The 139,515-nt window shown below is 61.7% G+C and overlaps 2 protein-coding genes across 2 annotated transcripts; both read left to right on the top strand.

The window, feature by feature from the left end:
• The first annotated feature begins 33,794 nt into the window (after positions 1–33,794).
• ZNF469 (zinc finger protein 469) lies at positions 33,795–50,006 on the top strand. The gene is given in 3 exon segments (XM_021932279.2): positions 33,795–33,890; positions 36,526–39,300; positions 39,302–50,006. Coding segments are annotated over 2 exon segments (11,898 nt in total). The 5' UTR covers positions 33,795–33,890; positions 36,526–36,651; the 3' UTR covers positions 48,551–50,006.
• Positions 50,007–62,319: 12,313 nt separating this feature from the next.
• Positions 62,320–136,581, top strand: ZFPM1 (zinc finger protein, FOG family member 1). The gene is given in 13 exon segments (XM_021932280.2): positions 62,320–62,724; positions 94,413–94,517; positions 97,256–97,378; positions 118,171–118,304; positions 128,280–128,382; positions 129,493–129,699; positions 133,451–133,684; positions 134,084–134,179; positions 134,258–134,404; positions 134,595–135,281; positions 135,284–135,664; positions 135,667–135,725; positions 135,727–136,581. Coding segments are annotated over 13 exon segments (2,982 nt in total). The 5' UTR covers positions 62,320–62,684; the 3' UTR covers positions 136,393–136,581.
• The last annotated feature ends 2,934 nt before the right edge of the window (positions 136,582–139,515 follow it).

Raw genomic sequence — 139,515 nt, 5'->3', positions numbered from 1 at the left:
GGGAATGGCAAATTCAGGGCCATCATTTTGGATAGACTGTAAGGGTTCGCTGTCTCTGCCACCCAAGGCAAGGGGCATCCCTCTCTAGCTTTGGGGTCTTCTTCATCACGTGAAGGGCTGAGTGGTCCCCAGCGGCATGGGCCCAATGCCTTGGGATCGGGAGCCTCTGACCTGTGCAGGTGGGAAGGCTCCTGGGACAGGTAGGGTTGGGGGACAGGAGGCAGCAGGGAGCAGTGTGGTCTGTGGCCCATGGCAAGCACCTGACACATCTTCAGAAGATGCGAGGAGACAGGCTCATGGCAGCCACATCTCATCGGCTTTCGAGAGAAGCCTAACTGAACTTTCCTGTAACATCTCTTGGCTGGAAATTTTTACGAGCATTTTGAACCCTGTGCAGGCTGGGTTTGCAGCCTGTGGGTCACAATTCACCAATAGAAATAGCTAGAAAGATATAGTATAATATGATATACAACATAATGTAATAACGTATATATAATATAATCTAAAGATATGATGTATGACAACCTGTCATATAATACAGAACATGATACAGTATCATATTATGATACAGATACATTATATAACATGATACAATATCTTATGCAGGCTACAAACTCCAGCTATACAAGTGATTTTATAGCCACATTAAAAAATACGTAAAGAAACAGGTGAAATTAATTGTACTGTATCTACAACATATCCTCATTCCACCATGTGATTGATACAAAGATCAGTGAGTTCACGTTCTCCTTGCTGCGCTCTCAGAAATCACCTGCGTTCTGCACTTGCATCACGTCTTGATCCTGGCCAGCCATGTGCAAACACTCCGTGGCCACGTGTGCCCACAGCTGCTGCGTGAGCAGCTCAGCCCTGCACCCAGGGTCTCTGAGTGCCCTTGTACCTTGCAATCCTGATGCCAGATGCCTAGAATAGGTGCCTCCTCCCCGGCCCAGCCTTCTCACACCTGACAGCCTTCTCTGTTTTCTCCGGGAAGCCGCACTCGACTTTTGTGTCCATCATGGACCTCTTTCTTCTCAGAGAGTTAGTTTCTTAAAATAGGGTCGGTGGGCCTGGATCAGACCCCCTCGGGGGCTGGTTAAACCACACATTCCCAGCTAAGTTGAAATCACTGGGGCAGGGCCTGGGGTCTGCATCTTAGGCTGCTCTGGTGATTTTTACCTATGTTGAGCTTTGAGATCCTTGTAAAGCCTCATCTCTCTGTCCCTAGATGCTGTTTCAGGCACCTGATGGCAGCTGCTGTCCCCAGACACCCCACTTCCTTGCTCACCACCAGACCATTTTGCTCTTGCTATTCATCCCCACCTGGAATTCTTGGAAGACTCCTATTCATCCTTCAAAATCCACCTCCAACATTGCCCTACCTTTCCTCCCAGAAGGCCTCCCTTCTCCGACAGGTTTCCTCCGCAACCTCCCTTGCTCCTTGTAGATATGTGGTTTGCGTGCTGGTCCTGAGCCCCTTCCCAGGCAGGTTCCCTCCCCAACCTCCCTTGCTCCTTGTAGATCTGCGGTTTGCGTGCTGGTCCTGAGCCCCTTCCCAGGCAGGTTCCCTCCCCAACCTCCCTTGCTCCTTGTAGATGTGTGGTTTGCGTGCTGGTCCTGAGCCCCTTCCCAGGCAGGTTCCCTCCCCAACCTCCCTTGCTCCTTGTAGATCTGCGGTTTGCGTGCTGGTCCTGAGTCCCTTCCCAGGCAGATTCCCTCCCCAACCTCCCTTGCTCCTTATAGATGTGTGGTTTGCGTGCTGGTCCTGGGTCCCAAGTCCCTGAAGCACTGACACCTGCTGAGGGTCATTGACTGTCACCAGCTGAGTCCCGGAGTCCGCCAGGTCCTGGCCCAGACAGGCCTCAGAGTGTGGATGTGGGATAAATCCAGGCGTGTGTGGGTGGGTTGGTCTCTGCAATCTCAGTAAACATCTGGCTGCAGGGCCTGGCAGGAAGCTGACCTCGTGGGTACCACGCGGCTGGCAGCTGTGGTTGGTCTATAAATACATTCTAAACGCGGACCAGCCCGTGTGCATTCCTGCCTCGCCCGCCCTGGAGTGCCCTCCCAGCGGAAGAAAGGCCGCCAGCGGCCCTCCGCGCCCGGCCAAGCGGTCACTCCCGGTGAGTGGGAGCAAGCCCACAGCAGGGTCAGCCCAGGGCCCGCGGCATCCGATTGTTAGCTGAGTGCTCAGGGCCGGCCTAGAGCTGGGAGCTGCATTTAGCTCTGGGAAAGGCTGTCCACACCAGCAGCCTGCTTTGCTTGGATGTCTGGGCTGTGTTTATGCCGCACCGGTGCCTGGGGAATAATTAGAGTCTCCAGAGGGCACCCGCGGGGGCCTCCCATAGTCGGGAGGTGCCTGGGACCCAAAGCCCTGCTGTGCCCTGTGGCCCAGGAGCCCATGGAGGAAAGAGCGGGAGTGGGCTCGCCCCAGTGCTGAGCTGCCTGGGCAGGAGGAGGGGCTCAGGTAGGGGTCAGCCCTGGAGCTGTGGGCTTTGTCAAGGTATTTTACACCCTCAGCCCGTTTCCCCACCTGTTCCCTGGTGTCACAAGTCCTGCCTCCAGGACACAGGTGACAACCAGCGAGGCTGCCAACTGGTCTGAAAGCCAGAGGCCAGGGCCTGTGTGTGGCGGCCGTCGCGGTTCCAACCGCAAGTAGGGTGGACGCTGCCTCACCAGTCTCCGGCCAGCAGCTTCGAGGGCATATGTCCAGGAGAGGTCACTGGGGACCCCCAAAGGGCGAGCCATGCTGGGGCCTCAGGAAGGAGCGACTCATGCTACACCTGCGCTGTCTGAGAGGGGCGGGGTTTGACACGTCTACACCTGCGCGGTCCGAGAGGGGCGGGGTTTGACACGTCTACACCTGCGCTGTCCGAGAGGGGCGGGGTTTAACACGTCTACACCCGCGCAGTCTGAGAGGGGCGGGGTTTGACACGTCTACACCTGCGCAGTCTGAGAGGGGCAGGGTTTGAGCCACACTCAAGTTTCAGGTGCTCAGTGGCTTCAGATGAGAAAAGAGGTGAAATGAACTTTAATGATACATTTCATTTAGCCCAGCATAACCACAATAGTTTCATGTTAACATGTGGTCTAGATTTTTAAAAATTATCCGTGAAGCATTCTGTGTTCTCTTGGACTCAGTCTTTGAAGGTGCCTCCTGGTCGCATCATGAGCACAGGAGGTCACATGGCCAGGCGCCCTGAAGGACAGGCCTGTGGGGTGTGAGGTGCGGCTGACACTACTGGCCCCTCCCCAGGTCAGGCCTGGCATCTCTGCTGCCACCTGGTGAGCTTGTCGAATGCTGGGGGTACCTTGTCATTTTTTTGGCCCTGGAGGCCAGGAGACATCCAGGTGTTCAGAGAGTGAAAGATGCAGCGCCTGAGGGAACAGGGGGCTCAGGGCCTCTCAGAGCGTGACAACAGCATGTGGAGTCCCCTGGACACGTCAGAGCCCTGTCACCATGGCTTTCATGTGGTCCTTCTCTTGTGGTCCCCGCAGATACCTGGGCCCACCACTGGGTGGGCACCCAATCCTCTTTACCAACCTGTACTCACCCCCATCCCTCCCTGCTCTCCGGGACAACTTTGCTGTGCCTTGGCCCTAACAACAGCTTTGCCCGCATCAGCCTCTCCACTCTGGGATCTGGACTTTGCTGTCATGTCTTGGCCCGTACAGCCTTAGGTTGGCTCAGGTGCCCCCCCACCACAAGCAGTGAATCAGCCCCAGGGACCCTTCTACTTTGAGGTGAACTCTGTAGGCAGAACTTCAGAAAGTTGAAGCCAGGAGGAACTTTCTCTTATAGCCATTGACAGCCAGCCAGGGAGCTCTGTAGGTTGGTGGGTATGTGGATGGATAGGTGGATGGGTTGGTGGGTGGGTGGGTGGATGGATGGGTTGGGTGGGTGGGTGGGTGGGATGAATGGAGGGATGGATGGATGGATGGATGGATGGATGGATGGTGATGGATAGGTGGATGGGTGGGTGGGTGGGTGGATGGATGGATGGATGGATGAATGGATGGACGGGCGGGCACGGACGGGATCGGTGACGGGCGGATGACGGACGGACGGTGGACGGACGCGCTGGACGGGCGGATGGACGGACGGATGGATGGATGGATGGATGGACGGATAGGTGGATGGATGGGTGGATGGATGGATGGATGGTGATGGATGGAAGGATGGATGGATGGATGGATGGATGGATGGATGGATGGATGGTGGGTGGATGGATGGTGGATGGTGGATGGATGGATGGATGGATGGATGGATGGATGTGGATGGATGGATGGATAGGTGGATGGATGGGTGGTTGGGTGGATGGATGGATGGAATGGATGGATGGATGGATGGGTGGATGGTGGTGGATGGACTGGATGGAAGGTGGATGGATGGACAGGATGGTGGATGGTGGATGGATGGATGGATGGATGGATGGAAGGGGTGGTGGTGGATGGATGGATGGATGGATGGATGGTGGATGGATGGATGGGTGGATGGATGGACGGATGGAAGGCGGACGCGCACGGACGGACGGACGACGGGACGGACGGACGGACGGACGGACAGGTGGATCAGACGGACGGACGGATTTGCACGGACAGGTGACGGACGAGCGGCGGAATGGACGGACGGACGGGTGACGGATGGATGACGGATAGGTGGATGGATGGATGGTGGTGGATGGATGGATGGATGGATGGATAGTGGATGGATGGATGGGGTGGATGGATGGATGGATGGATGGATGGATGGATGGATGGATAGGTGGATGGATGGGTGGTGGATGGATGGATGGATGGATGGATGGATAAATGGATGGATGGATGGGGTGGATGGTGGTGGATGGATGGATGGGTGGATAGGTGGATGGTGGATGGATGGATAGATGGATAGGGGTGGATGGATGGATGGATGGATGGATGGATGGATGGATGGATGGATGGATAGGTGGTGGTGGTGGATGGATGGATGGATGGACAGGGTGGTGGATGGATGGATGGAGGATGGGTGGATGGATGGACGGATGGGTGGATGGATGCGTTGGATGGTGGATGGATGGATGGATGGATGGATGGATGGATGGATGGATGGATAGGTGGATGGATGGGTGGGTGGATGGATGGATGGATAGGTGGATGGATGGATGGTGGATGGGTGGATGGTGGTGGATGGATGGATGGGTGGATAGGTGGATGGTGGATGGATGGATAGATGGATAGGTGGATGGGTGGATGGATGGATAGATGGATGGATGGATGGATGGATGGATGGATGAATGGATGGATGGATAGGTGGATGAGTGGATGGATGGATGGGTGGTGGATGGATTGGATGGTTGGATGGATGGATGGATAGGTGGATGAGTGGATGGATGGATGGTGGATGGTGGTGGATGGACCGGATGGATGGATAGGTGGATGGTGGATGGTGGATGGATGGATGGTGGATGGATGGATAGGTGGATGGGTGGTGGATGGGTGGATGGGTGGGTGGATGGACTGATGGGTTGGATAGGTGGATGGGTAGATGGGTGGATGGATGGATGGGTGGATGGATGGATCGGTGAATGGGTGGATGGATGGATGGGTGGATGAATGGGTGGATGGATGGATGGGTGGACGGATGGATGGATGGTTGGATGGTTGGGTGGGTGGATGGCTGGATGGCTGGATGGGTAGGTAGGTAGAAAAATACACACATATATACAGATATTATTGTGTGTATACCTAGGTAACATATGTTACATGGATTGTATAAATATATAATTGCATATATGTACAAATGTAAATTATATAAATGATATGTTATTGAGTTTGGGTGTGCCACTCTTGGGTATGACATACCAGGCACCATGCTCTGACCTGCCCAGGTTCGTTGGTGTCGGGGATCCTCATGGAAGCCCTCTGGGTAGGTAACATTATAATGTTAGAATTCCCACCTGAGGCTCACAAGCTAAATGCCTCGCTCAGAGCTGCATGACCAGCAAGGAGAAGGGATCAAAACCTGGAGGCAGAAGCTCTAGAGTCTGATCTTCACTCTATGCTGGGCCATTCCAATGCCAATAAGAGCTGCCACCATGCGGGGTGCACATGGCACAGGATGTTGACATGCATCAGGCAGGCCACACATCTGGCCTGGATGGATCAAAAGCCCATGCTGTGTTCAGACAGGCCCTATGCCCGTCCTCTGCACTTGTCCCAAGGGTCCTGACCCTGGGCCACCCAAGTGAACTCTGGAGTTATCCCCACTGCAGGTGGTGGCCTCCAGCCATGTGCCCACAGGCAGCAGAGTTTAGGTCTGAGGGCAGACCCAGGACCATCTGTCACATATCCACTCCGCGTCCCTTCTCCCCGTTATCCCACCCTCAGTGTGACGGTCAAGCTGTGTTTTTCAGGTGCTTGTACTTTGGGTCTGTCAAGTGTGAGTGACAGAAATACAACTCATAGAACACAATAGAGAATTTCTTGGCTTGTGAGACTGAAAGGTCCATGGAATGATGGACTTCAGGCAAAGCTAAATCCAGGTTCTCAGACAGTGCCGGTGGGTGTCCACCTCTCTTCATCTCCTGGCTCTGCTTTTCTGCACATCAGTTCCAAACTCAAGAGTCCCTCCTGCAGGGAGGGCAGGCAGAGACTCCCCTGAAGGGAGGCCAGGTGGAGACCCTCCTACATGGAGATCAAGTAGAGACCCTCCTGAAGAGAGGCCAAGCAGAGACTCTCCTGAAAGGAGGCCAGGCGGAGACCCTCCTACAGGGAGGCCAAGAAGAGACCCCCCTGCAGAGAAGCCAAGCGGAGACCCTCCTGAAGGGAGGCTAAGTGGCCCCCAGGGCTCAGGCCTCCATCTGACCTGCACAGCAAAAGTACCTCCTCCTATGAGTTCCAGCAAAGGACCCAGGGAAGCCTCTCATTGGCGGACCCGGTGCCCACCCTCAAGCGATCACCATGGCCCTGGGATGAACGTGGTGCCCTGGCTTGTGAGACTGGGCTATGCACCCACCCTGGGACCTGGAACAGGGTCAGCCCCACTCGGGGCTTGTGGCCTGGGAGTGCCTTTCCTTCATCATCTCCCTCCCTCTGCCACGCAGGTCTGCCTGCCCCCGTCCCAGCTAAGAAGACTGCTGGGGAAGGTCGGCTAAAGGAGATCGATGGAGCTGGCAAATTTCAGGATTCTCAGGGGGTTAAAGGACAAGGTCGTGTATCTCAATGTTAGCAGTCTTTGCCCCACCATATAAATCCAAATCTGAATATTTATAGAGGCATATATGTATGTGGTGTGTGTGTATATGTGCAATGGATGGATGGATAGATGGATATAAATAAGAGATTAGATAGATAGATAGATAGATAGATAGATAGATAGATAGAGAATGATAGAGACACATAGATATATACATAGATATATACGCGAGGAGAGAGAGAGAGAGATTCTCCTCTGTAAGATCTCTTCTTCTGGTCATTTGAACGACGGTGTCAGTGTCAAAGAATGTTGGATATCCCCGCCCTGGACAGCCTCTGACTCCCTGCATCCCAGACACTTTGGAGACTGTGCCTGGGAGTGAGAGTCGAGGTCAAGAGAGGAACTCAGCTTTTGCTTCATGGCCTGTCATCAAGCCCCTGGTGTCAGGGGCCTGGCTGTCAGGTCCAGGGTCAGAGGTTCTGCCCTGCCCAGAGCCGGGCACAGGAGATGGTGCAGCTCCTCCTCAGCCTGGCAGGGCCAGGCCTCCATTAACTTCTGGACAGGGCCAGGTCAGAGAAAGCAAAACAAAGCACCAGAAAGTGCTGGAGGAGGTGATCTCTCAACAGCCTCCGATCCCTGCCCCCTGCTGTGGTGTCAGAAGTCCTGGCTGCGATGTGCAGCTCTTTAGAGTGACGGGTGGGGCTGTGCTCCCTCCACCACCCTCCTCACTACTGGTCCTGTGTTCAGGTCACACACGCAAGACACCACGAGCCACAGACTAAGGAAAACACATGAGCCACGGACATAGGGAACACGTGAACCATTTGGATGCAGGAGGGCCACATGAGCTGCAGATGAAGGGACACATGAGACACAGATAGCTGGGACATGTGACATGGATGAAGGGAATAATGGAGAATAACGGATGAAGGACATGTGAGACACAGATGAAGGACATGGAGCCACGGATATGGACATGTGGGAGACATGGATGAAGGGGAACCTATGAGCCAATGGATGAAGGAACATGTGGACATGGATGAAGTTGGGAAACCATGAGCTACAGATGAAGGGACATGTGGAGCATGGATGAAGGAACATGGGAATTAATGGATGAAGTGGATATGTGGAATGGATGAAGGGACATGGGATATGGATGAAGGGGGAATGGAAAGGTGGAGTGGGGGGGGGTGGAAGCAGTGGAAGGACAGTGGAGCAGGACATGGAATGGAAGGAAGGAAGGAGGAATGGATGGAAGCTGCAGATGAAGGGACACATGAGACACAGACGGCGGACATGTGAGACACAGATGAAGGGACATGTGGTATGGATAGTGGAATGTGGAGACACGGATGAAGGGACATGGGAGACAGATGAAGGGATGGAAGCTAATGGATGAAGGAATATGGACATGGATGGAATAGGAATGGATGGATGGATATGGAATGGATGGACATGGAATGGATGGAAGGAATATGGAATTAATGGATGAAGGAGATATGGAATGGAAACACAGATGGTGGTGGACAGAGGGACAGGAAGGGTGGATGGAGGATGGAATGTAGGCACGCCAGCATTGGCGCGTGACGATTATGCATGGAAAGCCGCATGAGCAAAGGCACAAAGAGCCGATGAGAGCATGCAACCACGGCTGAAAAGGGCATGTGAGCCACAGATGAAGGGACACGTGAGCCACGGATGAAGGGACATGTGAGACATGGATGAAGGGGGACCGATGAGCCACAGATGAAGGGGGCATGTGAGCCACGGATGAAGGGACATATGAGCCACAGATGAAGGGGGGGTGTGAGCCACAGATGAGAGGACACGTGAACCACGGCTGAAAAGGGCATGTGAGCCACAGATGAAGGGAACACGTGAGTCCCAGACGAAGGGACCTATGGGCCAGCAGGATGGACTTGGACTTGGATCCTTTGCAGTAGCCGAGGGCGTCTGGGCTGGGATTCGTGACCAAAGGTCAGGGCGGATCTGAGGAAAGTGTCGCTTTCATGGGTCAGGGACAAAGCAAATGATGACAGTCACTTGTCTGCACTCACGGTGACCTGCACCACCTCATTTCATCCCCACAGCAAACCACCACCCTCACACACAGGGGTCTGTTTTTCACGTTGTTTAACAGATAAGAAAACACAGCACAGAGACGTTGACCACTTTCAACTGCTGCGTAACAAGCAGCCCCACCGCTGAGGTTCACACGGCAATGGCTTCCCCTGTTCCAAGAGTCTGAGGTTGACTGTGGCGCCTCTGCAGGTCTTACCTGGCCACCCAGGGGCTGCATGTGGCTGGCAGTTTGGGAAGCAGCCCAATGGCCCAAGAGCCTCTGTGTGTTTACCTGGCAGTCATCTGAGGCTGGGCCTGGGCCCCTCGCTCCCCTCTGCTCCCTCATGTGATGGCAAAGTCTCCAGACTCACATGACATCTGCCGCATCCCAATGATCAAAGCAAGTCTGGGGCCAGCCAAGTTCTGGGGACAAGGATACACTCCATGTCTGGATGGGACACAATGCAGAGACCAGGACCACATTCAATTACTTGCCCAGAGTCACAGGTACAAGATGGCACTGTTGGAATTTAAACTGGGCCTGTGGGCCCACAGGTCACGCAGGCAGATGCCCGTGGGCCAGGCAGGAGGGGGCTGCATGAGAAGCCCAGGTGTGGGTGGCAGGGGCAGACAGAGCCACCCTCATGGGACAGCCAGGCCAGAGCAGGGACAACCTTCTCACAAGAACCAGAAACAGGCCGGGCGCGGTGGCTCAAGCCTGTAATCCCAGCACTTTGGGAGGCCGAGACGGGCGGATCACGAGGTCAGGAGATCGAGACCATCCTGGCTAACACAGTGAAACCCCGTCTCTACTAAAAATACAAAAAACTAGCCGGGCGAGGTGGCAGGCGCCTGTAGTCCCAGCTACTCGGGAGGCTGAGGCAGGAGAATGGCGTGAACCCGGGAGGCGGAGCTTGCAGTGAGCTGAGATCCGGCCACTGCATTCCAGCCTGGGTGACAGAGCGAGACTCCGTCTCAAAAAAAAAAAAAAAAAAAAGAACCAGAAACAAGTGTCTGTGGTGCCTCCCGGCAGCTCAAAATCACCTAAAACCAAACACTTTCGATAGCAGAACACGCTTGCTGGGGACAGGTATGAGCTGAGGCCCCACATATGTGAGCTGCCCCCAGCCTCACTCCTGCAGCCTGAGCCAGCTGTGCGCCCCTCTCTGCTCCGGATGGAGTTCCCAGTCTCCCAGTCTTTCCTTCTCACCCGAGGCCCAATCTCGCAGGAGTGCACAGGAGGCGTGGAACCTGGGACAGCAGCCAGGGTGGCAGGCCCTCTGCCCGCTGCTCCTCCCCAGGGCTCTACCCAGGGCTGGGGCCACCTCAGGAGAAGCAGATCCCTAGAGCGGCAGACTCCAGGAGCTCTGGGATCCCATGCGGGTCACTCCACCTCCCTGGGCCCAGACTCCTCGTTGGGAAAATAGGAGCCACCATCGTGCCTGCCTCACAGGATGAGTGAGGGCCGGCTGAAGCATGGCAGGGACGTGGGGTGAAGGGAGGCAGTGTCCGGGCCAGCCGTTCATCAGCAGCAACTGCCATCGTGCCATCACTGGGGAGACGCAGAGCCGACAGCCCTCATGGCAAGTGAGGACGGGCACCCAGCAAGGAGGCTGGCATCTGGGTCAGCAGGCCGAAGTGCGAGCTCCAGTTCTGCCCTAGCTCACACAGGACCCCTTCTGCCCTCCTTGGAGCCTCAGCGTCCTGTGGCCCCACCCACGAGAGCCCAGCAAAATGTGCCCAGGCCTGGCAGCTTGAAGCCCTGCTGCAAAATTGGCCTGCTGCAAAAACGGCTCCATTTTCCAGATGGGGAGACTGAGGCCCTGCCAGCTCACACCTGTCAGAGCTCCCAATGCTGCTCGCAGGAGCTGGCCAGACCAGGAAGGAGCACAATCCCAGAGCTGCTGTGGGTCTTGGAAGCAGTTTGCTCGTCCCTGCTTTCCGGAACCTCTAAGCCAGGCGAGCCCAAAGGCCTTCCTGGGACCAGGGACCCAACTGCTCCACATCAGTCCCTCCTCTCAGCTGTGAAAACAAAGCAGCAGCAACGGCTGGACCCAGAGCAGCTCTGTCCCCATAGCCATGTGGTCGGCAGTGCAAGGCCCCATTCCAGAGGCTGAGGGCAAGCTGGGATGGCACCCAAGGGCCGCCTGTGGGTCGGCAAACAGTCTGTCTCTGGGCAGGTCACCCCACCTCTGGATAAAATGGGGAGAATCTCTTCAGATCCTGTTCACAGGATTACCTGGGAGCATCTTCGTAACACCAGGACAATGGTTACCACCACTAGTGACCAAGCAGAGGGCCGGGGGGTGGCCAGGGGCAGGAGATGTAGGGGCCCAGAAACAGTCCTGCTGAACAACAGGCCAGGGGTTGTTTCTGTGGACTGGAGGGGGATAGAGGGGTATCCACAGAAGTAAAAAGAAGAGGTCATTGTCCCCCACCAAGCCTGGTCCCTCCACCCCAGCCCCTCCCTGACCCTGGCTGATGAGGCCCTTGGACACTCAGTAGTCTCAAGCAGAAAAGTACGTTCAGACCCCGAAGGCTGGGTACAGTTTCTCTCTCCCATTGGACCCAGAGATGACCAAGGGTAAATGCAAGAGAGGGGCAGCTTATCTCTTCTCCCAGCATTGGGGCATGCAAAGCAGTAGAAGACAGTGCCACGGGAGCCATGCTGTCCAGCCTAACAATGTCAGGGCCTCTCTGGTTGAGGCTGGGCAGTGGGGGACAGTAGGGCAGTGGCTTACTCCAGGATGCCACCGCACCTTCAGCCCTGCAGTAAGCCAAGGGCTAGAATAGAGTACCTGTAGGCCCAAGATCCAGATTCTAGTCCTGATGATGGACAGATGGATAGAGGGATGAATGGATGGATACGTGGGTGGGCAGATGGATGGATGGATGCTGGGGTAGGTGGATGGGTCAGTGGATGAATGGATGGATGAATGCATGGGTGGATGGATGGATGGATGGATGGATGGATGGTGGGTGGATGGATACATGGGTGGATGAATAGGTAGATGGACAGGGTGGATAAGGAAGGATGGATGGAAGGTGGATGGGTGGATGGAATGGATATGGTGGATGGATGGATAGATGGATAGATGGATGGATAGATGGGTGGAATGGATGGATGGATGGATGGATGGATGGATGGATGGATGGATGGATGGATGGATGGATGGATGGAAGATGGATGGATGAAGGTGGATGGTGGATGGATGGATAGATGGGTGAGTGGATGGATAGATGGGTGAGTGGATGGATGGATAGATGGATGGATAGATAGATATGTGGGTGGATGGGTAGATGGATGGGTGAGTGCATGGATGGATGGATGGTAGATGGACAGGTGGGTGGATGGATGGATACGTGAGTGGATGGGTAGGTGGATGGGTGAGTGCATGGATGGATGGAGAGATGGTAGTGGAATGGATGATGGAATGGAGTGGGGTGGATGGAATGGACACAGAAGGAAGAACAGAAATACAGTGGACTTAGAAACCGACACAGCCTGGAGTGCCCTGAAGTGGAGTGGAAGGATTCAACAGGGTGGACGGAAAGAAAGGGTAATGGTGAAGGCACAGGAGTGCAGTGGGAGGGAGGATGGCGAGGAGACAGTCTGGGGGCACCAGCATGGGGAGAGGATGCTACCTGGGCCATGTTGTGTTCGAAGGCCCCTGTGGAGAGGGGCCGTGTGTCCCTGCGGGGCCTTGGTTTCCCTCTGTGAGTAGAGACTTTCCCCGGATGCTGGTTGCAGCCCAGACCCCTTTGCAGTTGACCTGGGTCTGCCCCCATGGTCAGGGCTTCCACCATCACCTGCTTTCTCAGGGCCCTCTCTCATGCCAGGCCAGCCCTGCCAGGATCTGAGGGCACAGAATGGGGCCCGGCCCCCGCCCACCTCTGGACATTATTCCTCCGGCTCCAGGGCCTCTGCTGAGCTGGGCTCATCTCCCACTGAACTCCCTTATGCACTTCATCTTACCAGTGGGGAAAACTGAGGCAGGCCAGGCTGGGGCAGCGGCTGACCCAGGGTCACTCCACCAGTCAGGCTTTCCCTGGGCTCTGCTGATTGTTCCAGCTGAGAACCACCCCCCCCCCCGAAGAGGAACACCCCATCAAAAGGCCGACCCGCCCTGGGAAAATGAAGCAGCAAATGGCAGCACCTGCCCTGCATACCAGATGCCGTGCACCTGCAGAGTGCAGACGCGAGGGAGACACGGTGCATCCAGGCACTTTTAACTTTACAAGGCCCAGACACTTAAGAAGGAGAGGCGTGGGAGGGATCAGGGAGTCCAGGAGAGAACCTTGGGTGGAGGCCGAGTGCGGTTGGGAGCCCGCGGCCAGTGGCCGTGCTGGACGCTCCTGTCCGTCCATTGCCAGGGCTCTGTTCCGCAGGGTGGCCATGCATCCTGGTTGCCCAGAACAGTCCCTGCTGTCTCACACCTGTTCTGGGTGAGCATTTACCCTGGACTTCTCATTTTTTAACACAGTGTTATTAATGGTTATGTTAAAATTCTCTGCGTGGGTTTGGTGGCTCTGGGTTCCGTCTCGCACTTGTTGAATGGGGTGAACACGGGCTCTCATTTGGACAGTGGTGGGATCGGGCAGGTCACTGCTCTCCCAGGCACCACAGAGCTCACACCGCCGTCTCGGGAGCAGCTGCTGAAACACAGGGCAGAGGGCTCCAGGTCTCGGGGTCAGCAGCCGGGCCTGTGAGCTACCATCCAGGCCTCAGTTTCCAGAGGCCAGGGAGGGTGGAACCAGGGGCAGGCGAGGGTGGCAGAGCAGCTGCTGGGACAGGGCGCAGGGCCTCCTGCCCTCGGCCCCCACAGTTTGTACCGTTTGTTTGTCTTGATCGTTGACCCTTTCCATTCTGCAATTGTTACAAACTTATAACTTGAATTGTTTTAGTCTCAGAAGTAGCCTGGTGCAGACAAAGCGTTCTCCAGCCTCCCTAGGGGCCAAGCCCTGGGTCTGTCTAGGCGCCCCCGACCCCCTTTCAGTTCAGGTGCCCCCTCCCCTCAGTACCAGGACACTCCTCAGCCTGGTTCAAAAGCAAATTCAGGGGTTCCTGGTGGGCAAGGAGGGACCGCGCCCTTCCCACCCGCTCAGCTCTGTGGGTTGGGACAGTGCTGCAGAGCACCCCAGAGGCCTCTCCGCCCCCACACTGACAGTGCAGATAGAGCCTATGCACTGCCAGGGGGCCCAAAGCCCCCCGACTTAGCTCCCCTGCCATTCTTAGAAAAGCAGTTGGGATGTTTCTGGTGATTGTTGTGTTACAGGACCTTTGTGTTTACACTTTTATTGTGGACCTTTTTAAACATACACAAAAGCAGCAAGTGACACGTCACAGCCCTACACCCCCAGCACCCGGCTGCAATAGGTGCTGAGCCTTGGGCAGCCTGGCGTCGTCTGTCTCTGCCCCATGCTTATTCTTGCTGTGCTTCTTTAAGCAGATTCTAGATACCAGATCATTTCGTCTGTAGGGACTTCAACAAGAACCGCAGCCAGCCCTTGAGAGGCACCACAGACTGGCCCTGGGCGGCGCTGGTGGTGCATGTGCTGTTTGTGACTCACCAGCACGAGTGAGTTGCTCACCTGTGTGATTTAAACTGGAGCTGGTTCGAGGTCGTCCACCCATATATCCCTTTGGCCGTGTTCCTTAGGCCTCGTGGTGGGGAGAGGAAAGGGCAGCCGTTATGCCTGAGCCACGGTGGGGATGTCATCTGTGCGCAGGTTGCAGGGGAAGAACTGGGAGGCCTTGGAACAGGTGGAAGGCTCTAGTGCAGGGTGGTTGCCCGTGACCTGCTGCTATGCAAATGAGTGCATGTGCTGGCAGGGGCGGGCACAGAGGGACGCTGCAGGAAGGAGGCACAGACCACCCAGAGGGGTGTGTGAGTGGCACTATGAAGAGAAAGGTAGCTAGGGCCACAGGGCTGAGTCAGGCCCTCAGGACAGCCAGTGCAGATGCACAGCAGACCCAGGACAAAATCGGCACCCAACTGGGTCATGTGTGAGTCCCCATGTGGGGTCCTGTTGGTCAGGACACCTTTCAGCTTCAGGAGGATAGAACCCAACTCCAAATAGGCTTAGCAGAAAGAAGACTCTATTGGCTTACATAACCAGGCTGTGCAGGGGGACTTCAGGCATAGCTGGATCCAGGTGTTCAAACATCAGCATGAGGATCCAGTCTAACAGGGCGGGGAGGGGTCAGCCCCCCCGGAACCACAGGAACACGGGGCAGGGGAGGGTCGCTCCACACAGCATGCTTGAGGTGCTGTGGCCAACAATGGGAGATTGGTGGTGGGCACGCAAGGAACAGATGTCCGCACGGAGGGGACATTTGCAGCCACAGGATGGGCCAGGGCTAGAAAGGAGGATGAGGAGAGCAGAGCAAGAGCATCTGAGCCCTGAGCCTTGGGTGTGGCCTCATACAGGACGAGGCTGGCACACGGGTAGCCCCTGGGCTACCGCTGTGGTTTGGCCACTGCTGTTTTTAAAATATTAGAAGTGCACAAGAATATCCAAGCTTCTGTTGGAAACCAGAGAGGAGTGGCCATATGGGCCCGTGGTACCTTCGGCAGCAGTCAGGTGGGGCTGGGTGCTGCCGCCCCTTGGGATGGGCCGTGAGTTTCCGCAGTGTGCCCTGTGGCCCGTCTGCCTCCCTGGCGTCCTCACCCAGCCGCTGGGGCCTTTCCATCTGGGCCTCAGAGGCTGGAGGGGACTCCGGTGGGAAGGGCTGGGGAGAGAGTGGACACAGGTCCCCAGGGAAGTGAACACCAATGAGATTTTACCAAACACTCGTGAGAGCAAAGCAGAGGGTGCAGCTGGGCCCTGTGGACCCCGTGGGTGCTCCGAGTACCCCCAGGAAGTGCATGCGGGTGTGCAGGCTCCCGGCACTCCGAGCCACCTCGGTGGGGCCACAGCGTCCGTCCCGGTCGTAGCCCGCCCTGCCAAGCCCTGCCCAGCCCGCCCCACAGCCCAGGCCAGAAACGCCTCCAGCCCTGCAGCTCTTGGCCTCAGAAGCGGAAAAGCCTCTGCAGTTAGCAACGCAAGATGGTTTCTGCGTCCTCCCGACCCCCGCCCCCAAAACACACACACACGTCGGAGCGTCTTGGCAGCTGGTGAGCGCTAACGTGGCTGAATTGCTTTTGGGGACTTTGAAGGAAACTAATTAAAACCAGCTGAGATGGGAAAGCTGGAAGGTGGCGGGAGCCAGGGACAACTTTCCACAGGGCCCGGGAGGGAGCAGCCCGGAGCCGACCACGCCACCACGAGCCACAGTGTCCAGCCAGGCCCGACGACCTGCCCAGCCTCGCCAAAGGTGGGACTGCCCAGGAAACCGTCCTTCCGTGGGGCCCAGAGCTGAGTACGGGAAATGGGGCGGGAGGGCAGAAACGTGGGTGTGTCTCAGGGTGGCCGTGTATGTGCGCACGTGTGTGTTCATCTGTGTACACATGTGTGTGTTCCAAGGCAGCTTTGTGTGTAGTATGTGTCTCAGGATGGCCCTGTGTATTTGTGCCTCAGTTTACCTGCCTATCCAAGTGCCCTGCAGTGCCCCCTACGCTGGGAAGCCCCCGCTGCCCCCTGTGGCCATCCTGTCTTCCTCCCTGCCTCGGGGGCTGCCCATGGCCAGGGTCCAGGTAGCCTGCGCCAGCCGCCTGCAGCTCAGCAGACGATTTCCAGGTTATCAGAAGGACCCATGCTTTGGTTCTTCTCATTGCAAAAGCTGTCCCTGCCCAGGATGAGGGACTGAGACGCAGAGGGTTCAACAGGGAGAGGAGAGGGGCAGCCGCCCCCACGCGCCTGCAGTCCCTGCCTCCGAGACCCACACAGTCTGCTTCGTGTGTGCGCACCTGGGCATGGAGGTGCCTTTTCTTTGCCTTTTTACAAAGATGGGGTTGTGCCTGGAGTACTGTTAGTGTTTTGCTTTCTTGGTTGGAGATGACACAGGGTTGGTGCCACAGCTGCCCCCGTCGGCCCCCGGGTCTCCCGATTCGCGATAGCGGCTGCTCAGGGCCCCTCAGGTCCCCCAGTGCCTCGTGGGTCCCCCTCAGTGGACATTTTCTCTCATTTCCTACAATCTTTCTGCCTTAAAAATCAGCAAAAACACATGTTTTAAAAGACCAGGAGTCGCACCTGTGATATTAGGGACAGTGCTTATCTGAGAAGCCCGCCCTGACCGCCGTGACCGCCATGCCTGCGCCGTTGCGCTCTCTCTACCCTCTGTGGCCCCAGGACTGAGGCGTGTGCCCGGCGCTCTACGGCTAGCTGTCCCTGAGCGGGCGGCTGCGACTCGGAGCTCCCAAAGGGGTGAGGTTGGGCTGGGCCCCCAGAGTGGGAGCTCCTGAGTCACTGGGAACTGTCTCAGCTGCGTTCACACTTCCAGGGATCCGTCCGGAACCTGTGGCCAGCACCTGCGTGCAGCTCTGAGCTGGGAGCCGGCATCATGGCAGGGCTCATGATCCCCTCTTCCCAATGTTACTCGAAGGAAGGAGCGAGGCTGGACGGGGATGGGGCGGACCCACATCGGCGTTTCTCTCTATCTGTAGCATGGCCGATAACGCACTAATTCAGAATCCTGACTGATCATTTTTAGTGAGGAATCACCAAGTGCCCAACACCGAACAAGGCCCTGTGCATCAGACGTCTGATCTCATCTTCATTTCAACCCTGTGTGGCTGTGTCCTTGTCCCCATTTTTTGCAGGGGAAACTGAGGCCTGGGCAGAGGCGAGTCATTTGCCCAGATGGCTGGCATGTGGCAGAGTCTGGGTTCCAGGCCTGGCATGCATTTCGAGATGGTTTCGAGCCCCCAAGTCCCACCTGTGGGCCCAGGTTTAAATTACTCCCCCCAGGGTGGTCACACCATAGGCCCTGCTGCTACTCAGACATTGCCATCTGTGAATTGAGGGCGTGGGCATCTCCTGCGGAGCCCTGCTGGTGCCCACTCTGTCTCTGAGTACGGGTTTGTGCAAATTAAGACAATATCACAGGTAGGACATAGAAACCACGTGCACACGCCCGGCCGTGCCTGCACGTATGTGCCCGTGGCGTCACACGAGTGCATGCATCTGAGCATCTGACACACGGGCACTCACTCCCCTTGCTCAGGTCATAGAACAGACAAGTTCACTGTGTGTTGTTCCCTTTTTGCCTTGGTGGCCAGGAAGCTCAGAGCTTAGACTTCCTGTAAGCTTTTTGGTTTGTGGTTTGTGTCTCAACCTCTTATGGTGTTGGCCTCATTTTCCCTAAGCACCCTTAGTACTTTCTTTTGTTTTTGTGTGTGTGTTTTTTTGCAAAGGAGTCTCATTCTGTTTCCCAGGCTAGAGTGCAATGGTGCAATCTCAGCTCACTACAATCTCCGCCTCCCAGGTTCGAGCAATTCTACCTCAGCCTCCCAGTAACTGGGACTACAGGCGCACACCACCATGCCCGGCTAATTTTTGTATTTTTAGTAAAGATGGGGTTTCACCATGTTGATCAGGCTGGTCTTGAACTCCTGACCTCAGGTGATCCGCCTGCCTCGTTCTCCCAAAGTGCTGGGATTACAGGCGTGAGTCACCGTGCCCGGCCCCCTTAGTACTATTTGGAACAAAGGGAGTGCAAGTTTTCAAGAAACAAAGTTGGAAGGAGAAAAAGATTGAGGAATGAGAGGGAGGGGCTGTCACTGTGGAACCCTCACCAGAAGCAGGGTCAGCACGAGGCTCAGGAATGCCCGCCCAGACTGCCAACGCCCCGCCGGCACTCACTGCTCAGGACTGAATTGGTGTCTCCCCGCTTTTCTTCCGGAATCGTCTCTCCCTTCCAGGCTTACTGCCGGGGCCACATGGGCTTCCCAGGCCGGCCCTGACCCTCCTGCCTGGCCCCCGTCCCTGCAGACCCCAGCTGGCCCGAGAGAGGGGCCGCCTGTGCCCAGCACCCAATGCACCATTGAAGGAAAACATGGTCCCAGTGCCTTTTCCAGCCGCTGGCAGATATCCCTCTTTCTTCATTTCTTCCCTACTTTTTCTCCAAATGATGAAAGAAAAACACTCCCAGGGAAGCGGGGAGGGAGGGGTTTGCTGCCGTATCCTATCCAGCCTCACTGAAGCCAGCAGCTGGGGCTTGTGTGGGCTGAAGGTCAGCCCAGCAGGGGGCCCTCCCTAGCTGCAGGGGAGACGGGGTTGGGGCTGGGCCTGCAAGGAAGCTTCTCCCTGGCGTCCCCTCTGCTGTGGGGAGGGTCATGGGACCAGAGACCCCGGGAGTGTGGCCTGGAGTTGGGGGCTCTCCCACCTGTGATGTGATGTGTCCAGGCTCAGGTCAGCATTCGGGGAGGGCCAGGTCCTGACCGCATGGTGACTCAGTTTCCCCACCTGCAAAGAGGCGATGATGATGGGGTCTCTTTGAGCCAGCTGTGAAATGGAGGTAGAGGCAGGATGTCCATCCTTCCCTCAGAGACACTCAAGAACTGGAGGATGAACAGAGACCAAGCACAGCTGGACAAACGTGAAAGCAGGAGGGCGGCAGCCGGGACAGAGGCCGGTCACTCGAGTCCTCAGGGCGGCAGCCGGGACAGAGGCTGGTCACTCGAGTCCTCAGGGCAGCAGCCAGGACACAGGCGGGTCACCCACGTGCACAGGGCAGCAGTTGGGAGTGTGGGAGGAAGAGACCCTCACCAGGGGCAGGGGCCAGCCAGGGAGGGGTCCTGGGTGTTCAGAGTGGAGGTCACTCTCCTCATAGGCCATGTGCACCCCGTGCACACATGCTGTATGAATGTGTGCACTCACGCACACCTTTTGAATGGAGATGCAAAATGCATGTGTTCACACATATGCAGCACTGCGTGAGGAAAATGCAAACAAAGCTCAGTAAAGCAGGCCGGGGCCCACATGTGCGGGCAGGGTGTCCAGGCAGCTTGGGCAGGGTGATCAGAGGTCCTCACTCAGTGGCCTGTGAGTGGAGGCCTGAGTGCAACAGGTGCGGTGGCCATCTGGCAGGGGCAGGGCAGGGCAGGGCGTTCGAGGGCTCTGGGGGGTGGGCCCAGCGCAGGTCTTCCAGGCCAGCTCTGGCTGCTGGATGATGGTGAAGCAGGGTGTGCAGCAGAGCCCAGGAAGGGGATGCCAGGTGTCCAGGAAGGAGATGAGAGTCAGGGGGTTCAGAACAGATACTAGAAAAGGCTGGGTTCTAGAAGGCAGAGCTGCTGATGGATTGGATGTGGGGGTGGGGAAAGGAAGGCGACTTAGCAGATCAGGGAAGCCCAACTGTTCACGGTGAAGTTCACGGGGCAGGTCACACAGTTCACGGTGACGTCTATGATGCCGTTGACAGTGCAGGTCACGTGGTCACGGTGAAGTTCACGGTGCAGTTCGTGGTGAAGTTTGCAGTGAAGCGATGACCTGACAGGTGTGGGCAAGGCCACCTCCTGCTCAGGCCCCTGGAGAAGGTCCCTCCCACCTCCTCCTCCTCCAGCCCCTGGAGGTCCCAGGCATACCTGGCTCGTGGCCACCTCACTCCGTCTTCGCGTGGCCTCCTCCTGTGTCTGTCTTCTCTTCACGGGCCTCTCCTAAGGACACGTGTCTTTGGATGTAGAGCCCCCGTAATCCAGTGTGACTCCTCTTAGCTAACCGCATCTGCAAAGACCCTGTTTTTAGGTAAAGTCACATTCACAGGTGCTGGGGTTAGGACTTGCTTTTGGGGGACACACCTCGGCCCACACCTCACTATTCCCCACCCGCCACCCAACCTCGGCAACGACAACTTCAGAGGGTGAAAGTGCCACACAGACAATGACACAGGGACGCAGGTGGGCAGCTCCGTGGGGGTGGCTCAGACCCCAGCGAGCCAGCATCTGGGCCGAGGGCTCCAGAGCCCAACGCAGTCCCGGCGGGTGGTCCAGGGGGAGCGGCAAGCAAGAGTGGTGGGGCAGCAGGGGCAAGGGCAGGAGATGTGTGTGCTTGGCCTCAGGCAGGCAGGTGAGCGGCCAGGGGTGCGAGCGGGCAGGGGTGCGAGCGGGCAGTGGTGCCAGTGGGCAGGGGTGTGAGCAGGCAGGGGTGTGAGTGGGCAGGGGTGTGAGTGGGCAGGGGTGCAAGTAAGCAGGGGTGGGTGTGAGCATGGCACTCGCGCATGGGTGCAGCCTCAGGTGTGTTTGGAAGGACCCCTCGGCCTGCCTCAGGTAAAATGGGGTGTAGGAAGCCCCAGGAAGCTGGAGACAGGTGTCAAAATCTTCTGGGCAGGAGACAGCAGTGGCCTGAGGTGGCGCAGGGTGGATGCCAGCCCAAGTGCTCTGGGGCCTGGGGCCTCTCGCTCTGTGTCCATGGTGAGGGTCTCACCCTCTCTGAGCTTGGTTTCTTTATCTGTAGGGTGTGCATGAGGCCCCCACCTGGTTTCCCTTTCTGTCACAGCTGAACAGGCCCCAGGTGTGGGGTCCCCTTCTTCCCTTCAGCATCCTGGGGGCCTCACAGGGCCCCCACCAGCCTGCCCTGCCTTCTCAGAAGAGACGAAACCCTGGTATTCATGGAGCCCTGGTGCAGTGTGGGACAGCAAGGCCAGGTCCAGCTGCTGGCTGTGGACGGCCAGGGCCCTGGGAGGGGAGGCCAAAGGCTCTGGGAAGGAGCTGGGGGCCACTGCCCCACTGGGCAGACCTGAGGTCCCGAGTCCCTGCTGGTCTCGCCTCGGTCTCCTGACAGAGCCAAGTCAGCCTCAGGCCAGGGAGGTGCGGGGGGCGGTGGGGGAGGCAGGAGACAGCATAGAGCCCCACCCTCCATCAGGAGCCCACCAGGCCCCTGCCCCAGGCCCACCCTGCTCTGCCAGCCCCTCTCCAGTCCCAGGCCCGAGGTAACACACGTCCGCCAGCCCCACTTGGCCATGCAGGCCTCTGCGCAGCCTGGTGCCCACCTTCCCTTCCCAGTGCCCTCTCCACAGCCTGCTGTGTGACTGTAGGCACCTTGCTTAACCTCTCTGAGCTGCTGCATCGGAGCTCATGAGGTCTTTGCCAGTGAAGGCTTTTCCTGCTTCGATGGCAGGTCCAGAAACCCTTGACGTTTCCTGGGCACAGCAGCCCAGACCCAGCCAGAGTCAGGGACCTTTGTTCCGTCCTAGAATTGCCCCAGACTGGGCCCCCGGGATGTCAGCATGCAGCCGGAGTGGGGAGCAGGAAGGGCTGTCTGTCAGTCTGTCTCATCCACAGCAATGTCCCCACGCTCGGTTAATCCACCGGAAAGAGCGAGTGGGTGAATAGGGGACCTCGTCGGGGCGGGGACACTTGGAAAATGTGCAGCCCAGAGAGAACGCTCACATGCCATGAGCCACGCCCACGGCTTTGGCCCACATAGTAGTTCCTTGTTTTACATGAATTCTTGCCAAAGTTTTAAAATGGGGAGATTTCACTTTATAACCTGGATTTCTGGCTTTTCCTGAAAAATCAGAAAGCCTGCCACTGTGCTCTGTGTCCTGGCAGCCACAGCCACAGCCACAGCCGGGGTCCGGGCAGCAGTGGCCGCTTATCCAACTGTGGGCATGGGAGCCCTGTGACCCCCACCTGAGTGGGAGGGTCACCGAGAGACCCAGGGCCCACCACGGTGTCACCAGGCCAGGTGTCAGCGGTGTGGCATCCCCATTGCTCCCTCCTTGAACAAATCTGGGCCATTATCTCTGCCTTATCCAAGGCACGGGGGCCATAGTCGTGCCTAAAGCTAATTAAAATCTGGGTCCCCGCACGCACCTGATAAATGGGACAGCTGCAATCCAGTGTGCATGAGAGGCCGGGACCGAGGAGGCAGAGCAGCTGGAGATTGCTGGGTGCTGAGACTGGCGGCCTGGGCAGTGACACTGCAGGACAGACCTGCTCTGTCTCTCCCCTCAGCCCCTCCCTTCCCTTCACCCCCAAAACACCCGCCTGTGGGCCCTGGAGGTGGTGGAAGGAGCACGGGAGTCAGGAGACAGCAAAGGAGAGGCCAGCGGGCACCCTGGCAGACCGAGGCCCGGGGCACCATGGCTTTCCCGGCACAGATGTGTTTTCTGAGTTTTTCTGAAACTGGGGAGCCCTGGGCTCTGTGGCAGCCCTGCTCAGCCCCACTGGGTCCCGCCATCCTGCCTGCCAGTGAACTCAGGCCTCTGGAGAAGCGATTCTGTCCGGAGCGAGCCTCGGAGGGTGTCCTGCAGAACTGGAGGCAGAGTTATAGACGGGGTTCAGTCAGTCCCACCACTGCCTCTAGCTGGGCATTGAGCTTAGTCTTCTCAGCTCTGAAATGCGGTGATTGTGGCAGTGCTGACGGCAGCTGTGGTCCAGAGGGTGCAGCACCCAGGGAGATCCCAGCTCCTGGGCTCCATACCTCAGCGCCTGGGCAGTGCCACAGAGGCCTCCACAGGCCCTGCAACAGTGGGGAGAGCGACTGGGCCAGCCCCCAGGGCTGTGTGCGTGTGGTGGCAGGTGCGGTAGAGGCAGGTGCCGTGGAAGCAGGCGCCGTGGTGGCACTTAGAGACAGTGACCCTGAGCCTCTACCAAGAGCGGTGAGGAGAAGGGCCCTGCCACCACCTGGCCAGTGACACCCCCAAGACTGTGCAGCGGAGCCGTCTGGGACCCTCAGCATCCAGGCGTTCCCTACACCCTTGGGTCTGGGACTCCCTGAGGATAGCTGGAGGCTGCAGGCGCTCAGGGCTGGCTCCCTGCGGTGGGTCCACACCCTGTCACCCTCAGGGCCTAGATCCTGAGTCCCCGGGAAGACAGAGTGGAGTCCAACCTTGGAAGCCCAAAGCCCCCACCTGGGTTCAGGCTGCTCCACACAGGCCACGGGCCTCCAGGTCGGACATGGCCACGGATCCCATCACGCCCGGGCTTCAGTCCCCAACACAAACGCCTGCTGGGCATCGGGAAACGGGAACAAACGTGGGTGTGGGGTGAAGGCATCTGGCCTCGGGGGCGCCTGGAGGAGGCCACGGTCTCCTTACTTCCACCCTGAAGAGCCCTGGGGACCACAGACTCGAGTCGCTGGAGGCCCAGGGATGCTGCGGAGCCGGGATTTGAAAGGTAGCAGCCTCCCGGGAGAGAGCCGTGAGGGCAGAGGCCCCCAGACCCAGCAGAGCTGCCTTGGATTGGGAGCAAGCTGTGGCCTGGAAGCGGGCCCCAAAGCAGGAGGGTCCGAGGGAAAGGCAGGCCCTGTGGCCTCAGGTTGGCACCATAGAGGCCTCCTCTGTCCTGGCTGTGGCCTCCTGCTCTCGAGAACAGGCCAAACCCAGGAGGATGTCCCAGTTGGGGGATAGCTTCCCCCACCCCAGGGAACAGGGCTTTTCAGTGCCCAGGCGGCACAGGGCCGCCCCTCGCCAGGCCACTGTGGCCAGAGGTCCACGCGCAGGACAGCCCCGTCCAGATGTCCACCACCACCCAGCCTGGCCTTCCCAGAGCCATGGGTCAGCCAGTTAGGGCGGGGCCAAAGGGAGCACGGCCAGGCCTCCGATTTCCAGCTGTCCAGAGACAAGCTGAGGCCACACAGCGAGTGGGGACAGCAGGGTCAGCCACACCAGGACCCAGGTAGCCTCGAGGAGACACTTGCAACAGGGAAGGGCTCTGCCTCGGCCTTGCAGAGACTCCGGTCCCAGGTGCCACTTCCCACTGTGTGGCCTTGGAAAAGTCCCTTCCCCTCTCTGAGCCTCAGTTTCTCATCTGAGCAATGGGGAGGAACAGAGCCACCTCGTGGGGCCTTGAGAGGATTCAGGAGGCAGTGCTGGCCCGGTGACCACTCAGAACATCAGGGGCCCTCCGGGATCTCAGGGTCGGTCAGGCCAGTGCCAGTCACAGCTAAGCAAGGGTCCTGGAGAGGGGCCAGGAGCCCCCACCGCAGCCTGCCACCCAGGGCCTTGAACAGCCCATCGCTCACTGCACTGCCGCAGGACCTCAGGAGCCGAGGCCCTTCCCCCAAGCCCCTCCTCAAACCTCAGCAAGACTCCACCCCTGGCTGGAGGAGGGAGGAAGGCTCTGTGTCCTAGGAACCCAGGGGCCTGTGCAGCGGGGGCAATGCTGTGCCCATTTTACAGCTGAACACACTGAGACTGAGCCCCCAGCGTGGGAATGGCAGGGCAGTGACAATCCCCGTCGCTCAGGCCCCCTTTGCGAAGTGTCTGGAAAATCACAGATGGCACTCCAGGTGGCCACCCAGCAGGATGTCTTCCAGGGGCAGGAGGACACCGACCCAGCTTGTCCAGGAGCAGCAAGAGAGCCCGGAAGTGGCCAGAGTTGGGTGCACGTCCCAGCCCCACGTCTAAGCCATGTGCCCTGGAACCCAGCACTAACACTTGAGCCCCATTTCCTCATCTGCAAACCGGCACCGACAGCTTCTTCCAGGCGTGTAGCTCCCAAGCCCGGCATGATCATTGGACCGATTGCCTGGAAGGCCACGCCCGGCACACAGTCGGTGCTCATGGCGTCCTTCCTCGAGCCGGGGCAGCAGGCACGCAGCCCAGCCCCTCCCAGGATGGCTCACTTGCCAGCGCTGCAGAGCCAGAGTGTGGACACCCCATCCCCACCCAGCTCCCACCCCGGGCACTCCACTAATCCTCTTGTCCTTAGGAGGTAAAATTATAATCACTTTTAATTGAAAAAGGAGGCTGATATGATTCCGAACCCCACAGCGGCAGGAGAGTAATTAACACAGCCACCAGGCCTCGGAGAAGCCCATTAATCATGTCACTCAGGAGACAGCTCATTAAACCTCTGCTGGGGCACTGGGAGGACCAGGTGACCCCCACGTGGGCCTCATCGCTCCCAGTTTCTCATGCGGAAACCTCACTCGAGGCGGGATGGACTCCGTTCCCAAAAACCAGAGGCCGTGACCTTCTCAGGAGGCCACTTGAAGGCAGGGAGGAGTCCAGGCGGCTGCTCGAAGTTCACTTACGCTCTGGCAGCCTGGGCGTCCTCATCTGTGAGATGGGCCTGCTGGGCCTTCCCCACCTGGAAGACAGAAGAGACTCCCAGGCCTCCCGTCCGACCGCCCACAGACCAGCTTCGCAGTGTCACACCGGAACCTCAGCGGTGTGTGACTTCGGCAGGATCTCCAAGGCAAGCTCTGGACCTAGCCCGAAGCTTCTGACCCACAGGGTCTGGGTAGGCCCCAGGAAAGGCCACTGAAAGAAGCCGCTTCAGACGGCACCACCATTACCGAGAGAAACGGCACACAGGGCTTCACCGGGAAAGAGTAGTGGAGAATAACAACGGTTTCTATCTTCAACAAGCAGTCAGGTGGTGATCAGTGGTTTTAGGGGAGGGACGGTGACAACCTTGCCCATAAAATCAAAACCCCGCAGGGCCACACATCCTTCACCCTTCCAGGGCTCCCTCCACAGGGCCCCGCCTGCAGAGGGTCCTGCAGGGAAACGGCGCACTCACTCCCTGGGAGGAGATCCAGGGTTCCTCTTGGGGGACCAGAGCCTGAGCAGGCGCCTGTCCTGGGGTCGGGTGTACCTCAGGGCCTGGGGACTGTCGGGTCAAGGTCAGCCACCCACCCACACAGGGCATCCTCCTGGGGTCCCATGGAGTCTCCCTGGTCCTCGGCTTCCTTCTCTGTGTGACGGGGTGAGGGCTGCAGCTCCTAGAGAAAGGCAGACCTCGGCGCCGTCTGCCCTTTTCCGGAGCTGCTGCTTGGCACCTGGAGGGCTGCTTGTCTTCTCTGCCTTCCCCGGGAGGCCGAGAGCAAGGCCCCCAACCACGCTGCCCTGAGCTTGTCTGAGAGGGAGGCTCACAAGCCAGGGGCGAGAGAACCCAGGCTCCACCGCTGTGTGGCCTGGGGCAGGCCCGCACCCTTTCTGAGCCACTGTTCCCCTCTGTGAAGTGGGCACACCGAGATACCCTCAAAGATCCTCGTTCTAGAAATCCAAGGCTCGAGCGGCCAATGAGAGAAAGGCACCCCCTTCTTTAGTTTTTAAAGTGGGTTCTGGGGCTGTGGGCACCGTCGCCCGTTCTAACCACCTGCCGCCTCCACGCCCTGGACAAGCCGTCTCAGCCTTGGGACACTCGCCTGGCTTTATTCACCTTGGCTCCGCCAGAAGGTTCCTGAGGCCAGTGAATCCCAATCCAGTCCCCACAAGCCAGATGCCTGGCAGGGCGGCCCCCAGACAGTTCTCACTCCCCCCACATGGTCCTTCTTCCTACACCCTTTGGGCAGGGGAGAAGGACCCTCAGACAAATGCGCTGATGGAGGCAGCTGTCATTTGCTGGGCTCTGGTACGGCATTTACATTTAGAGGGTAGGCTGTGTCTCCAAAGTCATTTCTGGACAGACTGCTACAGTTGCACGCCCACCTCTACTGGACAGCGCCTCCACCTCCCGGCGCTGGGGAGCTCTCAGAGTCTCCTGTAGAAATGAGGCCCCAAAGCCCCCCACGGCCCGGCAGGGGAGTGTGTGTGAGCCCACGTGTGCATATGCATGTGCAGCTGTATACATGTATTAGCGTGTGTTCAGGCGTGTGCATGGAAGAGCATGCATAACTGTGCACATACCTGTACATGTGTGCATGAGTGTGTCCACGTGTGTGCTCACAGGGGAGGCCTGTCCCCACCCTGCACCCCACCTGAATTGGTCCCTTGCCCTAACCTAGAGCCCCAGGTTAGAGGAGCAGCTCCCAGAGACCCCAGGAATAACAGCTGCCCCAGCTGGACCCCCCGCCCCCGGGCTCCTGAGCACCAACTCTCTGCCAGGCCCAGGATGGGGGCGAGCAGAAGACCGGCGGCCCTGACCGGTGTGATGCTGATAGTGAGGACAGGGGACAGTACAGCAGCAAATGGACACCATCTACAGAGCCAGGACCAACAGCAACAGCTCTGTGGTCAGGGAGGGCTTCCTGGAGGAGGCGGCATTGGAGCTAGAGCTGAAGGCCCATCTTGATGAGGCTGTGGAGGGTTGTCTAGGAGACTGGGCAGAGCTGGGTTGGGGCCCGGCCACTGGTGAGGTCCTGGTGTCCTTCTGGGTAATGACCCCCTGAATATTGGCCTTTGTGGCACGGAGTGGCAGAGAAGGGGGGATTGCCGTTCTCGCCTGCCTCTTGCCGTGTGCCAGCTCTCAGCAATTTCAGTGGGTGGCAGGGCTCCGTCTTTAAGCACAAATCCCCACCGCCCCCAGCCACCTCCCTGTCATTTTCGAAGACATCATTTTCTTTCCATGTGCCCCCTTATCTCCCTCCTGTTAAAGGATCTCAAATAGGCACCCCGATAAGGTGGGACGAACACCATTCCCCAGCCCCTCCAACACCGGCCTCCACTTTCCCCCAAAGTAATTAAGATAAATGCAGCTGATAATTTGCACCGTATTCTTAAACGTACCCTCCGAGCCATATCTCAGATATAATTTTACCTGCAAAGGTTTATCTGAGCACTCAGGTAACAGATAGTTTTTAAGCAAAGCAGCAGCGTTTGAAGCAAAAGGAAAGGAGAATGTTTGTGAAATAAATGTCAGAAGGCAGCAGCGCTGCGGCCCCGTATGGCGCGGACTGCAGACGGGAGGCCCCCGTGCTTTTCTCCTGGGCTGCTCGGCTCCGCCAGGGTTTGGGGTGATCCTGGCTGCCTGCCCACGCTGTGAATGGGGCCAGATGGGTGTGATGGGCAGACACGATGCTCAGGATGAAGGCCGGGGCACAGAGGCTGTGGACACAGCCGAACTCCTCCCTTTTCCCAGCCTCGCTGTCTCGGGTGACCTGGGACCGGAGGCCCCTGCCCAGCGGCGCTGGCACACATGGCGTCTGACTTTGTGCTCCACACCCATCGGGGTGAGGCCAGCTGGCTGCAGGGGCCGTGCCAGGCCATGGAAGGGGATGCAGACAGCAGGGGATGGTGCCCAGGGTGACACAGCTCGGGCAGGCTCAGCCCTGGTGGGCAGCCAGAGGCCGGAGAGAACCGACAGAGTGGACCGAGCTGGTCCCAGGACGGGCTGGTGCCTCCCAAACAGACGGGGAGAGCTCAGCGCGGGAGGCCAACATCCTGACCCCAGCTCTGCTCTCCAGACTTGCGGTGTGACCTTGGGCAGATTCTGTGAGCCTCAGTTTCCCCCATTTGGCCTGGAAGCCCAGCTGCTCTTCCCAGCCCGGTCCCACCCCATGGCACATATTTCTTGGCCCTTGTTCGTGTCCAGGGTAGGACAGGTGGGGCCCTGGGATTGGGTGTGGACAACCTCCCTAACCCCAGCAGCCTCCCACTCCCTGCCCCCGAAGCCCATGCTGGCCCCACCCCTTGAAGCCATGTGCCCCCTCAATAGCACTCCGCCCCTCCTCAACGTTCCTCCAACAGCCAGGAATGCCCCCAACGCCATGCCTGAGAGACCCTCACCCAAGGCCAGGCCTCAGCTGAGGGTCATGTCATCAGAGCAGCCGCTCAGGTCACCCAGAAGACCCTAAGTGCCCACCCTTCTCTCTCAGGCCAGGGCCTTGGAGCTGGGATTGAGCCAGGCAGGACTCGGGGGCCTGTGGGGCTCACCCAGTGCCCTCCTTTGCCAAAGGGCAGAAGGCACAGAGAGGGGTGGAGGCTGGCCTGAGGTCACACAGGACACAGTGACAGACCCTGACCACAGGTGGGAGCCAGATCCCGACTGCAGGTTCAGCTCTCAGCCATGCCGTCCTTCCCCAGTGCCATGTCCAGAAAGCAGGGGCCACACGCAGGTACCATGTGTGGGGAAGACAGGGCGTGTGCACCAGGCTCCACTCACATGGATGGGGACAGGGGAAGAAGGGCAGCTCTCCCACAGCTCCCCCTCGCCAAGAACCCCACACTTTCCGCTCTTCCCACAGAGGAGTCGAGAAGAAAGGGAGAGCCAGTGCCTGCTGTTTGGGAAGGCATGGGCCAGCCCTGACGACAGCAGAAACAACCAGGGAAATACAGCCTACCCCAAGCCAGGGACGGCTGCAGCTGAAAGGGCCGGGACCGTTCGCAAGGAGGAGGAGCGGATTGCTCGGGATGCCTGGCTGCGAGTGGGACTTCATGAGCATTGATATCAGGGTGTCACAGACAGGCCCAAGGACCCATCAGATTCAACCTCCATCTACAGTTGGGGAAACTGAGGCCAGAAGACCCGATTGGACAGTGGCACTCAGTTGGGCAGTGCAGCCGAGTGTGCAGGGCTCCCAGTCCCCAGGGGATGGCCACCAGGATGTGGAAGGGCAGGTGCCCTTTGAGAATTGCGGGATCATGGAGACACATGCCCAAGGAGTTCATACCACACGCAATCCAGGAGGGCTTCCTGGAAGAGGGATGCCATGCTTCTGAGCAAACGTCTGCGGGGCACTCACTGTGTGCTGGTTTGTGTGCTCCATAAGGTGGTTTGCGTTGTTCTGTTTAACCCTCTGACCACATCCTGTGAGGTCAAGACTCTGATCATCCCCATTTTACAGGTGGGAAAACGGGCTTAGAGAGGCTGGGACAAGGCCTGGATCCCGCAGTCAGGGAGTGCCGGAGCTGAGAGTCAAGCCCAGGTCGAGCCAGCCCCAAAGCCCCCTGCATGGTCGGCCAGGAGCGAGTGGGGTCGGGAAGAAGGGAAAGGGGAGGGGCAACCCAAGGGATCTTCTCCAGCAGAGCGAGGGGCTGGGGAGGAAGAGCCAGGGGTGGGGCCGGGGCGAATCGGGAGAACCTGACCCTCAAGGGTGGAGAGGCTTAAACTGAGCAGGTTGAAAGAGGAGGTGAGGAGAAGAGGGTTGGGAGCAGCGGCCAGGTGTGGGGCAGAGGCGTGGGCGCAGGAGCCCAGGTGGGGGCATCCCTCCTCTCAGGCACTGACGTCCCCCACACCCCCAGCCAGAGCCACCCGACCCGCTCTTGAGTTACCAGAGCACTTGGCCGGCTAAAGAGGGGCCAGTTCCTGTTTCTGAGAGAAAAGGAGCCGCTCACACTCCTCCGGGGTCTCCCTGGGGCCAGCCCTGGATCTGGGGGATAGGATCTCCCGACTTCAAAGGGGTCCGGCCTCCTGTAACCCACACCGACGGGCTGGCACCAAGGGGCTTTGCCAAGAGCCTGGGCAGGGCCAGAACCCAAGGCCTGGGGCACACGCCACCCCCATGCCCACCCACCCCAGGTCCGAGGACTGGGACACGTCCGCAAGCTCCTGGAGGGAGAGCTGGCAACTGGCCCTCAAGTGCCCCAGGGTGCTGCAGGCAAATGTCCCTGCTGTCCTGGGACAGAGGAAAGGGGATGGTATGGCCAAGTTCTGCTTGCAAGCTGGGCAGGCAGAGGCAGGGCCACCCCAGGGGATAGGAAGGACAGAGGGACAGGCTGTGGAGGCAGTGGGGCAGGGCCACCCTTTGTTCAGCACAGAAGCAGCACAGTTACAGGCAGTCCCGCCTTCAAATCTGAGCTTGGCTGTGTGGGCTGTGTGACCTTGGACCCATCACACCACCTCTCTGGGCTGTAACTTCCTCATCTGCAGCAATTTCTTGACTCACTGACTTTCTGGTCAGCCCAAGGTTGCGAATCTGTCACATCACTGTGTGCCCAGTGCCTGACACAGCATCCGACACAAATTCAAAGACTCGTGGATGGATGGGTGGACGGGTGGGTAAATGAGTGGGTATAGATTAGGGGGGATGGGCAGGTGGATGGATGAATGGGTGAGTGGGTGGATGGGTGGATGAATGGGTAGAAAGGTGGATGGGTGGGTGGGTGGGGGGATGGGTGAGTGATGGATGGATGGATGGATGGATGGATGGATGAGTGGGTAGATTAGGGGATGGGCAGGTGGATGGATGTGGGTGAGGGGGTGGGTGGGTGGATGGGTGAGTGATAGATGGATGGATGGGTGGATAGGTGGGTGGATGGGCAGGTGGATGGATGAATGGGTGAGTGGGTGGATGAATGGGTGAGTAGGTGGGTATCTGGATGGATGAGTAGGTGGGTGGATGGATGGGTAGGTGATAGATGGATGGGTGGATAGATGGATGATGATGGATAGATGGATGGATGAATGGATGGATGGGTTGGTGGATGGATGGGTTGGTGGATGGATGGGGGGGTGGGTGGGTGGATGGATGGATGGATGGATGGATGGATAGATGGATGGATGGGTGGGTGATGGATGGGTGGGTGGGTGGGTAAATGGATGGATGGATGGATGAATGGGTGGGTGGGTGGGTGGATGGATGGATAGGTGGGTGGGTGGATGGATACATGAACAGATGGATAGGACAGTGTGGCAAAGGCTCTACTGCTGAGTCCCAGTGGTTTCCTACAGTTCTTCACCCTCCCTGAGCCTCAGTCTATCCATCTCTTGGTAAGGTCACGCTTCCTCTTGTGACACAGGGACTCACATTAGGGCCTTTGCGTTCTCTACATTGCTAGGAGGGGCATGAGCTGGTTGTCTATTCCCATATAATAAAGAACAGACTGAAACAACAAACCTTTACTATCTCTTAGTTTCCAAAGGTCAGGATGCAGGTACAGCCTAGCAGGTGGTTCTGGCTCGGGTTCCCTCACAAGGTTGTGGTCAGAATGTCAGCATGGGCTGCAGCATCATTCAAAGGCCCAACTGAGGCTGGGGAAGCCACTTCCAAGGTGGCTACCTCACACAGCTACAGGCAGGAGGCCTCTGTTCCTCACCTCATGGCCTCTCCACGGGGCTGCTTGAGTGCCCTGAAAGCATGGCAGCTGCTTCCCCACATGTGTGATCTAAGTGTGCAAGGAGGTAGCTGCAATGCCTTTTAGAGCCCAGTCTTGAAGTCCAGCACCCCCTCTTCCAGCATATTCTGTTCATTAGCGGTGAGGCAGTAAAAAAAGCTCAGCTGTGTTCAAGTGGGGAGAATGAGGCTCCACCTCTTGAAGGGAGGAGGGTTAAAGAATGTGTGGCCATATTTTAAAACCATCACAGAGATTGACAATTGGACAATCTCCCTCCAAATGTCAAACGCAGGTGCCCTTTGATGCAGCTAGGCCTGCAGTGTTTGCAGCACAGGCTGTCACCATGTGAAGACCATTGCTGTGTTGTTTCTAAGGGCCGAATGCAGGCCGCAGCCCAGTGTCCATCCAGACAGGTCTGGGTGCTCTGCAGCCTGGATGGGAGGACAAGTGGACAGAGAGTGAGAAAGCTCTTCATGGAATATTGTGGAATTATCTCTAGGATATATTGTTAAGTGAAAAAAGTCAGGAGCGCAACAGTGAGTGTAGCCGATGATCTTCTGATCAAGGAAGGAGGAAAGGGAGTGTGTGTTCCTGTGTGCTGGTGTTTGCATCAAGGGACTCTGGGAGGAAACACCGGAAGCTCCTCTAGTCTTCCCAGTGGGGCTGGGGAGGGATCGTGGCAGGGATGGGAGGGGCAGTGTTCTCACTGACTTGTAATAGAGTCTTGAGCTTCGGAGCCACGTGAATACACAATCTGTGCATACAAAAGACCCAACAAAAAGAAATGTAAGATAGCCATCAAACTTGCGGCTGAGGCAGCCAGGTGACCCCCAAACCCTTCGGGGTCCCCCAGACCGGCTGAGCTGCCCGCTGACCTCTGGGAGGAGCTCACCCATCTCCCGGTGGCCCTTGGTGGCTTCCTGGTGCCCTGAGGTTGCAGCCGGCTCTGCCCGGGAGCTGCTCCCTCCCACCTGCTCCTCCCGGGGCTCTTGGCCCAGAGTCAGGCACCACATCAGTCCTGACATGCTTTCCATTTTCTTTGCAGCCAAGAAATTCTCATTCCTCAGGAAGTTGTGCGGTGACCCAGCTGAGGGGCCCCCGACTCCCCAGGTATGTAGAGGCAGCAGCCTGCGCCAAGGCTGGCCAGAGATGCTCTGGTCTTGATGGTCCTGAGGCCCCCTCCACCCCCACCCGCCCGGCCTTCCTCTCCCTCTCAGGACAGTAATCGGGCCTGCCCACTGCCTCCCGAGAGCCATCTCCTGGGGCCTGCTGGGCAGGGCTTCCAGCCACAGCTCTGAGCCAGCAGGTGGGCGTGTCACCTGATGTTCCTCATGGCAGCCGCTGAGCCAGCAGGCCTCACTCCTTCCCTTGATACATCAGACCAACTCCTTTCCTTGACAAAGGCCACTGGGCACAGCTGTGTTCTCAACACTCCTCTCCACATCCAGGACTCAGTAAAAGCCACCTCCCCCAGGAAGCCTTTCTGATGTTCCATCTGGGCTGAGGCCCCCGCTCTGAGCCCCCTCCTCCTCCATCACCTCCTGGAGGACTCTGGCCATGGGTAGGAGGTCTGACATGTGGGACTGGGCTTCATGTGGGGCCTGGCTGTTGCTGTTCCTACCCCCTGCAGCCTGGCCCCAGTGGGTGTCTGAGCCGTGCAGGACACGGCTAAGCCCAGTGCAGGGCAGGAGATGTGCAGGGCTAGGAGCCAGCCCTCCCAGGAGGACCCCGCCTACACTGGCTGAGGCCTTGAGTGGGTTCCCCACCTCTCTGTGCCTGGATTCCTCACCCATAAATCCAGGGCGACAATCACAGATCACCTCTGAGCCACCATGAGCATGAGGGAGGCAGTTCAGGAAGGTGCTCAGATGCCCAGCGTCATTTATTCACTCAACAAACCTCACCTGTGAATCCTGGCCCCAAGGACTCCCAGGCCTTTGCCCCCTGGCAGTGAAGCCCAGAAGAGGGAAAGGGACACTCCTCCTGGGGTCATGGGACAGGAGGTACCTCAGTGGTGGTGGCAGAGGAGGAAGGGGCACCCAGGCCCCCCACCCGGCATGACTCTTCTTGGTGCTGTGATGTGGAGCTTGCAGGCTGGGACCTCGCCCACCCTGGAGACCTTGGCCCAAATTGGGCAGGACCCTCCTCCCCCGGTGCAGGCAGTCCCCGGGCACAGCAGGAAGAGCCGGCTGGAAGCGTAGGTACCAGTCTCGTGCTGGGGACAGAGGGCCTGCGACCCTCTGCATTAGGAGTTCCCAGGCAGCTGTAGTGTGGGAACTTCTGGAGGGGCGTGAGATACCACCAGCTCAAGCCGGTGGGAGGGTCCTGTGACTGCAGGAGGCAGCCCCCCGACTCCACAAAGGCAGCAGGGTCTCTGAGAGCGCTCCAGGCCTGAGGCCTGTCCCTTCAGCTCCCAGCTGCTCTGCTGTTGGCTGTGTGACCCTGGCCAAGTCATCTGCCTCTCTGGGCCTGCCATGAGGACCCAGGGGTCAGTGGCAAGGATGATGCCCACAAGGGCTGAGTCCTTCCTCGCTTTCCTGTGTAAAGGATGCCCGGGGCCGGGCGCGGTGGCTCAAGCCTGTAATCCCAGCACTTTGGGAGGCTGAGATGGGCGGATCACGAGGTCAGGAGATCGAGACCATCCTGGCTAACACGGTGAAACCCCGTCTCTACTAAAAAAATACAAAACCAGTCAAAAGCATGGGTAGTCCCAGCTACCGGGAGAAGCCGAGGCAGGAGAATGGCGTAACCCGGGGGGCGGGGGCTGGCGTGAGGGGGAACACCCGGCCATGGCCCCCCGGCCGGGGGGGAAGGGCGAGACGCCGTCAAAAAAAAAAAAAAAAAAAAAAAAAAGGATGCCCGGTCCCTGCTGGGCAGGTCAGAAGGGGACCCCACACCTAGCGGCCTGCGCACCGCATGGCCACAGCCCATGGCTTGGGTCTGAGTCCTGTCCACACAGAGGACAGTCCTGTATATCATGACATGAGAACAGACATGATCAGCGTGAAGCGAGCCCCGGGTGAGCAAGGGGCCAGGCTCCTCTGGGTGGGCGGCCCCTGCTACATCTGGCATGTGCCAGAATGGGAGCCAGAACCGTCCAGAGGCTGGGGGCTTCCCGGAGCAGGGTCTGGAGGTTACCCTGTGAGACCTGGTGGCAGGGAAACCCTGGCTGATAGCAGGGGAGGCTCCGCTCAGAACCAGCCGCCCAGGCCTGGAGAAGGTTCAGGTTGAGCCTCTGCTGCCTCAGTTCCCTACGTCCTGCAACGCAGCCTCCTGCCGCAAGGCCCTCCCCATGGCAGGTGTAGGCATCCGCCTGGGCCCTCCTGGACGCTCCCAGGATCCTGCCCTGGGGCAGTTCCTGCAGGCCCGGAGCTTGTGCCCCACACAGGGGCCTGTCCTCTCCACAGCCTGGCCAAGGACTGCTCTGAGGCTGTAAGCGGCCTTCTCACACCCCAGAAAGCTCCCCACTGCCTCCCCCTCCACTCGCTCTCTACGCTCCACCGCCCCTCTTCTCCCTGAGATGGGGAAGGATCCCTGCTCCATCTGGCGGGGTGCCCTCCCCCTTCCTGCTTCTCCTAGGGGCCGAGCCGAGCATCCCTTCTAAGCTCAGAGTTTCTGTGATGGCTGCACGTAGCATCTTCTGCTTCCGGCCCAGCCACGCTCGCATGGAGAGCCTGGAAGCTCCCCGCCTAGGCGAGGGCCGCCCAGCCCCTCCACCCCACTCACCCCTGACCTTTCCTTCCAGGCTCCACTCAGGACCATGAGCGCAGGCTTCCCTGGGGCCCACCGAGGGCTGAGGATGGCCGTCCAGCCCACTACCCGGGGCCCCACTCGGACAGCTGCATCGTCCTAGCGCCAGGACAGAGGGGCCATGCCTGGCGAGCGCCCCCGAGGAGCGCCACCCCCCACCATGACTGGAGACCTGCAGCCCTGCCAAGTTGCCAGCAGCCTGGGGCGCCCCTCCCAGCCCCCACTGGAGGACAACACCCCAGCCAGCAGGACCACCAAGGATGCCAGGGAGGCTGGCGGCCGGGCCCAGGCCATGGAGCTCCCTGAGGTCCAGCCAAGGCAGGCCAGGGATGGGGAGCCCAAGCCCCCACCCCTGAGAGGCCAGGCCCTGAGCAGCACCCCTGGGAATGGGGGCAGCCCCCAGACCCCGCCGGGGAGAAGCCCCTTGCAGGCTCCCTCAAGGCTGGCGGGCAGGGCAGAGGGCAGCCCCCCGCAGTGCTACAGTCTGAGCATCGCCAGCTCGAGGACCAAGCCCATCCTGGACGAGACAACAGAGAACCCACAGCTGGAGGCTGCCCAGCTCCCTGAGGCGGAGGCCCCCCGAGCCCTTGGGACTGGAACTCCACTCAGGCCGGGCCTCCCAAGGACTGAGGCCCAGTCCACCGCCGAAGAGCTTGGCTTCCACAGGTGCTTCCAGGAGACACCCTCCAGCTTTACCTCCACCAACTATACCTCACCAAGCGCCACCCCCAGACCCCCAGCCCCGGGGCCCCCCGAGAGCAGGGGCACCAGCCCCCTCCGGCCCGGTTCCTATCCCGAATTCCAGGCCAGTGGGGCCGACTCCTGGCCTCCCGCTGCTGAGAACAGCTTCCCAGGTGCTAATTTCGGGGCTCCCCCCGCCGAGCCGGAGCCCATTCCCAAAGGCAGCAGGCCCGGCGGCAGCCCCAGGGGAGTTTCCTTCCAGTTCCCCTTCCCGGCACTGCATGGGGCCAGCACAAAACCCTTCCCTGCGGATGTGGCTGGGCACGCATTCACCGATGGGCCACTGGTGTTTGCCTTCCACCAGCCCCAGGGAGCGTGGCCGGAGGAGGCCGTGGGCACGGGCCCTGCCTACCCGCTGCCCACCCAGCCTGCGCCCTCACCCCTACCCTGCTACCAGGGCCAGGCAGGTGGCCTCAACCCCCACAGCAACCTCAGTGGTGCCCTCTCTCCCCCTGGAGCTGCTCACTCGGCCCCGAGACCCTTCTCCGACAGTTTGCACAAGAGCCTGACCAAAATCCTGCCCGAAAGACCACCTTCAGCCCAGGATGGGCTGGGGAGTACAAGAGGGCCCCCTAGCTCCCTACCCCAGAGGCACTTTCCAGGGCAGGCATACGGAGCCAGCGGGGTGGACACCAGCCCGGGGCCTCTGGACACTGAGCTGGCTGCCCCAGGGCCCCCACCTGCCAGGCTGCCCCAGCTGTGGGATCCCACAGCAGCCCCCTACCCCACACCTCCCAGGGGCCCCCTGGCTGCCACCAGGAGTGTGTTCTTTAACAGCCAGCCCAGCCCAGGCCAGCGGCTCTGCCTGCCCCAGAGTGCCCCCCTGCCTTGGTCCCAGGTGCTCCCGACCACTGGGCCAAGCCCCCATGGAATGGAGATGCTGAGCCGGCTGCCTTTCCCCGCGGGGGCCCCCGAGTGGCAGGGGAGCAGCCAAGGAGCCCTGGGCACTGCTGGCAAGACACCGGGACCCGGGGAGAAGCTGCCAGCCGTGAGAAGCAGCCCAGGCGGCTCCCCGGTGCTGTTCACCTACAACGGAATGACAGACCCTGGAGCCCAGCCCCTGTTCTTCGGGGTGGCCCAGCCCCAGGTTTCACCCCACGGGACACCCAGCCTGCCCCCACCCAGGGTGGTGGGAGCCTCCCCCAGCGAGTCCCCGCTGCCGTCACCGGCCACCAACACGGCCGGCAGCACCTGCTCTTCCCTGTCGCCGATGTCCAGCAGCCCCGCCAACCCCAGCTCAGAGGAAAGCCAGCTCCCCAGCTCACTGGGGCCCCCGGCCTTCTTCCACCCACCCACTCACCCCCAGGAGACGGGCAGCCCCTTCCCGTCCCCGGAGCCCCCCCACTCCCTCCCCACCCACTACCAGCCAGAGCCAGCCAAGGCCTTTCCTTTTCCCGCAGATGGGCTGGGAGCCGAGGGTGCCTTCCAGTGCCTGGAGGAGACCCCATTCCCCCACGAGGGCCCCGAGGTGGGCCGGGCAGGGCTGCAGGGCTTCCCCCGCGCGCCGCCCCCGTACCCCACACACCACTTCTCCCTCAGCAGTGCCAGCCTGGACCAGCTGGACGTGCTGCTGACCTGCAGGCAGTGCGACCGCAACTACAGCAGCCTGGCGGCCTTCCTGGCACATCGGCAGTTCTGCGGCCTGCTCCTGGCCAGGGCCAAGGATGGCCACCAGCGGTCCCCAGGCCCCCCTGGACTCCCCTCGCCCACCGCTGCCCCCAAAGTCCCCGCCGACGCACATCCCGTCCTGCTCAACCACACGAAGACCTTCCTGTTGGCCGGGGACGCCCAGGCAGAGGGTAAAGACGACCCGCTGAGGACGGGCTTCTTGCCCAGCCTGGCCGCCACCCCATTCCCGCTCCCCGCCTCGGACCTGGATATGGAAGACGACGCCAAGCTGGACAGCCTCATCACGGAGGCGCTCAACGGCATGGAGTACCAGTCAGACAACCCCGAGATCGACAGCAGCTTCATCGACGTCTTTGCGGACGAGGAGCCTTCCGGGCCCAGAGGTCCCAGCACTGGACAGCCCCCCCAAGACCAAGGCGGGGGTGACTCCGGAGAACAAAGCTCCGCCCCCGCTCCCAGCAGCCACACCGGACCCCCAAGCCCCCCGCCCTGGGGACAGGGGCGGCCCAGCCCGGGGCAGGCCCAAAACGCGTTCCCTGGGTCTGGCCCCCATCGAGGCGGATGCGCCCAGCCAGGGCAGGCAGCAGAGGAGAGGGAAGCAGTTGAAGCTGTTCCGGAAGGATCTGGGCACGGCCAGCGCAGCAGAGGGGTCGGGCGGGGGCAGCAGAGCCTCCGGCCTGAGGCCCAGGAGGAAGGGCAGTCTCGGGGAGCAGCCCCCACCCCGCCCCCGGGGCCTTAGAACTCAGGGCCCCGAAGGCCGTGCAGACCCCGCCCGCCAGTCTCGGGGAGCCGCCGCCCTCCCCGAGGAGACCCGGAGCTCCCAGCGCCTCCGGCTGCCCCCCAAGAAGGACCCCAGGAAGAGGAAGGCTCGGGGCGGCACCTGGGGCAAGGAGCTCATCCTGAAAATCGTGCAGCAGAAGAACAAGCGCTACCGGCGGCTGGGGCTGGGGCGGCAGGCGGGCAGGCGCAGCTCCCTGGCGGCGGAGAGGCCCCAGCCCGGTGCCGAGGACCGCAGGCTCCGCGAGTACGACTACGCCTCGGAGTCCGAGGAGGACGAGCCGCCTCCGCAGCGGGGCCCCGGCTTCAGAGGCCGGCGGTGCCGAGGCGAGAAGAGGAAGGAAGTGGACTCGACCCCGGGTCCCAGAGAGGATGGAGAGCAGCAGATACCCCGGAAGGCAGTGAGGCAGGAAGCCGGCGGGGACAGAGCCCCCCTGAACCCCGAGGAGCCAGGCAGGCCTCGCCCAGGCCTGGGCAGGAGCCCTCAGGCCCATGGCCCATCTCGAAGCCTGGAGCCGGGAGTGGCCGCCAGGGAGAGAGGCCCCAAGTGTGCTGATCGCCCCTCAGTGGCCCCCAAGGATCCCCTGCAGGTCCCCACCAACACCGAGACCCCAGAGGAAACCCCCCCATCGCTGGACTTGCCCCAGGAGGCCAAGGAGCCTGAAATTGCCAAAGAGTCACCCCCAGACACCGCAGAATTCACAGAGCCTTTGCGTTCTCCTCCAGCCGCCTGTGTGGGAGAAAGCCGCCGTCTCCTGACGCCAGAGCAGCCGCAGCCCAGCAGACATGACGCCGGCACCCCCAAGTTATCCGGAAGCCTCGCCAACACAGTGCCCCACGGAAGCTCACCAACGCCAGGCGTGGGCAGCCTGCTGGGTGGTCCTGGGTGCACACAGGCCCCTGTCTCCCACAACAGCGAGGACCCCCCTGCCCACCAGCCTGGAGAATTTCTGGCACCCATGGCTAACCCCTCAAGTACCGCCTGCCCCAAACCCAGTGTTCTGTCTTCAAAGATCTCCAGTTTGGGCTGTGACCCTGCTGGTTTTAACGGAGACCCCTTGGGGGTTCCGGTTGCCAAAAAGGGGCCTCAGTCCTACAGCAGCCCCCACAGTGAGTTGTTCCTTGGACCCAAAGACCTGGCTGGCTGTTTCCTGGAAGAACTGCACCCCAAGCCCTCAGCCACAGATGCCCCGCCGGCCAGCAGCTCCTGCCTTTGCCAGGATAGCCAGGATGCCGGTTCCCTCGAGCCACAGCTGCCTAAGAGGCCACCTGGCATGGCTGAAACGGACCCAGGCAGAGCCACGTCGCCACTGACCTTGGAGTCCACATCCCTTTTCCCAGACCTGCCGGTGGATAGATTCGACCCACCCCTCTATGGCAGCCTGTCTGCAAACAGGGACCCCCAGCTGCCATTCGCATGTGCCGACCCTCCCCAGAAGACGCCACCGTTAGATCCACCGTACCCCTCTTTTTTGCTGCTTGAGGAAGTATCCCCGATGCTGCCTAGCCATTTTCCTGATCTCTCGGGGGGAAAGGTGCTCAGTAAGACGTGTCCCCCTGAACGGAGAGTGGCTCCCGGTGCCCCACCTTTGCCTGGGAAGGGGAGCGGATGTAATGTCGCTCTTATGAGTCACCTGTCCGAGGACGAACTGGAGATCCAGAAATTGGTCACCGAGTTAGAAAGTCAGCTGCAAAGAAGCAAAGAAATGCATGGGGCCCCGAGAGAGCTTGGAGAAGCTGAGCCTGTGGGCCGGGTGGAGCTGGACACAGGCACAGAGCCACCCTCCCAACCGCACACGTGCCAGGCCACTGCGCCCCACAGGGACACGTTCTCAGCAGCTGACCTCAGGGGCGTTGGGGAATCTACCGCACATCGAGAGGGTGCGGAAACGGCTGTGGCCACCATGGAAGGGGTTCAGGGGAGGCCCGGGGGGACGTGGCCCTGCCCAGCCTCCTTCCATCCGGGAGAGGCAACCCTTCTCCCCTGTGCCCAGGAAGACCTGGTTTCTGGGGCTCCTTTCAGCCCCAGGGGAGCCAACTTCCATTTTCAGCCGGTGCAAAAAGCCAGAGCCTCCAAGACTGGACTCTCCCAGGCAGAAGGAAACAGCGGGGTCCCCCCAGATATCTGCCTGCCTGACCCCAGCAAACAGCCGGGGCCACAGCTGGATGCCGGGAGCTTAGCAAAGTGCAGCCCCGCCCAGGAACTTTCATTTCCTAAGAATAAGGAGGCCGCCGGCTCACAAGAAAGTGAAGACTCCCTGTGGCCGCTTCCCTGTGAACAGAGAGGAGGGTTCCTCCCAGAACCCAGCACAGCAGACCGGCCCCACCGAGAGACTCCTGCTCCAGAAGCTTTTGGCAGCCCTGCTGTCCATCTGGCCCCTGACTTGGCATTTCAGGGTGACGGGGCTCCACCTCTGGATGCCACCTGGCCTTTTGGTGCCAGTCACAGCCATACTGCCCAGGGACATTCTGCAGGCAAAGCAGGTGGGCGCTGCTACCCGACGGCAGGGAGGCCTGACTTTGAGGATAGTGAGTTTGCACCGGCAGGGGCCTCCTCACTGACTGCCCCCCGGGGCAGGGAGGCTTGGTTGGTCCCTGTGCCAAGTCCTGCTTGTGTGTCCAACACCCACCCCAGCAGGAGGTCCCAGGACCCAGCTTCGAGCCCCCTACGTCAGCTCCCGCTCCCAGGGCCCGGAGCGGCTGAGAGTGCAGATGGCATCCTGGGCTTGCAGGAGCCGACACCTGCTGCCCAGAGCCCTCGGCGAGTGAACCTCTCAGGTCGCAAAGGGGGCACTGTAGAAGGAGGGAAGGTGGCCTGTGGCCCTGCCCAGGGCTCCCCAGGGGGTGTGCAGGTGACAACTCTCCCTGCAGTGACCAGACGTCAGCTGGGGCTGGAGGCAGATGGACATCAAGGCTTGCTTGGCCAGGCTGAGAAAACCCAGGGCCAAGGCAGAGGCAACCAGCTTCAGCCAGAGAACGGGGGGAGCCCAGGGGGGATGGATAACCACGCCTCAGTCAGTGCCAGTCCCAAAACAGTGCTGGCCAGCCCCGCCGAGGGTGCAGTCCTGCTGGAGAAGCACAAGGGAAGCAGGGCAGCCACGAGCCTTCAGGAGGACGCCCAGCCCACCCCAAGCCCCCCATCCCCTGATAGGGAGTCCCTAGCGCTGGGCTTAACAGCAGCCTACACCCAAAATGGATCTGAGGGCCGGACTCCAGAGAGGGAGTCCAGCGCTGGCCTGAACAAGCCACTGCTGGCCGAAGGGGATAACCCAACACCCTCTGTTGGGGACCTGACCGCCTGCGCCCCCTCACCCACTTCAGCCACCCCCATGCCCTGCAGCCTCGGGCCCCTCCCCCGTGAAGACCCACCCACCTCGCCTTCCAGTGCCACCAAGGCCCGAGGTGGGCTGGGGGGGCAGCTGCCAGTATCTCCATCCTGCAGGGACCCTCCCGGCCCCCAGCACCTGCTGGCCTGTTCTCCTGCCTGGGCACCTCTGGAAGAGGCAAATGGTGTTCAAGCCACGACAGATACTGGAGCTGGGGATCCCCCAGTGGTTCCCCTGTCTTTGACAACAAGCCCCTGTGATCCCAAGGAAGCCCTGGCTCATTGCCTTCTCCAGGGTGAGGGCAGCCCCCTGGAAGACCCTTCCTCCTGGCATCCTGGCTCCGTCAGTGCCATAACCTGCAGTCGCGGCAGGGACAGCCCCAAAGATAGCACTTTAAGAATTCCAGAGGATTCCAGAAAAGAGAAGCTGCAGGAGTCTCCTGGCCAAGCCACCTCTCCTCCTCTGGCGGGGGCTGTCTCCCCCTGCGTGGCCATCAGGGCTGCTGGCCTGTCGAGCACTCCCACCGAAGATGAGGCACAGGCAGGCAGGGGGCTCCCAGGGCCAGACCTCCAGAACAGGGGAGCCCCGCCCCACACCAACCCTGACAGGATGCCCAGGGGCCACTCCTCGTATTCTCCAAGCAATACTGCCCGCCTCAGCCACAGGGAGGACCAGGTTGTCACAGCTGTGCCCACTGAGCCTCCCACACTACAGGGTACAGGGCCAGACTCCCCCACCTGCCTGGAAGCTGAGGTGGGGAGCAGCAGCAAGGAGCCAGAGGACCCAGGGACCCCTGAGGCCGGGCGCTCTGGCGTTACCAAGATGCCCAGGGTCACCTGCCCTTCCACAGGACTCTCCTTGGACAGAACCACAGCTCCAAGCAGCACAGCCAGTGACTTCCAGTCTGACTCCCCCCAAAGTCACAGAAATGCCTCCCACCAGACTCCCCAGGGGGACCCCCTCAGCCCCCAAGACCTCAAACAGAGGCCTCGTGGCTATAAAAAGAAGCCTGCGTCTACAGAGAATGGCCACTGGAAGGGCCAAGCTCCACACGGACCTGTGACCTGTGAGGTCTGCGCAGCCTCCTTCCGCTCCAGGCCGGGCCTGAGCCGGCACAAGGCCAGGAAGCACCGGCCACACCCGGGAGCCCCCGCGGAGGCAAGCCCAGCGGCCTTACCTGCTCAGCAGCCTCTGGAGCCCCTAGCCCAAAAGTGCCAGTCCCCCAGGAAGAAAAGCCACAAGGTGCCTGGGAAGGAGAGACCAAATCACTCACGGGGAGACCCCAGCCACGTGGCCCAGTCACCGCCTGCCCAGAGCCCAAAGGAGGTTCTCAGAACACAGGGGAACACGGGCTCCCCACATAGCCAACAGCTGCAGCCTCCAAGCCCTACTGAGCATGGGGTGAATGTGAAGGCTCCGGCCTCCAAGCCCAGATCAGACCAGGCCAGGGAAGATGAGCTCCATACCAAACAGGTAGAGAAAAGAGAAGGCCGGAGGTGGCGCCGAGAACCCACTGTGGACTCCCCCAGCCACTCAGAGGGGAAGTCAAATAAGAAAAGGGGAAAGCCAAGAGGTAGAAGGCTCCGGGAGGAGAGCGCTCGTCCAGCCTCTTCTGATGCGATTTCAGATGGGCGTGGCTCCAGACCATCCCCTGCAACGGCCAGTTACGCAGCCCCTCTGAGCCACTGCCTCTCTGTGGAAGGAGGGCCTGAGACTGACAGGGAGCAGCCACCTCGCTTGGCCACGCCGGGGCCTGGGGTGATGGAGGGTACAGCGGAGACCGACCTGGAGGCTCTGTGTGCAGGGGAGACTGGGGTCCAGAAGCCACCTGGAGATCAGATGCTGCGTCCAGGGAGGATGGATGGTGCAGCTCTGGGGGAACAGCCAGCTGGGCAGAAGGGAGCCTCGGCAAGGGGGCTCTGGGGACCGAGAGAGACCAAGGCGTTGGGTGTGTGCAAAGAGTCTGGGAGCAAGCCTGCGGAGGACAGCAGTGGGGCCCACAGCAGATCAGAGGAAGGCGTCTGGGAGGAGCACACGCCCGCCTTGGGCCCCCTGGGTTTTCCTGAGACTTCCGGTTCTCCAGTGGATGGCACTACCAGCAGCTGCCTCCAGGGCCTCCCGGACAACCCAGATGCCCAGGGTGGAGTCCAGGAGCCTGAGGGCCCCACTCCTGATGCCTCCGGCTCCAGTGCTGAGGATCCTCCAAGCTTGTTTGATGATGAGGTCTCTTTCTCCCAGCTCTTCCCTCCGGGTGGCCGCTTGACTCGAAAGAGGAACCCGCGTGTCTATGGGAAGCGCTGTGAGAAGCCGGAGCGCCCGCTGCCAACCCAGCCCAGCTTCGAGGAGGGCGGCGGCCCCACGCTGGGCCCAGCCGGCCTGCCCACGGACCTCAGCGACTCTGGTTCCCTCTGCCTCTGCCATGAGGACCCATGGGAGGATGAGGATCCCGCAGGTCTGCCCCAGTCCTTCCTCCTGGATGGGTTCCTCAGCAGCAGGGTGCCTGGCATTGACCCCTGGGCTCCCGGCCTCAGCCTGTGGGCCCTGGAGTCCAGCAGGGAAGCCGGTGCAGAGAAGCTGCCCTCTCACTGCCCCGAGGACGATCGGCCCGAGTCCATTCCTGAACTGCACATGGTCCCAGCGGCTTGGCGAGGCCTGGAGCTGCCGGCCCCTGCCGATGACTCCTCCTCTTCTCTCGGAGACGTGAGCCCCGAGCCCCCCAGCCTGGAAAGAGAGCGCTGTGACAGTGGGCTTCCCGGGAACGCCCACCTGCTGCAGCTCCGGGCGGCGGACTTTGAGGTGCTCAGCACCAAGTTTGAGATGCAAGACCTGTGCTTTCTGGGACCCTTTGAAGACCCAGTGGGTCTCCCGAGCACCAGCTTCTTAGACTTGGAGGCCACGGCGAGCTCCCAGGGGCCACAGAGCCTAAGGACAGAGGAGGCTGCAGGGGCAGGGAGGGCCCAAGGCAGAGGCCGGCCGGCCAAGGGCAAGCGGGCCTCCTACAAATGCAGGGTGTGCTTCCAGCGCTTCCGCGGCCTGGGCGAACTGGACCTGCACAAGCTGGCCCACATGCCCGCGCCGCCGCCCACCTGCTACATGTGCGTGGAGCGCAGGTTCGGCTCGCGGGAACTGCTGCGGGGGCACCTGCAGGAGAGGCACGCGCAGAGCAAGGCGGGGCCCTGGGCCTGCGGCATGTGTCTGAAGGAGGTGGCCGACGTCTGGATGTACAACGAGCACCTGCGTGAGCACGCCGTGCGCTTCGCCCGCAAGGGGCAGGCGCGGAGGTCCTTGGGGGAGCTGCCCAGAGGCCTGGAGGGCAGCAGCGCCATTGCCCACCTTCTGAACAGCATCATGGAACCCGTGCCCAAACCCCACAGGGGCAAGCGCTCCGTGGGCAAGGCCGCCAGGAGCCCGGGAGACCCGTCGGGGAAAGAGGGAGAAGCCGGGAAAGAGAGCCCCGGAGAGAGGGCGAAACCCCGAGCGCGCAGCACCCCCAGCAACCCCGAGGGGGCGGCGGCACCAGACAGCGCCTCTGCCAACGGCGCCGGCAGCCCTGCGGCCTGCGAGAAGCCCGCTCCGGCCGGCAGCCCGGGCCTCCCCAAGACGACCCCCGGCCCGTCCCCCGACCCCGGGGCCGGCGGGGAGCCCCTCCTGCAAGCCGCCCCGGTGCACGAGGCCTGCAAGGACCCGTCCCGCGACTGCCACCACTGCGGGAAGCGCTTCCCCAAGCCCTTCAAGCTGCAGCGCCACCTGGCGGTGCACAGCCCGCAGCGCGTCTACCTGTGTCCGCGGTGCCCACGGGTCTACCCCGAGCACGGGGAGCTGCTGGCACACCTGGGCGGGGCGCACGGGCTGCGGGAGCGGCAGGAGCTGCAGCACACGCCGCTGTACGCCTGCGAGCTCTGCGCCACGGTTATGCGCATCATCAAGAAGTCGTTCGCCTGCAGCTCCTGCAACTACACCTTCGCTAAGAAGGAGCAGTTCGACCGCCACATGGACAAGCACCTCAGGAGAGGGCGGCAGCCCTTCACGTTCCGCGGCGTGCGGAGGCCGGGAGCGCCAGGGCAGAAGGCCCGGGCCCTCGAGGGCACACTGCCCAGCAAACGGCGCAAGGTGGCCATGCCCGGCAGTGCCCCCGGGCCCAGCGAGGACCAGCCTCTTCCCGGGGGAGGCAGTCCCATCCTGACAGAGGGCTCCCTCCCAGCCCTGCTCCACCTCTGCCCGGAGGTGGCTCCCAGCACCACGAAGGGATGGCCTGAGACCCCAGAGAGGCCTGTAGACCCCGTGACCCACATGATCAGTGGTTGCGATCTGCCATCCGACCGTCGGGAGTGTCCTCCGCCGTCTCTGTCTCCCTTCCCAGCTGCCTTGGCTGATGGCAGAGGGGAGTGTGCGCTGGGCGGAGCCCTGAAGAGGCCAGAGAACGAGGCTTCCCCAGGCAGCCCCAGGCCTCTTCTCCAGCAAGCTCTCCCTCTGGGGGCATCTCTGCCGCGGCCGGGGGCCAGAGGCCAAGATGCGGAGGGAAAGAGGGCTCCTCTCCTGTTCTCAGGGAAACGCAGGGCCCCGGGTGCCCATGGCAGATGTGCCCCTGACCATTTCCAGGAAGATCACACCCTGCTTCAGAAAGAGAAGGAGGTGTCCTCAAGCCACATGGTGTCTGAGGGGGGGCTCGGAGGCCCCTTCCACAAGGGCAGCACCACCAAGCCTTCGGGCTGTCAGAGCTCGTCAAAGGACAGGTCGGCAGCGTCCACCCCCAGCAAAGCACCCAAGTTCCCAGTGCACCCAAGGAAGGCAGTGGGGAGCCTGGCACCCGGAGAGCTGGCCCGTGGCACAGAGAATGGGACGAAGCCCGCCACCCCCAAAGCCAAACCAGGCCCCAGCTCCCAGGGCAGTGGAAGCCCTCGCCCCAGCACGAAGACGGGAGGTGGCAGCCAGCCCCAGCCAGCCAGCGGGCAGCTCCAGAGCGAGACAGCCACCACCCCAGCCAAGCCCAGCTTCCCCAGCCGGAGCCCTGCACCAGACAGGCTCCCCCATCGAGCCCAAGCCAAGAGCTGCACCAAGGGGCCAAGGGAAGCTGGTGAGCAGGGGCCGCGCGGGAGCCCAGGTCCCAAGGAGAAGGGAGAAAGCAGTATGAAGAGGAAAAAGGGCCAGGTTCCAGGGCCAGCCAGGAGTGAAAGTGTGGGGGGCTTTGGGAGAGCCCCCTCGGCCCCTGACAAGCCCCCCCGTACCCCTCGGAAGCAGGCAACTCCCAGCCGAGTGCTCCCGACCAAGACCAAGCCCAACAGCCAGAACAAACCCAGGCCACCACCCTCAGAGCAGCGGAAGGCAGAGCCAGGCCACACACACAGGAAGGACAGACTGGACAAGGCCTTCCCCCAGGGGAGACCCCTGCTCAGGACCCCCAAGAGGGGCAGAGCTGTCCACGGTGCTGAACCTGCCGAGCCACACACCCACCGGACGGCCGAGGCCCAGAATGACCTCCTCAGCCAGCTCTTTGGGCAGAGACTAACTGGCTTCAAAATCCCTTTAAAGAAAGATGCTTCTGAGTAATTTCTAGGAGCAAGAGCCTGGGAGCGGAGCTGGGGGTTCCTGTCTGGGCCTGCCTCCTTGGCCAGCTCCAGCTCCCTGAGATGGTTCACTCTGTGGCCACTTGACTTCTTGTGCGACTGCTCAGTTCTTGATGTCAGAGCTGAGGCTGTGACGCTTTGAACAGGGCCCAGGGTAGGCAGCATTCCCTTTCTTGCTGGAAGGCTGCGGGTGAAAGACGGGGCCACTGCAGCCCCTTTGAGATCATACAGCTGTTTTCTTGGTACCAAGTACTTGAAGAGACAGCAGCCCATCCCCCCACCCCCACCCCTGCGCCCTGTTGGCACCGACACCATAGAAGCCAATGGTTGGAGATTTGCGCACCCTCCCGTTCCCCATATGGAGAAGGGAAGTAAGTTGAGGCAGCCGTGGGATGGTGGCAGGTTCCCTCTTAGTCTTGCTGCTGTTGCTGGAATTCCAAAGTGACCTTAGAAACCACGTTGGGGAAGGCAGTGCTCACTACTTAGAAGAGCTGCTTCTGAGCCGCCTGGTCCCCCAAGAGCACAACATGCCTCCTCCCTCTGACCACAGGGTCATGCCTCCTCCCTCTGACTACAGGGTCATGCCTCCTCCCTCTGACCACAGGGTCATGCCAGCCTCCATTTGCGCTGCCAGAGAAAAGCCCATCTCTAGCGCACCTTGACCCTGGGAACTGGGTTCCCGTATGGAACTGGGAAGAAACTGGCCCTGTGCCAGCTCCTGCGGGCCCTCCCCGTTCTCACCCCCCACACCCCAGCCTCCATGGCCGCCCTCTAGAGCCTCCCTGCTGTACGGAGTTCTGGGCTCCACCTATCTGCAATGTTACTCTGAAGTTTCTGGTGCTATTTTCATGTTGTAATGTGAATACAGGCTTCCTTGATTTTTTTTTTTTAATGGGAGTATTGGGTGGAACAGACGGAGTCAGGGAGGCCCCACCACGGCTGCATTGAGGGCACGGGCACCCACGTGGTGGCGCTCTCCCTGCCTCCCCTGCCAGGCTGCAAGCCCGAGGTCTGTGCTGCCAGACGGGGATGCTCAGGGCTGGGGCCGCAGAGCCGCTGCCCCAGCCAGGGCAGCCTCGTGCACTGACCTGACCCAGGCCCAGGACGCACGTGTCCTCTCAGAGTTGTGCCTGTGAAGGTGGGTCAAAGGGTGGGAGGGCTTCCTTCTCTCCGTAAGTATCTTGAAGATCCATGGTTTGTTTTGATCTATTGTTTAGTTTTTATCTTGAGTGCAATGTGTATGACAAAAGTTTTTATTTTGATATTTGAAAGAGACCAAATCAGGCCCAGACTGCCTCTCTGGAAGGTGTTATGGGCCGTTCAAAATGCCTCCTGCCTCCGGAGTGTCGTAAACCAAGCACGGAGGGGCCCTGAGGTTGTACTGTAAACATCATAGTGACTTGTCTTTTCAAATATATTCCCACTATTTTCGCAGAAAACCTCCAGCTGTGTGACGTCTGTCCTCCCGCCAGTCGCCCACCCCTCACCTGCACCTCCCTGAGCCTCAGAACTTGGTTCCCAGGGTGTCTGCACCGGCTGCCACTCTCAGGCCACCGTGGGCCAAGTGCCCGGCCAGGGCTGTGGGGCCTTGTGCAGGACCCAGTGATGCAGCCATGGCTGTGTCCTAAGCACACCCCTTCAGCAGTGGGGGCTGGCCCAGGTTTTCCAGAAAGGGGCAAGCCCACCCCAGCCATCCTCGCTGACGCCCCCCCTCACCCTGAGGAAGAACAGAGGGGAGGCTGAGGTGCCCTGGCACTCCTCCCCCACGTCAGAAGCCCAGGGAGTGATGGGGCTAGGCTGAGGGAGGGCCGGTGTGGGGCGTGGTCTCTGCCACCCTTGGGCCTCCCCACTGGCACCCGTCTGGTATGAGTTTTCCAGCCTTCACATGCCAGGATGTAGCCCTCCCAAGCTGGGGAGCCAGGCCCCCTCACCCACACAGAGACAGCCTTGTCCCCTCCTCTCTCCCACACGCTGGTCCCTGCAAGTGTTCACATGTCCCTGCCTCAAAGCCTGCTCCCTCGTGTGCCCTTCCAGGTTTCTCCTGAGACTGTCTTCTGGAATGTTCTGTGGAAGCACCTGCCACTGACCATCACCGCATCCTCTCATCTTCTTGGCTGCTGGACTTGGTCAGCTTTCACCCCTCCCCCAGGTGGGCGCTGGGCCTCCCCTGCCTTCCACTTGTTGCTGGTGGAACTCACACCGTGAGGGCGTCTGCTAAGGGACCCGGCGTGGGGAGGGCAGTGCCTGACCTCAAAGCCCTGCTCTCGGGTGGATGGCGGATGCGTCATGCCAGCTGCAGGGGCTGGGAACATGGGGAGCTCCAGACCCCAGCAGGACCTGGGCGGGATCTTACAAATGATTCCCAGCAGGGCAGCGACACCTTCCCTCTTGTTAACACACGAAGATCATGAGGCCGCCAGCAGCGATGCCTCAGTCTTCCCCTCTGTTTCCAAAGCTTCTTGGCTCTGGGATGGGGTCCTCAGGGAGCAGAGTGGCTCCACCGAGGGGGGCAACGCAGGGAAGGGGCCAGGGCCGCAGGAGGAGTGGAACCAGGAGACCCTCCCCACCCAGCCTCCTGTGTCCTACAGAGCCCCTCAAAGATCCCAGTGTCTGGGGAACAAGTGACCCTCCCCAGTGAGGGTGGGTCACAGTAGGCCTCTGGGCAGATGAGGAGGCTGCTCAGAGGAGTCCCCAGCCCTCCTTGCCTCACCAGGCTGTCTTTCCTCCCCTCTTCCATGGGAAGCGGAACTCCTAAATGAGACATTTACCAGGGTCTCACCACTTCTGTCCAAGCACACGGTGCCCCTCTTCCCTGATAGACGGCAAATTCACCTGCGGTCTGTGGCTGTGGCCCACCCACCCCCGCCGCCTCCCCACCCGCCAGGCCCCTGCCTGCAGGGTTCCCTTGGCCAGGAGCACTGTTTCCAGGCCCTCACAAGGCCCCTTCCCTCCTTTCGGGCCCCTCCCCTCACACCTGCTGTCCTCTGCCCAGGTGGCTCTCTGCTTGGACCCTGGTTTTTGGGTCTTCCAGGCCCTGATGGTGGCAAAAGCCACAAGGCAGCCTGGGCCAGGCCTGCCTGCGGGAGGGGCTGGTGAGTGGGGGTGAGGCCATCTGCCCTCCCTCTTTGCTCACATAGTCCACCCACTATGCAAGGAGCCTAGCTCAGGGAAACGCAGACGCAGCCCCCAGGCGGGGCCTTCTGAACAGGTGCTGGTCTGGCACGGGGACGATGCCTGGCGGGTGAGCGGCTGGCTTCCTCTCCAGTGAGGAGGCCCCGCAGGAGGGCTGTAGATGGGTGTTGGAGGGAAGGGCGTGGAAAGGACCTTGCACCCCGCACAGGGCTCTGAGTTGGTGTTTTGGGTCAGCGGTGGGTCACGGGGCTGCCTGTCTGGGCTCGGTATGTGAAACGGTCCCATGGACTTCATGGGTGAAGACCCTTGAGATCCCGCCAGGTCTGCAGTCTGGGACACTTGCTCCTGTTCAGTGCAGCGTGTCTCAGGCAGGGCCCCGGCCAGCAGCATCCAGGGTGCCCCACTTGGGTCAGCGGCTCTGGGACGGGGCTGGGCACTCGCTCCCACCAGCCTCGGGGGCTGACATTGGAGGGCTGCTGCTCTGAGCCATCTGAGGCCCTGCTCAGGGACTGCCAGGAGTGAGCCCTGCCCCTAGACACTCACCTCTCCTCCTATGGGGCCTGAGACCACCGTGTGGCCGGAGACCTAAGGCGTGGATGGCCCCCGCCTGGCCACCAGGTGGCAGCATTCGCCTGGCCAGGGGGCCTGGCCTCCACCTGGGCAGGGCGGCCGCCTGCAGCCTCCAGAGGCACCACACCTGCCGGCCCCACACCCACCCGACCTGCCCACCATCCACGTGCACACCCGGGACCTCCATACACTAAAGGGGACAGACAGGCAGGAAGCCCTCGACTGCACATGTGCACACAGCACAGCCTCAGCTATGCGGACACCTGGGGCACTCAGACGCACGCCCACACACACACGCCTGCTCAGCCCCGGGGTACACTCAGGTGCCTGCCAGTCCACTCGCACAGCCACAGGAGCGAGTGCTGCAGAGTTCCTGCAGGGTTCCCTGAAGGACAGGTGTTTGAGCTAGGAGCAGAGGACCACTGGGCGTGAGCTGTGCAGGCCCCGCGAGGACCTCTGCAGAGGGAGTGGACACTGAGGCCCGGCCCTGTGCACAGCCAGGGCCACTCTCCATACCAGCCCTCCCCCTGGTCACAGTCAGGGCCACCGTCCACACCAACCCTCCCCCTGGGGACTGTGTCTCTCCCACCCAGGATTCTGAGGCCCAGTTCACCCCAAGAGTGCAGAGTCCCTCTGTGGCCAGCACCCCCGATGGGCTGCCCCGAAGCAGCAGGGGGAGGCGGGGAGGCCATGAATATGCAGAGAGCTCCCATAGAAAGCAGCATTATTTCCCAACATCCACAGCCAGATTCCAAGGCCTGACCCCAAAGCCGCTGGGGAGGTGGGGTAGAAGAGAAGTGGGTGCCCTGGGCCAGGCTGAAGAGACAGAGCGAGTGGGCAGCCGTGGAGGAGACGCAGGCAGGGGAGCACGTGCCAGGTGCCTGCCCCTGGGTCTCAGCCTGTGGGGCGAGGAAGCGGAGGGAGGGTAGGAGGGTGCCAGTGGTGAGCGGCAGGCCCGGCTTCATCCCCTCACCCCGCCACACAGAGAGGAGGTGTGCAGGGCAGGGTCGGGGGTTCCGCGGGATGGGGGCACACCCTCCTCAGGGAACAGATGCAGGGACTGTTTACCGGGAAACTCACTATTGAAAGCAGGCTCTCCAACACGCTCCTACACCTTGAAGCATCTGGTCTCCTAAGAAGACATGTGGATGGCCGGGCTCACACAGTGAGGAGAGGGGGATGGAGAGGGTCGGCCCCAGGGAAGGGGCTGTGTCCTGGTAACTGTGTGGATGGCCTGGTAACTGTGTGGATAGCCCGGTGACTGTGTGGATGGCCGGGCTCACACAGTGGGAAGAGGAGGATGGAGAGCGTCGGCCCCAGGGAAGGGGCTGTGTCCCGGTAACTGTGTGGATGGCCGGGCTCACACAGTGGGAAGAGGAGGATGGAGAGGGTCAGCCCCGGGGAAGGGGCTGTGTCCCAGTAACTGTGTGGATGGCTGATGTGGCGATTCCTTGAAGCGCCTCTGAGGTGATGGGACTTGGAGGCCCTGGAGCCCATGGGGAGTTCAGTCCTGCCCACGTGCCACATATGGGCCACAGAGATGCAGCTGAAGCTGGGGGCTCCAGCCCCAGTGTCTCCCCCTCCCAGGGCAAGGACAGCAAGCAAGTCATACCAGGTTCCAGCTGGGAAGCAGCGGGAGGCAGTCCCCACTTCTGGGTAAATCGCAGCCCCGGGACAGCCACACTGAGGCCCAGGGGTGGCTGTCTTTCCAGGTCTGCCCTGGCCTGGCTCCCAAGGCCACGGCCCCTTTCCCCAATGCAGTGTCTGTCTCACTAACCAGCTGGCGTGGCCTTGAGGAGAGGAGGCAGAGCCCTTTCCCCAGTGCAGTGTCTGTCTCACTGACCAGCTGCATGGCCATGAGGAGAGGAGGCAGAACTGGTCCTCCCCGAGGCCCGGGGCACGACAGGGAGGTGAACACACTACCCCTTGGCCTGCACTGCCCGAGAGAACCCCAGGGCTGCTTCTGGGCCCAAGGAGGGGGCAGATGTGTTCTGCCAGCACAAGGAGGTACCCAGGAGCAGCAGAGCCCTGAGCTGGGGGCCAGAGGCCTCAGGCTGGTCACCAGCAGCCCCCCTCCAGGCCTCAGTTCTTCGATCCATTAAATGGACAAAGTGACCACCAAGACCCTTTCCAGCCCTGGCTCCCAGCAGTTCCCTCGGAGGGTCAATTCCAGGCAAGGAGCTGTGGTTCCCTGAGCCCAACTGGATTTCACAGATGCAGGCTCAGTTTCCCCTGTCTGTAAAATGGGCTCAGTGAGAGCTCCCAGGACTGTGATGAGAAGTGAGATGGCGTTTGTGAACTGCTGGCCTCATGCCAGGCAGTGGCGCTCTCTCTGTGAGGAGAGAAGCGCACACCGTGGCTGGCGCCTTCCACACTGACCTGGGCCCCTGTTGCGAGGCTTGCGGAGTCAAAGTCACACGGTGGTGCTTCCTCGCCCCCCAGGGCCTGGCGCGGCTGGGGCCCTGCCTCTCTCTGACTCCATCTCCCACCCTTCCCACCCTTCTGTCTCAGTCATCTCTGGCTGCATGCAAAACCACCCCAGCCCTCAGTGGCTCAGAACAACAATCATGTCTTTTGCTCACAGATCTACAGTTTGGGCAGGGCTGGTTGGGCACAGCTCGTCTGCCGCCCGTGGCATCTGCTGGGGCTGGCGTCTCCAAGTGAGCTTCCACCCAACATGGTGATTGAGTTCCAACATCGAAGGCCCCGAAAGACGAGACCCAGACGCCACCGGCCTCTCGAGGACTGGGCTGGGAGCCGAAATGGTGTGGCTCCCTGCACATCCTTCCGGCCAAGCAGTCCCAGAGCCAAAATCCAAGACAGGGCCTGGGTCTCCCCGCCCACGTGGAGGTGTGTCACAGATCCGGGGCCATGTTTTAAAACCATCACCGTTGCTCTCTGGCCACAAATTATTTACATTCCACCCAGATGCAGGGCACACTCCCTCCTCCGAAAGTCTCCCCAAAAGTCTCACTGTGTCTCAGCGTCAGGCTCAGGCCCAGGGCCCTGACATTTAGATAGGGCCAGGCGTGCCTGAGGCCCTCGAGTCATTCCTCCAGTGAAGCATGCCCATGCCTCAGGGTGCAGGGCACGGGACATAGGACAAACGCCACCGATGCCCCTGTCGGGAACTGGGAGGAGACAGGTGGTTCCCAACCCCGGGTCCTGCCCCTGACAGTGACTGCACTGTTAGCCCAGCCGCCTGGGGCCTGGTTCCACACTGACGTGTCCTCTCCTCGAGGCGGCTGAGTCCACCGTTCAGGGACCTCCTGTCGCTCCCCAGCCTGGTGAAGGTCATGGGGTCCCGGGCCTCTTCACACTGTGTTGTCTCCACCTCCCTCCATCTCATCTCATGGCACATCCACCAGAGCAAGGCCCCTTCAACCTTCACGGACAGACCCTTCTCCACTCTGCCAGCCATGGCTGCTGTGTGGCCGAGCTCTTCAGATTCCGGAGGCCAATGTCCAGATGAAGCAACAGGGTCTTCCTGAGGCCAGACACGCGGTCTTGCAACCACACCTTGGACCAGCTCCTCACTCTGAGGCCAGGGCTCCCTTGAGGCATCTTTCTCTGAAGAGAGAGAGTGGAAACCTGCAGCAGTTTTCTTTCCAGCCTGGCATATCCACGCTCTCACATACTGCTCCTAAGTTCTGCTTGAAAACCAAACAGGTTTTCCTGCAGTATCGCCAAGGACCAACCACACAGGCCACGGCCGCTTTCAAGGTCCTGCCGGGCCGAGCTTGCTGCGGCGCACAGGTTTCCTGGCTCCTCGTCGTGCCTTGGGTCCAGTGCCAAGAGCTTCCCCAGCAGTGCCAGATGCACGGCCACTGCGTCCCGCAGCTGTGCGCAGCCCCCACCTCCGCTTACCCGCGTTCGTCTGCACCATCCACGCCCGTGTCACTAACAGCCCCCAAGCTGGTATCTGAAAACAGAAGGGCTGACGACAGGCCAAGCTTCCACAGGTCGGCTGGGCAGCCTTTCTTCTGGCCTCACCTGGGCTCATTCTGGCAACTGCCACCCACCAGCGGGTCAGCAGGGGCAGGGCTGCATGCCCCCTGCCTCCAGGCAGTTTTTCATCCCCAAGGCCCCAGGTTAGGCGTCCTCAGGAAGCCGTGCACACACCTGCTCCGTGAGCCTCTGCTTGCCTCCGATTTGCTGGAGCTCCACTGACCGAAGTGGGTCACAGGGCCACGGGGTCAGGCCCAAGGTGGACAGAGACGGGCGAACTGAGCTGCAGCCCACAGCCTGCCTCGGCCACGCGCTGGCTCTGCCCTCCTCCCGAAACCCTCCCCAAGCATTACAGGGTCTCCCCTAGACACCTGGTCAGATGGCAACTCCCACCCCACCTGATTTATAGCACATGGGAGCCCCTGTCGTCCGCTGTCCACTCACTGCTGTTGGCCACCACCTCCACCTGGCACAGTCCATCACACACAGTGACGAATTGTGTGTGTTCACTGCCTGATCTCAGTACCTGGGTTGGGAGCTCCAGACATATTTGTGGATGGAAAGAAGGAAAGGAGGCTGGGTGCAGTGGCTCACGCCTGTAATCCCAGCACTTGGGAGGTGAGCTGATCACCTGAGGTCAGTAGTTCAAGACCAGCCTGTCCAACAAGGTGAAACCCTGTCTACTAAAAATACAAAAAGTAGCTGGACATGGTGGCAGGTGCCTGTAATCCCAGCTACTTGGGAGGCTGAGGCAGGGAGAATTACTTAAACCCAGGAGGTGGAGGTTGCAGTGAGCCGAGATCGCACCATTGCACTCCAGCCTGGGGGGCGGAGTGAGACTCCTGAAGGAGGAGGAGGAGGAGGAGGGAAGGAAGGAAGGAAAGGAGGGAGAGGAGAGAGAGAGGAAGGAAGCGAGTCCTATCTGTGATGTACGTGACCCACACTCTCAGAGATTAAGAAATGTCCAGATAAGATTTCCTGTCTGCACTGGTATCACCTTGCCCCACCGGATAAATGGGACGGATGGGCAGCTGTGTGAAAAGGTCACTCCCGGCTGATATCCAAGGACGGTCTCCAGGCAGAAGCCTGGCCATTGGCTCTTGGAGGGCAAAGCTTGTGAGACCCACAGGAGAGGGGCTTGTCCAGTGTGGTCCCGGGCCAAGCCCGCTTTCTGCTGTCCTCGGATGTCTGATAGATCAGATGGGTCCCTGGCTGCGGGTGGGACTGCCGGAGCCGCGTCTCCAAAGCCAGAGTCAGCCCCAGTGACGACAGGGCCACAGCAGCAGCCCCCGCCCAGGGTGGCCCAGCATCCCAGAGCCGGCCAGACCACCCCCCACGGCGGGTGGCCTCCCGATTCCTAACTTAATTTATTTTGACATCTTTGCTGCCGCCTGACCTCCTTATGGAGTCACGTGGTGTTTAAAACTCATTATCCCCCCATTGAAACAGGAAGTTAATTAAACCCTTCACAGAGCCAGCGTTGACAAATGTCAGAATGGGCCCCTGGCACGGCTGCCCGGCGGCGCCAAGGCCTGGGGATGACTGGCAGTGGGGGAAGTGAGTCCTGGCCCAGGCAGGGACCACAGGACAGGTCCTGGGCTCCCTTCCCCTAACTCGGCTGCCCCTGTGCATTTCAGAGCATGCACGTCCCTGGGAGAGCCCTGCTCTGCACTTCCCTGCTTTGCAGCTTCAGGCAAGTGACTTCCCCTCTCTGAACCTCTGTTTACAAATCTGGCAAATGGGAATTCTGACAGCTCCTTCTGCAGAGAGCTGCTGTGAGCAGAGTGTGCTGACACAGGCAATGTGCAGCCTAGCTCAGAAGGGCCCTCGGCAGTGTCTGCTATGGCTGCTGCTGTAGGAGGGCAGGACTGACTGTGGAAGAGGAGACAGCTAGGCCTGCCCTGCGTGCTGGGACAGAGAGGCCTGAGCCTGCCTGGGGCACTCAGGGGATTCCCTCAGGAGGGGTGGTCAGGCCAGTCTAGGCAACAGAGGGAAGGGTGCACCCAGCAGCCCAATAGCTTGTGCCAAAGGGGACCCCTGGACCCACATAGAGGGAGGCTCCAGGATGAAGGAAGGGCAGAGCCTGAGGCTATCACACATGGCTCTTAGGAGGCCCCCCTGGCTTCAGTCTTCCATCAGGGACCAGCCAGGGTTGGGGAGAGTGGGCAAGATGAGGCTGATGAAGCTTTGGAGCAGGGTGGGAGGGGCCTTTCAGAGCCATAAGGAAGTGAAGTCACCGATCCTGGTGATTGGCCAGCTGTGGGGAGTGGTGGGGAGCAGACAGAGGAGTTGGGTACAGCCTGGTTCCAAGGCCCTCACATGGCCTGACCTCCAGGTGCACCAGCCCTGCAGCTGCTGGGGCCCCAGGACCACCTTCCCCAGCCTCCAGCTTCTGCCCCTGCACCCTCTCTGCCAGAAATGCCCTTCTCTCTCCCATCACTCTTTTTTGAGCATCCTCCTCATCCTCATCCTTCAAGGTCCAGCTTAAGTTTCTAGAACATTCTGTGGCTCCTTGAGTCACAGCTTAACAGTCGGCCTGGCACATAGGTGGTGCCACAATTAGCCCCTCACCCATCCACAGCTGCTGCCCAGCCCCGGCAGCCCACCTGGGCTGGGGCAGCTAGGCACTGGCCTGTCAGAGGAGCCAGGTCCACAGCCAATAGCCCACAGGTCGGAGGGAAAGTGGCAGAGCCAGGACTCAAACCCAGTTTTCCCAATATCCCATTCAGGGTGAAGAACATGGGCTCTGGAGTGAGAGTTCCTGGGCTCCCTCCCAGCTCCAGCACTTCCAAGCCGTAGGACCACGGAAAAGCAGCTGGCCCACTCCAAGCCTCAGTTTCTGCATCTGTAATATGGGGATAACTTGAGCCCCCACCCCAGCCAGTTGTGCAAAGGTGGCACGGACCTGGCACAGCCTGGAAGCACAAAGTCAGTGCGGTGCTGGTGATGCTGACACAGGTCCCAGAAAGGGGAGGGGAGGCTGGGAGGTGGGGATCCCTTAGGCCACCTCAGAGTGCCTCCTCCCTGACCTCCAAATGTACAGGGTCAGCAACGCACAGGAGACCCCCCCCCCCCGCCGCCGAAAACCAACCGAGCATCAGGGGCAGGGCTGAGGCAGAGTAGAGGCATAGTAAGGTATATACCCCTCACACCCCTCTACCACAATGGAAGGCTGGACTTCCATGTCCACTGGCCCAGCCCACCCCTGCACACCCTCACTGCTCAAACCCCAAAAATGTCTTCTTTGGGCTGAGGTTGTTTTCGGAGGGGAGGTGGTCTCCAGGCCACTGCCAGACAGCACTTCCTATGTGTTCCAGGCCCTGCTCTCCCTGGGAGCCAGGAGGGGAGAACCCCATGCGGGCTGAATGCAGTTCCAATTTCCCCACCAGTGACTGGATGTGAATCTCAACACACCCCGAGAACACGCAGAGGCAGATGGAAACTAGGGTTCACAATGGGCAGCAGGTGGGGGGCAGAGGTCCCAGGTGGGCTCAGCCTAGACAGTCTCAGCAACCCCACACCCTGTTCCTCTCCCACCTGATCAGGGACCCCTGAAAGCCCCACTTGGATGTCACCTCCTCCAGAAAGCCTTCCCTGATTTCCCCAGGCAGAGATGGCCGCTCCTGCTCTGGGCTCCCCCAGGCCATCATCTAGACAGCATGCCTTGTTTCTCTTCCTCAGTGTATGGCTATCGTCATGACCTCCCTGAGGGTTTAGTGGTGTGTGCAAGGTCCTGCGGCTTTACCACTTGACATCAGCAGGCAGCCTCCCCTCTCGGCCGCGGTTTTCTCATCTGTAATAATGCCTCCCTCCGGGACAGGTAGAGGGACAGCGTATAGAAGGAATGTGCTACAAAAGCAGCCGTGGCAGGGTTAGAGGGCCTGTGACCAGTGCAGGGCCACAGGGCCTGAGCTGTGAAGGGTACTACACTGGGCTCAACATCCTGCCCTTGATGCCCTGGGGTTTTGGGGTTTTGATCCAGGCGGCACCACATTTTCATATTTTCATTTTGCATGGGGCCTTGCAAGTGACGAGCTAGGGCAGCAGGCTGTGGTCTGGACCTACCACCGGCCCCCTTCGCTGGCTGCCCTGGGAGTGTCCCTCCATGTTTTCATCTATATACGGGCTCATAGAAATCTCAGCTCAGGCAAAGAAGCAGCCAAAATGATCCCATCATCTCCTCCTGCAGCCTAGACAGACATCAGTCATGGATGATCATGGCTATCTCCTGCTGACCTTCAGAATCCACCCCAACACAGATCTCCACCCGTTCCAGCAGTGCCAGCCTGGGTGCCACTTGCTGTGCGTGGAGCTTCAGACCCAGCCCAGGTGCCAGCCCATGGCCACCTCCTCCAGGAACTCCCCTAACTCCCAGGTCCACATACTCTAAATTGGCCTCCTTTTGGGAAGGAGGTGAGGTCCAGTGGGAAACCCAGACGGGTAGGGGCTCCATCCAGTTGACAAACATTGGGTGGGGTGGGGGCATGGGCAGAGGTCCTGGGTTGAGTGAACCAATCAGACACGGGCCCCACCCCTTCCAGAGAGCAGCTGTGGGAAGGCTGTGCCCACTGGACCCTGGCAGAGAGTAGGAAGGGCTGGAGGACCCGTATGCCCCTGGGCAGCTCTCTTGGCCTCCTGGTCTCAGTGTTCCTGTCTGTCTATGGTGGTGGGGCAGGGGAGAGGGGGCGCGGCGTGTATCCAGTGACGTATCCTTGTCTTTCCTACCCACTCGCCACTCTCCTGTGCCAGGGAGAGAGACCACTTCTCCCGTTCCTTGGAGCCAGGGAATAGGTCACAGAAGTCGGCATGAGATAGGGTCTCAGGAGCTCCCAGCAGGCTGGTGGGTGGTGTGACAGACCTGCTGTGCCATGGTCTCGTGGCCACATTGAGGGGTCCTTCCTGTCTGCCCCTGGGCCCACTCACCCCTGTTTCTAATGAGTATGGGGATGGGGAAGCAGGCAGCAAGTGCAGGCCGAGAACATTAAAAGGAAATGATACAACTCAGCTGGGAGTGGGGGACACCCCCCAGTGCGTGACCTTGAGCAAGTCCCTGAGCCTCCATCAGGTGGGGCTCTTGGGCGCCATTAACACACCCCAGAGGGCAACAGCCCGGTTCTCCATTTCCAGGCCTGAGCTGACAGCACAGCGCCCACAAACCTCGCTGACCTCTGACTGCCCCGAGAGGGGGCTGTGGCCCGGGCGCTGTGGGCATCTCCTTCGTGGGTCTCCTGTGGGGCGCCCTGGAGAGGCTCGGTGAGGAAAGAGGCCCCAAGGGGCAACGCCCAGGGCTGCCGGCTCCCGCACCCCCTCCTCGATTTCCAGCCTGGTCTGAGCTCACAGGGGAAGACCCGAGATCCCGCTCTCCTCGCTGTCCTGAGGGTGCGGACTAACACCATTTGGGGGCCATGGCAGGTGGCGGACCCCGTGCTGCTTTCACCGCAGTCTGGGACGGAAGCCCCCTTCCCGGCCCGAATCCGCTCCACACCCCAAGTCTGGCCCAAGACAAACGTGGGCGTCAAGGCCTCGGGCTTCCTGAGCCGGTCATCACTGCCCCCACCGCGCACGTGGAGCGGGCGGCGGAGCCCAAGGGTCTGGGAAGGAACCACGGGCTGGGGGCGGAGTTACAGGGCGGGGGCGGAGCCTCGGCGTCTCAGGGCCCAACCAGGTCGGGTCAGGTTTGGGGGCGGAGCTGGCACCAAGAGGCGGGGCGCGGGATGCCGTGCCGCGGGGCAGAAGAACAGAACAGAACCGAATAGGTCTCAGAGTCCCAGCCGGGCCTGGGACGTGGCCTCCGGGCAAAGGAGGAGTCGGGGAGGGAGGCTAGAGGTCTCCCCGGGACTGGGGCAGGGCCGAACCAGGAAGGGGCGGGGCATAGAGCGGGGCGGGGCCAGTGCCCTGAAGGCCCAGACGGACAGGGGCGGGGCCGCAGCGCTGGGGGCGGAGACAGCGCCGTGAAGAGCCGGCGGCCTGGGGCGTGGTCGCGGCGCTGGGGGCGACACCGGAGCGGTGCAGGGCCCAGCAGGCGGAGAGGGGCGGGGCCGGCGCTCGGGGGCGTGGCGGGGCGGGAGGCGCGGCGGCCGACAACGCTCAGGCCCCGCCCCGCCCCGCGCCTCCCGCGCCGCCGGAGCGCCCTCGCAGTGGCCGCCTGCTCCGCCGCCCGCCGCCCGCGGGTTCCATTGAGAAAAGCTGAGCGGCGGCGGCGGCGAGTGCGCGGAAGCGGAGGAGCCGGCACCCGCCCGCCGGGCAGTCCGCGCACCCGCAGCGCAGGACCGTGGCCTCTCGGGCCTCCGCGGCGGCGCCAGCGGCTCCGGGGCTGGACGTGCGGGCTGGGGGCGCGGGCTGGGGCGGCCGCGGAAACCGGGGGCCGGGGGCATGAGAGGCCCCGCGGCCCCGCCGCGCCCCCGCCGCCCGCCGCCGCCCGCCCGGGGCTAGAGGCGGCCGCCGGGAGGGCACGCGGCGCCGGAGACATGTCCAGGAGGAAACAGAGCAACCCCCGGCAGATCAAGCGTGAGTCAAACTTTGCCCGTCGTCCCCGCCGTCCCCGCCGCGCGCCCGACCCCCGCCGGGGCCCTGCCGCCAGCGCCGCCCCCGCCTGTCCCCGCTCTGCCCCGGGCGCAGGCGACCTTCACCCCGCGCCGCGCCCCCCGCGCTGTGCCAAGCGCGCCGTAATCTAATCTCCGCCGGCGGCCTGGGCCCCCGCGTCTCGACTTGGGCACCAGGGGGTCCAGCCCAGGGGGGGGCCGCCCGGAGGCCGGGAGGAGGGTGGTTGGGGGCGCGGCCCGGGCAGCGCTTGGCCCCTCGCGGCCTGCCCCTCCCCCGCATCTGCGAGATGGTGCGGCGATAGGGCGGCCCCGATCTGGGCTCAGATAAAGTTTAAAATATTCCATTCTGCAAGTCCCGTCCTGATAAGATCGTTCTGTCGGGACGGGCTGAAATTGTGATCTTATCTCGCGCGGTTGACTCTCCCAGGCTTTGTATCTAGAAGCGGAGAGAGACCTGGGAGGGAGAGGGGACACCCGGGGCCGCGTGGAGATGCCTGGCCAAGTGGCAAGGACCCGCCCGCGCCCACCCCCACCGGTGCCGTCGCAGAGCCGCAGGGCAGGGGAGGGGGGAGCGCGCAGCTGCTGCAGCCTAGGCACTTGGCTCCAGCCCCCCAGACATCTCCACCCCGTGCCCTAGTGCTGGGGTCCTGAACCCAGGCCCTGCCTGCCTGGTGACACCTCCTGGACCCTGCAAATGTCCCAGCCAAGGCGGCATGGGCAACGAATGGTGCCCTCGGATGCCCGCGGGTACCCCCTGGCATCCCAGGGGGCTGCTCTGAGTCAGAGAAGGGCCTCCCAGGACGCAGCCCCAGGCCGGGGTCGCCCCTGCACGCAACCAAGTTTCTTGCTGGTCGGGCTCCCTGGGGGGTCAGAGGTTGCGGCCCCACCGCCACATTGCCAGTGCCCCCACGATGAGAACTGCGCTCTCGGGACCACTGTCTGGCCTGGGCCTCTGGGCTGTGCCAGGAGGGAGCAAGAGCACAGGAAGCTCCCCTCCCCACCCTAGGCCAATAATAACTTTGCGCCTCATGGTTAGGGCCCAGGCACAGGTCTTCCTCCCTGGGGCGCCTCCCCGGAGCCTGACGGGCAGCTCGTCTGAGCCCTGCCAGGAGGCCACGACGGAAACCGGCCCGCTGCCCAGCCGCAGGCGCCCGGGCACTGCCTCCTTTGTCCACACGACCACTGCCACCAGGACCCCTTGCGCAGGGCCTGTGGGAGCTTCCCTACTCAGGAGGTCTCCTGAGGCGGGGGTCACCGGCATGAACCGGTTCCCGTAACCCAACTCCCTCAGTGCAAACGGGACCTGTTTCCCGAAAGTCGCCTTCTATCATGTCAACTCAAGTATTAAAAACCACCCACAGGTCCCGATCCGCGCTTATGCTCTGGTTTCTTTTTCCTTCCTCCCCTGAGCGCCTGTGTTCGGTTCTGGGGTGTGTGTGTGTGTGTGTGTGTGTGTGTGTGTTTCGCTGTGATGAGAAATGCAGATAGCTCGGGCAGGGAGATCGCAGGTTGGGAACCGATTTCCAGCGCCGATAAGGCAGCCAGCGCCTACGAGAGCCCGTAGCCCAGCCCAGCGGGGCGGGCAGAGCGCGCGCACTTTGGGAACTGGGACCGCGGCGGGTGCACGGTGAGCCCTAGCGGCCCATCCTCGTTGTGGCCTGGGACCGGGACAGAGGAAGGGCCCGGACGAGGGAGGCGGGGCCGCGGACCCTCCCTGTCGCTCGCGGCCCGGGGCTCCTCCTCCCCCTGGCAGATCTCAGCACGTTAAGATGCGAAGGCTGATTGTCACCAAGCGGAGGCGCCCGCCCGCCCTCTGCCAGCGCCTGTGCGTGCCCGCTGCCCTGGCCTCACCTGCGGCCCGGCCGCGAGTGCAGAGCGGAGGGGGCCGAGCGCTTCGGGCCGCCCACCCCCCACCCGCGCCCCCATCAAAGCCCTGGCGCAGCTGCCCGCGCCTCTGTGCGCCTTTTGTTCCGTGCGGAGATAGATGTGCCGCGCTGATAAGGCGCGCAACCGATGGTGGCTGCGATAGGCGCTTCCATTTATTAACTTCAAACGTGGGAGCGGGGGCAGGGCGAGGCGGGAGCGCGGCCTTGGCCGGCCAGATGGCGGAGGCGATAGGCCGGGCCGCCGGCGGGGAGCTCGGGGCCGGGGCAGCTCGGGACCCCCGGCGCCCCCAGCCCGCTGGGCTTTCCTCCCGCCCGAGTCGATGTGAGCTCTGATAAGCGCCTGGCCGGTCGGCCCGATGGCGATTGCCAAGAGCGATAAGGGGCCTTATCTTTGGCCACCAGGCCCGGCCGGGTTGGAGAACAGCGCGGGGGCGTCGCGACCGGGGCGAGTGGGGGCTTGGAACGGGCCTGGTTGGGGCCGGGGAGCCGGCGTCCCTGCGCTGGTCTGTCTGGGGGAGTTTTCTCCCCAAACACACTTAATTGCCAAGAAGTTGATCCTCCCCTGTGGCCGGTGGTACAGTCCGTCAAAATGAAAGAAAACTGACTTCGCCCGGCCAGGAGGGGGAAGGGGGAGGACACCCCGCCCCGATTCCTCATAGACGGTACAGAGGTGGGTTTGACACCTCCAGAGGGAGAGAGGCTGTTTTCCCCTTGAATCCTGCTGGCGTTGCTGGTAGTTCCTGGCAAGAACCGAGTGTACACTGCTTGGAGTTTTCTTGAAAAAAAAAAAAAAATCAGGGTGGTTTCCATGGCCCAGGCTGCTTTGGGGGAGGCCAGTGTGCCCTGGTGAGGAGGCACCGCAGACCTGCCTGGGCTGAGCACTGTTTGCCGAGCACTACTGCATACAGGCCCTGGGTCCCAGTGGCAAATGAGAGGGGCAGAGGGGGTAGCCAAGGGGAGCAGGGGGCACGTCCGGTGGTCAGGGACACTTCTTGGAAGGGGGTGACCTTTGGCATTGTAGGGCTGGCCTCAATCTTCCGCTGCTGTCGGGGGAGCAAGGGCTGAGAGGCGCCTGGGGCTAGGGGGCCAGCATGTGCCAGCAGGTGTGAGTGAGGTCGGGAGTGGTGGAGTCAGGCAGGTCCTTGGCCTCCCGCTCTGAAAAATGGAGTCAAGAATAGGTCCCCAGGGCTGTGGGGGTCCCTGGGTCAGTCGAGATATTGAGGGTCCACAGGGGCATTTTGCAGTGGAAGGGCCCGTGGATCCCACAGGCCAGACAGAACCCCAGGCCGGCTGGTTAGGGCCTTCCGGAAGGAGCCTGGGTGTGGGGCGGGGCAGGGCGTCCCTGAGCCCCTCCTGTCCCAGCCCAGGCAGCTGCCGCAGCTCAGAGGAAGGTGCTTTTCACACACTCTCAGACTTTGATTAAACAAATTATTGGTAGCCACAGGATGACTAATTCACTCCAAGCTTCAAAGTCACCCACCTGCTCTCCCCAGCAGCCCAACGCCCACCCGTGGGGCTGGCAGTGCCATCTGGCAAGGGCCAGTTCCAGTTCCAGAGAGGGCTGGGTTGGGCCCAGAGGGCGATGGGGTGGTTTCTGTGATGTGTTATGAATGTGAGTGGGACGTCTGCACAGAGCCATCCACAGTGGCCTTCCATGCATGGGAGGCGCCTGGGTGTCGAGGCTCTCAGAGGCCACCTTACCATGCCCACGACCCAGGGTGGTAGCAGAGCATCCAGGAAAGAAGGAGCTTTGGCAGCCTGGCTGATCCTGGTGCCGAACCACGGGAGACAAGTTACTGTGACTTCCATAGGTCTCAGTTTCCCCTGTTGGAAAAACGGGTATGATAGTGTCTGCCATCCAGGGGCTGCAGGTCCTGCCCTCAGCTTACTTGGTCCTTGGCCCAGTTGCCCCATTGCCAGTCACCACCCTGAGGGAAATGGTGCCTGCAGCTGGCTTGGTGCTTGGGCTGCAAAGCCATCACTATCATCTCAGAGTCCTGATCCCAGCTACGTTTTTCTCCCTTTCTCTCTCTTTCTCTCTCTTTTTCTTTTTAGTTAATTTAAAAAAAAAAAATAGGCCGGGCGCGGTGGCTCAAGCCTGTAATCCCAGCACTTTGGGAGGCCGAGACGGGCGGATCACAAGGTCAGGAGATCGAGACCATCCTGGCGAACCCGGTGAAACCCCGTCTCTACTAAAAAATACAAAAAACTAGCCAGGCGAGGTGGCGGGCGCCTGTAGTCCCAGCTACTCGGGAGGCTGAGGCAGGAGAATGGCGTGAACCCGGGAGGCAGAGCTTGCAGTGAGCTGAGATCCAGCCACTGCACTCCAGCCTGGGTGACAGAGCAAGACCCCGTCTCAAAAAAAAAAAAAAAAAAAAATAGACATGGAGTCTCACTATGTTGCCCAGGCTGGTCTTGAACTCCTGGGTACAAGCTATACTCCCAGCTCAGTCTCCCAAAGTACTGGGGTGCCAGACATGAGGCACCGCACCTGCCCTCAAGCCACATTTAGCAGAGGGAATTAGAGATCGGGAGGTACTCTTGAGGCCCCCCACCCCTAAACCTGGATTCCAGCAGGATCTGCCGGACCCCGGAGCCCACGCCGTCACCCAGCTCTGGGCCGGTTGTGGTTTGCCCGCTTTCCTGGGCCTCAGGGAAGGCAGACAGCTCATGTTTATTTGATGGTAAGAATAATATTCCTAACAGTCAATACTTAAGGGCCCTCTCTGTGCCAGGCTGTGTATTAACTTAAAGCAGGTCCTCTTCTGATCACTATTTTACATCTGGGGAAACTGAAGCACAGAGAAGTTTCTTGCCCAAGCAAGTGATGGAGCCAGAGTTGGAACCCAGGTGGCTGGGCCTGCGCTCCTTAAGGGTGTGTCTGTGAACACCACGCTGCCCTCTCTCCATCCTCTGGCTTCTGTCTGCCCTGCCGCCTGGGCCTCTCTCAGCCTCAGTCTCCACATCTGTGAAATGGGCCTTTGGGACCAGAGGCCCTCTGAGGTCTTTCCCCAGCCCCTCCCTGGCTGACCCCCAGACGGCCTCCTTCCTAAGACATTACTGCACAGAGGGGGAGTCCCCTGGGAGGCTTATCCGGGCCCTCCCTGGGCCTGGGACTGCCGTCAGCCCTGCCAGTCCCTCCCCGGAGGTCACCAGGAACCCAGCGTGGCATCCAGCACCGCTGGGGATTTAAATGGGTCAGTTGGGGAAGAAAGGAGGAGGGAATGTGATGCCATTAATTGTGCCCCTTATCTCCTGTTTCTATGCCAACCAGACGTTCCTGGGCTTGACGGGCTTGTGAATAATACTCCCGCTGGCCTATCTGCCATCGACAGCCTCCTCCTGGAGGCAGCTGTTGCCTGGCCGATTGGTATCGCCAACCCCATGGACCTGGCCCGGCCACACTTGGGGCCCTGGTGGGGCTCCTGCCCACCCGGCCACCATACCCCTGGGTATTCCTGGAGGTACCCAGTGGCTCCTGACCCCATTTCACAGAGGGGGAAACTGAGGCTACAGCCACAGGTCTGCTCTCCACACCTCGTCTGCCACCCTAAACTCAGGCAGGAGTGGCCCAGACTGAAGGGAAGGGGGTTCGAGAACCTGCAGAGGGGGTCGCCTGCGCCCCGCCTGGCTGCGCAATCTTCATGAGTCCCACCACTCTGGATGCGCTGTCCTTGGTTGTGTCATTAGGAGGCAGATGACCCCATGGGTGAGGGATCAGCCACTTACAAGCTGCAGGCAACGCATGTGGCCTTACGGACCAGGGGAGAGCTGGTGCCCGTCGGGGGTGAGCCCCTCGTTAGGGCCTGTGTGCAAGTCGAGACTTGAGTGGCTCCTCTCTGGCTCCTTTTGGCCCCTGGAATTCGCCTGTATGCAGGCGGCCCCCATGCAGCTCAGTGCTCCTTCGGAGGCCCCGTCCACACCTGCCTGATGGCCTTGCCAGCCCATCCCATCACCCACTCCCCGCTCAGGCCCGCAAGCTCCCTGAGAGCAGGACTGGGTCAGTCCTGTCCCCACAGAGTGGGCCTGCCGGAACTCTCTGTCAGATAAATGACCAGATGGACGCTCGGCTCAACATAGACATGGCCTGCTCACACCACAGCTCTGCCACTTACTGGCCATGGAACTATGGGCAAGGCCTGCCCATGTGAGCCTCCGTTTTCCCATCTGCAAAGTGAGTGTAATGATAGTACCTGCCCCTTGAGCATTGTTGTGAGAATGGAAGGAAAATACCTGTTATCCGAGACAGCTGCTACTAACCCTCTCCCCCTCCTCCCCTTCCTCTTCCTCCCCTTCCTCCTCCCCTTCATTCCCCCGCCCGCTCCTCTTCTTCCTCCTCTCCCTCCTCCTCTTTCTCCTCCCCCTCCTCTCCCTCCTCCCCAGCAGCCTAATGCCCACCCATGGGACTGGCAGTGCCATCTGGCAAGGGCCTTCCTCCTCCCCCTTCCCCTTCCTCCTCCTCCTCCTCTTTGCCTTCCTCCTCACCCTCCCCCTCCTCCTCCCCTTCTTCCCCTTCATGGTCAGTCACTTGGGTCAGATCTGTGGTTTCCAGCTCATCTGAGATGGAGAAGTCCCTCTTCCCAAGCTGTCTCGCAGGACAGTCCAGCATGTGAAACACACAGGGTCGCTGCTGCTCATGGAGCTCACCGCACGGGCCCCAGGTCGGGGCAGCCCCTGACACCCACCCTCTAGCTGGCTGGCCTTTCCCTCCAGCGCAGCCCGACTCCCCAGGCTGTGTGGCCCTCTCTGGGCTGGGGCTTCCCTTTGGCGAGGGCAGCACGGAGGGGCCGAGATGATGCTCCTGCGCGTGCCTCTCCACCTCCCCACCCGGCTCTGGGAGGGCCTGGACCAAGCCACGCCAGAAGGGCTGTGGGGCCAGGCAGCCAAGTGAGAGGCCCAGGGCTTATCGAGGGTCCCCAGCCCGCTGTTGGCAGGGCCAGGAGAGAAGGTGGGTCGGGAGGAGTGGGGGTCCTCGCAGGAAGGCACACTGGCAGTTCCTGGGGAGCTGCCATCTTTCTGGGCCCAGGCGACGTCATGGTGGCGGCCCTCCCTGCCTCAGTGGGTTCAGTGGGCACACCCATTTTTCAAATGAGGATGAGAAGGTCCTACGAGGCCGAGACTCGAGTCCTGCCCCCGTACGAGGAGGAAACGGGGGGTGGTCTGGTCCTGCCCTCTGCCTAACACCAGCTTTCATGTTTAGCATGTGGCCCTGACTTACGGACCCCAGAGTAAGGACAGGGGGTGTGGCTCTCAGCCAGGTGGCCTCAGCCAGTGTCTCCCAGATGCCCGCCTTGGAGACTCCTCTTTAGAGTGGGAGTAACAGGGTCCCTCCTATCCGAGCTGTGTTGAGTAGTCTAACAGGGCTGGTATACAGTGGGTGCTTAATAGCAGCTGTTTGGAGCAGACCCAGGGTCCCGGGTCAGGAAGGCGACCTGAGTTGTTCATGCCAAGTGACATGGTGCTCCCTGTTCATGGGGTCACTGGGTGGGCTGAGGACAGAGGGGTGGGAGGCCCGGTGAGGACCAGGATGCTCAATGGGGAGGCCCCAGGTTCCCACCCCATCCCCACTGCAGGGGCTTTGCCCCACCACCTGGGCTGCACCCTCAGGGCTCCGGGCTGATGCCGGACTCTGGAGAGGGAGGTGACCAGTCTGGGGACCACTTCGGACAACAGTGCAACCTCACGTCCTGGCCTGGCCTCGCTATGACCCTGTGGACAGTGGCTATGTCTGGGGCCTCTGTTTCTCTGTTGATGGAGGAGCTTTTTAAGAACACCTCCTGCCTGGCTGCTGTGTGGGGCGCGGGCTAGGAAGGGCTGTCCTACGGGCACGTCTATGAGGGACTTTGCTGCCTCTGGAGCTGCTGGTTGCATCACTGATATTTTGCCAAAAGCCCTGAGGGCTGGACATTTAGCAGAGTGCCACTGCCCTCCCCTCCTTCAGTGTTAGGTTTTGAAGGGAGGAGGGACTGAGTGTGCCACACCCTGGGCTGGGCCGGCCTAACATCCCAGCCCCAGCCGTCGTCTTCTTGCCCGCTGCTAAGATCATCATTGGCATTGGCCAACCCATTTTACTGGCGAGGAACGGAGGCCCTGGAGGCGTGACATGAGTGAGGTTACGTGACATGGGACGTGTCACATGTGACATGAGTGAGGTTACGTGACATGGGAGCTGGGGCCGTGGACCCTGGGGGTGGGCCCAGCTGTCTCTGGGCAGTGCCCACTCAGCCCCCTCAGGCCACCAGCCCCAGTGCAGCCTGCAGCCCGGAGAGGCCCAGGTTCCTCCCCATCTCCTCCTCCCTCCCCAGCTGCCTCGTGTTTTGGGAGAAGGCAGTGGCCCTGCTGGGGCAGGAATGTGGCGGCTGACCTTGGGCAGAGCCGGGTTAGCAGATAAGCAGGCCCCTCCCCTCAGCCTCCTGTGCCTCCGTCTGCTTCCCCAGCTTCCCCTGGGCCACTGGTTGTGGTCTTGGGAGCCTCCGCTTCCCCACCTCTGAAATGGGTGTTGGGGGCTGGAGGGCAGCTTCCGAGACCCCAGGCCCTGGCTCTCCTGGTTCCCTCAGTTCCCCACCTGGGGCTGGAGTGAGCCCGGTGTGCTGAGGGGTCCTGTCTGCTAAGCGCCTATGGGCATCCCCGTCCTGCCCTTCTCCAGACCACTTAGCTTTGGGTTCTCCACCCATTTCGCACATGAGAAACTCGGGGGTCAGAGAGGGTGGGTGGCTGTACTAGAGTCTCGCAGCACACAGTGGTGCTCTGGCTGTGGAGGCAGCGGCAGGGCAGGGTGGCCCTGCCCTAGCTCCCGGGCGGGCTGCCTGTGCCTAGGACCTGCTGGACTGTCAGGGGTGTGGCTTCCTGAGAAGGAAGGGCGGCCACTGCGGGCTTCCGGGTTCCTCCGGGAGCGTCCCTGTGAGCAGCCATGGTTGGAATCCTGGAGTGAAGAGTCCTAGATTCTCTGTCATTCTAGGCAGGTTACCTTGCTTCTCCAAGTCTCAGTCTCCATCTCTGCAAAATGGGGGTATCGTGGGGCACCAGGCTGGGTTCCAGGGTTGCCCGGTCCTCGTGCAAGTCACTCAGCCACCCTCAGTTTCCCCACTATAAAATGGAGCAGTGATGCTCACCTCACCGGGCTGTGAGGAGGGATGCCACCCAACACGAGAGGCGCGGCCTGGGCCAGGGCCCCGTGTGGTCTGTGCTGTGTAACAAAATCCACACACACAGGGCAGGGGCCCCCCTCCCCTCCCCAGGTTGCTGACGTCCCTCAGGTGTCTCTGTCACAGCCGGCCTCGCGTGGGCCCGCTCCTTCCCACTTCCTCCTGGGCACTTGTGCTCATCACTGCCTCCTGCCTCAACTTCCCTTTCTTCCATCAAGCCCCAGCTCCCCAAGTCAGACCGAGGGAGCAGGAGCGAGGGAGGCCCTGGGCTGGCTGGTCGTGGCTCCTTCCTGAAGTGGTGCGTGAGGAAAGACCTGCTGGGGAGTCCTCCGGGGACAGGGGACGGGGCCTCACGGTTGATGGTGCGTCTGTCCTGGACATTGTCAGCCCCCAGTGAGGGACCAGGTGCCTGCAGCTGCTCCCTCAGCCTCTCTTGGGGTTCCTCTGGCATCAGGCACCCAGACCCTGGTGATGGGAGGGGAAACCGAGACTCAGAGCCATCAATGGCCACAGGGCCCTCCCCCCGATGTGATCCCAGGGCCTAAGCCCCTCTCCACACTCAGCCCCAGGCTCACCGGCGTCACAGCACTTACTGGGCATTTACTAGGCCCCTGACTCGCACTCGGCCACCGCACCCAGGATTTGATAGATGTGGCTGCATGTCCTCCCGGCAGCCGTTGAGGGAGGCCCAGTGTGCAGATGGCGAAACTGAGACTTAGAGAGTTTCAAGGTCAGCCCCAGCCCTGGAGCTTGAGCTCCTAGATCTGGGCGGAGAAACCACCCAGCAAATATTTTGAGGAGGGAGCGAGAGGAGGGCAGCAGTAGTGGTTTTTACAGGAGAACTTTCCCTGCTCCCTCTGGGCCAGGGGACGCCCGTCTTCAGGCTGAGGAAACTGAGGCCTTCCTGTGTCTCCAGGCAGATCCAGCTCTGGCCTCAATACTGTGTCCTCTGGCTGTGTGACCCTGAGCAAGTCCCTTCCCCGCTCTGGGCCAAAGTGGCCACTGCAGAGCCTTAGAGATGTAGGAAAGAGATCAGAGCCACGACTAGACCTGGCCCACGTAGGGCAGGGCCAGCCCTGGGCATTTCCAGCCAGCCAGGAGCCCTTGATCAAGGCTGCTGTTCTGCGCCCTGTGGTCCGTCAGTCAATCCTTGGGGGCTGGAAGGAGTGGATTGGAGGCGCCTTCTTCCCAATGGACAGAGGTGCTCTATTTAGGGCCTGGGTGCCCCGTCTCGAGGAGGGGCCCTGAGGACAGGCAAGCAACCCCTCAACATTTAGGGGTTCGCTGAGCACACCTGGGCCCGAGGGGCCGAAGCACGTGAGCCGTGTCTCAGGTTGGGACCCACAGGGGCAGGGCCCCCAGGTGCCCCCAGGCTGCCTGTTTATGATTGATAGTTCCTGAACCCGGGCCTGGGCCCTGGATATGCTCCTGGAGGGGACGGGACACCCTGCAAGTCCCAAGGCAGGAGGATGGGGTGTTTGCACCTCAGTCCTGCTGCTGTCCCCAACACCACCTACCCTCTTTCCACTTCATGGGCCTGGAACAGCTCAGGAAGGCTTGGGACTACCCCAGCCTTCTTGGGTCCCTGAGGCAGTCGGCCTCAGTTCCCCCATTGCTCATAGGCCCACACCCAGCTCTACCCAAACATTTTCTCAGAGACCAGAGAGACCCCCTACCCCCGCCGTGGCAATGGTCGGTGGGCACCCAGGCCCTCTGGGGCCTGGGCTCAAGCTGACCATCTCCATACCCTTCCAGCTCTGCAGGCTGTGGCCTGGTCCGCCCTGCACTGTCTCCTGGTCCGGGCCTCTGGCGGGCACAGGTTTCAGCTCCTGTGATAACTGGGAAAGTTGAACTGGCCCCATTACTGCGCCAAGATGGTGGGTGAGATACAGCCTTGATAATGGAGGAGATACCAGCTTCTCGGTGGCCAATAGCCCAGCCTCTCCACCCATTAACATTCCCCACCAGCGATCCGCCGCCTATCTCCTCCATTTCCACTCCTCCCGAAGATAAGAATGGAAATTCTGACTTCATAGCTCACTGATTAAAGTGTCTGGATTTCTTGATAATACACAGATAAATTATGTTTTTGAAAAAGAAGGTAGGGAGGAGGGTGAGGAGGATGGGGGCCTGGGGTGGGTGGGAGCCCTTGGCCGTCTCTCCCAGTCTCTTTTGGCCTCTGGGCCGGGCCGTGAACCACAGAGTGTCCGGCCTACACCGCTGCGGCCTCTGCACAGACCCCGTGTCCAGCGGTGCAGAGTTAGCTCACAGCAGGGCCCAGGCTGGGGAGGCACAGGCAGGGCGCAGCGTCTGCTCAGAGGAGAAACAGCAGGAACACGTCGTAATGCTGGACACTCGGGAAACTTGGGAGCTCGTAACCATGGGCCACAGGACTGTGAGGAAGCCCTCTGTCGGGGAAGTGCTCCTCCCAGCAGCCTGGCGGTGGGCAAAAGGTGGAGGAAAAGCCAGAAGTCTGGGCCTGGCTGGCTGCGCCTGTCTTGGGCCATGTCTCCGTGCCTCAGTTTCTCCACCTGTCAAATGAGTGGGAGCACAGGGCCCTCCTCACAGCCTTGCGGGCCATGCAATGCCCCAGAGCGGGCATTTCACCTGTTTGGATCCCTGGTGTCCCCCTGGTGCCTAGAACAGTGCCCGGTTATACAGTAGGTACTTAATAAATGTGAAGGGCCCAGGAAGAGCCCCATTGGCCAGCTGGGGAGGGGGAGGGGCTTGCCTGCATTGAGAAGCCCTGTGTGCTCCCCAGATGGGCTCCCACCCTGTCCCCAGCCATCTCTGGCCCTGCTGCTGCACCTGACAGCTGCGCCCAGATGGGACTCAGGTGCCATCGCAGCGTCTGTCTGGATAAAGCCGCCTCCTTCAGCTGATCCGAGATCCGGCGCTGATGGAGCGATTAGCGGCGATTAGAGCCCGGCGTGCAGCTAATCCTCCTGCTGAGGGACAGGTGAGGCAGCCATAGGGGTGGAGGAGGGACAGGTGAGGCAGCTATAGGGGTGGAGGGGGCCAAGGGGCCCGCTGTGCAGGGGGGAAACCGAGGCCCCGCAGCTACGATGTCTCCGTGAGGCAGTGGCCCAGCCGCTCTCTCGCCTTCCTGTGGAGCCGCCTGGGGTCCCAGTGGGTACAGGCCAGTTTGCCATTTCCCGCTTCCTGGATTTTATTTTTTAAGTGACTCTTGAAAAATGAGATCCTCTGGGATCCCAAAGGCAGGATCCCTGGGGCGGTGTGGGTGGCGACTGTTCTGGGCGGTTCTGGGACCCCCAGTTGTGATAATCCTGATGGTGGCCGTGGTTAGGCAACAGCTCCGTTACCCAGCCCTGGCAGTTCTGGCATGGAGTACTCTGCAGCCCTGGGAGGGGTGCCTATGACCTCATTCTCCTTGGAGAACTGAAGGCTCAGCGAGGTTGAGTAACTCACCAGAGATCACACAGCATGAGGAGAACAGAAGGGACCCTGGCTTCTGGCTTAGAGTCTAGCCGAGGTCAGAGTCTCCATCCTGGCTGGAGGTTCTGGGGTGTTTGCAGCTGGGGGCAGCCCACGAGCCTCCCAGGGGGCTCATCCCTCCCCTTCAGGGAGAAAGGCCAAGCACAGAGAGGACAGGACAGGGGATGGCTGAGGGCCACACAGCCTATCCTGGCAGTGGGAGGGGATGGGTGGAGGCTGGCCTGCCTCTATTCTTGTTTCTTGGGTTCATCTGTTCCCAGAAAATAAGCTCCTCTGGTGAGAAAGTTGGTTTCTTTCTAACTTTTGAGTTTTGTTTTGTTTCAATATTCTAAAAGGAAGTCAGCTATTTCCAGTACAGTGGGGTGTGTATGCGGGGGAAGGGGGTAAACGTCAGCTCCAGTGACCAGCGTTTAAATCCTGCCCCCTGGCCGGCAGCCTCTCAGTTTCCTCACCTGTATCACGGGCATGATCACAGTTTCAGCCTCCTTGGCCTTTGAGGAATTAGACAGGGCAGAACTGGGAAAGCATCTGGGGCCCTTGTGCAGCGGGTCTCAGTAAACCCTGAAACAGCGGTGGTATTAATGGGGGACACATGCCAGGGCAAGGGTCCCTGGGGTTGGGCCACCTCTCCAAAGCCCTCTCTGCCCGCAGCCCACCCTCTCTGAATCCTGCTTGCATTCTTCCTGCACGGTTTTCGGCCAGTGGCTCCAGTGTGCAGATGACCTCAGTGATGTCACCTAGGGCCTCGTCACATCACACAGCGGCCAGAATGGCTCCAGAACATTTGTCCCTGTGATCCAAGAGTCCACCCCTTATCAATCCCCCATAGTTGCCACAGTCACCCAGACCGGGGGCCACAGCAAACAAGCAGGGGGTACAGCATTTGCCCCCATGGCCCTTGTTCTCACACACATCCCAGAGGCTCAGGCCTCAGTTTCCACATCTGTCAAATAGGGCCGATGCCGCTAAGCCTGCCCTGCAGGCCATGGCCAACCCCCCTGAGGTCTCCCTGCCCCTCCCAGCTGTTCCCATCAGGGCTTCTCGAGGAAGGAGCTCAGCACCTGCCCCAGTGACACTTCACTTCTCTGGGCCTTGCTGTCCTTTTCTAAAAAACGGGAGGCCGGTCCCCCTCTCGGAATCCTTTCTTTTTTTTTTTTTTTTTTTTTGGAGACGGAGTCTCACTCTGTCACCCAGGCTGGAGTGCAGTAGTCGGATCTCAGCTCACTGTAAGCTGCGCCCCCTGGGTTTACGCCATTCTCCTGCCTCACCTCCCGAGTAGCTGGGACTACAGGCGCCCGCCACCTTGCCCGGCTAGTTTTTTGTATTTTTTCTAGTAGAGACAGGGTTTCACCGTGCTAGCCAGGATGGTCTCGATCTCCTGACCTCGTGATCTGCCCGACTTGGCCTCCCAAAGTGCTGGGATTACAGGCTTGAGCCACCGTGCCCGGCCTCGGAGTCCTTTCAAGGAGCTGATGGTGTAGACCGTGAGACCTGCCCTATAGGGCACGTGTGCGTCTGCTTCTGTCTTCCTGTGCCCTCCAGACCCTGGGCCTCGCAGCCGCCTTGGATCCCCTCCCTCCTCCCATCATGGGCTCTGGGCTGGCTGCTGGTGTGTTGGGCACAGCAGGCCCTAAGCTGACCCGCGCCCTTTGTGGCTGACACCTGAGAGGGAGAGGCCCCCATCCCTAGTTCCATGGCTTTGGGAGGTTTTCTACCCTACCACCCCCCAACGAAAAAGAAAAAAGGGAACTTGATGAAAAGGGCGATGCGTGCTGTGTGGTGGAGGAGGTGCTATCGCCGTTATCTATCTGCCTGCTCGAGCTGAGTGGCCCCCCTTCCCCTTATCTCACCCCACCCAAATGCCAGGAACAAAAGCGAGAACACACTTTCCCCCGCACACACACCCGTGAGCCCACCTCCCCTGACGCACCCGTGAGCCCACTGCCTACAACACACACAGCCTAGAGGGAGAGATGAGCACTCGGGGTGCTCCGAAAGTATCATCATCATTGTTTTGCAAAGAAAGCCCCCAAATAGCCCTCCCTGAGACAAGGCAGCCAAAAATAAGAAGTTGCCCTAAACAGACCCCCCCAGGAGAAAAGAGGCCAGCCTTGGAGAGGGGCCGGGACTCGGGGCCAGGTCCCAGCTATGCCGGCCTCTTGGCTGTACGACCTTGGGCCAGTATCTTTCCTGCTCTGAGTCATCCCTGAATGGATGTCAGGGAGCCTTCGAGGAAAGGGGAGCGCCTACACTGTAACTAAAGCCCCCCAGCACCGCCATGCAGCTTTCTGACCCTAGACTTGGAGCTGGGAGGAGTCACCCAGAATCTGATACCCCAGGGCCCCGCCCCCCCCAGAGCCCCACCCCCATGGCCTGGGCACCACTGTCCTAACCAATGGACAGCTGGCAGCCAATGGAAATGGAGTATGCAAATGACCAGGGGTGAGGCTCAAGGATTGGCTGAGCTGCTGTGTGGGGGCAGGGCCTCCTCCAGAGGCTGTCCTTGACCTGGGGGAGTAGTTCCCACCCCGGACCCTGCCCCAGGAGGGGAGACCTCTGCCACCACCACCACCGGCTCTGGAAAGGCCCGCCTTTTAGGGGCCTCGCTGCCTGGGCACAGGTGGATGGACAGGCTGGCCTCTGGAGGACCTGCCAACCCTCAGAGCCCAGACCCACATGGCCTGAGTTGGGGGCCAGGACCCAGGAGTTCCCCAGAGGAGTGCAGCCAGCAGCCACTCCCAGATGGGAACAGCAAGTTTCACAAACCGGCAGGGACGGCCCGGGGCCAGCCAGCCTCCCTCCCGCCCCCATGTCTGGGCCCACTGCAGACCCTCCTGCAGGCTGCCCCCCACCACTCCACCCTCTCCCCGCCCTGACTTCCGTCCGGAACCTCATTCTGCCAGACTTCTGAAGTGCCGGCCGGGCTGGGAACGTGGCACCATCTTATTGAATGACAGTCCCAACCCCTTTGCCCACCTCAGCTTCCCCTCTGTAAAATGGGAAGGCAGTCTAGTAGGTCTGCCTCCCAGGATAGTTTCTGAGCTCTTCGGCAAGTCCCTTGCCAGCCTGGGCCTCAGTTTCCCCTTCCACACCGCGAGGCTGAGGTGGCAGGTTCTCTGGGGGTCCTCCTTCTGTCTGTGGCTGTGGCATAGCCTGGAAACCTGGGGTCTTCCAGATTTCCCATTGTCAGAAATTCACATGCCAGGAGACCATGTCTACAGGGGGGCTCAGGACACCTTGGGGGCGTGCGCCTGTGTTCTGAAACCACTCATACTGCACGGTGGGTCTTGTTGGCAAGACCAGGCTGAGGCAGGCTCCACCGGCCTGAGACCGACCTGGCTGGAGGCCCAGTCAGCTCCCACAGCACCTGAAAATCAGCCACAGGTGTGGGTGTTTGTGAAAAATGTGTAAGTGGAAAATAGTGGCGGGGCAAGGAGGGAAAGAGTCTGGGCTGAGATCTAAGGAGAGGAAGTAGGGAGGGGCTGTCCAACCAGAACCAGACATCACCTTGGCCAGGGCCCCACCCCCTAATATGGGGTGTGGTGCCTCTCACGTGGTGAGGGTCAGAGGTGCGTGCCCAGCCCCGAGGATCTCCCCATCAGCCCTCCCAGTCTGCAGGGGGGTCTCCACGCATACGGGCAGCTCTGTCCTCCCCAAGGACAGTTTGGGGCATACAGTAGGTGCTCCATAAATACTTCCCCGCTGATTTCTGGATCTGCTCCCTGTGCCTGGCCCTGTCCCCAGAGGCAGAGCAAGCAGAAGGAAAAAGGAAATGGAGAAAAAGCCAGGGCCTCCAGAGCCAGCGTTGTGGGCAAAGGCCCCTCCAGTGTGGGGGCATCACCTGCGGAGAGCCAGGGTCCTTGTCCCTGTGCCGGGGCTGTGACTCACTCCTGCGGGGTCCTTGCTGTCAGGGCCACCCCACCCGTCCTGGGGACGGGGCTGCTGGACAGGCTGGGGCGGGCAGCCTCTGGATGCTCACGGGTGTCTCCTGTACTCTCCAAACCTGTACTGAGTGCCTGCTGTGTACTGGGCATGGACCAGGGACCCCAGGTGACCTCATGGAGCCCCAGCCTGATGGGACAGAGTGAACACAGGGGTCTGTGTGCTCTGTGGCAGAGCCACTGGGGAGGCTGTTGGGGGACTGGTGGTGTGGAGGACCGGGTGGTGACACAGTGACGGGTGAGGATGTGGCATGGGGAACACGTCCTCGCCAAGCACACAGTGGGAGCTCCAAGCAGGGAATGAGGTCACCCAGGAAAGGGCGGGAGACGCAGCGCGACGCACTGACCCAGGGCCCAGCTCAGATGCCAGCACCTCTCCCGGCGGGGTCCAGCCTCTGCGACAGGCATTCCCTTCCCCGTGTGCCCTTGCCAACTACATAGTGGGCTGCCCAGAGGCTGCCTTCTGAAGGAGCGAGGGGGCCGGGAAGAGGAAAGCCCAGCTCCCCTGCAGCCATGGTAGACCAGACTTTTCCTCTGTACTTACTCCGCCCTGACTGCGATGGGTGCTGAGGATTCAGACAAGAACCGGACTCCCTGAGCTCCCAACCAGCTGACCCTCCAGGGCTCCAGCTGTGTGTGGCCTCCTCCCTCGAAAAGGCCAGCGGCCACAGGGTCTGACTCGGGCTGTAGCATCTAGGCTCTGAGATGACCGTGGCCGCGGTGGCTCCCGCTCACAGTTCAGGACCCTGAGATGACCGTGGCCGCAGTGGCTCCCGCTCACAGTTCAGGATCCTGAGATGACCGTGGCCGCAGTGGCTCCCGCTCACAGTTCAGGACCCTGAGATGACCGTGGCCGCGGTGGCTCCCGCTCACGGTTCAGGACCCTGAGATGACCGTGGCTGCAGTGGCTCCCGCTCACAGCTCGGGGCATCAGGACCCCGAGATGATCGTGGCTGTAGCGGCTCCCACTCACAGAGGTGGGGTCAGGGCCCCAAGATGACCGTGGTCGTGGTGGCTCCCGCACACAGTGGAGGGGTCGGGACCCCCAAGATGGCCGTGGCCATGGTGGCTCCAGCACACAGTGGAGGGGTCAGGGCTCCCGGCTCTGAAGCCAAGTGGCCTGGGCATGAATCTCTGCCTACCACTTACTCACAGTCAGATCTGCCACAGACACCTGAGCCTGTGACTACGACTAAGGCTGCGTCTCCATCTCTGTGAATGGGGGTGTGCGTGGGCTGGGAGGGCTCTGAGCCTTGGGCTGGCTCCGCACCCCGTTCCAGTGGGTTATTCTTGAGGGGACCTGCAGGTCCACAAGAGCCTTGGGTGGGCTGGGGCAGGGGCCGTGTGGGCTGCAGGGGGTGGAGCCAGAAGCTAGGGCCTCCCTGGTAGGAGCCCGGCAGGGCCAAACCCTGATGGGTATCGGAAGTTTGTTGGGACCACTCTCGGGACAGGTCACCTTATCTGGGCTCCCACCACGCATGGCCACCAGCAACCCCACCCTATCTGCAGACCCACAGTTCACGGAGGGGGTGCAGGACTGAACCCCAGCGAGCCCCAGCCTCAGTGTCCACACCCACAAGTGGCTGGAGGCACGGTGGTGGGCAGGGCAGGTGCCCGCAGGGTGGGGCGCACCGGCAGGGATGTGCCAGCTCTGTGCCTCGGTCCCAGGAGAAAGGGAAGAGGCACCCGGAGCGCCTGCTGCGCCCACAGCACAGAGAGGGCGGCATTTCCTGCTTTTTTGTTTGAATTTTCTTTTTTTTTTTTTTTTTTTTTTGAGACAGAGTCTCTCTGTGTCGCCAGGCTGGAGTACAGTGGTGCGATCTGGGCTCACTGCAACCTCTGCGTCCTGGGTTCAAGCGATTCTCCTGCCTCAGCCTCCCAAGTAGCTGAGACTACAGGCGCCCGCCACCATGCACAGCTAATTTTTGTATTTTTAATAGAGGCAGGGTTTCACCATGTTGGCCAGGATGGTCTCCATCTCCTGACCTCGTGATCTGCCCGCCTCAGCCTCCCAAAGTGCTGGGATTACAGGCGTGAGCCACCGCGCCCGGCCTGAATTTTCTGTTTTTTATTGTGGTAACGTGTACATCACATTTGCCATATTAACCCTTTCCAGTGTGCATTCGGTGCTGAGAACCCCGGCAGCAGTGGGTCCCCAGAACTCCATGCGCTCCCGGCACAGGCTCCGGATGGTGACTCCCACCCTTGCCACAGCCCCACTCCGGCATCCTAGGCTCCGCCTCTGTGGGTTGGAGGCTGATGTGTTAACTCCTGGTTTCAGGCAGGGAAGCAGGCCCAGGGCAGGCATCACAGAGCTCAGAGCTCTAGTGTCCCACAAGCTTCCAGGACTCCGCAGCCCTGGGCCCCACCGGGACGAGGGGTCAGCTGGGCAGGAGGTCTGGGCGCAGGCCCTGCAGCTCTGCCATCCCCCCATGGGACCGGGAAGCCTCTGTTTCTGCAGCTCTGCGGTGGGAGCGGTTGATTTGCTGCCTGGGACCCTGGAACGAGGAAAAGGCTGAACCGAGTCAGAGGGCGTGACTTCCTCCTTTCTGAAAGGCATCTGAGGGTCTGGACATTAGGGTCCCTGGGTCTGGGGTGAATCCTGCTCCTGGCCCCTGGGAATCTCCGGGATGGCCCACCGGGAAGAGGATGGCAGGAACCACCCGTCCTCGGGCTGTGGTTCAATTCTGTGAATGAAACCTGAAGTCTCCTGGGCTGGTGAGCTCACCCGCTGCCCCTCAGGCCTCAGCCCAGCTGTACAGCCATTGATGAGGGGCCCCTCTCACCATGGCCTTGAAGGCGGAGTGAGGTGAACCCACAGGCATGGCCTGGAGGACCCCAGGGCAGGAGGAGGGTTGGCTGCTGGGAAGGTCCGTAACCCCCCGCTGCCCCGGGGTCTGGGCGCTGTGCCCACCTCTCCCATGGCCGGGCCGTCCTGCTGAAGCCCTGCCCCCTTCCAGGGAGCCAGCTGCCTCCACCCGTCTGACACAGGCTGCACAGCGACAGCTCCGTGAGCCGCGGCCCCCGCCCCGTCTGTCAGCCCTTATCACCCATCCGAGGATGGGGTCGCTCCCCAGCCCAGATACTCGGGGCCCTGCTGGGACCACGCCTCCTCCCTGGGCCTCCGGCGAGCTTGCGGCCGTGTGCAAGGCCTCAGCCACCCTGCCACACATATGGCCTGACCCCACCCTCACCTTCACCCTGGGCCGTGGTCTTTGCCCCCCACGGCCCCACGCGGCCTCGCCCCCACCCCCACATCCCATCCCTGGGCACCCCCTCGGCTCTTCCCCGAGGGGGTTAGGAATCAGTTCTCCGGAGTGAAGCAATCTCATGTAATCTATCAGTGGCTATCGGGCCCATCGGAGGGCCGGGAGTGGCCGGGCCCAGAGATGGCGCCAACCTTCAGCGTCGATAAAGTTTCCGAGTTCAGCGGTGATGAATGTTGAGTAAACGCAGGCCGCACCGATAGGATGTGGACTTGGCAGGCCGCGGCTCCGGCTGAAACCAATCTCTCCCCTATCAGCCGGGCTGGGCTTTCTCAGGCCCCGGCTCTTTCTTCCCTGCTCCTCCACCTCCCTTTCTCTCTGCCTTGCCCCGCCCGGGCCCCTGCCCCTGGGGACACGGGTGGGGGACAAGCCCACTGGCCCTGGCCCCAGAGAAGGGGCAGGCTCAGGGCAGGGGGAGGATCCAAGGGAGCCCAAAGAGATGGCCAGAAGCTGGGGGGCTGCCTGGAGGTGGTGGCAGATACAGCAGCTGCTGGGCCAGGGTTCCCCCCAGCAGCCCAGTGACCCTAACACAGTCTGACAGATTTTGGCATTCTGCTCAGCGTCTGATGGTGGCTTCCCACGGTGCCCAGAATAAAACCCCAGCTCCCTCTGACGCCTCCAGCCCCCTGCCTCCCCGCCACCCGCCTCCTCCCATTCCTGGGCTGTGCGGGGCTCCTTCCCACTTCGGGGTGGGGGACTCTGTCTTCAGCGCTCTCTGCCCAGGGCTGTTCTCAGCCGCAGGTAAAGGTCACCTTCTGAGAAGCCCTGGTGACCACCTCGTCTGAAGCCAGCCCCCTACGCCAGCCCACTCTTCTCTGTCCCGAACACTGTTCGAGCCTCCTCAGCATCCTCCATCCCCACACACAGGACGTTCATTCGCTCCCCTCTTACCGCCCCTGCTGCAGAACCCCGAGGGCTGTTGGGAACCCGCATCTGGGGCCCCTCTGCCTCCTGCAGAACCTCCCATCCTCTGTTCACTGCAGCTCTTCGAGACTGATGAGTCCATCCCCATCGGCCAGATGTGTAAACCAGGACCTGGGCAGCCCCTACGCCCAGAGCCAGGCACCGGCTGGATTCCACTTGTCCCTGAATGGCAGCTGGCCTGAGGCCCGTGTTGGGACCATGCTGCTCTCTGCCTCAGTTTCCCTACAGGCCTGTGCTTGATCCTGGCAGAGCTTCATAAACTGTGAAGAGCTGTGCACCCGTGTTGATGGGGATCTGGTCAGAGGGAGTCACAGCTCTGGGAGGAGACGTGCCCGGTGCCAGCCCTGCACCACAGCAGGCGAGGCAGGTGGACGCTCCCGTGGGGTGTTGAGGGTGCCCTGGCTTCAGCCACGCAGCGGGCGCCTGGCAGGGCCCAGGCCTTGGGGAGCTGTCAGAGGGGAGGGTGGACAGTTGCACAGGGAGCATGGCGAGGGCAGGAATGTACGTGATGGGAGGGAAGGTGTGGGACCGGGGAGGGCCTTGCTGAGCTGTGATCTGCCTATGACACGGAGCCAGGAGGGGAAACTGAGGCCAGCAAGGGGAGAGACCAGACTTCGGGCCTGGGAGCTGCACAGACCTGTGTCCCAATTCCACCCAAGTAACCCTGAGCAGGGGCAGGAGTCTGGGGGGCACGGCCAAGAAAAAGGGAGGTGGAGGAGGAGGGGAGAGCGAGTTGGGGCCTGAGAAAGCCCAGGTTCTCTCTCCTGGCTGTGAGGACCCCAAGGACAACGCCGGGTACAGGGCAGGGCTCGGGAAAAGGTGCAGGCAGTCTGCTGGGTCTGGACACCTGGATTTGTGCTATCTGTGTAGCCACTCCAAAGCTTGCTGGCCACTGCCTACTGTCCGCTGCCCACCACTGTTACTTCCTCTGCCCAGGGATGGGCCGGGCTCGGAGGAGCCCCATCAGCCTGCAGCTGATGCTGCCTGGGACACACAGGTGCAGGAGTGCCTGGGCCCACCCTTGGCCCTGCAGATGGCTGCTCAGCCTGGACACCATGCGGCCAGAGGCTGGGCGTGGCTGTGGGCCCAGGGCAGTTAAGCCCACCAGGTCCACCCCTCAGTTACTGGGTCGGCCACAGGAGGAAGTAGTGGGGCTCAGGGGGTGTGGGTGCAGGACCCTCTCCCAATGTTGGTGCCCCATGACCCTGAGTCTCATCCCTCTCCTTGTAGTGCCCCCACACCCACCCAGGCCTCAGACCCCACAGGGGCAGGCAGCCAGGTGGGACTCAGTCTGGCTCACCCACCCCAGGATGAGCAGGCTGAGACCCAAAAGCCCCTCGCTGGAACCAACCAAGCCCCCATCCCTCTGCACAACCTCCCTGCTCAGGGAGCCCAGGATGACCTAGCCACACCCCCCTCCGAGCCAGCCACACCCCACCAGCCTGTTTCCAGCCCTGACCCTTCCCGTGTCCATCAACATTTGCTGGGTACCTACTGTGTGCCAGGCACCGTTCTAGATGCTGGGGGTGCGGCTGTGAGCAGAGGTGAAGGGAGGGAAGGAGGGCCGCCAAGTGGCAGGGCAGCCATTGTGGGAACTGGGGAGGGCTGAGGGAGGGGGAGGGCCGAGCAGGTGCCTGCTGGAAGTTCTGGCAGAGGGAGCAGCCAGGGCAGGGCCATTTTCAGAAACCAGGCGGGAGCTGGGTAGGGGTTTGGCTTTTGCTCTGAGATCCCTGGGGGCCCATGGGAGGCGTTTGAGCAGAGCAGGTGAGGGGTTGGGGGCTGCTTAGTGAACATGATCACATGGCCAAGCATGGCTGGGAAGACAGGGTGATAGTCCTTCACACAGCAAGTGTGTCGTGGAATCCAGGCTGTTGGCACCGAGGGAGGGAGCTGGACTCGACTCGAACATACGATGGGCCAGGGAGGGCTTCCCAGAGGGGCAGGGAAAGGCAAAGCGTTTGAGGGCCCAAGATGGTCAGAAGCTAAGCCGGTGGCCTGAGGGCTCCCCACTCCTGGCCGGGGACCGCTTTTGGCTGCAAGACCCCAGCCCCCCAAGGCTGTGCTTACGCTAAACACACAGCGTGAAAGGGATGGAGAGAAGATGTGGACATGCGCACGCCCACATGCCGGGTCCCTTCTCCACACCATCTGCAGACTGGGGCCACACAGAGCTTCCCCACAGCCCTGAAAGTGAGTTCTGGTCTCTGCCAGCCCGGCATCCCTGCCTTCCATGAGGGAGTCGGAACATGGACATAGAGGGAACCACAGGAGAGGAGAGGAGGGAGAGAAGTGGGCACAGTTCACATGAGTGCCGAGAAGGGAGAGCTGAGCAGCCACATGGGCTGGGCGTGTGAGCTTCAGCCAGTGAGGGCCCCGGGTCAGCGGAGAAGGGCACAGGAAGGTGGCTGATGTTAGAAAGAGTAAGATTTTCAGTGACTCCTTTAATACTCTTGAAGAGAAACAAGCACAGATTTGGGTCACTTCGCTGTGTTTCTTTGCATGAGACTGGGCCAGGTGGGGCCTGGTTTGTATTTAGGTTGCATGTTACCACCATACCCATTTTCCAGCAAACTTTCCTGCCTTTAAAAGCCAAACATGGCTGGGTGCAGTGGCTCATACCTGCAATCCCAACATTTTGGGAGGCTGAGGTAGAAGGATTGCTACAGTCCAGCATGGTGGCGTGCATGCACCTGTGGTCCCAGCTCCTCAGGAGGCTTAGGCCGGAGGATCGCTTGAGTCTAAGGGTTTGAGGATACAGTGAATTGTGATTGCACAGGCGTACTCTAGCCAGGGCAACAAAGCAAGACCCCAACTCAAAGAAGAAAGGAAAAGAAAAGCCAAGAGGATGCTTTTGGGGATGCAGTTGATTGTATGTGAATTCCATCTCAATGGAAAATTTATAAGGCTCTCCCTGGGAGTGAGTCAGGGCTCAGGGCCCCTGCACAGCAGCCACCTCCTTGAGCCTGGGGACATTCGGTTCAGCAGCAGCACCCCAGGCATGGCCTGGAGGGCGTGTTGGGCTCTGAGACTACTTAAATTGGCTTGGCCCTCCTGGAGCCCACAGCCTGAGGCCGACCTCGGAGGAGAGAGCAGGGAGAACAGATCTGGGGGCGGGTGGGTCTGGGACTCAGAAGAGGCAGGAGCTCCCCGTGGCAGGGTGTGTGCAAACTCTGTCCGTCTGCCTGTGGGTGGAGCCGCTCAACCCCCATGTCTCCCCTGATCCCGGCCCGCTGGCACGGTTGAGGGGCAGGATCCATGGGGGAGGGTGTCTGGGCCCAGAAGGCACAGCCCAGGTGGTGGGCTCAGGTCACGTCTTCAGCCCGCCACGACCCTCTGGGACCCTGGAGGTTCAGCCACGTGCTCCCGAGCTGGTTAGGGCGCTGCTCTAGTAAGCCGCACTCTCTCACCAGCATCCGCTTTTGTGGTTGCCCTGGCTGACACCGAGTGCCGATCCCGAACTGATGGAGCTGCTGGTGGGCCAGGGGTGGGGCTCCTGTGGGGCACCCGCCCAGCCTGGGCTTCTCATAGCCCCCGAGAGCCTCTTCATTCTGTATCTCCATCAGCGTCTGCGTCTACACAGCCATTCCTGTGTTCTTTCTTTAGCATCTTGCACCAGCATCCCTGTAAGGGGTTGCTGTCAGGGTTGCCCATCCTGCCTCCCGCAGGGCTCACTGAGCTGCTGTGCTGGGCCCATGGGGGCACACACGCCCCCTCCCAGTCCAGCAGGTGAACCAGTGTGACCTGCAAATAAACGCGAGGCTCCGGCTGAGCTGGGGCGCTGGAAGGGAGGCCTGGACCGCGGCGGACAGACCTAGACCGGGAGAAAGAGCCTCCACCAGAGGAATGAGGAGGCCTCAACTGCAGAGAGGGGCGAGGGTTCCCGTAGAGGGGGCAAGGGGTGCTGAGGCCCTGAGGCAGGGGCAGCAGGGGAAGGAATTGGGGGCCAACCTGAGGACCTGTGGGTTTAAGCAGCCAGGTGACAAATGCTACCTGAGGGAAACAGGGGCAGGGACTTGCCCAGGGGCCTGGACCCCACATGGCAATGGCGGCTCCGGGCCACACCGGGGTGATGTGTTGGACGTGAAGGAAGCATGAGGGTCCAGGGGTGTGTGCTGAGCCTGGGCTCCCTGGTGGGTAGGTGGGTAGGCACAGAAGGCGCCATCTGCTCTGGGCTCTCCCAGGCTCTACCGCCCGCTCCCTCAGCTGCCCTTGTGCCTGGAAGTCAGCCTGGCTGCTCGATGGATTGCATGTGAGGTACTGGCCACTTTTTCCTGAGGGTGTGGGTGGTGAGTCCTGAGTCCCTGCCACGGGGCTGGGCTCCCCACGCAGATGGTGATGGGCTGGCGTTGCCAACAGACCCCACTTTGACGGTGGGGCTGGGCTGCTGCCACTGCTGCTCTCTGTGCCTCGGTTTCCCTGCTTGGCGAGATTCACGGGATGAGAGATGCTCCTAGCTGGGCTGGGGGATGTGGAGAGCATCAGCCACTCACCAGGGACCCGGGAGGGGGCCATTCGGCCAGAGGTCATACTGCCTTCCGGCCAAGAGGTCAAGCTGTAGACTCAACTCGGGTCAGCTTGGGGGACCCAGGCCCTCTATGATGGCTCACCACGGCCCCCAGACCTGGCCTGGGCCCCAGTCACCCTGCACTCCCATAGCGTGGCCTCCACAGAGCGAGCGGGGCTGTCCCTGTCTCCTCTCTGTCCCCACCGTGGCCCGAGCTGCCCGCTGCCCAGCTGGTGGGAAAGTCTGAATCTGTTGCTGTTTTCTCTCTGTTATCAGGGCCTTATCTGGCCGCTGTCCCACCAGAGGCCAGGGTCTCTCTCCTGGCAATGCTGTGACCCCCCCCACCGCCCGCCGACCTGCTGCCCAGGGCCAGCAAGACCAGGAGGCCAGCCCTGGGGGTCTTTCTCTTCCGCCTCCCCAGCCCCACCCGTCTTCCATCTCCCCATCCCATCCTCTGCCCCGACCTGTGCCCCTCGCCGCTCCCCTCCCCTTCCCTCCCTCCCCCACGCTGCCCCCCCACAGCACTCCCTCCCCAAGCCCTGGCCTTCATCCACTCACACCCTCTGCCGCAGGGGGAAGATGCGGCACGTCCCTGCGGAGTAGAAACAGTAACAGCAGCTGTGGTGACAACCTCACATCTGCGCCCAGTGCCCGCTGCCAACACCTGTCTGAGTCCCGACACCAGCCTTTGGCAAGACAGTTTCATCCCCTGAAACCAGGCTCAGGGAGAAGCTGCCTGCCCTGTGCCAGCCTCAGCTCCTGCTGTTCCCTCCTCCTAGAGTGCTTTTCCCTGGACCTGGTGCTGGCAGCCTCCTCCTCTCCCCATCCAGATTGCCACCCACTTGCTACTTCCTCCAGGAAGCCTTCCTGGATGGCACCTCTGACTCTTTCCTGTGGTGCCCACACTGGCATCTTCCACTTTTTTGGGGGGTGGGGCTGGTCACTGCAGGATCTCCAGCACCTCGTGAGGGTGGGGCACGCCAAGGGCTCAGGAAGGGGAAAGGAGCCAGCGAAAGTGAAGGAGGAAGAATTGAGTGCGTGAGGGGGCGGGCGAGTGAGGGAGCCGATGAATGAGGGAAGGAAAGAGCCGTGGTTCTGGTGGGGGAGGAGCGGGGCCATGTGGCCACCAGTGGCCACCCACCCCACCAGCTGCTCACATGGGGCCTGGGCAGGCACCTATACTTCCACTTCCTCCCCTCTAGACCGAGAATGAGAGGACCCCCAAGAGAGGCCAGCATAGGCACCTGTGTCCCCTGCAGGCACCCACTGGGGACTTAGGCTGCTCTCGAACCCTGAGCTGGGGCAGGGTGCTCCCTGGGCCAGGGCCCTGGTTTTCAGGAGGCTTGCCCAAGGCCACAGAGCCAGGGGCACCCCAGGGGCCTCCCCAGGGGCCTCAGACTCCTCATCCACAGCCCCCATCTGCACCCCACCTGGCATGGCCACCCTGGGGCCCACAGTCTGAGGGATGTCCCCCCACTCCTCAGCGACTGGCTCTGGCTTTCTGCAGGGCATTCGTTCAAAGGAGCCCCCCAGTGCCTCGCCATCAAAGCTGGGAGGGGCCACCTTAATCGTCAGCACCGGGACTTGGAAGGGAGCTGGGATCATCCCACTGCACAGAGCCAGCTCCGTAATTCAGTTTTAAAGCATGAAAAAAGGGAGTTGATGAAATTCCGCTATCAGCGCCAAGCCAATATGCAAAATATCTCACCCCCAATCAAATAGCTATTATGTTTTCATTTCCATTTTGGCGTCCGGCTTAATGAGCAGGAGACGGATGGGCGCGCGGGTGTCTGCTAACTGTGATAACCAAGGGGCTCCGGGCACCGCAGGGGCTGAGCCCAGCGCTGCCCTGGCCACCGGTGACCACCACCATGGCCTGTGGACACCCCCAGGCAGGTGCGGCCTTGGCCACTGACCTCTCCCGGGCCAGGCCATGGGGCTAGCATCACCCTCACTGCAGGTGGGCCCGGGGCGAGGGAGGTGTGGGGGCTGTGTCTGGCCTGGGGAAGGGCTGTGTGCTGGGTGCAGGTCTGAAATCCAGCCCCAAGTTCCTATCCCACCGCCCCCACCACTGCCTCCTCGCCAGGGGCCCTGGACAGGGCAGCTCACAAGTCGGCCTTGCTGGGCCTTGGTTTACTCACCTGTAAAGTGGGCATGACTCGGCTTCCTGCTGTGGGTATTGGGATGTGGCTGGCGAGTGGGATTTCCACGATGGCTGCCCCCAAGGTCCTGCTTACCCCACTCCACTCTACCCTGCCACAGCCATCACCAAGTCCGTGTCCTGGTCCCCCGTCCTCCATGCACCCTGTCCCCATGCACTTTCCTGACCGCCCCTACCTGCTGAGGTCTGAGTGGGCCGCCAACCTCCACACCCCAGGTTCCCCATCCGAAATGGAATTGGACGACCACCTCGCTGGGCTACGTGGGTGGGGGCAGTTACGGGTGGGCACTTGTAAAGTGCTGAGCGCCGCCCATCTGGTCTTAACCATTCATACCCTCGCCCATTTCCCAAAATCTGTGCTAGCCACAGTTCATGTTCACTGAGCACCTGCCCCGTGTCGGGCTCTGAGGATGTGGGCAGGCTGCACGTTTCATCTCCTGAGATGGGAGCTGCTGTGGCTTCATCTGTAGACCAGGAAACAGCACAGAGAGTGGAGTGACTTGCTCAAGGTCACACTGCAAGGACGCAGCAGCTGTCAGCCTACCTGGCCATGGGTTGGCCTGCTCCGGCTGTTGGCACAGAGAGAGGGTCCCCAAAAAGGCTCGGGGGAGTCTTTGCTAGCCCAGGGGGAAAGCGGCAGAGAGGAGATGTGGCTCACAGATGCCCCCAGCCAGTGGGGGCCCAAGTGCTCTGTTGCCCATCTGGACAGTCCCCATGGACCCCCGGTGGACCACAGACGGGACCGGTACTGACTCGGGCTCAGCGGGGACCGGGCAGCTGCTCTCAGACGCCGAGGCAGGCCCAGGGCAGCATCCGCCTCGACACACCCTATTTGTGGGCTGACAATTGTCTCCCGCATTATCAGAGCTGTTTTAATTGTGCTGGAACTGAAATTACCCTGGCAGCCTCTTTTCCACGCTCGTCGTCACGGCTTTGTGTAGAGCAGGCGCCTTTGTTCTCCTGTAAATAGGAGAACCCATCGCCAGCCTAGCGCCCCCCTGGGTGTCTGAGGCCCACCTGGGTGGGGCATGGAAAGCCAGCCTGCCTTCCTGGGGCTGCGGCAGCTATGCACAGGGCTGCGTCTCCTGTGGACCCCAACCCCAGTGCTCTGGTCCCCAAAGTCCCTGAAAGCAGGTGGCCTCGAGCCCATTTGCCAGAGCAGGCGACTGAGGCCCTGAGGCCCTACAGCTGCTCAGCAGGAGGGACCTCAGCTCCTGGGCAGCCCCTCTGAGCTCCATGACAGCCATGGAAAGCACAGGCCTCTGGAATGGGGAGGAGCCGGGCTGAGCTGAGTGCTTCACGTGCTGCCACCAAGGCGGGACGGCTGAGCACCTCCTGGCCTTGTGGATGGCATTGCCCAGAGGTGAGGGGGTGGGGCGGCCATGGCTGCTTTTCTGCCCTGGCGTGTGCTGAGGGAGGGCACTCGGATTGGGCCTCCTGTCCCAGGGGCAGGAGTTGGACCGGTCAGGCGTGTGCCCAGCCCGCCCTGGAGGCTGCCCGTGTGGGTGCTTTGATGGGAGGCTGCGAGCCCTCGCCTGGGGCTGGCTCCTGTGTGGTCTGAGCCCAGCCCCCTCCTGTAATTACAGCTCTGAGGTGCTCTGAGGAGGCCCGGACTCACGGGTCCCAGGTAGAACGCCGAAGGCAGCAGTTGGGAAAGTCCAGCCTGTCCCTCCTGTCCAGGACCCCCCATGGCTCCCCGGTGGCCCCAGGATGAGGGTCGCCTCCTCCCCGTGGCCTCTGAGGTCAGCACGGCCAGGACCCTGCCTGCCCTCAGCCTTGGCTGCCAGCACACCCTGGCCCCCAAGCTCCCCTTCCTCCACCACCTCTGTCCCCGCCCGGGGCCTTTGCCCATGTGGCCCCCTCTGCCAGAACTGTCTTCTCAGGGGCTGGTCTCGCAACAACCACGCTGTTCCCTCCAAGATCTGCTGGTGGCAGCCCCTCCCCTCCCCGTGTTTTTTTCTCTTTCTCTCATGGCTCCTTCCCTCACTGCACTTCTAGAACTTGCCATTGTTTTTGGTCGGGGCCCATCGGTGGTTCTCTGACTGTCCCCTCAGTGGCCTGGACGCCCCGGGCAGTGTTCAGCGGTCTGGTGCACCGCACCCCTGCATCCTGGAGGGGCACCTGGCCCTCAGGTGTCAGCAGAAGGCAGAAAAGGCGTCTGCCCCTCTAGGAGCAGTTTGGTTTGATGGCATCAGCCAGCCACAGCCTGCTGATGATCAGAGAGGGGGCTGGAGTCCAAACACAGAAAATCCACCTTCCCACCTCCCTGCTGCATGGAACGGCGGGGTCAGCCTCGGACATCAGCCTGAAACTCAGTCACAGCATTTCTCATTCTCTCGCATCTTTGGGGGTCTCTGACATGAGGCAGCCTCTGAACCCGGCGTTGGACGCTGGCGGGTGGCACGTTTGTTACTGGCTGGGCAGGTGTTTCAGGCGTCAGCAGGCTCCAGCTCTGACCTGCCCTTCTCCCTCCCATCTTCTGCCTTTCCCTGGAGACACGGAGCAAAGCAGGGAGCATGAGGGGCTGTGAAGGAGGACAGCGGGGATTCGGAGAGAAGCTCCTGAAGCTGGGCACATGTGGGCGCCTCGGCGTGTTTTTCTGGGAAGGAGTCACTGGGTTTCATCAGATTCCCAGAGGGGCCATGAGGCAAGAAAAGCCAGAACCACCAAGCCAGAGGCACACACCCCGAACAGTTCTCCATCCGTGCGGCTTGCTCGCCTCCAGGGATGGGGAGCTCAGCCCTCAGGATATGGTGGTTCCAGCCTGCAACGCTTAGGCCTTCCTTCTGGTCTGTTCTTCTGTTCTGCCCCACCCCCCCTCTGCCAGAGAAGCGCACTCTGCCCCTTCAGCTCCCCTGACACATGAAGTCACAGACACTGACGCGGTTTCTAGACTTTTCTTCTTCCTATTCTGCTGTGACTTGGGAGCTGCAGGACCTGGGGCCTGGGCTCAGGAGGGCCTCGGCCCCTCCCACTCCTGAGTGGGTCTGGAGGCTCTGCCCCCATCGTGCCTCACACAGGACAGTAGAAGGCTGGGCAGGGCAGTCCAGGCCTTGTGGAGGATGGGTGCGGAGGGGGCAGTCCCAGCACGCCGACTGAGTCAGGGCCTGGGGGCCCAGGGAGCAGTTAGGCAGGATACGGAAGGACACCTCTGTCCTCTGTTCACACTGGACACCATCACCCATCACCAGCCCCGTAGGCAGACATCAGCATGCACGCCTGCACTCAGCGCCACTCCACAGCCACTGTGGGGTCCGGGGCAGCTGCCCCCACACTTGGGCCACATGGCCTTGTCTCAGTCTGCCTCGTCACCTGTAAGGTGGGCTCCTGGAGTCCCCCACCCCGATGTGTGAGTCTCTGAGGGGCCCAGGCCCTGAGGCACTCCACCCACCGGTGCTGCAGACACCTGTGCCCTGCTTGGTTTGTTCGCTCAACAAGTCCGTGAGCGTCTGCTTTGTGCAGGGCCTGTGCTGGGCGAGGGCGTCACCCCAGGGAATTCCCAGACCGAGGGAATGAGTGTGAGGGAAGCGCACGGGGACTGGGCCCCTGGGCAGGGCATTGGAGGATGATGCCGGGCGGAGGCCGTGGTGATGGCGACCCTCGGGGCCTGGATGGACGCTGGGCCTACAGGACAGGGAGGGCCCCCTCGCTGCTCCACGGCTGCCAGAGTGGGTGGGGACCTGTCCCTTGGTGCTGGGGGGAGTAGGTGGGAGAGAGACACAGGGGTTGTGACTCTTCTCTGGCAAGAGTGGAATCCGTGGGCACAGCAGAGGCCAGGGGTCAGGGCAGGTAAGGGTGGGTGGAGACGATCCTGCAGCTTTGGAATTGTTGCAGAGGATGGGGGTTCGTCAAGAATCATCAGGTCGTTTTTTTTTTTTTTGAGACAGAAGTCTCATTCTGTCATCCAGGCTGGAGTGCAGTGGTGCAATCGCGGCTCACTGCAGCCTCCAACTCTCAGGCTCAAGCGATCCTCCCACCTCAGCCCTCCTAGTAGCTGGGACTACAGGCGTGCGCCACCACACCCAGCTAATTTTTGTATTTTTTGTAGAGACAGGGTCTTGCCATGTTGCCCAGGCTGCTCTCAAACTCCTGGACTCAAAGCAATCCTCCCACCTCGGTCTCCCAAACTGCTGGGATCACAGGTGTGAGCCACCATGCCCAAATGTCAAGTCTTGAGGGACCCAGAGGGAGCCCTCGGCTAACAGCCACCTGGTCTCCGACCTCGTAGGGGTGGATGACCTCACCCCTGCCCAGCTGCCAACTCCACCTGGGCACCAGGGCTGTGCCTATGCCAGGAGGGGTCAGGAGGCAGGAGGCAGACACCGTCTCCCCAGAGCTCCTCCCGAACCGCCTTCGTCTTGTGTCCACAGGTTCCCTTGGAGACATGGAGGCCGGAGAGGAGATGCAATTGGTGGGCACCAGCCACACGGAGCAAAAGGCCACGGTGCCTGAAGCCCCGAGCCCTCCCAGCACAGGTGAGTCAGACTGAGCCCTCTCACCATGCCTCCAGCTGGGGCCTCCTGCTTCCCCGTACCATGCACTCAGAGTTCAGTGGTGTCTGAGCGGTGTGGGCCAGCCATATGCGAGAGTCCAGGACAGGCATCTTCCAGCCGGAGGTCTGTTGCCCAGAGGCCCTGGGTGGGGCTGGGGGGTCTCCGGGGAAAGGGAGATGTGCACACCTACCGCATGTGCGGCCTGAAATCCGGCCCTCATACAGATGAGCAGACCAAGGCCCAGGTGGGGCAGGTCTGGCCCAGAGTTGGACAGGAATCCATGCCCCTCCCAGCCTCAGTAAACTCTCTGTGAAGTGGGGACCACAAGGCCCCCTCCCTGGGGCTTGGTGAGCTGAGGCCCCTGCTGGCATGCTGCTTGGGCTGAGTGCACAGTGGGTGCTGGGTGCAAGTGAGTGCTGGGTGCACAGTGGTTGCTAGGTGCACAGTGGATGGGTGCTGGGTGCACAGTGGATGGGTGCTGGGTGCACAGTGGTTGCTAGGTGCACAGCAGATGGGTGCTGGATGCACAGTGGATGCTGGGTGCAAGTGGGTGCTTGGTGCACAGTGGTGTCTCCTGCTAAGGCAGCACACCCCACTCACAGACCAGAGAAGTTTGGTGACTTGCCAGGGTCATTCAGCTGGCAAGTGCCCCAGTGGGGGTCCCACCCAGGTCTGGGTTTAGCCTGATTTCCTCCACCCTCGTCGGCACCTCCATACTCCCTGGGCCCTCCTGGTGGCCAATTCCATGGGGCAGGGCATTTTGCAAGCCGAGAAGAGGGCCTGCCCTCCCAGGAGAGAGTTAACCTGCCATAAGGAGGTCTGCTAGAGACAGCTGTACCCCAGACACACCCAGAGACCCTGGGAGAAGGGGCCTCCCTGGGACAGAGGTGCCAGGAGAGGTCAGCATGCTCACCCCCTTTTTCCAAGGTCTGAGAGAGACAGCAGCAGGTTGTGGGGTGGGCTCTGCCCAGCTCCCCCACACTCCACTTGCAGCCCCAGGCACCAATCTCATACCCGTGCCATGAAACCCTTTGCACAGAGACTGCGAATTACCCTCACTCCAATGTGGAGGAGATGTGGCCCCACCCGGACCGTTTGGGAGGGTGCTAGGTGGGTGACGTGAGCTGGGGTGGAGGAGAGATGGGTGCGTGGGACTGTCCCTGATGGGCGGAGGGATGCCAGGAGGCAGTGACAGCAGGTCCAAAGGCTCCAAGGCCAACGGGGGTGCGGGAGAGGTTACAGAGGGGTCTGTAGCCGAGGGGCTGGGGTGGAGATCCCAGGCAGACCTTGGTCCCTCGCTTGGGAGGGGGGCTTCTCAGTGGGGACCCCCACCCTAGCATTTCCCAGTCTGAGTGTCAGAGTCCCCTCTGGGTGGGCCACAGCCCCAGGAGCCCAGCAGGCCTCATCACCCCATCTGCACACACCCAGCCTGCTACGCCTGGGCCCCTTTTTCTGGCAGCAGGCCCCGGGGTCACCAGAGCCAGTGGGACTTGACCCCAGGGCTGGGTCCACCATCTCCCCCAGCTCACCCAGGGACATCCCTGCCCCAGGACGGCCAGGCTGGGTGCAGGTGTCCAGCCCAGCCTCTGATAAGGCCTGGGACCCGCTGGCTGCCACTCCTCCCTGCCCTTGCTGCCATCACCATTGGCACACACTGCTTGTGGTGCAGTCAGAACTCTGCCTGGCCGGTCCCGGGGCCGGGCTCTTAACCCTTGCAGAGCCTCAGTTCCTGCACATGTGAGCCGGGTGCCAGTCCCTCAGTGGCTATGGGGAGTGAGCACGTGTGGCACATGTGGACCCCGAGGCCCTTGGCTGTCACCGCCACCAGCCTTAGTGCCGCACACAGGTGCTGCCGGCCAGCTGCAGGAGCCCTGATGGAGGGGCCACAACAAAGGGCAAGTGGTGGACTTTGGCCCAGGCCGGCTTCCCGGGGAGCCAGGCTCCTTATCTGATCTAGGAGCCAGGGCTGCATGGGGGTGGGGGTGGGGCCCGGGAAGGAGCTGGAAAAAACAACCAGGGCTGCACCTGGCACAGGCCTGAGTGATAGCGTGGCGATGGGCGCGATAAGACAGCAGCGCGGGAGCTGTGTCTGCCGCTTGGCGGGTCCAGTGAGGCTCCCTCGCAGTGGCTGGAGCTCAGATGCCAGCCACTTTGATTTATAGCCAAAAATAATAGGACTTTTATACTGTGTGATTGACTTATTTGATGTTAATCACAGCCCTTATCGCGGGTATTAATAATCTGTGGGCATGTGACGTCACGGGGTGGGGGGGCTTTATGGGATCGCATCGATCGGGGCCGAGGTGGTTATCAGGCCAGCTGGGAAGGCAAACATGCCCTTTGGGCTGGAATCGGTGCAGGACCTGGTGGAGGGGCCCCCAGCTGCCAGCAGAGGGGACCGGGGAGCTGGTGGCCGCGTGTGTGCCTGCTGGCCGGGGCAGGCCGGTCGGGTCGGCCATCCTGTGCCCTAATTATCAACAGCAGCTGGAATAACAATTATCATTGCAACAATTAATGAGGGATGAGGGGTTTTACAAGACCAAGAGGAAAAGTTGGATGTCTGTCTCACCCCAGTGAGAGTGAGCCAGGAGGTGGGGGTGGCTCTGGGCCTGAGCTCCCCAACCCGGTGCCCAGTGCCTCAGCATCCCTCCCAGCCACAGGGAGGGGCAGCTCAGTGCCTGGCACTCAGCAGGGATGTGACGGTGTTTTCCTCTCTGCAGATGTTAGCTCACCCCCACCGCCACCGACCCCCACATCCCCAGGAGGCCCCAAGGAGCTGGAAGGACAGGAACCGGAACCCAGGCCCACGGAGGAAGAGCCGGGCAGTCCCTGGAGCGGGCCAGGTAACCATGTGGGCAGTGGAGGCAGCAACATCGCCTCCCGGGCAGCCTGGCCCGGCCCCCGGGAACAGGGCCACGTGGGTACTGGGGCAGGTGTGTAGGTTGCTGGAGACCCACCAGGCCCAGGCCTGTGCCTAGTCCAAAGCTCAGCCAACCTGTGCAGCTGGTGGTATCACTGCAGCTTGGCACCCTCGGGCCAATCCCGGGCCTCACGTGGTGTACAAGGAAGCTCTGGGGGGTTCCCTGGATCAAAGCCTGGTCTGGGCCGCAGAAGAGGAGCTAGTGTGATGGCCAGAAAGGCGTCCTCAGAGGTGGGAAAGGCAGGGAGATGGGAACAGGAGGCTGCATCTCAGCGGCCTGGGCCCGCAGCCTTCCCAGCTGGGCCGGGATTCAGAGCTGTGCTGAGGTGCCCAGGCAGGCACTCAGGTCTGAAGGGCAGGAGAGGACCCCACCCCACTCCAGAGTGGCTGCAGGCTGTGGGGGACGGAGTCCGAGCCACACTGCCCCGCGGGGCCTGGGCCACAGGGTGTGTCCTAGAGGGTGATTTGGTGACTCTGCTCCGTGATTTGTAGTAGAGTTCTGACCCCAGAAGTCCCACAAACGTGTTCTCCCTGTGGCCCTTTCGGGGACTGTGAATTCCATTCATTTATGAACACAGGGAACACTGGTAGTCAGATTGTTTCTGTTGTTCCTAATAAATCCCGCGGCCTGAGGAACCAGAGTAGCGTCTGGGGTGGCTTCCCAGGGTTGCCCGACCAAGGCCGTCATGAGAGCTGGTGGGTGAGGGAGGGAGGGAGGAGGCCCAGCAGAGGCGGAGTGGGGGTCGCAAGGTCCCCGTGGAGGAGGGACGTCGTGAGGAGGGGCAGGTGCTCGAGCCAGACGCATGTGCAGATGCAGCAAACATTTATTGAGTGCCTGCTGTGTGCCAGGCATACAGCCGGGAGCAGATGGCCGTCGCAGAGCGCGCAAGCGGCCGTAATGACACCAGCAGGGCCCCCATCTGTGGAGAGAAGACGTGTGGTGAGGTGCTCGCCATCCTGGGGAGCAGGGAAGGCTTCGCTGAGGCAGAGGGACCCCATTCCTTCCCGGGGGCCAAGATAGAAAGGGGTCAGCGAGGTCCCAGCAGCAAGGGAGAGTGAGAGATGGGTCCACGGGCCCGCTGGTGCAAGTAGGCAGCGGCACATGCGTGGAGAGGCCTCTTGTTCAATACAGCCCCTTCCCGCAACGGGACAGCCGGGACCACAGAGAGAGGGGTGGGCCTGGGCAGCCACAGCCAGGAGGATGACCCGGCCCCAAGGGGAAGCCGAGTCACACCTGCACGGGCTGTGGGGCTGCCCAAGGCAATGCTGGGGCCTCGTGGCCACCGGTCCTCATGGGCTCCTCCTGCTGTTCCCCAGGAAGGGGGGACCGGGCATCCAGCACAGCAGACGATGTGGCTTACCCACCTGGGACCCAAAGATGGTGGGGGGCCCAGGCGCCGTGGCAGAAACGTGCTGGCTGCGTGCCTTCTCCTCAGGGACACCAGGTGGGGGGAGGCCCAGGACACACCTGTCGGGGGTCGGTCAGACGCTGGTGTCTTTGGGGGTCTTGGTCAGGTGCTGGTGCCTCAGGCCCTCACTGCGGGGTCAGCCTGACAGGCCTTTTCACGTGCAGGGCAGCGCTGTGGGGTTGGGAGGGAGCCGCCATGACTTGGACTCAAGTGTGCACTGCTGCACCACTGTGGCTTGTGGGGAAGGTGCACTGAGGCTCCCCTGAAGCCCTCAGTTCTCCCATACTGTCCTGCATGTGGGTGGACCACCCGGTCACAGCTGGCAGAGACCATTGTGTAGCCCATGGGCCCTCATCTGCTGGCTGGACCCGGGCTCACAGGTGTCCTGGGAAACCCCCCAACCCCAACCCCGGTTAGACCCATTTCCCAGGGACATCCAGAAGGTAGACAGGGTTAGCCTGGTGGAGAGACCCGGCCTTGGCACCTCCCCCAACAGCTCCACCATGGGTCCAGCCAGGCTGCCCTCTCCCTGGTGGTCAGGGACTCCCTGGAGGCACCATGTAACACTAGGCAGACGGGAGGCCTCCCAGCCCCTCCCTCCTCCCAGGGGACACCCAAGAGGTCCCCAACACCTACTGCAAACGTAAGTGAGGTCCTGGGCACACAATGACTTTGTAAGCACCAGAGAGCTGTCCCAAGCTGTGGGGAGCTGTCCCGGGGTATACAGAGCTGTGTCGGGGTGCGGGGAGCTGTCCTGGCGTGTGGGGAGACTGTCCTGGCGTGTGGGGTAGCTGCTCCCGGGGATATAGAGAGTTCTGTGTCGGTGGTGCGGGGATGGGCTGATACGCTGGCGTGCTGGGGAGCTGTCCTGGGGTGCGGGGAGCTGTTCCGGGTTGGGGAGAGCTGTCCCGGGGTGGGGAGAACTGTCCCAGGGTGCAGGGAGCTGTTCTGGCGTGTGGGGAGCCGTCCTGGGGTGCGGAGAACTGTCCCCGGGTGGGGAGAGCTGTCCCGGTGTGCACATGGTCGTTGTCTTGACTTCCTATGATCTCCTGGCCCTGTTACTGCCCCTACCTCAGCCCCCTCCTGGCCCTACCTGATACCTGGTGCTCCCAGAGCCCTAAAAAGAGATCAGGGAGGCACTCAGTGGGTGCTGGTTTTTGTTTTCAAAAGTTCTGAGCTCTGTATGCTGCAAGCAGCTTTGCTCTGGAGCGCCACGACTTCAAATGGGGGCGCCTGGAGCTGTTCTGAGACGGGAGCACAGACTCTACAGCCCAGCCTCGCTGAGTGACAGCAGGCAGGCCGCCTGACCTCTCCAGGTCCCAGTTTCCCAATCTACAAAATGGATGTAAGGAGAGCCACAGCCGCAGCAGGAAGCCTCCATGAGGAGGGGGACTGAGGAGTGTGTAGTGCCGTGTGGCTGGAGCCGCTTCCCAGACCTCAGCTGTGGGCCTTGAGCTTGTCGGCCACCCCAGGGCGGCCTAGGTTCTCTCGGATTAGGGGGTGCAGGTAGGTTCTGCCGGGAGAAGCCGCCATCTGCAGCCTGGAACTTCCCTTTTCGCGGCCAAGAGAGGTGACCAAGCAGGGGCCTGGAGCAGCCACCTTGCGCTCCCCTGTCGGTGGCGGTCATCATGGCCTCATGGCAGGAAAAGCTCACCCCCCAAACCCCGTTACCCGCCCAGTACCAGGGAAGCTTCCAGGCGGGAGCCAGGACCCACCGGTGAGGTCGTTGCCTCGATGTCCAAAGCAGGACACCCGCCAGGGTGAGAGGCTGCCGCGGGCAGAGCCTCCCGTCACAGGGACCAGTCACACCTCACCAAACCCTGCCGTCACCACCCAAACCAAACTCGGAAGCAAGGGAGAAGTGGAGAAAGGAGCTGATTCCAGGAGGGGTGTCCGCAGGCCTCCAGGGCGAGTCGGGGCCCTGCAGTAGGGAGCAGAGGGAGTGGGAGAGGGCACAGCCCTGCATGGGTAGGATGCCGCAGGGCCTGAGTGGGGGGCGAGGCAGACGTGGACGGGCAGGAGTGCGGCCTGGTCACTGGGCCCGTGGCCTTGGACTCCAGTGAGGCAGCAGGAGGCGCCGGCAGGAGGAGAGAAGGGCCAGGGTCTGAGCGTGATCCCAGGAGTGGCCACAGAGAAGGGACCTCGGCTGGAGGCAGAGCTGGGGCCGCCAGGGCCTGGACTCCGTCTTCCTCCCTGGAGCCACCAGTCCGGATGTGAAGGGAAGGATGGGCGGCAGGAGGCGGAGAACTCCTATTTTGTCTTTGAAATGACCTTGTTTGCCGGAGGGGCAGCTGCTTAAGATTCTGCTATGCAAATGGCTAAGCCATAATCTATAATCCCTGCACGTGCTCGGGAGCAGCTCGGCCGTGGCGCGTCCTGCAGGCCTGTCCCATTGTGGGATGTGGGGCCGAGTCCTGGAACTCCTGGGCATCCCACTCCTGCCTTGGAAAATGGAGGCACTCAGACATGCCATCCCACTAGGACTTGGAAGGGTGGAGCTGGGGTCCCATTCCACTCCCTGGGTCCTGGGCTGGCCCATTTCACGGGCCCTGTGTGGTCGTCTGCCCTGAGAGTAATCGTGCAGCCTGGGCCACAAGGAAACAGGTGCAGGAAGAAGCTGAAGAGCATGGGGGCTGGACCTGGGAGTGTGGAGTCTCCTCCCCCTGGAACAGGCCTCCCCCACCTCCCTCTGTGAGGCTGGGCGGAACTGAGGGGAACTGGGCTGGGAGGAAAGCTTCTTGCCCAGGGCCGCCTGCAGCACCAAGGAGGCCTCACTTCTCCATCCTGGGGGCTTCAGGCTATGGAACAAAAGTCCCCACCTGCCCTGGCCCAGGGTCTGCCACAGGGGAGAGAAAGCAACAGAGAGGGGGCTTGGGGTGGGGACGGGGACCCTCACCCACATACTGCTGGGCATAAGAGCACATCAGCACGGGTCGTGTACACGGGACTTAAGGAGATCGCCTCTCACTGGGCATTTCCTGTGAGGGGAGCTCTCGAGTCCTGGCACATAGGGTCTCTCATGTCCAGCAGCCAGTCCTGCAGGGGAGGTCTGAGTTGGGTCCCACTCTACAGTTAGGGAAACGGAGGCTCAGCGAGGTGAGGTGGCTTGGCCACAGTGGTCCAACCCTGAGTGGACATGGGGCTGGGACTTGAGCAGCGCTGCCTGTGGGCGGGGGGCTGGCAGGCCTGCCCTTGCTTGCCCAGGATCCGCAAACACCTGCTCCTGGCTCGCTCCACCTGTAAGTGCCTCAGGGCCTGGAGCTCTTTCCTGGAACCACTATGGACAAGGTGAATTCCAGCTGATCACACAAGTCATGACTTTTCCATCCCCGCTCTGTCCTGGGCCCTGGTGGCAGAGATGGGAAGGCTGGCCATGTCTCCAGGGCACTGCTGGCCAGCAGAAGGGACACTCAAGTGTCAGGCTGGGTGTGAGAGATGGGAGGGGCAGCAGGTGGACGGCCCCGGCCCCAGCCCCACGCTGAGCCGTGACGGACACAGTAGAATGGGGTTGGGTGTACACAGGCAGCTAGCTCAGGGCCTGAGGTTCAAGTGGTCAGTCGTGGCTGGAGCATTCGGGCCCAGGTGTGGATGGGGTTCAGAGGGGTCAGGGCGGGGCTCAGTGCCAGGGACTGCAAGGAGCCGTCTCGGTTTTATTGGCTGTAAAATGGGTATCCTGAAGGGTTTTGGGGGGCCGTTCGTCCAGATGCTGTGCCGTGAGTGATCTGGTGCAGCGTCCCGGCGCTGGGAGCAGGCGGCTGCTGTGAGTCCGGAGGAGGGCTCTGTCCGCTATTTCCTGCCTGAGGCCCACAAAGGGCCCCCACCCAAGGGTCCTGACGGGGCCTGCCTGAGGCTGGGAATCCTCACCCAAGTGTGTGAGGGCGTCGGGCTGGTTATCTGGGCCGAGCTCCATCTGACTAATCTCGCCGGCCGAGCGTCTACGCAAACCTCAAGGCCTGCTATCGGGAGGAGGCTGAGGCGGGGGCCCGGCCTGATGGACAGCGGGGAGATGGGCCGATAGGCGGCGGCGCTCCCTCCCCACCCGGCGTGCGTGGGTGGGAAATCATTCCAGCTATTCTGCCTTATCAGCAGCCCGGCGCTGCCCCCGATAGCACTATTAGTCTTAGATTAACGGGGGGGAGGGGACCCTGGCGGATGGCAGGGGTCAGCCTGGGGTCAGCTCCATAGACCAGACCCAGTGCTGGGTCAGGAGCTACCACCTCTGGCTGTCCTAGGGAACAGGAGCCCACCTGAGGGGTCCCCAGAGGGAGCCCCAGACCCCACCCCACTTCACAGCAGGGCAGAAGGGGCCATGGGGAGCTGGAGCCAGAACCCGAGGAGGGGCTGTGTGTCTCGCAGCCACACCCTTCCCTGGAGGTTTGCTGAGCACATTGGGGCCAGGCGTGTATCAGGTGCTGGGAATAGACAGGGATGGGCCTGCCCTGGACGTGTGTGGTGGAGGGACATGGGCCCTGGAACCAGAAAGAACATGGGTGTCCCGCCCGGGAGCGGTCAAGAGAAGGAGGTGGTGTGTTCATTCAACCAGCGTGTGTATGAGGGACATGCTCAGGCCAGCACAGCCCAGGCCCTCCAGGATCTGCTCTCTGGTGAGGGAGACACCCCAAGTCATGACGAGGTAGGAACGCCACGTATCCGAGGGGCAGGCAGAGCTGGCCTCGCTGAGCCAACGTTTGAGTCCCAAATGAGTGAGGGGCGTCTGGAAACGGTGTCCCAGGCTGAGGGCGCAGTGCCTGAGCCGGGGGCACCCCGCCCATCTGGAGTGAGCGCAGGGGTGAGGCAGCAGCGAACTCAGAGCCTGAGGCCCCATCACGTCAGGCCTGCGGTGGCAGAGGGTAGTTATCTTGGAAACTGAGTTCAGAGGTCGCAGGCTCTGGCCGGCGTGACCCTGGGTGGTTGGCGTGGACACCTTGGCTGCCCCTGGCCCTGAGCCTTCCCATGACACCCTTCCCTCCCCTCTCCCAAGCACTGGCCCCAGGCCTGGGTGGGGGCCGCACCCGGGTCCTGCCTGCACCACCAGACCCCAGGCCTGCCTCTCCATGCAAGGCCCTGTGGGCAGAGCCCCTGGTCAGGGTTGAGGTTGGGGCCAGAGCCATCTGCAGCCCCTGAGACTGGCTCCTCTTCCTTCATCCCCAGCTCCCCCATGGCCTTTGTGGCTTCCCCATGGCCAGGCTGCCAGCACCCCGAGGCCTGGCTGACCTCCCGCACCCACCCCAGCCCTGGCCATACAGAAGCTGCCTCCTGAGCCTGGCCCTGACTTCAGCCTCCACCCCAGGAAAGTCACCTGGGCCTCGAGGTCCCGAAACTGCAGGCAGAGCCGGCATTCACTCACTCTCTTGTACTTCCATTTATTGAGCACCAACTGTGTGCCAGCCCTGCCATAGACAGGGGGATGCAGCGTGAGCAAAACAGACCCTGATGCGGCCTCCAGAGCAGCCGCCGAGGAGGAGAGAGCAGTCGTGGGGGTGACGCTGGAGATGCGGGCTGGTGCAGAGGAAGCCGGGTGCAGAGGCCTGGGGTGGGGCCGGCCCAGCTGACTTTGGGAGCAGCAAAGGGGCCAAGGGGCAGGCAGGACCGGGCACGTGGACAGGGCGGAGCCTGGTGCCTAGCAGGCTGGGCACGGGGCAGGTCTGTGCACAGTGTGGGGGACCCCACCTGGGTGGCCCCTGAATCCCGCTGGCTGGGTGGAGGACAGCTCAGGGGCAGACGGAGGGAGATCCAGGAAAGTGCTTGGCTGAAGTGGGCACTGTGTCCCCTTCACAGATGGGAAACTGAGGCCAGGAGAGGTCAGGTAGCCACCGCACCCCCATGCTGGGGAGGGTCCGAGTGGGCACAGAGTCCACAGGCCTGCCTCCCAGGGAAGGGCCCAGGCCCACCCATCCAGTCTCTCCAGGCCCAGCCCCCAGGGTCCTGTGGGCTCCCCGGGCCCCTCCTCGCCCCCATGGCAGCAGAGGGTGAGGGACAGTGGATACCCCATGAGGAGTGCAGCTGGAGCCCTGAGTCTCTAGCCGTCCCCATAGTTGGGGGGCGGGGGCCGGGCCTGGCTGCCTGCCGTGCTGCCCACTGGCCTCACCACCTTCCGGGAGCGGCTATCTGTGGCCAGGGCAGCCTATCTCGGCCGCAGGCGCTAATCAAGCTGGCTTCCTCCTCCGCCCTCCCACCCGGCTTCCTGCCCCGGCCATCCCCCACCACCAGCCCCCACCCGGGCCCCCGCCGTTGCCCTACCAGCCCCTCCCAGACATCTCGGGGGCAGGCCCACCAGTATCACCTGGGCGAGCCCCTGGAGCCCCGGCTGCTGCCCAGAAGCTTCCCTCCCTGCCCCTCCTGGGCCTGCCGCGTGGCCGGGGACACAGTCAGCTCCCCGCCTGAGCTGGTGGCCTCCTCAGGAAGATGGCCACAAGGCGCTCTTGGGAGGACCCTTGGGACAGTGGGCAGGCGCTGGGCAGGCCACAAGCATGTCGCTGGCAGCTGCTGCCCCAGCTGCCCTCGTTCCCACCACTACGCCCCATGTTGCCACCAGTGTGGGCGCCGTGACCATCACTAGCACAGGAACAGTGCTGTTAGAGAGAGCTGCTGCTGGCCTGGCCGCTGTCACCTTGCTGGTGCTGTCACTGTCACTCTGGGTCGTGCTGTCACCTCGCTAGGACTGTTGCTGTTACTGGCACCAGCCCTCCCGCTGGTACAACAGCAGACCCAGCTTCCAGGTGTCACCTCTCTCACCACAGACCTGGGGCCTGTTGCACCCTGTTCTGGGCTCAGGGTCCCTCATCTGTGAGACGGGGACAGGACAGTTCAGGCTGCCTGGAGCTGCTGGGGCAGGGCAGGGCCCACAGTTTCTCTTTCCCAGCATGTCTGCATGGTCAGCTCAGATCTTGGCCACCCTGGGCTAAGCTGGGTCCTGGGCACAGTGCTGGGTCCCTAGACCACACCTTGGTGTCCTCACGTCACCAACAGGTACAGCAGGCCCTCCCTGTGGGGTACAGCCTCAGCTGGGGACATGTCAGGGTCTCTAAGGCCGGCCCCTCCCCACACTGGCCTGACTTCTCCACCTCCTCCTGCCCAGGAGGGAAACTGAGACACCACTGCTGGTGATGGAGATAGCAGGCGTGGGTGCAGGGCCCTCCCGCCGGTGCTGGTGATGATGGAGATGGCGGGCGTGGGTGATGGAGGTGGCGGGCGTGGGTGCGGGGCCCTCCTGGCACTGCTGTTTGCCATGGGGTCAACCCCAGCCTGGGAGGGCTCCTGGGCCAAAGAGCGAACTGAGACGCAGTGAGTTCACATGGCTCGTCCGAGGTGGGGACTAGGCCGGTGAGCCCTGACCTCCTGACCCCAGCCCTGCAAGCGCCCCCACCCGTGGTTTAACCCTCCCAGCAGCTCCTCCACCCCTCAGGCGGCTGCACCCGCCCCCTATTTATTTATTTATTTATTTATCTCTCCTCTGTCTCTGCATGTAACTTTTTATTTCCTCACCGCGCTTTTCCATTACAGCGGCCGTGGACGCAGCCGATAAGATCGGTCCCCGGAGATGGGACAAAGGGGCCGCCATCGGCTCGAGGGCTGGTCATATCCTGCCCGAAAGGGCCGAGCAGGGCCTGAGATGCGGCAAGATGCTATCTCGGGGTTTATTGTGTCTCGTGAGGGCGCCTCCCACCCCAGCCCCCCGCCCTCTCCCACCCTGCCCAGGGCCCGGGCACCAGACACTCAGGACCCGCCTCTGCCCCACAGGCGTGATGCTTCTGTGCGTGCCCCTCCATGTCCCCCAACCTAGTCCCTGTGCCCTGTGGGCGGCCTGGGGCCATGAACAGGGGCTTTGGCCCCAGGTGTCTGTTTGGATCCACCCTGGAGTTACTGTGGGTCTCGGGCTTGCCCCCAGCCTCCCAGAGCCCCATCGTCCCTCCCCAGCCGGTGCTGCTGGAGGCAGTGGCCTTGGCGACCCTGTCCCAGCTGAGGGTCCCCACCTCGCAGGTCAAAGCCACCCGGTCCTGGCTGCCCCAGCACCACCAGCTGCTGCCTCCCTTGACTCAGCAGTTGGCTCCTGGGAATTTATCCCAGAAAAATCATCCCAGCATAGACGGGCTCAGGGCAGCATGTCGAAGACGGCAAGTCATTTATTTTTTTAAAATTTTTGCTGTCCTGCCACGTTTCCTCCAGAGAAGGAAGATGGTTCTAAGGGCAGCGGAGGCCACGTGGGTGCCCGTTTGTGGGTTGCTCTGCACACACAGTGGCCGAACGGCAGATCCGGGGCTGCCCTCAGAGTGGTCACCACCCCCACCCATCTTTAGCTGTTGTTCCCCCAACCCCGCGGGACTGGAAGGCTGTGTACCGTCTCTTCTGCAGGTGAGGGTGGTGCTCCTCAGCAGGGCAGGGTGGGTGGATGAGCACGCGCCCCTGGGACAGGAACCCCCATTGTAACACAGTGCTTGATTCAGGGGCCAGTGGAGACTCCCGTGGTTCCTGAGCAGAGGCACAGGGGAGGGAGCTGTGTCTGGGGGGCCCCCCGGTTCTTGAGTGGAGGGATCTGTGTCTGAGGAGGAGCTGGCCTGTTCTGCCTCCAGAGCTCCTCCTGCTTCCTGGTCTTCCCCACCCTCCCGAGCCCCTGCCTGGCCTGTATCTGACTCACAGCCAGCTGCCTCTCTGTGGGGCCAGGTCCGCTCTGTGGGGCCAGGTCCTCTCTGTGGGGCCAGGTCCTCTCTGACCTCGGTCTTCTCATCTGTGTTGGGGTGATTGGGGCCATGACAGCTCTCTCTATGGCTGCCCATAAAACCACACATAGCTTTTAGAAGAGGAGACACATTCACAGTTCACAGAAGCACCTTCTGCCTCTGGGACTCACATGGGGCTGGGCTCACCCCGGGGCACAGGCTCCATATCCCAGTTAGAGCCTCAGGGTGCCAGGCAGACCTTGGGCTCCCGAGGCCTCAGTCTTCCCCTGGTTAGCACCTCCTCTGTGGAGGTGACAAGACCGAAGGGTCAGTGAAGGCTCAGGGCAGCAGCCTTTTCTGGAAGGGACTTTTCCATTCTCGGGGGGTGGCAGTGTCCTGGCGCTCTCGGTGGGCACCAGCGTCCTCATCAGCACCTGCCTGGGTGTCCACAGCTGCCCCCGGTGGGGGTGGGTGCCTGCTAGGCTGGGTAGGATGGTCTCACCCAAGGCTGGGGCAGCATCCTGGGCCCTCACTCACCCTCTCCCATTTATGGAGCACAGACGGAGCCCCCAGAGGGCAAATGAACAGGCTGAGCAGGGGCCTGGTGGGAAGAAAGGGCCTTCAGGGGCATCTAGACCCTGGAAAAACAGGGCAGAGGCCGGGGCGCCCAGGCCGATAGGACACAGATAAGGTAAAGAAAATACGTCCTGTGTAAACAGCTTATCTAACATCCTGTTTCCAGCCACTGATAGGATGAGGCAGGGCTGGGGAGAGCCAGGGACCCCCACCCCAGTTCTCAGGCCTCAGGGTCCCCGAAGACCAGACTACTAGGGCCTGGGGGTAAATCGGCTCCCTCTCCCCACTTCCCAGGCAGGAAGACCAAGGCCCAGGACCCAGGGTGTTTAGCCTTCCAGAAGCCCGGAGAGGCTGCCAGTCTCCCAGCTTGGAGGTAACATGAGGCCGTGGCCCTCAGACTCCTCAGCCCTGGGGAGGCGCTGCAGAGTGGCAGAGACGGAGAAAGAGTCCCTCGCTGGGCCCCGTGCACAGACCCCTCGGGGACACATGGAGGGACACGGGCCCCCCTGTGCACCATGGGGCTCTGCCTGCCAGTCCAGCTGCCCCAGAGGGGGCCAAGGTGGTGGTGTCTGAGACCACAGCCCCCAAGAGAGCACCATGGAAGGGGTTCAGACAGGCAAGACCTGGCTCCGAGCTGCCCTCGAGGCCTCTGAAAGGGCAGTTCTGGGCCTGAGCACTGCCCCACTGCCCCTGTAGGGTCAGGTCCTTGCCCCCTCCCTTAGACACACCCCTCCCCAGGACAGGCCACTGGGCTTGCAGGTACGAGGGCCCCCAGGTACCTGCAGGGGAGTTCGGCCCCACCCTGCCTTCCTTGCTATTCCCAGGCGGTCCCAGCTCTGCCATTAGCTGGGGCCAGGGTTCAGCCCGATAAAGATGGGCTGTTGTTCTGTGTCAAAAAATCAATAATCGCAGCGATGTTCCAGGCGATAGGAAGAGAAGTTCACAGGCACCAGCTGGCGGGTGGGCGGGGCAGAGCGGGGGGCTGCGGCACCTGTGGCCGGCCCTTCCTGCTGCTCCCTCACCCGGTGGCTGACGCAGCTGCTCCACAGTGGACGCCAGGCCCAGGCTGCGCCAAGCCAAGCCGTGGCCCTTGTGCCTGCCGCTCCTTACTGCCCGTTTGTAGCCCAGAGCCGGCCAGGGCCTCGGCGAGGAGGTCGGTCCCTCCCCAAGGTGCGCTGGCTGGGTCTTCTCCCAGGAGGTGGTGCCGTCCTCCTCCAAACACAGGCACTCAGGTCCCCGGTGTTCCAGTGCCTTCGGGACACAGCCGTCAAAAGCCGGCCCTGAGGGGCTGACCGTCTAGCAGGAAGACAGAGTTAATGAAATCAAGACCTCTGCCCCTGGGTGCCCCCAGGAGGTGGTGAACACTCTGGGGACCTGGGAGACAGGGAGGAGGTGGGAGGGGCTGGCATCACCCTCCGCACGGATGGCTTCCTGGGGTCCTGGCACCGTGCCATGTGGGCTGGCCCTGAGGCAGTACCGTGCCTGGCACCTACCATTCCCTGGAGCCAGCACCCCCTGCCGTCAGCTCCCAGGAACGATGCCCATGCCGCCTGTCTGCTGATCCCAGCCAGGCCTCCTGCGATGTGGGCCCTGAGCACGACTTGGCAAGGAGACCACCATGCCGAGTGGGCGGGCGCTCGGAGGGTGGGCACACAGGGTGCGAGGCCCACCTCTAGCAGAGAGAGAGCCTCGGCAGGTGCAGCTGCTGGCAGGGCCACCACGGGGCTTTCCGGCCACGTGCCTCACCCCAAAGGAAGGCACCCCTCACAGCCCCAGCCCCCCGAAGCCCTCCCCCGTGAGTGCAGGGTCTCAGGAAGGCAGGTTCTGGCGTTCGAAGCCCTTTGTTAACCTCTGGCCTGGGGTGAGGAGAAAACCCTTGTCCAGGAGGCCTGGGGCTCTGGGCCAACCCCACCCTGGGCTCTCCACTGGCCTCCGGGGTGCTCTGAGGTTTGTGGCCCAGCAGAGGCCAGGCACCATGGCCAGGAGGCCAACAGGGGCCATGCCAGGCAGAAAGCAGAGGACACCAGGGCAGGAGGCGGGGAGGCCACAGCAGGGGGTGGGGAGGCCACAGCAGGAGGCGGGGAGGCCACAGCAGGGGGTGGGGAGACTAGGGCAGGGGTGGGGGGCACCAGGGCAGGGGTGAGGGCACCAGAGCAGGAGGACCAGGGTGGAGGAGCTGGAAGCTTCCCAGGAGGTGGTGGGCCTGGGGTCTCCCGGGGCGGGGTGCTGGGAGGCCTTGAGCAGGCCCCTCCTCTGTTTCCCCTCAGTGAAATGGACCTGGGTCTTGTGCTGGGGCTTGGTTCCACTGCTGGGCACGCAATTACACAGAATAATCCGGAAACGACTGAATGGGGGCTGGCCAAGAGGCTGCCCCAGAGCGGGCGCGCAGGGCAGGCTGTGCACTGAGTGTGCGTCCACAGGGCGGTAGCCATCACTGGGTGTGCACAGGCCACAGCTCTGAGGAGCACAGCCATTTCCCCAGCATGGCCGGAGGGCCCAGACGTATGTGATATCTGGTTTTTCAGCAGCAAAGCTGATTCATTTTTCTACCCATCCTGGGCATGCAGCTCCCAGGCTCCTCTGTTGCCTCTCCCAGACTCAGCCCTGCTGCCAGGACCTGGACCCAGGGAGAGGCAGGGTGGGAACCCTCATCAGGCCCCCAAGACCCGGGCTAATCTGCAGAGCCCTGAGTGGCTTTGCCTCTGAGCTTTGGTGCATCCATTGATCCCATCACCCGCGTCTCATCCGCCTGCGGCTCCGTCTCTGTGTCTCATCCGGCGGCTCCGTCTCCCTTCTCACTAGCCCATGTCACGTTGTTCCTTCCATCTCGGCTGTCCCGAGTGCCACAGCCAGGGCCACCGCCACGAGTGAGGGCTGTGGTCCTGCTGACCTTTCCAGGTGGCCTTCTGCCCACTCTGCTTGGTGGCTCCTGTCTGTGAACAGGGAATGGACTTCACGGAGGGCCCACTGCCCAGTGGGTGGGACTCACTGCAGGTGGGGGTATGGCCTGGGCTGCAGTCATGGGTTTGTGATCAGAAGGACCTGGGCTTGACTCTCCCATGCCACTTGCTGGCTGTGTAACCTCCCACGTGGCCCCCAGCTTCTCGGGCCTTGCTTTTCACAGACAAGAACAGGAGAAACAGCCCCCATCATCCCCCGAGCTCTTGGCCTCGTCCCCTCAGCACCATGTCCCAGCCTCCAGAGCTCAGAGGTGGGGAGCTGAGGCCTGCCCAGAGGTGCCATGGCCATCAGTGACCCAGCCAGGGCTGGAGTCAAGCCTGGGCCCCTTTGTGTTTCTTGACTTGGCATTCAGGTGTGGCTTGATCCAGGGAACACACTGACTGACTAGTGCCGCATAGATCTGGTCTCCTGGTCCCAGACCTGGGCTGCCTGGGTGTGTCAGCCTTCTCCATGCCCTGGCAGGATGGCTGAATGGGGTACGGCTCAGAGGACGATGCCCAGCCTCTGTCCAAAGGGTGGGCTGGGTCTTGTGGGTTCTACAGGCCTGGGAACACCAGCCCCCATGGGAGATGCCATCCAGCTCTGGCAGATGTGGGCCTTGGGGAGAAGTGGCAGCCCTGCGGGGCCCATGTGGCTGTGGGAAAGGCCCCCTGCAGACAGCCAGCTGCCCACAGTGCACCTTGACCTTGCCCGTGCACCCAGGCGTTTGGACGCTCACAAGGGACCCTTGTGAGGCCCCTCTGCAGATGGGCCAGCCCCACCGCCTGCCTGGGAGGACACCCTTGCCCAGCCCATCCTGGGCTCCACTCGGGGGCCTCCAGTAGCCACTCCCTCCTCTGAGCCTTGGTTGCCCTATCTGTAAGCAGGAACCTAAAAAGGGGGCCACAGTAAGGGGCCCAGTGGGTCGAGGATGTGTCAAGAAGTTGCTGGTGGGCCGGGCACGGTGGTTCACACCTGTAAGCCCAGTACTTTGGGAGGCTGAGGTAGGCAGATCGTTTGAGGTCAGGAGTTCAAGACAAGCCTGGCCAACATGGCGAAACCCCTTCTTTACTAAAAATACAAAAATTAGCCGGGTGTGGTGGCATGCACCTGTACTCCCAGCTACTCAGGAGGCTGAGATGAAAGAATCGCTTGAAACCGGGAGGCGGAGGCTGCAGTGAGCCAAGATCACACCACTGCACTCCAGGCTGGGTGACAGAGCAAGACTCTGTCTCAAAACAAAAAAGAAAGAAAAGGAAAGTTGTTGTTGGACCCCCAGCCTTGTCCCCCATCCATTTCTCACCAGGCCTGCGTTTGTTCCCAGCCAGATCTTGGGAGGATCACATGTGAGGGAGGCCATGATATCCACACAGGACCACGCTTTTCACTGCCCAAGAGGCTTCTGTGGCCACAGAAAAGGCCACAGAGTCCAACCACAGGCCTTTGGCTCCACGTGGGCTCCCCTGGCCTCTCCTTGGCACAGGCCCATCCCAAGGCTCACTCAGAACCTCTCCCAGACGTGGCCTTCGGTGCCCGCCGTGGGCCGTGGTTGGTGAATCCTGGGAACCAGGCCTCTGCCTCCCGTAGGCGGCTGCAGCACACAGGGCCAGGGCCTGCCGCTGAGGCTACAGAGGGGACACAGACCCTGCGTGGAGGTCACAGGGCGGGGGAGGAGCTGCTTAGCCTCCACTCCCCTTCTGTCACCTGTCTCTTGTCCTGGGGCCTCAGCTGCCACCCAGATTACAGGCTTTTCCATCCAGGAGGGTCTGACTTTGGAGCTGGTGACCGTGGGCAGGTCCCCTCGCCCCTGTTAAATGGACTCCGCAGTTGGCCTGCGTGGGAGCCAAACACGTGACCAGCAAGCGGATCCGAACGTGGCGCGTCGTGGTGGACAGAGGGGCCGACTTGCCCCGCCCCACGCAGTCGACCCTCGGCCAGCCTGGTCTGCCTCCCGTGTGACCTTGGGGAGCCGCTCGCCCCTCTGGCCTCTGTTTCTGTGTCTGCGCAGGATGTGTTCTCAGGACCCACCTGCTCTGTGCACCAGCCTCACCTGCTGACCCACAGAGACTTCCGGAACCCCGCCAGCCTGGGGGAGGGAAGCTCCTTTTTCGTTCCTTTTTTGTGACTTTTATCAAAAGCAAACAGCATGATCCCTGAGACAGGGCCGCTCCCAACAAAGCCGGGCCCAGCTGGCCTGTGGGAGCCACAGGGCGGGACAGGGCGGAGCGATGGGGTTGATTAGATAAGTGGGTGCTGGGGTGACCCCACAGTGGGCACCAACCACAGAGCCCACCGTCGGGGGTGGCCGGACTTTGCGCTCCAGAGGCTACCAGCCATTAGGCACAAACAGAAGCTGGCCCCTGGAAGGCGGGAAGGCCAGCTGTGTGCAGGAGGGGCCCCGGTTCCCGGATGTCCACAGACCCACAGGGTGACGCCTTCACCTGCCTCCTCAAGTCAGAGCTGCGAGCCAGCCTGCCAGGGCCGTGGTTCAGGTGGGGAAACAGGCCTGGGGAGGCGGGTGGCTGAGCAGCGTCGGTTCAGGAGGCAGATGGTCCTGGGTGGAGCCCTGGATCCTCTGCCAGAGAGCAGCTTCGAAGTCTGGTCTCGGGGGCAACTGCCTTCCCTGCTGTGTGACCCCCAGCTGGTTGCTGGAGTCTCTGGGCCTGTGGGATGGGAGCAGACGCTCCTCCACAGGCTTGCTGCCACGTGTGTGTCAGGAGGGGGCCGCGGTGCCTGTGCTGGGCATGTTGGCCACGTTGTTGAGGGAGGCCACAGGGACCTCTAGGGCCTCTGCGGCAGAGCCAGAGCTCAAGGGTGGAGGCCAAATCCCAGGGGGCAGCCCTGGGCTGGGCCCCAGGCCTTAGGATGCCCACCTGGTGCAGCTTCTCAGCCCATCCGGGCAGCTGGGAGAGAGAACAGTGCTGGCTGCACCGGCAGACACACCCCTACCCTCATGGCATGAGCCCAGGGGAACATCATGGGGGCACCCCCTTCTCCGTAAGGGTAAACCGAGACTCAGAGCACACACAACCACTGGCGAGCTGGGCAGAGGCAGGATTGGCCCCAGGCCTGTGGATTCCAGACCCCAGCCCTCCCTCCCCAGGCACCCCCAAAAGGCCCTGGACCCTGGCCAGACCCACTAGGCTCCCCTCAGCCAGGCTCCCCACTGTGTGGGGTTGGCCCAGCCGGCAGCGCTGAGCTCTGCCTGGTCCTCAGCCCCCCACTGCTTCCATCCCCGCGAGTGTCACCGGAGGGTTTTAAGACCCATGTGGACGTTTCAATCATATAAATATGCAATGGCTGGAACTTCTCATTTGGTTCCTCGCAGATGCTTGGGGGTGAAATTGAATCCCAGCACGGCGTGTTTGTTCTGGAGATGGCGTGTGCAGTCCTGTTTGCCTGAATAAATTAATCCTTGTCCCAGTGCTGTGCCTATAGTGGCGGCCCCATGCCCCCTGCGGGGCTCACCTATGCGGCTTCGGGCCCGCCCCCTCCTCAGGAGACCCGTCTAGAGATGGGGAAACTGAGGCCACAGCCGGAAGAGTCAGCCACGGGGCCACCAGCCGCTCCCTCCCACCCCAGCTCAGAAGACCCCTGGGGTTCTGGTTCTAACCCACCCCCCCCCGCTGCCTACCCTTGGGCCAGAGACAGAACCTTTTGGAGCTGTCTCCCCAACGTGTGTTGGGAGGAGTAACTTCAGAGCAGCTGGGAAGAATCCCCGCAAGTCCTGCTGGGCCCGGCTGAGGCTCAGTCCGTGGGGCGGGCACTCATGTTGGGTTCGTGGCGATTTGGGAGCCGCAGCTGGTGTCCCCATTCTTCATCTGCAGAGACGACCTGGCTGGAGCTGGCATCTCTGCTGGGCTCACCCCAGTTGCTCTGGAGCTGGAGAAGAGGCAGCAGAGAGACCTGTCACAGGAGGCTGGCAGGGAAGGACACCTCCCCCTGGAAGCCCACCCTGACTGGCCTGCCCGCAGAGCTGTTGGTGCCATGGGGGTGTCCGGCCACTGCCTGTGTTTTCTGGGAGCCCCAAGGCCAAGACTGTGGCTTGCCTGTTGCTGCCCCGGGTTCCCCACAGGGTTTTGTGGTGGGACAAGCACAGAGCTCACCATGGGTTCTGGTCCCACCTCCAGCCAGAGCTCCCAGTATGGCTTGGGCACTCCTCAGCCTCGCTGGGCCCTGGGCTTCCTGGTGGTGGGGTTGGGTGCTGGCCATCTCCATGGCTGCCACTGTCTGGATCCCCCAGCCATTTTACAGACCATTTAAAAAAACATCTGCCTGTGTCTTCCCGCCCATTCCCACCCAGCTCAGCATCCCCTGGCCCCCAGTCCCAGGCCTCTCACCCTCACTCACGGACATTTCTATCCATTCTCAGCCTTGAGTCAAGTCCTCAGGAGGCACCCCATCTGCCAGGAGTAGGAGCCTCACCCACCCCCACTTTCCAATGCGATTTTGTTTCTGGTTGGGAGAGGGTCTCTGCAGGAACAGGGGGCTGGAAATAGGTTACGTGAGCAGATGAGTGTTGCGAACCACCACGGCCTCCATGTTCAGTTGCACAGGTTGTAAGCTGCACAAGGGCACCTGGGGTGAGCTGGGGCTAAGATCAGCCATGCTCCCCTTACCAATCCAGGCACCTTCGTGGCCCTGCATCCACCCCCAAGAGGCACCTTTCCCATGCACAGCCCCTTGGAGACGCAACCTGAACCCTGGTCCAGGGAGATGGGTTGTCGTGGTGACCATCGCCCTGGTCCCCAGCCCCACACGCCTCCGATCCCTGGACTCCCTGGAGGCCCCTCGCCCAGCCCCCGGCCATCCCTGAGTGGTGGGTTCTGCCCCTGGGCGAGCGGAACGGCCACCTTTATCGGAGCCAGCCCTCTCTGGCGGTGCGTGATACCCAGAAGGGGCGGCCGCCACGGGAAATGCCAGCCACGCTCTTATCTGGGAGGCTCGGCCAGCTGGCCCTGGAGCTCCGATTAGGGAGCAGGACCGTTTGCCTGTGGGTGCAGCGTGGACCGGGTAGGGTGGGCACCAGTTCTGCCCTCCCCCTTCCCCATGAGGGCAGGGGGCAAGCGAGAGCCCAGGGCCACCAGGACAGGGACCTCAACACCCTTGAGGTGTGACATGTGGCAGGTGTGGACACTGCAGGCCCAAGCTCCTCCTACCCTTGGAAAGGTGGGCACCAGCTCCAGGTGCACGGCAGTGTCTCAGGAACAGCAGGGGCGCCCAGTGGGGGCTCCGTGCCCAGCAGGCCCAGGGACTCTGGTCAGGAATGTTCTGGAACCTGAGGGGAAGGCATGCGACCCCTTCCCTCTCTGAAAGGAAGTCACAGCACTCATGGGTCCAGATGTGCCCTCAGGGGCTTCTCAGACAAGGGTCCTCTGCCCCCCACCCCGCCCTGCCCCGCCAGAACAGAGGCCCGCACGCAGGGCCCCACCCACAAAGCTGCGAGTGTTTCTGACGGTCCGGATGGGATTCCACATGCTTCCCTGTGGCCCCAGCCCTGACTGAGGGGTGGCACTCAGGACCCACCAGAGACTGGACAGACAGAGGGACGGATGAGCACACACTGGGAGCTCCCCTCTGGGGAGTCTCTTCTCTCCCATGTCCACCCCTGAGGCCTGACCAGGTAGGGGCCAGAGACGCAGGTGCAGCCAGGACATGAGGGGCCAGGCCCCCCACCACTGTCACACACAGGGTGCCCCTGGAGCCAGGCCTAGGGCTTTGGACCCCAGTGCCCTGCTGCTAGCCGCATAGCCTCTAGGGGCCTCAATGTCCTCGTCTGTACAGGGGGATGACCCCGTAGGGCCGTGTGGTGCTGGCTGGCCCATGTGAATGGGATGCTGGGACCCAGCTCACACTGGTCACCCTCTTGGTGCCACGCCCTGCAGGGGCAGGGGCAGGGAGGAGGGAGGCCCAGTGGTCAGAGCCCTGGGCCGGGACCCAGGCATTCTGGGTGGGCTGGCAGCCACGAAGCTGAGACGGCAGAGCCGCTCCTGCTGCCCCCAGTCCGCTCGTCCCCTCCTGGGGGCTGATAAAGGGACGCAGGCCTCCTCGGCCTCTCAGTCCTGGTTCGCTGCCATCTTATCTGCCCTGGGGAAGACAAAGACCCAGTTAAAACGTTTTAGCAGGGCCTCCCGGCATATTTACATGTTATCTCTGCCATTAGGCAAGCAGCTATCTGATCATCAGGCCCATTAAGGCCACAGCCTGCCCAATCGGGGCTCCAGGAAGTGGGGCCGCCACAGCACTGCGGCCAGGGGACCAGGTGAGGCCACGTGAGGCCTCCGTGGGCCCAGGCAGCCCTGGCCACGGGAGAGGTAGAGGTGACCCGGCCTTCCTGGGCAGAGGGTGTGTGGCCCGGAAGGAGCCACGTCCCTGTTGTCCACCGAGGAGGCTGAGACTCCAGGGGGCGAGTGAGGGCCAGGTGTGTGTGTGTCCTGGGCTGCGTGCTAAGTTCAGACGGCGGATGTGTGTCCTCTCACAGTCTGGAGGCTCCAAGTCCCAAGTCCAAGTGTCGGCAGGGCCAGCCTCCTTCCAGGGGCCCCCTCCTGCCACTCGCAGCTTCTGGGGGCTTCAGGCAGCCCTCATGGCTGCCTCCCATCTCCACCTCCATCTTCTCATGGTCTTTCCTGTCTCCTTTTCTGTGTGTCTTAGAAAGATACTTGTCATTGGTTTTAGGACCCACCTGATAATCCCATTGATCTCAATAGCCTTAATCTAATTACATTTGCAAAGACCCTTTTTCTAAATATGAGCATGTTCGTAGACTGCAGGCTGGTGTATCTTTTGGGGGCCACTCGTCAGCCATGACACAAACTCATGCCAGCATTGCACCGTGCGGCCGGGCTCTGTGGGCCCTGTCTAACCTGCAGCCCTTGCCCTGGAGAACGACCATCGCAGGGCTCACAACCCAGCCGCAGGCATCCTCCCGGCTGCGTCGCTATACCCCACAGTGCCCTAGAGATCATGCTGCAGGGCTGCCCAGGCCCCCGGGACCCAGCACCTGCCGGCCCCTGCCACTCAGCCCAGGCCCCCAGGACTGCCACGCTCCACTGCCCTTTGGGCCAACCCTGGCGGGAGGTGGGCTGGACAGGCCCAGACCGGGCACGCCTCATGCCTGCGATGTCTCCCTGCAGACGAGCTGGAGCCGGTGGTGCAGGATGGGCAGAGGCGTGTACGGGCCCGACTCAGCCTCGCCATGGGCCTGTCCTGGGGCCCGTTCCACGGGAGTGTCCAGACCGGAGCCTCGTCGCCCGGGCAGGTGGAGCCGGTAAGCAGCCCCCACCCCCGCCCCTGCCCACCCACCCGATACAGGGCAACACCGACCCAGGGGACAGGCCCAGCTTAGACGCCAGCCCAGGAGCTCTGGCCACTGTGTGTAGAGCCTGTGGGAAGATTTGGGCCTGAGACACTGGGACCTGGAGGGCAGGGAGGGATTCACTGCCTGGGGGCCCATGGAGGGCTTCCTGTAGGAGGTGATATTGGGCCTTTGGTGCCTCAGGGAGGACTTCCTGGAGGAGGGGTTCTTTAAGCAGGACCTTGACAGATGACTGGGCATTGGGACAGGGGAGAAGAGCATTCAAGTGGAGGGAGGAGCAAAGCAGTGGCCCAGGCCTTGGGGGTACTGGGACGGTGAGGACGCTGCAGCAGAGGGCGAGAGGGTAGTTCTGCGTCTGTCCCCGCAGACCCTTCTGACAATAGGCACAGCCATCAGGCCCGTGGTCTCCATGGCCTCGGCACGAGTGCTCACCTCCTTGGTGATAGCCCCTGCCTGGCAGAGGCTTCCAAGGCAGCCCCTTGCTGCTAGACACGAATGCCTGTGTGGTTTGTCTTGGATGTACTTCTGGGGCCACCTCCGACTTACGACAAGTCAGTACGGTTTCCTCCGAAGATGGTATAACAGTTTCTTTTAAAACACGTCTCAGCTAAGAAAGGGCACTGATATATAGAAACCTGTAAGTACGCGTGGGGCCACGTCATGGGCGGCATAGGGTCTGGGGCCTCCCGGGTCGTTCACACAGCCTTTTGCCGCTCAACGGGCAGATGCGTGTCCCAGATCGCTCAGGGATTCCTTGGGAAGCTGGCCCAGGACAGAGGGCGTCCCCCTTTGCTAGGCCCTGGAGTCTCCTGCCTTTATGCCATTTCCTTGCAGGCAGGCCCCTGCCCGCTGTGAGCCTCCACTGCCTCAGCCTTTGGGACCTTGGGTGAGACACAGGGGCGCCTAAAGCTTCCTTTTACGTCTGAGCCTGCAGACCCTGAGAAGGGGCATGGGCAGGGCTGCAAGCTTGTCTGTGAAGCAGGGAAGCCCATGGCACCCCTGCCTGCCAGGCAGGGCAGCTGGGCAGGTCACGTGAGATGTTCAGGAGTGGTGTTTGACACAGGGCATGGCTCAGTGGGCGCTGCGGCCGGCAGCCCGGCAGGAGGGGTGGCTCCCTGGCCCCGTGGCCTGGAGCAGGGAGGTGGAAGAATAGCAGTGGAAGCTCAGTGGTGGTCAGTTTTCTCCATGGAAGGAGCCACATTTCAGCTCCACCACAGGAAGGAAGCCACGGTGTTCAGACCTGGCTCTGTGGGGCGTGAGCTCCTCATCACTGTACGTGTGCAAGTGGCAGTCGATCCTTCTGGAGTGCTGGGATGTGGGGATGTTGGCAGGCGTTTATGGTTGCCAGGAGGAAGGAACGGATGGGCTGGGAGCTCCGTGGCTCTCATCTCTGAACTCTCAAAGTGTCAAGAAAACCCATAGGTAGACACCAGGGGCGAAGGCCGTAGGGGCTGAGATTAGAGGGCTCTGTGAGTTCCAGACACACCACAGGCCCAGCCTCACTTCCTCCTCCCTGCATCCTACGAGGTGGGTCCTGCCACTCCATTTGACAGATGAGAAAACTGAGGCTCCAAGACACTAAGTCAATTGCCCAGGTACCCAGGATCAAACAGCAGAGGGAGAACTAGAACCCGCATCTGCCCATCCCCGGAGACCCTCGCAGACTCCTTAATGATGGGGCTGAGGGGCTGGCACCCGCCCGGGAGTCATCCCCACGGGCTGCCCTTTGCCCTGGCTGCAGTCACCCCTCCCTGCCTGCCCTCCTGCCTCCACATTTAGTCCTGCTCTGGCCTGGGGCACAGGCCATCCTGGGGAGACGGGCGCAGGGTTAGAAACCCTCCCAAGTGGGGAGATAACGTCTGGGGGCACAAGGGGAGCGAAGGCCAGAGGAGCCGCTGAGGCTCTGCAGGGAGCCCGGGGAGGAAGGAGCCCCCGCTCCACTCTTCCCTCCTCTGCTTTATCTCCTGCAGAATTAAATCCTTGATTAACCCTTATCTCCCCAGCGAGGCGCTATCTCCGCCTTGGCGCCGAGTGTCCAGACACACCGTACAAGATGATTGATTTCTTCAAGATATGCACGCCTTTCCGATACTTCATTTATTGTCTAAATATTTTTGCGTTTCAGTGGGCCCCTGTGGCTCTTGGCTGATAGGTCCCAGTTCTCTCCCCGACCCCTCCCTGAGGAGGACGTCGCCTCCTGCCCCGGATCGCCCCAGCTGCTGCCGGTTTTTCTTCTCTCTTTGTAGAAGGAGAAGGGGGAGGGGTGCAGATGCGACCCTGTGACCCTCCCCGCAGCCTCCACAGGCCTGGGGCTCGCTCACAGGCAGGGGTGAATGGGGCCAGGGTGGCATCCCCCTCAGTCCTCCACCTCTGGACAGTGGGGGGTGAGCACCCAGGGAGAAAACTGAGTGCCCAAGTCCCCAGCCAAGTCAGGAGTATGGACTCTGGCACCGACTTGCTGTGTGACCTGGGGCAGGTCGCTTCCCTGATGTAGCAACTGCTCCCACCTCTGCCACACCCGGGGCTGCAGGAAGGGACCCGAGGGGCCCAGCCAGCTTCAGAATTTATAGTCAGATACAGAAACACTCATGGTGGAGGGGTAGGTGGATGGATGGATGGGTAGATGGATGGGTAGATGGATGGATGGATGGACGTACTGAGGCGGATTCTGATCAGACGGACGGGCGGGTGGGTGCAAGTGGACGGACGAACGGGGGACAATGCGGATCGATGGCGGATGGGCGGACGCCCGCGACGGACGGGCGGGCGGTCAGGCAGGATAGACAGACGGATCAGAGACGCGAGGCAGACGGACGGATTTGGCCGCGGATGGACAGACGGACGATGAGCGGACGGACGGACGGGATGGACGGATAGGTGGTGGAATGGATGGAGGAGGGTGGAAGGTGGTGGTGGATGGATGAGTGGATGGATTAATGGATGGATGGATGGATGGATAGGTGGAATGGATGAGTGGAGAGGGAAGGTGGTGGTAGATGGATGGAATGGATGGATGGATGGATAGGGATGGATGGGTGGATGGATGGTGGATGGATGGAAGGGTGGATGGATGGGAGGATAACCAGGTGGATGGCTGGATAGATGTATGGGTGGATGGATGAGTGGGTGGGTGGATAGTTGGATGGATTAATGAATGGGTGAGTGGCTGAGAGGATGGATGGATGGATGGATGGATGGATGGATGGATGGATGGATGGATGGAAGGAAGGAAGGAAGGGAAGGGACATGGGAAGGTGGTAGACAAGTGGATGGAAGTAGACGGACGATTTGACAAGGGACAGACGGGAAGACAAACTGTGTGACGAAATGGACAGATGTACAAGGATGGATGAGTGGGTGGCTGATGGGATGGATGAACAAATGGTAATGGAGAGGGTGGATGGATGGATGGATGGATGGATGGATGGAAGATGATGGTGGATGCATGGGTAGATGGATGGTGGTGGTAGATGGGGTAGATGGACAGACAGTGAAAAGATGGACTGACAAATGGATGGATGGAAGGACATGGTGGTGGTGGATGGATGGATGGATGAGGGAAGGAGGGATGGACGAATGGATGACGAAACGGACGGGCGGGATGGATGAATGGATGGGTAGATGGATAGATGGATGGAATGGAATGGTGGATAGATGGATGGTGGTGGATGGATGGATGGATACATGGATGGATGGATAGGATGTGGTGGATGGATGAGTGGTGGATGGAATGGATGAATGAATGAGTGGGAAGGAATGGATGGATGGATGGATGGTGGATGGATGGACATGGAGGGTGGTGGTGGAATGGTGGATGGATGGATGGATGGAGTGGTGGATGGAGGATGATTCGGTGGGTGAGTGGATGGATGGATGGGAGGGAGGGAGGGTGGGTGGATGGATGGGAGGGTGGGTGGATGGGTGGATGGATGGATGATTAGGTGGGTGGGTGGATGATGGACAGGTGGATGAATGGATGGATGGATGGATGGATGGATAGATGGATGGATGGATAGATGGATGGGTGGGTGGATGGGTGGGTGGGTGGGTGGATGCATGGATGGCTGGATGGATAGATGGATATATGGCCTGAGGCCAACCTCATTGTTCCCCCCACCGCTGTTACCCCCTACTCCGCGCTGTTCCCCCACCGCCATGCTGTTCCCTCCCCCGTGCTGTGAAAACTAAAGGGAGAGTAGCCTGACTCAGCTCCCCAAGCCCGGCCTTCCCCTGCTATGAGATCAGGTTCTGCCATGACGATGACCCCTGACGCCAGGCTCTGGGGCTCCTGCATGGTTTCAGAGGACTGCTGAGACCCTGTGGTGTCTCCAGGGGTCCCAGCCCCATCCTCAGGTGAGAAAGCCTCAGGCCATTATGGGTCAGGGACCGCCTGCTAAGGTCTTCTGAGCACAAACACCGTGTTTCCTCCCCCATGCTGTTCCCTGCCCCTGTGATGTTCCCCCGTGCTGTTCCCCCACCCTGTGCTGTTCCCTCCCCTATGCTGTTCCCCCTCCCCCATGCTGTTCCCCCTACCATGCTGTTCCCTTTTTCCCCCAGGTGCTATTCCCCCCATGCTGTTCCCCTCTCTGCTGTTCCCCCACCCTGTGCTGTTCCCCCACCCCGTGCTGTTCCCCCACCCCGTGCTGTTCCCTCCCCCATGCTGTTCCCCAACCCCATGCTGTACCCTCCCCTGTACTGTTCCCTCCTCTCTGTTCCCTCCCGATGCTGTTTCTTGGCTCCCTCATATCCACACCCTCCCTTCCTCACCCTCCAGGCCTCAGCCAACATCCTGGCACAGCCACCCCCACTTCCTGTCTCAGCCTGTCCTGTGTCTCTGTCACCGCCCCCTCCAGGCACCTACCTGCTATTTCTGGCCAGCTCAACACTCCAGCATCCACGGGAGATGCAGTTCTGTTCACTGTGTTCCCCACACCTGGCAACAGCTGATGCACAAGCCCTGCCTGTCCGATAAGGGAGTGAATGAGTGAGTGAATGACTGAGTGGATGAAGTGGCAGCAGCGAGGTGGCAGGGGTCTCACAGACCTGGCTTTAGTCTTGCAGGCCTCAGGCCCTCACCTGGGAAATGTACTTCTTGCGTGGTTGAGGGAGACAGAGGCACTGAGGGGCCAGCTGGTGTCTCTAGTAAGGTGACGGGGAGGTGGAGGACTTCTCAGGATGGGCTCAGCAGCCTCAGCCTCAGCCCCCACTCTCCCGTGAACCCACTGCTGGCCTGCTACCCCGCAGTGACCTGGGGATGGCCGAGCAGGACATCTGCAGGGGCTTCTGGGGGGCTTCTGCAGAACCAGCTGTTTGGCTCCCTGGGCCAGGCCACCTCAGCAGCCCTGCAAGCTGCACAGCGAGGTTTGGGAACGGCCTCAGATAAAGTTGTCACAGCGGATGCGGTGCAGATAGGGTTTCCGATGGCTATCGGTGCCACCGCAGAATCGAGACACTGACCTCTTTGTTGGAGGAAACAAGGAGTATTCTCAGGTCCACCCGGGGAATTTAAAGTGGCCGCCGCTGGTGGGGCCGGCCAGGGCCCGGAGGAGGGACAAGGCAACCCCGAGGGGCGGCAAGCAGGGTGGACTCTAGGGTCCTCTGCGGACCCTGGAGACACCTGCCTGACCAGGATGGGTGCTGAGCCTGGGGCACCCTGGGAGCCATTGCCCACATCTCCGAGAGTCTTGGCAGAAGGGTCGGGTTGGGAAGTTAAAAATAGGCCCCCTCCCAAGGCCAGGCGTGGTGGCTCAAGCCTGTAATCCCAGCACTTTGGGAGGCCGAGATGGGCGGATCACGAGGTCAGGAGATCGAGACCATCCTGGCTAACACGGTGAAACCCCGTCTCTACTAAAAAATACAAAAAACTAGCCGGGCGAGGTGTCGGGCACCTGTGGTCCCAGCTACTCGGGAGGCTGAGGCGGGAGAATGGCGTGAACCCAGGAGGCGGAGCTTGCAGTGAGCTGAGATCCGGCCACTGCACTCCAGCCTGGGCGACAGAGCAAGACTCCATCGCAAAAGAAAGAAAAAAAAAATATTGGCCCCCTCCCAAGGCCAGGCGCGGTGGCTCACACCTGTAATCCCAGCACTTTGGGAGGCCAAGGCGGGCGGATCACCTGAGGTCAGGAGTTCGAGACCAGCCTGGCCAACATGATGAAACCCTATGTCTACTTAAACTACAAAAATTAGCTGGGTGTGATGGCGGGCGCCTGCAATCCCAGCTATTTGGGAGGCTGAGGCAGGAGAATCGCTTGAACCCGGGAGGTGGAGGTTGCAGTGAGCCAAGATCGCGCCATTGCACTCCAGCCTGGTGACAAGAGCAAGATTTCGTCTCAAAAAAAAAAAAAAATTGGCCCCTTCCCCACTTGCTCCCCACTGCCCACAGGCAGAGCAGGGTCAGGAAGGTCTGCTGCAGGCCTGATCAGAGGTGGTGAAAAAAGAAGAGACAGAGAAAAAAATCAACAGACAGACCTGTGCCCAGCCAGCCCCTCCGCAAGGGAAGCAGGAGCTGAAATTGGCTTCCTGCCCCAGCGTCTCCTGGCCCCGGCCCCAGCAGTGGCTCCCAGGGTGGGCAGGTGGCCCCAGGCTGGCTTCAGGGGTCCTGCCACTCGGCACCGGGCAAGACACTGGCTCAGGGCTGGCTGTGTCCACGCCACCTCCAGGCTGGGGACCCTGGTGGCCCCGGGTGAGGCTGTACTCCCCTCTCCCCTGGGAGGTGTTGGGGGTGGCCCCTGAAGACAGGGCAGACTGGCAGGGAGGCCCTCACCCCTTCCCAGCCTGTGGTCACAGAAGTGGGAGTGGCAGGCCCCCCTGAGAGTGTTTGCAGGGGGGACTGTGGCAGGGCGGCCCGAGCTTCTTGTCTTGCACCCCTAGTTCTCCCACCTGTTCCCTCCCGGGTCGGGGGCGAGTGCCAGACGTAAGCCTTGCCCTCCTTCCCCATGCCCCTCCCCACCTGCACCCCCAGGGCAGGTGCCCCATCGTGCCCCACAAACGTGGGGTACACTCGGCGGGGCCGGGTGGGAACATGGCGCCTTCCCTCCACTCGGGACTGCCACAGAAAAATCGGGGGGTTGTGCAGCGTCAGCAAAGTTGCAGCGCGTGTTTTTATCATGCTGCGAACACGCTGCTCCTGGCAGTGATAAGCATTAAACCGACCGGGAGGCTGTCAGTCTCAGTTTGAGGGTTTAGAAATATTGGGACGAATAATTAGATTTCATATCGTTACCGCAGCACCCATCGGAGGAGCAAGCAGATTAATTTTTTTCACCCTCCTCTACTCATTAATATTCATTAGAGGCTTGGGAAGGCCAGAGTGGGGAGGGCCAGGCCCCAGCAGCCTCTCCAAGCACTGACTGCCTGACCTGGGCGCAGCCGGGACACAGTAGCCGCTGGTCACCCACCTTTGTGCCAGGAACGTGCCTGCCCATTGCCCCTGGGGTTTGCCCCCGGCCTGCCCCAGCAGAAGCCCCCGTCCAAGCTGGCCGAGCCCCACAGCTGGCATGCAGCTCCTGAGCCCTGCCCTGTGGCCCTGGGAATCACTGGGGTGTCCTTTAAAAGGGGGGCACTCACCCGATGCCAGCCTGCACAAAGCAGCTTCTTCAGGGGAGCCGCTCACCCCAGTGGACACCCAGCATGTGCTGCCCCAGATGTGCTGCCCCAGATGTGCCCGGTGGACGGCACCCCCTGCCCACTTTGTCCTGCCAGGCCAACCCAAAGCAATAGCCAGGGCTGGAGCTAATACGCATCCTGTGCTGGCAACCTGCTAGGCTGGCAACGTGCTAGGCTGGCAACTTGCTAGGCAGGCAAAAGGCTTCACACAGATCACAGCCTCCCAACATACTGGGAGGAAACTGAGTCAAGGGAGATGGGACTGACCCCCCTGAGGCTGCCCCAACGGCTAGTGGTGAGCTTGGGGTGGGTCCAGAGTGAGCAGGGGCTCGGCCTCCCCTCCGTCCCCCTAACAGCCATGTGGGAGAGGGCAGAGCCCCATCTGCAGAGAAGCTGAGCCAGGAATTGGGATGGCTTCACACTGGGACTGCAGGGTTGCACCCACCCCGGCCAGGGCCAGCTTAGCTCTGCTCACCTGTTCTGTGGCTGAGCCGTGTGGAAGTCACCTGCTCTGCTGGCCAGCCTGCCCCAACCTTGCCTGAGTAGTCACTCAGCATCCCAGCCCAAAGGCTGTATCTTGCTAGATTCCTCAGTGCCCTGCAGATGGGCCGAGAGGCAGGGGTGGCCCAGAGGGGTCCCTGCATACGGGTCTGGCCGTGCCCTGCCCATGGTCACAGCAGGGAGGCCGAGCCTGGCTGGGACCCCGCTGCCCAGCTCTGCGGCCCACAGGGTCCCATGCGTGGCTGGCAAAGGCCAGGAAAGCTCATGGGCTGGCACCTGGTGGGGAGGTACCCCAGACCCACGGGGGACACCCCTGCACTGTCACCAGCCCGGCCCCTTCTACCATGGCAGGGTTGGGCCGACTGCCGTCCTCACCACAGGGCTGCACAAACCTGTCCAGTGCCAACAGCAGCATTTGTAGGTGACACTGGCTTTTCAGTCAAAGGTCATGATGTAGGAAGTTTCTGATTAAAAGGCATTTATTTGTATAGAAAAAGTGAGTGTGTTTACAGGAAGTGCTGGAGCATGTGCATGTGCTGTGCCTCCGGATTGGGCACCCAGGTGGCTGAGCCTGGGGACCACCAGTGCAGTCAGCAGCACAGGACCGAGGGTCAGGGCGCTGAGGCTGAGTCAGCCTTGCAGGAGGGACCAAGGCCTGAGGGGCAACGGCGGTCACCCCTTCCTCCACCACCACTTTCTCCCCTTGATGGCTGACCAGTGTTGGGCACCACAGAGCGAGGCCACGGACTGCCCGCCCTACCTCGTCCTGTCCCAGCCCCAGACTGCACTGGGATGGGGCCCCTCACATTTCCTGTGCCATTCGGCTGGGGCCCAGGACGCAAGGGACACAGGAAATGAGGCGGCCTCCACGGGCTCCGCTGGCAGCCACCCCGAGGGCTGAGCCCAGAGTGTTTTCCTTCTAGACTTAGCCTAAGCCACCGCCGACAGCACGGCACGGCCTGAGGCACTGGCATGAGCTCTGTCCCTCCCCTTCCCAGGCCTGTTTCCTCACCCATGAGATGGAGAGGAGGGCGCTACCTGCTTTCCAGGGTGCCGGTGAAGCCAGGTGGGCCAGGGCTGATCCAACACAGTGCTGGTGTCTCAGGCCCACAGGAAGAGGGCTGACCAGCCTCAGGGTGGGGACAGACTCACTGAGTCCAGTGGGTGCTCCCTGGCATCCACTGTGTGCTGGCCCCGGAAGCGAGCAAGAACGCAGGTGGCCCTGCCACACCCTGTGGCAGGGAGGGGAGCCATGCTGTCAGGGGGACACTGAGGCCTGAGGGTTGCTAGGGAGGTGCTGTATCTTCTGGGCTAATCTTGGCCCCAGCCCACAGAGGTCATTCTGGAGGTATCTAGGGCCTGTGTGGAAGGAGCCTCTACCAGGTCCAGCCCGTGTGGGAACAGTGGTTCCACACCCAGCACACCTGGGGCCAGGGTGGGCGAGCAGGGGGGAGAACACTGATACACAGATATGCAGACACAAGTGTGACTTCAGGCTCTGCTGCTTACTGGCTGTGTGACCTGGGGCACGTTGCTTGACCTCTCTGGGCCTCAGTCTCCACAAGAACCCTGTGCCCAACCCTGGAAGGTACCACACCCTGCCAAGCCTCCCAGCCCCAGCATGGTGTAGCCATGCCGGCCAGCTATGGCACAGATGGCCCATGCCACAGCTCTGCAGGCTGTTGGGCCACTGACTGTCCACAGCTTGGTCTAGCAGCCAAGCCAGGAGGCAGATCCATGTCACGGATGCCCCACATACCCGCGGGCACCCCCAGGCAGGCTGCTGACGGACCCCTCCCCACGTGTTCCTGCCCCCCCCAGAGCCCAGCCCTGACCCTGCTGCTGGTGGACGAAGCCTGCTGGCTGAGGACACTGCCCCAGGCCCTGACCGAGGCCGAGGCCAACACAGAGATCCACAGGAAGGGTCAGTATGACGCGGCGCCTCCGTCCCAAGCCTTCCGGAAGGTGGGGGTCACTTGGCTGTCCCTGGGCTGGGCTCTTAAAGGGAAACCAGCCTGCTAGGGCCGGGGATGGGGGACGGGGAACTGCTGGAACCGGGCGCTGCAGCATGAAGCAGACACTCCCCTGGGACCAGTCAGCCCAGACCACGAGTCCCTGTATGAAGGTCTCGCCTGGCAGGCTGAGCCACGACAGGTGTCTGTGGCAGGGGGAATGGGGGCGGCTTCTGCCCCTCTGGGGGACACCATGAGCCCCGTATCTCCTCCCTACCTTGGCTGCACCTCTGGGAACCCACCAAGGGCAGCAGCAGGGACCCCAAAGCCAGGCTAGCTGGCAGGTGCCACTGGACCAGGGCTCCACCTCGTCAGGCTGGCTCCAGAACAGTCAAGGTGGCCATCCAGGAAGGACAAGGGGCCTTGCCATGCTGCTGCTACTGAGGGTGGCACGTCTGGGCAGCCTGCACCTCTGGGCGCCCAGGGATGAAGCGAGAGGCCCTCTGGGCGTAGGCAGGTCCACTGGCCAGTGGAGTCCCTGGCCCCAGCACAGGGTGAGGACGGGCTGTGGTGTGTGTAGGCGGGGCCGGCTCAGGCCTGAGGCCAGCACTGCAGAGAATGCACAGCCCGGGCACCCCAGGTGAACAAGCCGGCCCCGCGCAGCCTGGGCTTTGTGGGCTAAGGCTGCCCCCTTCAGGCCACAGCAGGAAGAACACGCCCTCGGACGGTTTCCCAGAGAGCAGGGTCCACTCTAGGGCCCCACCTCTGGCTGCCTTCCCTGAATGGTCTCCCCTAGTTACTCCACCACCCACCCTCCATGACATCCCTTTCCTGGGAGACTTCCCCAGGGCCCTCCCACTAGGATGGGCGCAGGGCAGGGAGAACTGGAGGCAGGCAGACTGTGAGCACCCACAGGGGACCACCCAGCCTCGCCCCCGAGGCAAGATGGCCCTGGCAGCCAGCCAGCCACAGCTGTGAACACGGGGTGGCCGCTCTCCTGACCCCATCCTCCACCTGTCGTTTAAGATGGGACAGGGAAGTGGGGCACAAGGTCCTAGGTTTGGACACCTGTCTCCCTCCAGATGACGCACTCTGGTGTAGGGTCACCAAGCCGGTGCCCGCAGGGGGACTCTTGAGCGTGCTCCTCACGGCCGAGCCCCGCAGCACCCCCAGCCACCCTGTGAAGAAGGAGCCAGCAGAGCCCACGTGCCCAGCCCCTGCACACGACCTCCAGCTCCTGCCCCAGCAGGCCGGGATGGCCTCCATCCTTGCCACCGCAGTGATCAACAGTGAGTGCTGGGCTCCCCAGGCCCCGGGGCGGCTGCTCCACCAAGAAGGGGCAGGCAGGGCAGGACAGGGTGGGAGGTGAGGGTGGGAAGCTCAAGGGCCCCAGGCTGCCGACAGAGTGAGAGGGAAGGTGGGGAAGGAGGTGATGTGGGTGGTCCCAAGTTCAGAACACACAGGGACAGGAGGGTCCCCAGAGCCCAGGGCCACCACAGGGAAAGCCCCTGCCAGTAGGCAAGCGGGCTTAGGCACAGACTCAGCTCTGCCCTGCATACCACACCAGAAGCCTGTGCTTTCCCTGGGGGCAGCCCTGACTGCGGGACCCTCACCTCGGCCCTCCTGGTGTTTGGGGCCAGGTCATTCCACAGTGGAGGTCTCCTGGGCACCATGGGTGGTGAGCAGCAGCCCTGGCCCGGGCCCACTAGGTGCTGCCACCACCTCCAAGTGGTGACAACCAGACACCTGTTGGTTTTCTGTTGTTTTTCGAGACAAGGTCTCACTTTGTTACCCAGGATGGTCATGAAGTCCTAGTCTCAAGCCATCCTCCTGCCTCAGCCTCCCGAGTAGCTGGGACTTCAGGCACATGCCACCAAAATCTCTCTACACGTGGCCACATGTCCCTGGGGACAGAGCCGCCCCTGGGGACGCCCGAAGTGGACAGACATCACTCTTGCAGTGACTCTCTTGGAACCTCTGAGGGTGGCTGTGGGAATCAGGAGTCACTCACCCCCAGCCAGGTGCAGGAGCCACACCTGTGATCCCAGCACTGTGGGAGGCCAAGGCAGGAGGACCGTTTGAGCCCAGGAGTTCAAGGCCAGACTGGGCAACACAGCAAGACCCCGTATCAGCTAAAACTTTTAAAACTTAGCCAAGAGTGATGGTGCACCCCGTGCACCTGTGTGGCCAAGGACAGCGTGTGGCCACCGTGGATAGGCAGAAGGCATGCAGGGGACACACGGCAAGTCTGGCTCCGGCCAGCAGCTGGGACTTTCCAGGGGAACGGGGACCGTGCCAGAGAGCATTTGGAGGGGGACAGTAAGACTCAGGTTTAGCTTTGGTGACTAAAGAGTTACAAAACTGGAAGAAAAGCGACCCTTGTGAGCAAGTCAGATGTGAAGACAGCTTGAAGTAGGTGGAGACAACCAGTGGTTAGGGCCAAAGGGACCTGCAGGGCCAAGTGTGCGGCTTTGGTGTGACCACTGGAGGGATGTCGGCCCATATGGGAGTCTGGGGAGCAGATCCCCACTCTTTGAATGTCCTGACCTCAAGACACCTGCCAGATGCACAAGAGAAGTCACAGAGTCTGTCGAGGGACAATGACAGACTTCAGGGAGCCCTGGGGCCTGTGGACCCTGGAGTCAGGGGACAGGGGACATCTCCCAAGGGACAGAGAGTGAGTTGAGATAGGTTAGAGGGGGCCCTGGAGGGCGGCAGGTGGTCTGCCACATCCAGGCTGTGGTGAGACCAACGGCAGAGAAATGACTGCTGGTCCTGACAGTGCAGGGGTCGCCATGACGCTGACCGAGGCCGCTCCAGTGAGGGTCAGCGAGGAGGCCTGCAGGGGCCAGCTGGCCAGAGGGGGCTGGGCTTGTGTGCCTGGTACCCAGGACATAACGGCTCACGTTATGTGCTAGTGGCAACGGTTGGTGACACTGGAGAGAAGGGGCAGAGCGGCCAGGTCAACACCCAAGCCCAGGTTGGAGGCTGGGTCTGGGCAGGACAAGCCACTGCCCGAGGGAGCCAGGAGGGCAAAAGAGAACATGGGCCACAGGTGACTGGAAGAAGCCGGGAGCAAAGTGGGTCCCCATCTGCCTTCCTCTCTTCCCTGGAAGGAGAAGTCACGGAGGGAATGGGAGGCCAGAGCGCCACTCCACCAGGATGGGGAGGGGGTGCCCCTGTAGTGTCTCAGGGTGTCCGGGAGACCCAACTCCAGGGGAGTGCCCCGCTGACAGAGACAGTGAGACAGTGGGGACAGTAGGCTGGGGAGGGTCCAATCCTCCAGCCGGGTCCTTGCCCACACAGCCTGCGGAGACCAGCTCCCGATCTCTGAGGGGCAGCTGCGGGTGCCCCAGGCTCAGCCTCTGCCTCGGTTTCCCCCTCATGGGTCTGACATGCCTTATCCCCAGGCAGCAGTGTCCTGGGAACGCTGCTTTGGAAGGTCACCACCGAGGGCAAGACGTCTTGTTGACATTCCTAACTCCTGCCCTAGCGCTTCTGCAGGTCCAGGGCACAGCCGCTGCTTGGCTGCTGCTCTGGGAGAGCCGTAGGAACCAATTCCAGAGTCAGATCCAGTTTAATTCTTGAGCCTCCAGCACTCTGGGCCCGTCTCACCTGTGAAGCGGGATGCAGAGGCACCTGCCTGGAGGCCCCTCCACAGGCCACCGGACTTGGCCTGTGGTCATCAGCAGGCAGGCAGCCTTTCTAAACTGCACGGCCACAGCCCCTCTCCCCACATCCCTGCAGCAACAGTCCCCACAATAACCTGGGAGATGCAGAAACAAACCCACCCGGTGGCCTCCCAGATCTGGGACCCAGCTCAAGGCCTCAGCTGAGACAGGACAGAGCCGCCTGCAGCCCCCAAGTAAAAGGAACCTGAGAAACATTAATCAAGAGCACAGGAGGGAGACGTGAGCCAGAAAAGTCGCCAGAACAACTAGGTGTAGGAGGAAGAGCCACCTCACCCAGGCAGGCACTGAAATTCCTCCCGAGAGGCGAGAGGTGGCAAGCAGGCGGCAGGGGGGAGGGCGCGGGGGCAGGGGCCACCCCTGCGTGCTAACTGCGGACTCAGGATAAACGTGGGAGAAGCCGGGTGAGAAACCAGCACTAACCTGCAGAGGCAGAAACCAGATATCACATCGGGCTCTAAGTGGAACGGGCTTGAAAGCCAGATAAGGAATCCCAGGGCCCCTGGGTTCCACACGGAGGCCAAGGCCACGCTGAACAGGCCCTCCCCCTCCGTGTCTTCAGCCAAGGGGCCACGGGCAGACAGTGGGGCAGGGCTCTGGGGCAGAGAACATTCCTTAAACTGCTATAAAGACAAACTGAGAACATGCCAGAGAAGTCCTCCCCCGCTAGCAAAACCACCCTAAGCAGAGTGCAAGCCCCCAAAACTCTCAGCAGTTACAAGCAGCCCATTTGGGATCAGTGTGGTGAATTTGGCAAATCTGAGCAGCCAGGCAGTCGCTGACATGGAGCCACCCAGGTGTGTGGGCGCATGGGGGCTTCCTAACTTCTGCACTCCTAGTCTCACGCCCCACATCCCCAGAACTCCAGTCAGCAGCCATCGTGTGCCTGAGTGCTCAGACTGTGCACATGGGTCTTCTTCGCAGCCTGGCACTCCCACGCACCTGCACGCACATCTGTACACACGTTTCCTCTTCCACGGCCTCCCGGGTCCACACGGTCACCTCAGTATGTCATAGATGCTAGCCTCGCCCAGCGGTGTCCACTTCTTTCTTCTGCCCCCATGAGGCCAAAGCGTCTCCTTATGGGGCTTACCACTGGAAGGGGACCCGTGGGGGTTCACTCAGACCCCATGCCCCACAGGTCCCAGGGCTTCTGGGATCTACGGAAGGGAGTGGGGCTGTCACAGGACCATCCAGGAGGCTTATGGTTACAGGGAGGGGTCAAAGCCTCAGCTCCTGGGGTGGGGAGGACGGTGGGGTCTGTCAGGGCCAGGCCCTCCCTCCGCCCACAGCCTTGCCCTGGCTGCCCGGCTGGCCCTCAGCCTGCCCCCGCCTGCTTCCCACCCCACAGAAGACGTCTTCCCCTGCAAGGACTGTGGCATCTGGTACCGCAGCGAGCGCAACCTGCAGGCGCACCTGCTCTACTACTGTGCCAGCCGCCAGGGCGCTGGCTCCCCGGCCGCAGCTGCTGCAGACGAGAAGCCCAAGGAGACCTACCCCAATGAACGCGTCTGCCCCTTCCCCCAGTGCCGCAAGAGCTGCCCCAGCGCCAGCTCCCTGGAGATCCATATGCGCAGCCACAGCGGTGAGCCCCCACAGCGGTGAGCCCCCACAGCGGACGCCGGTCCTCAGGATGCCGGCTGCTTCCCCACCCAGTCCTGCAGGCCGCCCCGGAAAACCCACATGCAAGCACCCACAGTGCCACGATTCACCTGTGTGGTCTCCGCACACCCAAGACCCCCGCAGGGGCCCAGAGCAGGCAGGCCAGCCTGTGGGCTATCTGGGTAGTCAGCTGAGGGCTGGGCCCACTGCAGTCCCGAGAGACAAAGGGCCGAGGAGGGGGAGGGGTGTAAAGAGCCTTCAGCACAGGGTTCCCCCCGTCCGGCACAGTTCACGGCCCTGGGCCCAGTTGCCTTCCTCGTCCCTGGCGGAGTCCCAAGGTCAAGCTGGCCCGGGCACCGCTCTTATGCGCCCTGTGTTCCAGGAGAGCGGCCCTTCGTGTGCCTGATCTGCCTGTCGGCCTTCACCACCAAGGCCAACTGCGAGCGGCACCTCAAGGTGCACACGGACACGCTGAGCGGTAGGCGCCACAGGGGCCGGGGGATGTGTGGGGCCCGCCCTCCGCCCTGGGCCCTGACCAACTCGCCATGGCCCACAGGTGTCTGCCACAGCTGTGGCTTCATCTCCACCACAAGGGACATCCTCTACAGTCACCTGGTCACCAACCACATGGTCTGCCAGCCAGGCTCCAAGGGTGAGATCTACTCGCCAGGGGCCGGACACCCAGCAACCAAGCTGCCCCCAGGTGAGCAGCCCTGTGGGGGCCACCCCCTGCCCCTTGGGCCCCCTGAGCAGAGGGAAGGGAGCGGGCTTGTCGCCCAAGACAGGTGTAAACCATTTCCGCCCACCCCTCCCCTCCCGGAGCTCGCCCTTCAGCTCTGACCGGCCAAGTCCTGCCCCAGGCCTGAGGTGCCACCCCTGCGGTCTCTCTGCAGACAGTCTGGGTAGCTTCCAGCAGCAGCACACGGCCCTGCACGGCCCCCTGGCCTCTGCGGACCTGGGTCTGGCGCCCACCCCATCGCCAGGACTGGACAGAAAGGCCCTGGCAGAGGCCACCAACGGAGAGGCCACAGCAGCCCCCCAGAATGGAGGCAGCAGCGAGCCCCCGGCGGCCCCCAGGAGCATCAAGGTGGAGGCGGTGGAGGAGCCGGAGGCCGCCCGTGCCCCGGGCACCGGAGAGCCTGGGCCCCAGGCCCCGTCGCGGACGCCGTCGCCTCGCAGCCCCGCCCCGGCCAGGGTGAAGGCCGAGCTGTCCAGCCCCACGCCGGTCTCCAGCCCGGTGCCAGGCGAGCTGAGCCTGGCCGGGGCCCTGTTCCTGCCGCAGTACGTGTTCGGGCCCGATGCGGCGCCCCCAGCCTCGGAGATCCTGGCCAAGATGTCCGAGCTGGTGCACAGCAGGCTGCAGCAAGGCGCGGGCGCGGGAGCCGGCGGCGCGCAGACCGGGCTCTTCGCGGGGGCCCCCAAGGGCGCTACGTGCTTCGAGTGCGAGATCACCTTTAGCAACGTCAACAACTACTACGTGCACAAGCGCCTCTACTGCTTCTCGGCCGCTACCAGGATCGGCCCCGGCCGCTCCAAGAGACCTGGCATGCCTCTCGTGCTGCCCGCTTCTGCCCGGCCTGCCACAGCCCGGACAAGGCCAAGGCCGCCCTCGGCCCCGGAGCTGCAGGACGGGCCGGGTGCGCCACGCCTGAGACGGCGCTGGCGGCCGGGCAGCAGGGCAGCCAGAGCCCGGTAGCTCCGCGGACGCACGCCGAGGACGGACTCCTGAAGGGTGACGGGCTAGCGAGGGTTTGTAATATCCGCTTAGTTAGCGACAGACCTACAGCGTAGACAGTATATTTATTGTGTTTGCGCTACGATTTGCTGCGGTGCTGCGCGTTTGGCTGCGCTCGAATCCCTGCTGGTTGCGCTCTGGCTCTTGCTCCTAGTTGCGTATTTTGCGCACGCGCACGCCGCAAGCTTTACGAGCTGCACGCGGCCGGCGCCCCGCCCCCCGCCGCTCCGGCCACGCCCCTGCTCCCCGGAGTCGCCGCGGCCCGGAGCGAAGCGGCCCCGGTGCCGCCTCCCTGCGCGGCTGCCAGGCCCGCGGCGGACGGTCCATCGACTTGCGCAGAAGCCGCGGCGCCCGCCCCTGGAGCCTCGCCGGCACCAGCGCTGGCCGATCACCACGAGTGCACGGCCTGCCGGCATTCCACAGCCTCGAGGGCCCACCTCGGCTACCGGGCCAGGCACTCGTGCCCCGCTGCGCCACCGCCCGGCGCCCTCGGCCTCCCCGCCGCCGCCTGCCCCTACTGCCCCCCGAACGGCCCGGTGCGCGGGGACCTGCTGGAGCTTGCTTGGTGCATTGCCTGTTGTTTCGAGGCACTTCCTTGGCTGGCCTGGTTTGCCTCGGATGTTGACCAGGGTTTCGCTCTGCATTCTGTGCTCGTTGCCTCCCCGCAGCCCGAGCCCCGCGGCCCCCGGGACGGCCTCGGCCCGGAGCTCCAGGAGCCGCCGCCAGGCCCGCCCCAGTCCCCAGCCGCCGCGCCCGAGGCTGTGCCACCCCCGCCGGCGCCCCCCTCCTACTCGGACAAGGGCGTCCAGACCCCCAGCAAGGGCACGCCGGCGCCCCTACCCAACGGCAACCACCGGTACTGCCGCCTTTGCAACATCAAGTTCAGCAGCCTGTCCACCTTCATCGCCCACAAGAAGTATTACTGCTCCTCGCACGCCGCCGAGCACGTGAAGTGAGCGCCACACTACAGCCGCAGACGCTTTGCACGCCCCCCGGCGAGGCCGGGGGGGGGGGGGGCCGCCCCCAGGCCGTACGGACTCTGGCTCCTGGGAACCCCGCCATGCACAGGCCTCGGCGGAGGGGCTCGCAAGGGACAGCGCCCGCCTGGACCCTTGGCACTTAATAAAGAAGTACAGTTTGATGAGCATGGTGGTGGACCAGCCTAGTTCTCTGAGCCGGCAGGCACACGCAGCCAGCGTCACCTCCACCCCCGGTTTGTACACAGGCCCCTGCGGCCCAGAGTGGCTGGGCCCCTGCCGGAGTCACACCGCAGGTGGTGCTAAGAGCTAGACCGACCCTCAGGTTGGAGACCACAGCACACACTGAACCACTGCAGGGCCAGCCGCTCTGGGCCCACTCCACCCCACCCCTGTCCATAAACCCCTAGGGAGGGCAGCCTCCGCACTGCTGACCCTCTCCGAGGTCTACTTGGCCACCAGACACAGAAGGGAAGGGCACTGTCCTGGCTGACCATCCCCCAACCCTGCATGGTCCTCGGGGTCCGATGTCCCCCATCCAGTCACAGACCACCAGGGATGGCAAGGGTGGGGGCGCCCTGGGGAGGATGAAGCCCTGTGGTCGCCAACGGGGGGGAAGAATGGGCGAGTAGGTGGACAGGAGAGGAAAACGAAGGGCAAAGTATTCCCTGGCCTCGAGGGGGGTCCTGATGCTCACTGGTGGGCGCACCTCTCCCTCAGAACCGGGGCTGGGGACAGCTGTGTGATGGCAGAGTCGGTGCAAGGACCAGGGCACCCCACCCTGTCTTCCCTGCCGTGCTGGGCTGTATGGGCCGGCCACACTGAGGGAATACGTGGCTGACCACAGTGAGCCACGGCGTCACCTTGCCGTTTCCAGCTGGGAGGCTGTGGGCAGCCTCCAGCATGCTTTCTCACTGGAGAACAAAAACATTTCTCCATTCCCAACGTCACTTTATTTTTTTATTTTTGGAAACGGGGTCTCACTCTCTTGCCCAGGCTGGAGTGCAGTGGCACACTCACAGCTCACTACAGCCTTGACCTTGTGGGCTCAAGTGATTCTCCCACCTCAGCCTCTTGAGTAGCTGGGGCTCCAGGTGTACACCACCATGCCCAGCTAATTTTCGTATTTTTTGTAGAAATAGTGTCTTGCTATGTTGCCCAGGCTGGCCAACCCTATTTTTTTTTAGAGCTGAGGTCTTGCTCTGTTCCCCAGGCTGGAGTTCAGTGGCACGATCGTAAGTCACCTGCAGCCTCAAACTCCTGGGCCGAAACCATCTTCCTGCCTCAGCCTCCCGACTAGCTGGGGCTACAAGCTTGACCCACCACACCTGGCTAACTTAACAAATTTTTATAGAGACAAGGTCTTGCCCAAGATGGTCTCAAACTCCTGACCTCCAGTGCTCCTCCAGCCTCAGCCTCCCAAAGCATTAGGGCTACAGGCGCAAGCCACCATTCCCAGCCCATTTCCAGCTCTACTTGAACTAGCTGCATTTTTTTCAGCTTTGCCCAGCAGCCCTGGTGAGTGCAAGCGAACGAGGCAGTGGTTTCGCCTCAGAAGCCCAAGGCACTTCCCAGCCGGTCCAGGGCTCACTCTCCCGCCCGCAGCTCCTGGGCCTGGGTCTGCAACGCTTTCAGTGGTCTCTGATGTCTTTGTCCACCTGCCCACTAGGGTGTCTGGCCAGATGGGGCCTGTGGCCAAGGCCACTGGACAGACAGGGCTCCCACCCCCTCCCAGGGGCCTGAGCTCCGGGGAAGGCAAGCAGCCTCTTCCTCACAGACACCCCTTTTGTTGAAGGCCAGGTGATCATGGGGACGGGAGGCACGGACCCCTCAGCCTGCTCGTCATTTGCATTGTTCTACATGAATTTGCATGGAGGGTTCAGGAGGCTCTGCCCCCAGGTCCTCCCCAGGTGCAGGCAGAAGGTACAAGATGTTCTAAGAAATAGAAACCTTGGTGGGGGTTGTCAACTGTGTATTCATTTAAAAGTAAACTTAAAGGTGCCTAGAAACTTTAAGGATACAGTCTCTGGTGAGCGACAGGTGCTCAAAGGGGGAAAAAAAACTCCAGCATCCTCACCCACCTTGAGCCCCACCCCAAACCTGACCAAGTGAGGCCCCGTAATGGAAGACACAGAGGAGAGGCTGGAAGACAGAGCCCAGCAGCGCTGCACAAACCCACCCTGCACCACAGGAATGGGAGTTCCTGGGCCCTGCAGCCCTTTCTGGGAGCTCACCTCAGGCAACAAGGACCGTGTGACCGGGACCCAGACCTGAAGTCACCCCGGAAAGCCCCACCATGGCCCGGACGTGAAGCTTTAGGGCAGCACACTGAGCCTCATGAAGGGCCCTGCACCTTTCCTGGCTTGCATGACCCCCCACTGCCCCCAGCATGCAGGGCTGGGTACCGCTGCCCTCGCCCATCCCAGGTAATTAGCGTGCGGCCGGAGCCTGTCCCCACTGCACCCAGGACTCGCCTCTGGCTCACGTCTTCTGCACAGACCCTGGGGCCCCCACACCTGGCAGACGCCATCAGTCACCCCTACTCCCTCAAGCCATCACCCCAGTCCCCCCCGACCAGACCCCCACCTGGACCTCCACCCTATGCCTCCCCTGCAGCCACTGACGCGGTGGTGGCCCAGGCCTTCTCCAACTCTCCCCAGGAAGCTGCCAGCCCTGCTCGCAGATGCCCCCTCGCCCCCCCAGCTGGTTCTCTGCTGAGCCAGGTTCAAGGCTCTGAGTCTGCCCCGGTCTCCCCTTGAAGTTCTCCCTCCACACTCCTGGAGTGGGCTCATGGTCTTCTCTCCACTAATTCTCTAGTCCAGCCACCCGTCCTCTGAGCCCTAGACCTGCAGACCTACAGCCCCGGTGTCCCTCCAGGCCCTTGATGTACCATGAGTGACTGCACCCCCCACACACCTGTGACTTCTGCCCACACCTGCGCAGGCTTCCCTCCCACCCCCCGCCAGTCCACCTGTCTCCCCACACCTGTGCAGGCATCCCCTTGTCTCACCTGTCTCTCCTTACCTGTGCAAGCATCCCCCTGGCTCACTGTCTCCTCCCCTCACCTGCACAGGCGTCCTCACTGGCCCCCGCCCCTCAAGG

Source organism: Papio anubis, chromosome 18 (genome assembly GCF_008728515.1).
Source record: "Papio anubis isolate 15944 chromosome 18, Panubis1.0, whole genome shotgun sequence".
NCBI lineage: Eukaryota > Metazoa > Chordata > Mammalia > Primates > Cercopithecidae > Papio > Papio anubis.
The sequence above is the reverse complement of the archived record's forward strand: the minus strand, read 5'-3'. Positions and strand labels throughout refer to the sequence as shown.